The sequence below is a fragment of the Prionailurus viverrinus genome, chromosome X (assembly GCF_022837055.1).
Source record: "Prionailurus viverrinus isolate Anna chromosome X, UM_Priviv_1.0, whole genome shotgun sequence".
Classification (NCBI taxonomy): Eukaryota; Metazoa; Chordata; class Mammalia; order Carnivora; family Felidae; genus Prionailurus; species Prionailurus viverrinus.
Genome location: NC_062579.1, coordinates 116,774,155 through 116,891,255, shown reverse-complemented (window position 1 = coordinate 116,891,255; position 117,101 = coordinate 116,774,155). Strand labels below are relative to the sequence as shown.

Below are 117,101 nucleotides of genomic sequence, written 5' to 3'. Positions count from 1 at the left end.
GGATCCATGCCCAAACCGTTGCTGCCCTCTGAGGAAGGTGCCACACACTCTGAGGTCCACAGTTGTGGAGGGTCTGAGGTTTACTGCTAGTAGCAAACTCGAAATGTAGCCTGCTACTTCACTGACAATCTGACAGAAAACGTGAGGTCTCTGGGTCAAAACTAAAGGCAGTTTATCATTTGCGGCAAAAGCATCAGCCAGGGCAACATCCTGGATGGATTCGCCCAGCCCTGATCTCCACATCGAGAGGTGGGGTCTACTCCCCTCCTCTTGAAGGTGGCCAGCCCCGTAGTCTCTTTTGACCAACAGGGGGCCAGATGGTACCTGCACATGTAATGGGGTGCACCATTCTCTCTTCCGAGAGAGCAATTCCTCATTATCCTGGAATGCAATAAATCTCAGGGGGGGGGGGGGCGGTCTTTTCCCTGTACCACTCTGAACTGGCTCTGGGGACGGCGATGTCTCTAAGCTTTACTGTCTTGGAATATCTCCTTATATCACCGTTCTTGAATTTGGGATTCCTTTCCTGTGGAGCACTCACCCAGAGGACCTGGGTCACGCAGAAACCTGACATAGCCATGGAGAATTGCCTCCCAGCATACACGTGGCCCTCCCTCCTCTGCCCCACAAGGCCCCCATCGGGGCCTACTCAGTTATTGGGTTGACCACCCTGCCTTCCCAGGGATCACTGTCGGGAACAGGTGCCCACCTGTGCGGTGGGAGGCAAGGGGAGGAGTGAATTGTCAGGCCCACGCTGGTGCTCATCTGGGGGAAATCAAAGTGCCTTTGTCCTGCCAGTTGCACAGTTTTCAAAAATTGCATGCATAAAAATAACCTGGGACATGTACTAATATACAGACGCATGAGCCCCCCTGCAGAGAATCTGCAAATCCAGGAGCTTGGCAGGGAAGGGGATGCTGAGAGTCCACATTTGATAAAGCACCTCGAGTGAGTCTGATACTGATGCCCTATCTCACACTTGGAGATACCCTGTTAGAGGCGACAAGAAGCCACAGCAGGATCCTGCAGAAGGGTGAACTGACCATAGTTACACTTTGGAAGCATGGCCAAGGTTGCACGACGGAGGATGGACTGGAGGGGCAGGAGGGGCTGTGGGAAGATCCTTTCAGAAGCTGATGCATGAGGGCCTGACATCAGACAGGACACAGTGACTGATGGGATGCTGGGCGTGAAGAAGAGAGAGAGGAAGAGGTTAAGAGAGGGGTCAAGGCTGGCACCAAATTTTCGAACAGATAGACCACGATAGTGGTCACTGAGACAAGGAACGTGGGGTGACAAGGAGTTGGGAGAGATGGGTGAGGAGGACAAGTTCATTTTGGACATGTCAAGTGTGCCGTACCCTGACCCCCAGCCCTTAAAGAGCTCTGGTGTGCATCAGAACAAGAGACCACCTCCTCCAACACTGGGCTGCTGTTTGCCATAAAATGGTCACAATATGCCGATGTCATCGAAGCTCAACCTCTGAGGGCCATGTGCCAAGAAAGGGCCATAACAGACCTAGAGATCTATGAGACTTCCACTGTGAATGGTCCCCCTTAGAGGTGACCCCCTTGTACACACGTGCACAATGATGCATGCGGCCTTGCAAGGTACCTACGGGTTATCCAAGTGGAGATGTCCAGTTGGTCACAGGCGTCCAGAGCTCAGGAGAGAGAGGTAATAAAGAAGATGGTAACTTTTCATAAACTTTGAAAACAGAGAAACTCTTTGAAATGTAATCTTCAGCCCCATGATTCGGTAACTGTGAATGAGGCCACCACTCTCATTTCTGGAAAAGGAATCAAGCCAACGAAAGTGGACCTGAGGATTCTTTATCAAACAAGTTTCTCAAAAGCATCATCTTGCTAGGAAGAAGCAAATGTCATCTTTTTTGGAGCTACACATGAGTGCCACCGCAGAGAAATGGTCCCATTGTTTGGAGGGATCCTCATGTCAACGCTAAAGAGTAAGGTTTTGGTCCGGTCTTTGCAGGCAACAGTAGAGGCAAAGTATGGTGCTGTGTGTGGCTTCAGCCCCAGGAGTGTGTTCAGTTCGTGGTGTTCGTCTTGGGGTCTATTACTGTGCTGTTTAGCCCCAAGCAATTCCTGGTGAATGCGGTGACAGACGGACTTAAGTTCTGTGTGTCCTAGCAAAACATTGCTGCATTGGGTCCAGGTTTGTAACAAGTCCAGAATTAACCCCACTCATTCCAGAATCACCATGTAGCTGTGTTTAAAAATGTTGCCTTGTCTATATGTATGTTTCCAGGCTTTCCTCAACACAGTAATTAGTTATTCAGGGTTGTTGCACAGTATGAAGCACTGGGTTCATTTTCTATTGCTGCCACAATAAATTACCATAAACTTAGCAGCTTAAACCACACACATCTATTTTCTCAAAGCTTCTGTAGGTCAGAAGTCCCAGTGGGCTCAGATGGGTCCTCTGCTTACAGTATCACAAGGTTGAAATCAACGTATTAGCAGGACTGGGGGCCTTTCTGGAGGCTCTGCAGGTTGCTAGCCAAATTCAGTTGCGTATGCTTGTGTGACTGGGGTCCTCATTCCTTGCTGGCTTTCCATGTGCCCCCCAACCAGCAGTGGTGGGTCAAGCTTTGATCTCTCTGACCTCCCCTCCTGAAGCATCTCTTCTGCCGCTAGCCAGAGAAAGTGCTCTGCTTTTAAGGACTCATGTGATTAAATAGGACCCACCTGACTGATCCAGGGCACTCTCCCTATCTTAAAGTCTGTAACCTTAATTATATCTGCAAATTCCCCCCTTTACCATGTAACATAACATATTCAGAGGTTCAAGGATCAAGGCGTGGACATATTAGGGGGACGAGAATACCTACAAGGGATACTAGGTCAGGGTTCTCCAGAGAAACAGAATAGAACGTGTCTGTGTGTACAGATAGAAAGAGAGAGAGACAGAGGGAAATTTAGTTTAAAGAATGGACTCGCGCAGTCGTGAGCAAGTCTGGAGTTTGCAAGGCAAGGCCAGCAGGCTGGAAATTCCTGCAAACATTGATGTAGCAGTGCTGAGTCTGAAGTCAGAGTCTGGGGCAGAGTTCCTTCCTTTTTGAGGGGCCTCAGTCTTTGCTCTTAAGACCTTCAACTGATTGGATGAGGCCCACCCACATTATGGAGGGCAATCTGCTTTACTGAGAGCCTGCTGCTTTAAATGTTAATCACATGTACAAAATACTTTCACAGAAATATCTAGGTTAGTGTTTGACTAGATACCTCTGTACTATGGCTTCCCCAAGTTGACACATAAAATGAGCCATCGCAGTGTCAGAAGGTCCTTTTGTGATGTTGAAGTTTTCAGTGACGCTTCAAATAAGTACAGATAAGTACAGTTAAATGAGTGCAGGTACTAATTCCTGTGCCTCCACTTGTTGGGATGAGCAGTGAGTGTTGTATGTAAGTGATGAATCATGGAAATCTATCTCCAAAACCAAAAGCACACTGTATATACATTGTATGTTAGCTAAGTTGATAATAAATTATATATATATACATATATATGTGTGTGTATATATGTATATATATATGTGTGTGTATATATGTGTGTGTCACACACACACACACACACACACACACACACACACACACATAATTCCTGTGCCTCCATTAGCTGCATTAGAAAATGCCACAGATTGGGGCGCCTGGGTGGTGCAGTCGGTTAAGCGTCCAACTTCAGCCAGGTCATGATCTCACAGTCCGTGAGTTCGAGCCCTGCATCTGGCTCTGGGCTGATGGCTCAGAGCCTGGAGCCTGTTTCCGATTCTGTGTCTCCCTCTCTCTCTGCCCCTCCCCTGTTCATGCTCTGTCTCTCTCTGTCCCCAAAATAAATAAACGTTGAAAAAAAAATTAAAAAAAAAAAAAAAAGAAAATGCCACAGATTATTTTGCCTTCAGGTCTATCCAGAAGGTCTCGGCGTTAGGTTTAAAATTATGGGAAGGGCTGAAGGGTGGCTTAGGAGGTTTTGGCCCTGTGCCCCATCATCTCCACCACCCATCATCGGTCTTTGATATTGACATGAAATGTCTTATGTCAGGTGCTCGTCTCCATATAAACTGTCATCCAGAGACTCCACACTCTGAAAACTCTGGAGACTCCACTGGCTTCAACCGGCTAAGTATGTCTCAGAGACATCCTTTCTGGCTCACTCAGTAAACACTTTCATCAAACCCCGCCTAAGGCAGCCACATTTAAGCAGTCAGGAAAAGGGTAAGGTCAAGCAGATGAGATTATCACGGAACCCAGAGGGAGAGAGAAAGTCATCTTCAGAGACAAGGAAAAGAACCAGGGTAGAGGGGTCCAGGGGGCGAAAAGAGTATAAGTTTTAAGTAGGAAGGCATGATCCAGAGTGTCAAGTGGTGCTGAGACACTGGTAAGATGGGGCAGAGGAGTGTCCCCTGGACTCAGCAATGTGGACTTGGTATGGAATTGATGAGCACACTCTCATGGGACAATTGGAGCTGGAGGTGAGGGGTAAGAACTGGCTGCAGGGTGTATTAGGTTTCTGCAGAGAAACAGAGTCTGTCTCCGTCTCTGTCTCTGTCTCTGTATAATGAGATTTATTATGAGGAATTGGGTCACACGATTCTGGAGGCTGAGAAGTCCCAGATCTGCCATCTGCAAACTGGAGACCCTGGAAAAGCCGGTGCTGTCCTACAAAGGCCTGAGAACCAGAAGATGTATGTCTCGGCTCAAAGGTCAGGCAGGAGGAGTTCAGTCTTGCTCAGCCTTTTTGTTCTATTCAGGCAGGCAATGGATTGGCCTTGCCCACCCACAGTGGGGGGAGCCATCTTCCTTACTGAGTGTGGCCATTCAAATGCTAATCTCTTCCAGAAACACCCTCACAGACGCATTCAGAAATAACATTTAAGTGGATATCTGGACACCCTGTGGCCCAAATTGATACATATAATGAACCATCACTGGGGGGAAGAAAGGGAGACACTGAGTTCAAACCAGTTAGTCCCAGACTTTTGAATTGCATGCACCAGTAGAATAAAACAAAAAACAAAAAACCACCTAAACCAAAACCAAAGCACACAAGGGCCCTGCCCCCCGCCCCCCCCCGCCCCCCCCCCCCCCCCCCCCCGCCACTGCCAGGGAAGCAACATATGGTTGCCAAGTAGGGACTTTATGCATCAGCTTCCAGCTTCTAGAGCAAATGTTAGGCCTTCCGTTGACCTAGTCATTGTGCAGAGTTTGGAGGACTTGTTTCCATTGAACACTACCCCATAAGGCTCAACCAAGTGGGAAGAAAAGCATGCGATCTCTTTGCCACCTATGGCAGCCAGGCGCGGGCACAGTTAGGCTGCGGGCAGCGGGGCTTCCCAGTCCCGGGGCAGAGTGCGGAGCAGGGGGGCCAGGGAGTGAAGCCGGATGGCCTTCGCAAGGCCTTCAGTGGGTTTTAACACTCCGTGTGAGTGTTACGAATCTTTTGAATGGTAAGTTACGATATTCAAATACAAGCTAAAATATCAGATATCGTACAGGGATGAACCATTTCCCGTCCCAACCGTGAAATGGCATGGGTAATTGGCCTGGTGCAATCAGGGGCTGAAAATTTCTAGACGGTAAACATTGATGAATAGAGATATGTTTGTTTAGGGACGAGAAAGACATTCTACCATGTTCTGCTTTCACAGGACTCTGAATCCTTTGGCGAGGCGGCATAGTGTCCCAGAACACAGACTCCCGGCCACACTGCTTTGGTTCAAACCTGGCTCCACCACGCGGCCCCTGGATAACGTTGGGGAAGTGACTTCTCGGTGCTCAGTTTCCTCTGCGGCAAAAGCTGATGCTACTGCTGCTGCCACTCCTACTACCACTGTTAACACAGCTACCCTAGCCTTACGGTGGCAGTTACATGAATTTTAATATATGTAAAGCACTTAGCACTTAGTTGGTACCTAATTGTGAGCGTGATGCAGACATAAGCTATTACTATTTAACGACAACTATAAAACCTTGTCTCTCACTTGTCAGGGTAGATGAAGTAGTCGTTTGGTGGTTTGTTTTTTCTTAGATGAAGCACTCTTAATGTTCACGTGGACACTGTTGAGCCCTGAGCAGATTTACCTTGTTGGCTTTGCCCACATGTCCCGAGCGGTCGGGGCTCCCAAGCACCCCCTTCTCTGGCGGATTGCCCTCGGGACAGGGAGCCACCGTGCCTACAAGGTGACACACGCCCGCATGTCCCTACCACCACGTGTCCTCAGTCAGCTCTGTCCCCATCCCCCTCTCCTCAGAGCTCTTCTTCATGTACCCTCAAAGCCTTGCCCGACCTAGGACAGGTGTTCACACGGTAGTGGGGGGAACAAGTGCGTTCAAATCCCAAGGTCCCTCTGAATGTCTTGCCATTGCCGTGGCGTTATCACTTTACAAGAACTTTGTCATGGCAGCATTTGTGTCTTTAGTAGAAATAGCTAGACATTTGTACATTCATTCTCTTAAACATTATCGAGTGCTTAATATGTGCCTGCCATTGCCCTAGGCTTTGTGGCTGTACGTAAGATTACTGGTTTTCAACTGGGACAAAATGGAACTTGAGGAAATCCAGTGGATTGGATTAAAGAGTCACAAGACCCCTGGTTTCAGTAACACGAACAGTTGTTCTTGGAACAGCTGATTTAATTTTCAACTGAGGGACACTGTGAGTTATAAAACGAATCGTGTCATCTGTGCTTTGCTGAAAACATGGATTTATTTATTTATTTATTTATGCTGAAAACTTTAGAAACAAATACGTGTCATGCCTCTGGTAAGTGTATAAAATCTTGAAGCTTAAATTCTTCCTTTTGTTTTCTCATTTCCCTGATGAACTCGCTTTTTTTTTTCATCTTCGTCATATACTTATAAATTTCCTGAAATTCTCTTTTTAAACGATTGTGGATATTGGGCAGTAAACAGTAAAACATAAACCTGCAGATTCCCTGTGAAGTTATTTTTTTTCTCGTGGTGGTAATAATCTTCTAAACCGTTCAAACTCAGTTCTAGGACACAGGATGCTGGCTCATTAGGAAGATAGGATGTATAAACAGCCTTCCTTCAGTTAATCGTCTGTGGCAGAGATGCAAATCATCCTTCTGACGACGCACAAGTAGTTTTGGAATGTTTATAATTCAGGAGATGGGCGCCCAGGAAGTTCCACACTTTTGTTCAGCTCCTTTGGGCTTTGTATGGCATTCTGGAGACAGGTGCTTGGTCTCCATTGCAAAGCACCAAGAAAAACCACAACTCCCCCTCTCAAACATTCCCTGAAGAAAAGGTGGTTAAAAATGATTATGGGAGCTAGTAGACTGTACCAGTCACGGTCCAATCTGGAGACTGAAACCACACTGCCACTTGAACAGGGAAAGTTTAACGGGGAGAGGTGCTAAGGGGATTGGAGTTTGACAGTTTGACTAGGAAGTAAAGACATGATGGCTCCTGAACGACAGTTTCTTATATTCAGAGATCCCAAGCGGAAAGGACATGTCTCACCACTGGAGGCCACACGGTACCAGGGTCAGTCACAAGGCGGGGGGTGGGGGGGGGTGGGGCGGGGACTGTGGGCAAGAGCCTTTATTGTGGTTTGTAAGGGAACGGATGGGTAAGGCAGGGCAAACAGGCTTAGGATTGACTAGTTTGAGTAATTTCGGCCAGTTCTGGGGCATCGGGGCTCTCCCTAGCTGCCTGGTACCTGGCCCTGGGGTGATTGCGGCAGGGGCACAGTAGCCTGGAATGTGAAAGTCTTTGGACAAAGGAGGTGGTTGGGGATAAGGGCTCTGGATTGGTTGCTTTACGTTTGTAAAGCGTGTTTCCAGAACAGTTATTTACTGCCTCTAGGAATTGGCTAACCCTGAACGGGGCGGTCCGTCCAGGGTGGACAAGGCACCAGACAGCAAAGCATCAGAATATAGACAATAAAGGACATGCTTAATACACGCAGGAGCCAGTTCAGAAGATACTACACGCGCAGGAGCCAAGCCGTGGACGAAGCCTTGCTTCGCAGGAGGCTAGCAAGTGAGGCTACCAGAAGGGGAAGGGCAACCCCCTTCTCTCCCAGCAACTCTCCAGCACCCTCTACCGACAAGAATTAGCATCGCATCAGTTGGTAAAGGAGAAGTATTTACACAGCCCACCTCTATTAGCACAGAGGTGGATTCGAAGCTGAGAGAAATCGCTTGCAAAGTGGTGCAGAGGCTCACGACCCACACCGCACTTGACTGAATCCCCCCTACAAGACCCTGTATCAGGGACCACTCCTACAGGTGTCGAGGTCAGTATTTTAAGCATCCTCTTGTCCAAAGTCTCCATCAGTACAACAGCAAGGTGTTGCACAGGAAGCTGACTGCATGATGAGTGATGTGTTCTTTCAGTGCTTAGTTGCTGCCTCCTGTCTTCCTTGGTGTTCTGTTCACATCTTTTGCCCACTTTTTAATTGGGCGCTTTGTTTTATTGTTGACTTTTAAGAGTTCTTTGCATATTTTGGATAACCGTCCTTCATCAGGTGGGTCTTGCAAATATTTTCTTCCACTGCATGCCTCGTCTTCTCATTCTCTTAACGGTGTGTTTTACAGAGTGGAGGTTTTTTTTAACTCTAACGTGGTCCATCATGTCAAGTTTTTTCTTTCATGGGTTGGGCTTTTGGTGTTGTCTCTAAACCCTCATTGCCAAACCCATAGTCACTTAGATTTTATTTGTTTAAAGATAACATCCCTGATAATTTTATAACCTGCATCCAGCGGTGTGCTGGTGAAGTTGGTTTTCACTGAGGGCTTTCTATTGCCATTTTTAATGTGAACTGCTCATTTTCTTTGGAAAATGACTTGTGAGAATTCTTAGAGGCATTCTTCTAGGGAGTGTTGCATTTCCTTCTGTCAAGCACCTGGGGGCGCCACAAGACTGGTGCCTGAGATTTTTGAACTCTGGCGATGAAATACATTCGGGCTACGTAGCACAGAGCCCACACTTCTCAGCAACGTTTTCATCTTCTTCCCCCTGCTCTGCTCTGGGACGTTTTGAGTTTGCTTCCAGTCCTCTGATATTAAGGAAATGGAAATAATTAGGCACAGTACCCCCACCCCGTTCAGATTCTCTGTCTTCCTTGTATTAGTTTCCTCCTGGTGCTGTAACAAACGAACACAGATTTATTTATAGGCTTAGCCAGCATGCATTTATTCTCGTACAGTTCCGGGGGTCAGGAGTCTGACACAGGTCTCACTGGACTCAAATCAACGTGTCAGTATGGCTGTGTCCCTTCCGGAGGCTCTGGGGGGAGAATCTGTTCCCTTGCCTTTTCCAGCTTCTGGAGGCCATGACATTCCTTGGCTCATGGCCCCTTCCTCCATGTTCAAAGCCAGCAATGGCCAGGTGTGCCCTCTTCCACTTTTAAGGACGCTTGTGATCACACTGGGCCCACCTCGATAATCCAGGATGATAGCTCCATCTCCAGGCCATCTAAGTGGCACCCTTAATTCTAGGTGCCACCGTAATTCCCCTTTGCTGTGGCACCTCGCAGATGCCGAGGTCTGGAGATTAGGATGTAGACATCTTTGGGGAGCCATTACCCTGCTACCACACGAGCCACAGCACCTCAGCCTGGCGCCAGAGTCAGAGTTTCTCAAACTGGATGCCAGGAGCTGAGCCCGCGACTATTAACTCACTGTCATAGGGGAACAGGGCTGCCTGCTGTCCAAACTGACTGGACGTGCCTTCATTCTGAACTCACCGGCCCTGTCACACTAAGCACCTGCTCTTTGAAATTCTCTTTTCTCCTACCCTCCATTTCGTGCTGGGTCCCCTCTTCCTCAGCCTGCCCCTTAAAAGCTGGAGCTGGGGCTCGTCATTTTCTTCACTCGCTTGCACAGGCGATGGGCATCCATTCCATGATTTTGTCCCCAAATCTGTGTTTCTGTCCGACTCCTTTTGTGAGCCCCGGGCCCTCATACTCCTCCACATCCTGGGCGCCCGCCCCAGACAGGCCTCAGCACTGCCCCCCATTTGCTCCTCTGCTCGGACAGTCCCTGTTTCTGGAAATGCTACCACTTGCCACCCCACTCCCCTAACCAAAACCTCACCTCTTCTTCCCAACCAGCCCACGTCTGGTCAAGCACGAGAGCCTCAAACTGGCCTGTCCCCAGTCTTGTCACTGTACAACCCACTTTCCACTGGCTGTGAGAGCGGCTCACATTTTATCACACCTCTCCCCTGCCCCGGTGGACTCCTTCAGTGGCTCCTACAGCCTAGAGAAGAAAATAGCAGTTCTTCAACATGGCCCCAAGGGAGTTTCTTGACCAGCCCCTGTCTACCTCTCTGTCATCTTCTCCTGGTCCCATGCACTTCACAATCCGGGAACACCAATTTTCTTTGGGTTCTGTACATACTGCACCACATTTAAGTACCAGATGCTACTATTCATACTGTTCCCTTCTACGTTGACAATTTCTTTGCTTCTCTTTGTTTCACCATGCAGACGTGCCCAAACAAGACGTTGGTCTGGCTTTGAACTTACATGACTGGAAGAGTATCTGGCTTCTTGCAATCAGCATGCTTATGAGAGTCATCTGCTCTGCTGTAGATGGGTATTTGAGGTGTTTCAAGTTTCGGGGCGGGGGGCATTAGAGATAATGCTGCTGTGAATATTCTTGTACGTGTCTTTTAGCGCCTAGAAGTTCTCATTTCTCAGAGGCATCTATATACCTGAGAGTAGAAATAGTGCATGAGAATTCCTATCGGCCCACAACCTTTTCAACGCTGGGGACTGTCAGACTTTTAAAAGTTTTGCCAATACATGGGTGCAGGATAGTATCTCACTGTAGTTTGAATGTACATTTCCCTGAAGACAGATGTGAGCAAGCTCGTACTTACCTTTCAAGATTCAGTTCTGACAGCATTCCCAAGAAGTTCTGCTTGACCCCCCCTATCCTGGCCCTAAAGCCCGGGCATCTGCCTTTGTGAGCGCAGGCGGCACCCTGCATGGGAATCAGCACACAACTCAACTGTTTTCCCTCTAGGCCAGGCACTCCTTGAAGGAGGCCAGTGTTTGACGCATTTTTCCTTCCAAGTAAAAACCAGCTGCACAGGTCTGGGTCACAGTACACAGTGTTTGTTGCAGTGACCTTACTTTATAAAAGCACTTCTGGCTCTGAGTGTTAGTCTCATCCATAAAATGACCAAAAAAAAAATACATCCTATCAATCTTATGAGGTCATGGGGATGCTGAATAGCTAGCGTTCGGCACATATGCCCCCTGATAAAAGGTGGTCCGGGTGCACCTGGTATAATTGTCAGGGTTCTTTAAACATCAATGAGGGATGCAGAAGAGTCAGCGTCCAGACATTTGAAGACAGGGGAACAGGCCACGAATCAGGAGAAGCTAGAAAAGGCAAAGGACTCTCCACTAGGAACGTAGCCCTGCCGATACCTTCATCTTAGGCCAGTGAGACCTATTTCAGACTTGTAATCACCACTAAGTTTGTGGTGATTTCTTGTAGCAGAAACAGGACACCAATACACGAGGCAAATGTTCTTTTGGGCCACGAAGCTTGTATGTGCACAAGTGGTTACAATGCATTTTCTGGGAAGGGCCATTTGAATTGTAAGGAACCTTCAAGAATGTGAAGTCCATACCTTAGCTGAACAGATGGACCACTGAGGCTTCCTTCAGGCCACCAGACTCATAACATCTGGGAGGTGGGAGGACCTCACACCTTCCATCCAACAAGCAGTTCCAGAGCTCAGACGGGAGCCCGGGTCTCCACGCGCCCCGACTACAGCAAGTCTGTGAGATAAAACTCCTGAAATGAGCAAGGTGAACAGCTTTCTTTAATTTCTGTGGCATGCGCATGAAATGCAGTCGATTTCAGCAGCACATGAGTATTACCCACTGTAAACAAGTAAGTCATGTTCTCCAAAGCTACTAGAAAACAAACTATTAGGACTTAACAGTCATGTCCAAATGTGTAGCCGGTAGCAACCCTACGTGGTTGTGGTTCCGTTACTGCCTTTGCAAATAAGGACTAATCTGCATCTGAATCTAAGCCTCATAAGGAAACAAGGAGGCTTGGTTTTGCTGATTGTTAATACAGAGGATTTTGCTAATTCCTTAATTAAACTAGAAGCCCACCAGTAGATGTTGGTGGGCTAGACTCACTTCAAGCATTGGTACTCCAGCATTGTGCTTCCAGTGAGTGATTCTGTGAACCTAAAACAATTCGACCACAATCTGTTTCAGACAGGGCATTTTTCTGTAAATGTGCTAATCCTGTTTGTGGGATGCACGTTGCATACGTCTATTTGCTTTGGGTGTGCCCTGCGCTTTTGCTTTGATGGCCATGTCCTCCAGTCACAGGTGTACATACTCTGTGAAAAATTCTTGCATCGAACTACGTTCCCTCGATACAGGCCTTTTTGCCTGATGCCCCAAATGCCACAAGGGCTGCCCGAATGACTGATGCCACAAACCTGTGTTCTATAGAGGGGGCCACAGGCGATGAGCCACCAGTCTGCTGGTTTGGAGAGTGTCGTTACTCCTGCCAAAAAAGCGTAAGGATAAGCTTCGCTGCATTGTCGAAAGTAGATCAGAAAGTGCTGGGACTACACTTAGGAAAAACTATTGTAGGATCCCAAACCCACAGGATTCCACATTATTTGAAGGGCTGTCCCAGGAAGAGGGATTATTCTAGTTCCTTCCAGAAGGCAGAGCTAAGGCTCTTCACTGGGAACACCAGAGAGATTGAATTCAGTTTAATACCTGTACACGTTTATTTGGATGCTGTGGGACTCTGGGCAGGTCACTGCATCCGTGGAGCAACGACATTCTCGTCAGGTGGAAAACAGGGATGACAGAAATACCACGTGGCCCATGGAGTTGTAGTGAGGACTAAACACAGCCATGTCTGAGGCAGAACCTTTGCGAAGTATCTCAAATACAGTTCTAAAATAGACATGATCTTTTAAGAGTCCTATTCAGATTTTTAAAAAGTGGCTAATTTTAGTTTACTGCTAGAACTATTAAAAGCATCCTTAGAATGCAAATGTAATTTCCAACTGGCTGTATCTGAGAAAACATTGAATTCTCACCAAAAGGGACACCACGTATGGCTTGCTCCCACCAATGTCTTAGCCTCCCTCAATGGCAGCCGCTATGTTCTGCATCCAGTCTGAAGTCTTGGGTCTATGCACCCTGGCTCTTTTGCAGAAGCTCTCCTTACTTTAATAAAGACGGTTGTGGCTTAAAATCGGCACTGTTAGGGGCGCCTGGGTGGCTCAGTGGGTTGAGCCTCTGACTTCATCTCAGGTTATGATCTCCCAGTTTGTGGATTTGAGCCCCATGTCGGGCTCTGTGTGGACAGCTCAGAGCCTGGAGCCTCCTTCGGATTCTGTGTCTCCCTCTCTCTCTGCCGCTCCCCTGCTCACGCTCTCTCTCTCTCTCAAAAATAAACACTAAAAAAACAAAACAAAACAAACAAAAAAAACAGCACTTTTAATACACTCAAATGTCCCATATTGTCACAATTTTGGGAGAGCTCTGTAAGGTCTCTAGTAAGATAAAGCACATATGTAGCAGAACCAGGAAAAGAAGACACACACACACACAGTCACACCCCCGAAAACAGAGTGCTATGTTTCGTTAATATATTTATTACAGCAGGACTTTAGTCATTATTGTCATGAAAACTTTTTCATGAAATTTCACAAAACCCTTTAAGCTATTAGTATTAGCTTTCTTCTTTTTATGGAGTGACACTTTGTTAATTTATGAAATATTTACAGCGTTTACAAAAAGCAAGAGAACGTCTAATAAAATTTCTTATACATACAAAATTTATACATTATACTACTATATTTGAGATGTCTTATTTGGTAGACCAATTAAGCTAGGACATAAAATAATTTACAAAGATATACTTAATCTCTCTTAATTCACTGAAAACAAAACCATATTAGCTATAAATAGTCCTTTACAAATCACTGTAAAACATTAATTGTTTTAACTCTAGCCTTAACTTTTACAAATATACTTAACTAAATGAATTAGTTCAGGTATCAAATAGAACTGCATTTGCAATTTCATTTACTACTATTACTACAAAAAACAACAACAACAAAGAAACAAAAAACCCAAAACCTGAAAAAGCAAACTGCCGGGTACACTTCAAGTAAAAATTTGTAGAACCAGTTTAATGCACGCTTGGGGGGAAGGGCATCCAACACCATGTAAATGGAAATACAATACTTTCAAGAATACGCTCAACAAATGTACAACTGCAGCTTTTATTTCAAAGAATGATGCTCTAGCAACAGCTCATACGTCCGAGATGGTCGACCCTACGCTTTGGCAGATAAGCTGGTCTGACTAGAGCGATGTTTGCGAAAACAGTCACCTCAGCAGCATAACGCCCCCGCCATCCTCAAACAGTGCTATATAAGGGGTTTTCCATAACTGGAAAGTGGGTCAGAATTTTAGGCAAGCTCATAGAAGAACTCAGAAAATAGAACGGGCAAAACGTTAAAAAAAAAAAAATCAAATCCTATTTGACTGGGCCCCATCTGTGTAATATAAAAATACGCTCCTCTTGAAAATTAGGGGAAAACACTTCATATTCTAAAATTTCAAACTAATGAAAAACTCATCTACACAGCTATTTCTCTTTAAGTCACCACTTGACGATGGTATAAAATTTGGCAATTATTTAAACACCTTGCTTTTGGATGATGCCTCAGAAGAAGAGCTCAATTTGGTTTTGGCAATAACATCTTTCACATTTGGATTCATTTTAGGTAATCCAAAGCAACTGTCGCGAGCAACCTAAGGCAAATTCGTTTCACAAACACAGGTTTTCACTTTAGTTTAAAATCACGTCGTTCCAATTAAGCCTACAAAATAGATATTGTATACATAGTATTTCAAAAGAGGTAAATTAAATTTAATCTCTCAAAACCTGCTCGTGAAAGGTGTTAGCATTTTCCAAAACCTCATCTTGGCTCCTTTCTTCTGATTGCCGTGTAGATGCTAGAGTTTTCTTATAATATGTATTCTAGAAGGCACATATTCAAGAGTTTAAGATCGTGTTAGTTCCAGTTCTACATGGAGGCAAGTATTTCAATCTACTTTGTACAGAGGCCCCTGATGAAAGGCCATGACGTCCTCTGCCCAGAGCTGCGCCGCGGCGCCCAGGTCCCGTCTCAGAAGTGGGTGTGCACATGGGGCATCATCGGCGAAGGGCCGGCCGGCGAGGTGGAGGGCTCGGCGAGCTTGGCGGAGCCGGCGAGCTGCAACTCCTCGAGCCGCTGGATGTACTCGTCACGCAAGGCCAGGAGCTCCACGTAGCGCTGTTCCACCGGGTTGGGCTGCTGCAAAGAGCACAGACGGGCGTTAGGGCTCTCCCTGCCCACGCACAAGGGGCCCTGATCCACACAAGGGTCCCTGCCATGCGCAAAGGGTCCCCCATGTTTATAGCAGCACTGTCAACAATAGCCAAAGTCTGGAAAGAGCCCAAATGGCTGGCCATCGATGGATGAATGGATAAAGAAGATGTGGTATATATAGAGAATGGAGTCTTACTCAGCAATCAGAAAGAATGAAACCTTGCCATTTGCAACTATGTGGATGGAACTGGAGGGTATTATGCTATGTGAAATTAGTCAGACAAAGACAAAAAGCATATGACTTCACTCATATGAGGACTTTAAGAGACAAAACAGATGAACATAAGGGAAGGGAACCAAAAATAATATAAAAACAGGGAGGGGTACAAAACAGAAGACACTCATAAATATGGAGAACTCATAAATATGGAGGGGTTGTGGGAGGGGAGATGGGCTAAATGGGTAAGGGGCACTAAGGAATCTACTCCGAAATCATTGTTGCGCTAGATGCTAACTAATTTGGATGGAAATTTTAAAAAATAAAAAATAAAATTAAACAAACAAACAAAAAAAACCCCAGCACAGACCTCACAGGGTTGCTGCACGAGTGAAGTCAGCCAATACAGTCAGCTTGGACGATTTCTTTCATTGATGGACAGGGGCCTTGCGGCAGTACAAAGGTTAGAAGTCAGGCGGGAACAGAGTGTGCATCTCCCCAGCATGCTAACTTTCAAAACCTTGGTACTGATGTATACATTAACAGGCAGGAATGTGCACGAATCTTAAAACGCTCAGCTCAGTGAGCCTTTACATATACGTACACTCATGTAATCAGCACCCAGACCAAGATACACGGTAGGGTGGCCCACCGAAGACTCCCTCATCACCAGCGTGTTTTGAGGAGATCAAAGGCAAGCTCCTAGAAAGCTTGAGCAGTATATGAAGACATTAAGAAAAAAGCCAAAAGTCTATACAAGTGCGTTCCTACTGTGTTGAGCTGAGCAGAACAAGGAAGCTGTGAAGACACGCCTGATATGCAGGCCGCAGCCCGCACCGCACGCGGAGGACAGCGGGCTGTGGTAGGGGCACAAGCCCTCTGGGACCTGTACCTCAAGGAGGGAGCACGAGCCCGGGGCTTTAAGATGGTGTCTGAGCTTCCTCTGGCTGCCATGACACATTAACATAAAATGGGGCGGGGTGCTTAACACAGCAGAAATGTACTTTCTCACAGCCCTGCAGGGCACCAGCCTGAAATCAGGCCAACGGCAGCGGCAGCGCTGTGCTCCCTCTGGAGGCTCCAGGGAAGGGTGACCTCTTCCAGCTTCGGGTGGCTCCAGGCTTCCTTGGCTTGTGACTGTGTCCCTCCCTCCCTCCCGCCCTCCCACCTCTCCTGTTTTCGCATGGCCTTCTCCCCGTGAGTGTCTGTGGCTCAAATCTCCTTCTGTTTTCTCTTACAAGGACACCTGTCACGCAATATAGAGTGCACTGCAAATCCAGGAAGATGGCATCTTCAGATCCTTAACCTAGTAACATCTCTAAAGACCCTTTTACCAAATAAGATCACACTTACAGGTTCGGAGGGGCCACGTCTTTTGGGGGAGACCACTCAACCCAATTCAGGCTGCCAAGGAGTGGTTGACAGAGGCCAGATGAAATGCCACAGATGTGTGATGGTGCGTGCATTTCTAGTGGCACTGGTGCTTCCATTAGAGCTCTGGTTACAAAGGCCCACAGGCCAGAAGAGGTCTCCTCCTCCCTTCTAATCCTATTCTTCCTGTAAACCCTGGTTTTTTTTCGTTTTTTTTTTTTTTTTTTTTTTTTTTTTTTTTACCGTAACTGCAGAACGCGAGGTTTTCCAGAAAGATGCATATGGCATTGGAACAGGAATGCTTGGTAGAGCGCCTGATACCCAGTAAAGTGCTGTGCGTGGCCTGGTAATGTCTTTTGTCCATCTTTCTCTGTGTATTCAGCTGAGGGCAGACACTATTCCAGGCGCTTGGGACCCATCAGTGAACAAAGGAGCCCCAAATCCCAGTTTTTAATGCCATTTCTCTTCCAGCAGAGGGAGACAGACAGAGAATACTACAGGTCTGAGTTACAGAAGGTGTTCAAAGGTGAGGAACACTATGGAAGAGAAGTAGAGCGGTGTAAGAGGGACAGGGCTGGAAGGATGCCACGTCAGGCCTCAGAGGCCATTGCAGGGACCTGGGCTTTGGTGCCGGGTGAGGCGACTGGTTCCCTGGACACTTCCGAGTGGAGGGGTGGTGGGATCTGGGATCCGTTTTGCAAGGCCTGCTCTGGTTACCATGTTGAGAACATGCCAGAAGGAAGCAAGGGTGGGATCGGGGAGCCCAGCTACAAGGCTAGGCAGCATCACACAGCCCGCACGGGGCCAGCAGCAGGGGGACTGGTGCAGAGTATCCAGAGTCCTATAGGTTCGGAGGGCCCAGTCCAGCAGGCTCTGCCGACAGACTGGATAAGGGGTGCGAGGGAGGAGGGAGTCAAGGAGGACTGCCCAGTCTCTGGCCAGAGTGACTAGGATGGGGTTGCCGAGAACAGAGATGGGAAGATGGCAGGAGGCACAGGTTCTGGGGGACGAAGAGTTCCATTTTAGACATGTCCACTTTGATCTGCTGTGCCAGGCCTGTTCACCATCAACCGTCCATCCTCTCTGCTTGGTGTCACCTACTGGGCCCCACACCTGTACAGTCTGTTTCTGGGCTCTACCCTTTCGAATCTCAGGGCAAGTTCTTTCTCGAGATTCTCTCCTTCAAAACTGTCTTGGCTATTTTTAAAACTGTCTTTTCTTCATATGACTATGAGGATCAGTTTGTTATTGTACCAGCAAGCACAATTAGACAAGAAAAAGAAATCAGTGGTAAAACTCATTTTTGCAGAGGACAAGGCTGTGTAATTAGAAAACTCGAGAGAGTAGACCAAAAAAATGACTAGAAATAAAACGAATTCAGTCCAGTGATGGGTACAAAATGTCCAGAAGGCATTAGCCTACAGAAAATACAAACCATTTAGAGGATACAAGGAAAGAGTCCAACAGACAAAACCATGAGAAATGAGGTTTAAATACAGTCAAGTGGCCATAAATGCCACGCCACGGCCTCTCACTCGGGACTGAGTGTGAAATAAAGAGTGTCGACACAGCACAGAAGACAGGCCCTCCTACTGGAGACGACTTCAGCACCACACAGGCCAGCCTGTCCATATCTGACTGTCCTCATTCTCAACCTCTGGCGATCGCTATGCAGAGACGTGAGCTTGCCAGTGCCAGCCTGGTTAACAGCTGTAGGGAGCACAGTGGCCCCCGAAGTAGAATATGAAGCTCCCCAGCAGCCCAAGGCCCCACTCAGGTTTATAACAGGACTCACTGAATACTTGTGCTTCCGGCATGAGCAAGTCCCACGTATTAATACAGGTACCGAATTTGCTTATGGAGAGCTCCTCTAATGTAAGTACTGGTCTTTCCATCAACTCTGCCGAATTTTTATGTCATAGCAAAGGTTGGTGGCTTTTGCTTTTCAAAAGCACACACACCTGGGATGCCTGGGTGGCTCAGTTGGTTAAGCGTCCGACTCTTGATTTCAGTTCAGCTCATGATCTCACAGTTCTTGAGTTTAAGCCCCACGTCGGGCTTTGCGCTAATGGTGCTTGGGATTCTGTCTCTGTCTCTGTCTCTGTCTCTGTCTCTGTCTCTGTCTCTCTCTGTGCCCCTCCCCTGCTCGCTCACAATCTCTCTCTCAAAACAAAGATTTAAAAGAGAAGAAAAGAAAAAAGAAAAGCAAAGCACACTAATCCTGCCTTATTCTAGGCTAGAGCTCATCACAGGGAGGGGCTGGATGTAGTATATGCTTTTGTATCTTTCGGTACTGATGGGATACTTGCAGTGCTCTGAATGCTGTAGGTACCCAGTAAAGGTGTGTGTACCCACTGGGCCAGACAACTGAACAACTTAACTTTTAAGTGGTTAAGTGTATTTCTTTAGGTTTACATTCTATAATTTAAGAAGCCCTATGTGATCAGATTTAAATCTATTTCTGTATGAAATAATGTTCTACGTGAGATCTTTAAGGAAATCTAAGGCATTTAACTCACACTTCTATTATGACATTTCTCCCTGAGCACTATCTTCATGGACTTATGTTCCTGGGAACCCCCATCAACCTGGGAGCTCCTGGGGGCTGACACTACCTCCTCTTAATCTCTGTGTCTCCCTCCCTGAAAATACAAAGATACATGTAGAAATCTACAGAGAAAGCGTAAGTTACTTTCTTTTTTGAGTACTTTCACAGATCATAACACAGACCAATTACTGTCTCAACATAGAAACCTCTATCAAAAAAATCTGTGTTCCTATCTGGACCAGGCCCATTTTGCTAAGCTCTATGAAAATAAGGGGAGAGAGATGCAAGTTATTCTAATGATGTTTCTTCCAACTTGACTTGTCACCCAATTGTCACCTTTATATATTCAGAAATGAATTGCTCTAAATTCCTCCAATCTTAAGAGTTTCTCCAAGTACAAATGGGTGAGGGGAGATTAAAGGATCTGTACAGAAATTGTTGATACTTTCTAATTACTAATGGTTTAAAAAAAAAGGCTACAATAAATACATAAAAGGATCAATGTGCAAGACACAGTGCACATCTATAGAATATTTTCTAATTAGAAAAGGAACATGTCCTCTGTAACAGTTAGAACCCTGGCAAAATTCCCATTTCCTCTTTACTTGATATTTCAAATGCAAGAACTACTGTTGAGTAAATTCCCTCAACATGCTTCTCAAATCCCAAACTAAGCAAGCGAGTGCTCTCCAGCCCTGGAATCTGTCACTTTCTGAGAGATTACACATTGCTACCATTGCCGAATTGCAGAAGCCTTTCATGTGAGCAGCAGAGACCTTGAAACGAGAGTGCCAGCTAGGAGCGGGCATTCCCCAGTGGGAAGAGAGGGCACAGGCTGGCCCGTGGCCAGCTGCCCGAGTGGGATAAACAATCGAAGAGACAGACCGCAGAGCCAGGGCCCTGCTGTCGCCCTGCGACTTCTAGCGGGATTAAAGCTGGCATTGACGCCACACCGGCCTGTGAGAACCGGTAGTCAGTCGACCATCCATACTGCAGGAAAACGTGCAAACCTTTACAAAGAGCAATTGCAAATACTGAAGATTTACCACGCTTAAAACAAATCATGAACTGGCAGTGCTTCCGTGCCTTTACAGCGCAGGCTGTACTTTTCTTTGATTTTGGAGCGGAGCGGAAGGGGGAGAATGGAGAAGCCCGAGTGTGTCTCCAACAAAATGTGGAATCTTTTGCTTCAAAAATCAGTTTCCCGTTTTGATTGATAAATGGCCAATCTATCCACTGACAGATCACTTATCTGTATTTTAGAAGACATGCCCCTCAGTGAAATGTGCTCTGATATTAGCTGACCTGGTACATACACCTGGGGTAGATACTGGAAAATATTTTCTTTCTTTGAACGATCATCTAAGTCTATTTCCTGGAAAGAATTTTCTTATGATGTGCAAGAATGTCCACTAATTGAAGGAAAACCTTGGCTATCAAAACTCGAAAATTTTCCAGAGCTTCTAATCAGTTTACATTTTAGTAAAAAAAATTGTATTATTATTTTTGTAATGTTTATTTACTTGAGAGAGACAGAGACAGAGGCACAAGCACGGGAGGAGCAGAATAAGGGAGACACAGAATCTGAAGTAGGCTCCAGACTCTGAGCTGTCAGCACAGAGCCCGAGGTGGGGCTCGAACTCACAGACTGCAAGATCTTGACCTGAGCTGAAGTTGGACGCTTAACTGACTGAGCCATCCAGGTGCCCCCAAAACTGTATTATTTATTTATCTATCTAAAAAAAATTTTTTTTACATTTATTTATTTATTTATTTATTTATTTATTTATTTATGAGAGACAGAGAGAGACAGAGCACAAGCAGAGGATGGGCAGGGAGAGAAGGAGACACAGAATCCGAAGCAGACTCCAGGTTCTGAGCTGTCGGCACAGAGCCTGATGCGGGGCTCGAACTCACAAACTGTGAGATCATGACCTGAGTGAAGTAGAATGCTCAACCGACTGAGCCACCCAGGCACCCCCAAAATTGTATTATTTATAGGAATATAAGTTAAAGCCAATCAAAATAAGTGGCTTAGCAATTAAAGCTGCATTTGAAAGCAAGTGTATTTTTTTGTCTATTTTCCCCCTCATAATATTTTTGAAAAAAACTACCAAATGACATTATCTAAGTCCAGAAGCAATAATTAATACACATCACTGCCTTTTAACAATGTCATTTCACTTACTTGTTGCTTGATTCTGGGGTTCCATCTAATGTAGTAATTCACCCAAAGTTCCAAGTGACGCATACTGGCAACTGGATATAAAACTCGATTGATTTCTTTAGTATAGAAGGGGTTTTTGAATTTGTCTTTATTACTGTTTATCAGTGACCACAAAGATACTGTTCTTTCTGTAACTTTCTATAGAGAAAGAGAAAGTGGAAAGCCTAAGTAAAAACACACAAGTACGCGAACCATTTTTCAGCCTGTGGCAATACATTTGAGCTTCAACTTGAATCACACATTTACATTATCCCCATAATGGCTCAAAAAGCCTCACGGGCCAGTGAGTGCCCAGCAACCACTTCCTGATATTTGCATAGATAATGGCCTAGCTTGAGAGCCACTATTTCTGCCAGAAGACAGAGGTGCAGAACGCTGTACCATTAAATGCAATTCACTGACCTAAAATGACTGTTCCTGGAGAGGTAAAACATTTATGAACACATATCTGGGCAGTATGTTCTTTTTAATTCAGCAGAAAGAAAAATTATCGCAAGATCCCGCTGGCTCTTTTCATTTTTAGATTTGTTAGGACTGTAAGGTCTTCACCTGTGCCTACTTGACAGTTGGTATCTAGACATAAAGTGATTTTAAGCAACCATCCAGATGTGTAATCTTTATCATATGCTGCCATCCAGATATTTGAAAACACCTAGATAACGGACTTCAATCTTTACTTTTTCATTCAGTGTCCATCATCCCACACAGAGATTCACATTTGCAGTTTATTATAGATTGCTACCAATTTTGAGCATAAACTAGGAAGAATCCAATGCTTGGGAAATAAAAGGTACAACTACTAAAATTACCAACGGCACAATGTGAAATTCTTCCTAGTAATGACTTCAATAAGAAAGGACCAATAAGCTAAAACTGGATGCTAAAAAAGAACAGCTTGAAGCCAGGAACTGAAGACATGTCTTTAGCATGCATATTTCATTAATGTGTGAACAATAACAATGGCAGCAAAAGTCTGCCTTCCTTGGAATCCACCTAAAACTTCATTTGTACCTTTCGGATGCCACAATCTATATTGCGTTGTGTTTATTTGCATGCTTGTTTTTATTTTTATACATGCACATAGTTTAAAAGATCAAGTAGCCTGACGAGGTTTGTTATACAAAGATTAACTCTCTCACCTCTCTCCACACAAGCAACTGTGCTTGATTTTTTTAAGTTGATTTGATTACCTGGTACTTAAGCTCCACATCTCTAGATAACATGCCCTCCTTGCTACCTGGGGGCTAAACGGCTCCGGGCACTCAGTCTCTTTCCTGCCTCACCCCCCACCCCCCCACAGCTTTCAAGAGACTGACGTTTAGTGTTTTGATCACTATCGCGAAGCAAATGCTTTTCCCAGGCAGGCTACATAGTCACTTTTTCTCCCCAATTTTTGTCGTCTTCCCTTGGTTTAACAACTGCCTATTCCGTTTGCTAACTTTCCTTGGCATTTACCAGTAATCCAATCCCCAACTCTTCCTCCAACGTCTCGAACTTCTGTCAAGACACTGTACGTTAAGAGCTCACAGTCTGATCCTCGGAGGAAAGCAAGCTGCACCGGGTGCTTCTGTGTCTTGTGTCCAGCTCGCGTCTATGATCTCTTTCCTGTTTCGCCCTGAGCACCCCCTCTTGCCTCTCTCTGAGCTGGATTCCAGTCTTCTTCCTTGTTTGCGTGGAGCAGACGTTCTAGCAGCTTCGAGAGAAGCTGGTGTCGGAGGGAAGTCTTGATGCCATGCATGTCTGAGAATATCTTTGGCCTACCTAGTCATTTGTTTGACGGTTTGGTGGCTGGAGAATACTAGGTTGAAACCATTTTCCTTTAAAATTCTGAAGGTAAGGGTGCCTGGGTGGCTTGGTTGAGTGTCCGACTCTTGATTTTGGCTCAGGTCATGATTCCAGGGTTGTGGGATAGAGCCCCTCATCAGGCTCCGCACTGAACGTGGAGCCTGCTTAAGATTCTCTCTCTCTCTCTCTCTCTCTCTCTCTCTCTCTCTCTCTCTCTCTCTCCGTCTCCCTCTCCCCTGCTCCTGCGTGCACTCTCATTCTCTCTAAAAAAAAATAAATAAAATTCTGAAGGCAATGATCTACTGAGTTCTAGTTTCCAATACTGATACTGAACAATTTTGTGTTCTCAATCTGCTTATTTGCAAATAACCTGTTCCTTTTCTCTTTGGAAGCTTGGAAGATCTTTTCTTTGTCCCCGGTTGTTTTGAAACTTCATGGAGATGTGTGTTAGTAGGGGTCTATTTTTTTCCACTGCACTGGGGCCCTTGGCAGGCTTTTCAATGTGGAAACTCATGTACTTCAATTCTGGGAAACATTCTCAAATTATTTCTGTGATTTCCTGCTCTATGGCCTCCCCATTTTCTCTTTCTAGAACCTCTACTATGTGGATTTTGGATCTCCAGGAGTGATCTGGTCTCCATATTCCACCTCTATCTCTAATGGTCTTTCTGGGAGATTTCACCTCCTCTTCCAGCTCTTCTTCTGAGATTCTCATTTCTGTGGACATCATGTGTTTCATTTCAAGTTGGTTTCTGATCTCGAAACGGTCTTTCCAAACAACATCCTGTTATTACCTCTCACCACCAACATTTTCTGATCTTTCTTGGGATATTAAATGATGACTGCTTGTGTGCGTTTCTGCCCTCCCTACCTGGTAACTCTTTTCTCCACGCTGCTTTTTCTCACTCCTGGCTGTCTGCTACAATTTAAGAGCGGAGGGCTGAAGAGCTGACTGGAAGCTCTCGGATCATGAGGCTTGTCAAGGTGAGCTTCACTGTGGGGAACCGTAGGTGTTGGTATCTTTAGGTCCTTCTTCTCGGGCCAGTTTCCCCAGAGATGATTGTTTTTAATTGAAGTGGAATTCACATACCATAAAACTCACCATTTTAAAGTCTACAATCCAGTACACTCACAAAAGCTGTGCCACCATCACCTCTATCACATTCCGAGATATTTTCATCACTCCACATGGAACATGTTCCGAGATATTTTCATCACTCCAAATGGAAACCTCATACCCATTAAGCAGGCACCCCCCATTCTCCCCTCCCGCCCCTGGAAAACACTCATCTGCTTTCTTGCCTCGATGTACTTGTTATTCTGGACATTTCAAATAAATGGAATCATGCGATCCGTGGCCTCTGTGTCTGGCTCCCCTCATTTAGCATGTTTTCAAGGTTTGTCCATGCTGTTGCCTGGACCCTGACTTCATTCCTTTTTATGACTGAATAGTATTCCAGAGTATACATAGACCACATTCTGTTTCTCCCATCCTCGCTGATGGACCTGGGGTCGTTGCCACCTTTTAGCTATCGTGAGTAGTGCTGCTGTGAACATCTGTGTGCGAATTTTTGTTTTAACTTCTGCCTTCATTTCCCTTGGGTATGTACGTAGGAGTGGAATTGCTGGGTCCTAGGAAAACTCCATGTTTAGCCTTCTGAGGGAGCCACCACACGGTCTTCCACTGTGGCTGCACCATTTTGCATCCCCACCAACAATGGCCGAGGGCTCCATTTTGTCCCCCGACCCTTACCGACAGAGATTCTTCCATGCTCCTTCCCGGAACGTGAGGACTTGCTTCCAGAATGCTGGGAGTCAGTAGGGGAAAGAAGCTGCGGCCCTCAGAGTCAGTTCCTCTCCATTCGCCTCACCCCCAGATGACACTCGGGTCCCCTGCCCAGAGACTCACTCTGCCAGAGTCCTCAGCTCCAGAAGAGTGGAGGGGATCTGAGGAGGCTAATTGCTGATTCCCAACAGACCCTCGGGTGGTCTTATCCTTCCGCTCTGCCCGAAAACCCGAGTTATCTGGGACTCTAGGCAGTGCAAAGAGGGCTGCTTCCTGGCTCCCCCGCTGCTGATCTGAGACTCAGTTTCTCAAGCTACATCGTCTACAAACTTATCAGCTTCTAAAATTTGGTTGCCACATCTCCTTTTTCATCTTCCCTGTTCTTGTAGGTTTATGCCTTTAAAACAATTTCCTCTACTGACATTTTTATGGTGTTTTGGGAGGGAGCCCTTGCATACCTTTAAAGTCATTCCTACTCTCTGAGGGCAAAGTTAGTGTCTTACCCCTGCACTGAATAGCAGACACTCAACAAGCCCTGGCTGAAGTGAAAGCACCCAGGCTCCGTGGTGAAAAATGAGAAACATTTGCATTTCACACAAACCAAGCTATCGTTTTGTTTTCCTTCTTCCTTCAGGAAAGACCAGACGCATTTAACTAAAATGATTAGCATTTCCACTCACCTGTCTTTCTCGAGCAGATTCACAGTTGTATAAGAAAGTACCAAACCGGCAACTATACAGATGATCCAAAATTGTAATCAAAAACCGTTCATTGAATTCAAAAGCTGTAGGGAACTAGACAAAAGCAAACAAGCCAACAAAGCATGAAAACTTGAGGCTGATCTCTTACAGAACTGAAAAGAGGTGCATAATCCGCACACATCCTACAGCTCTTTTCTTGGTGCTGTGCACAGGACTGAGGGGTTTAAAGGAGAGTCGAGTAGGGGTGCCCGGGTGGCTCAGTCGGTTAAGCTTCCGACTCTTGGTTTCGGCTCAGGTCATGATCTCACAGTTCGTGGGATCGAGCCCAGCACTGGGCCCTGTGCTGACAGTGCAGAGCCTGCTTGGGATTCTCTCTCTCCCTCTCTCTCTGCCCCTCCCCTGCTTACTCTGTCTTTGTCTCTCAAAATAAAATAACTGAATAACTAAATAGGAAAGCAAGCCAATTATCTCAGTTCTCCTGGGTGCACAGGGCATATAGGGTATTTTATTATTTATGGTGTCACATGTTAGCAGGCATAGCTATATACACATGCCTCTATACACGTACTGTCAATTCTGTTAGTAGAGATGCTACAGTTAGATATTGAATTTTTACGACATTATGGAAAATCCCAGACATAAATAGTAGTGAGAATAAAACCGCAAACCCCATATACCCATCATCCGGCTTCAACAATTATTAACATACGAATGTAAATAGAGATGAGGCAAATCCCAGATATTAGAACAAAATATTTAAACACTGAGTCAAACGTATCTTTATCCTATATATCCCTTACCTGTTTTGACATTTGCCATACACAATCAATAAACTGGAGAAAAATAGGAGATCGGTCAGCATCGGCATGGTTTTTGTCACCATGACCTATTCTCTAAAAGGAATTGATGAAGACGATTTGTTATAATTTAAGGGCACGAGACTGAGAAAGCATACAACCCACAAAATGTGACAATACAAGTCCATGATCTGCTTTCCAATGCCGAATTTTGAACTAGTGGAAATCAAGTATATAAACATCTATAAAATAGCAATACCAACACATGTGCTCCAACTATTTCATCTGACTGGAATTCTGTACCAGTCCAGGGCAGCTGCAGGAAGACAGGGCCAGATGACTCTGTGGTTATGTCAGTGGCACGAAGGGACCAACCCTCAAGTTTGAAGCCTTGAAGCTGGGTCCAAAAGGGTGTTATCATTATCATTAAAAGTAAGTTCTTTCTCTCCTAAAAACAAGACAAAAGCCTCACCATTTATTCTTTTATTAACCATGATTCTTTCTACTTGAAAATGTTATTCACACTACTTAGGAAATGTGGATGACCATCACCTGAGTGATCTTGTTCAGAAGGGTTATGCAAAGGATATCTGGAACCGAGAACTGGAAATGTGTGTATCAGAATAATAAGAATCTAGTATCTCTGTAAAATGTATTTGGCTCTAATAGCTCTAATAGTAGTTGAGAAAGAATTGTCATCCTATCCTCCTCCTTTCACACAAAGTCAATGTGAACATTTTCATGCAGACTTCTGGTATTACTTTCAAATCAAACTGTAAATACTGCAGATGGATAAAGAAGTCTCCTAAAACAACTTCTACCTGACCCCAGGCATCACACGTTTTCACACCTGTAGAGTCCTTATCATTCAATCCCTCGGATTTTTATCATTCAATCCCTCAGATTTTCCTTTTCAAAAGCAAATATGTGGTTTAATGACTAGTTTTTACATCTCAAATGGCAGTGATCTGACATTTAAAAAATGAGCTTTATGGTTTACTTACAGATGCAAATTTATGTCCAAAACTTATCCATTCTTTCTGTACCAGTATTTCAAACCCTTCGATGCTCCGGTAGAAGCTGTCCAACATCAGCATGGCCAGGGACGTCAGCTGGGCAGTTCTGTCCCATCCATCACTGCAGTGCACAAGCACTGAGCTCTTCCCTGAAGAAACTTTGTCTGCTACTTGAATGGCTCCCGTCAAAACAAGCTGGCAAAGAACACGCGAGTCAGTAGGTGGCTGTAAGAGACTGCTGAAATGTGAAATTACAGTTTTTTACTAGCTTACTGGATTAAGGGCCCACCTTACTCCAGTAGGACCTCATCTTAACTAACTGCACCTGCACTGACCCTATTTCTAAAAAGGTCATACTCTGAAGTACGGAGGGTGGGGGGACGGGGAGGGTGTACCTCAGGACTTCAAGATACGAATTTGGGGTGGGGGAGGAGACACAATTCAGCTCGTAACAGTGATCATTTTAGAAAAATCACTGGTCCAATAGGTCTAGACCCTAAAGGCCTGATACAGTGGAAATCATCTCTGAGCCTTTGACAAAATATGAACTATTCTGTGGCTCACTAGTAGAATACTTATGTAAGGATACAGGGATGGCCTTCTAGTAAAAGTTTGAGACTTAGAAGTACTACTAAATTTATGTACACAAACACTTATTGCCACAATGTCATTTTTGGATGATTTAGGTGTTTATGGAGTAATCCTTTACGAACCATACAATTTACCCATGAGTGTGTGGTTTGGTAAGGTTTTGTAAATTTATACAGTTGTGCAACCATCATCACAACCCATCACCCATAAAAAGTCTCGTGTGCCATCTGAGGTCAAACCCTGCTCCCTTCCTCGGCTCCTGGCAACCAATGATCTGCTTTCTTTCTCTACAGTTCTGTGTTTACTAAAAATTTTATATAAATGGAATAATAAAATAGGTGGTCTTTTTTATGTTTATTTATTTTTGAGAGAAAGAGAGAATATGAGCAGGGAGGGGCAGAAAGAGAGACACACACACAGAATCTGAAGCAGACTCCAGGTCCGAGCTGTCAGCACAGAGCTCGACATGGCACTTGAACCCATGAACTGGGAGATCATGACCTGAGCCAAAGTCAGACACTTAACTGACTGAGCTGCCCAGGCACCCTGACTGGCTTAATGCACTCAGCAGAGTGTTTTTAAGGTACATCCATGTTGTCGCCTGTATCAGTCCTTCCTTCCTTTTTAAGGCCAAAAAAAATTCCATTCTATTGACAGATCACATTTTATCTATCCATTCATCAGCTGATAGACATGTAGTTGTTTCTCGTATTTGATTACTATGAATGATGCACATACACACATTTCTAGGGACTTAAGTGTTCATTTATCCTGTGTAAATGCCTAAGAGTGAAATGGTTGGCTCACACGCTAATGTGTACTTATTTAACTTTTTAAGAAACTGCTAAACTGTTTTCAAAAGCCATTGTACCACTTCACGTTGCCACTCTCAGTGTACGAGGGCCCTGTCTTTTCATGTGTTCATCAGCCGTTCACCTACATGATGCCATTTGGGGGCTCCCCAAATTGTAACAGCTGTGCAACAGTCAAGTATTATGGTCGCTTTCACTAATTCAAGGAAAAGAGTAAGTGAAAGATCTGGTTTTTCATTTTACTTATTTATTTTTTCTGTAAGCTCTATGCCTAATGTGGGGCTTGAACACTCGACCCCAAAATCAAGAGTAGCTTGCTCTGCAGACTAAGCCAGCCAGGCACCCCTAAAAATAGGTACTTTTATCATGTTGACATAAACAGTAACCAAAGATAAGTGGACAAAGTAGTCCCAAGAAGGACAGGTTAGGGGACCTGATGGCACATCAATTATTTGTGCAAAAATCACTGTTTTTAAAATGACTAGTGCAGCTTTATTTCTTCCAGCGTTCTAAGTATCTCCTCAAACTCCCGTTTACAGTTTTTATTTAAGGTGCTTGTGAAGAAAGGGCTGTTGAGAAGCTGTGGTAATGCAGCAGGTCACTTGAGTTCAACTGAAGGAACATTTTTACAGAGGGCAACTTTACTCCAGACACGTCCCTTATCAAGAAAAAGAACGCAATCTCAGCCAATTATCTTTAGAAATTATTAGATGTTTGCCAATAGGGTATGAATCCCCGCCATTGCTTCTTGACAGGAACGCCTGGTAGTTATGTAATGACATGTGACACATTGAGCCAATCACAGAATTGTGGTTCCTTTCTAAAGTAATGGTACCCGCCCCCACCACTAGCTTCTGTTGGACTAAAAGAGACAATGCCCACAACATGATGACATGGATTATGTCGCCTTCTAGGAAACACAAAATAATATGTCACTTTCCAACGGGAAGGTCTATAGGGGAAGAGTGCTGAAAAGGACAGAGGGGGGTGCGGGGTGCCTGGGTGGCTCAGTCAGTTAAGTGTCTGACTTTGGCTCAGGTCATGATCTCACAGTTCGTGACTTCCGTGTTGGGCTCTGTGCTGACAGCTCAGAGTCTGGAGCCTGCTTCAGATTCTATGTGTGTGTGTCTCTCTCTGCTCCTCCCTCACTCTGTCTCTGTCTCTCTCAAAAATAAACATAAAAAAAGAAAAAAGGGCAGAGAAAAAATGTAAGCTCCAGGAAACAGAGAGACACTCTACCCTGTCAGGGCTCCATCGGTGAACTAGAATGACGATATAGGACACGTGCCAAGGTGGTGGTCTCTTCGCTCGCAAAGCCTGCCCTGTGTTGCACAGAGTGGTCGGACCGTTTTGCCTGAACGCAGGCTAGTGGTGGCCATGCCACGTGTCTATCAGTAGTCCTGGGGCCGCAAAATAGCATGGGAGGCTGAATAATGCTCACCAAAGATGGCTGGGTCCTAGCCCCTGCAAATCTGTGAATACCGCCTTATATGGTTAACAGAGACTTTACAGATGTGATCAAGATAATGACTTTGAGATGGAGAGGTTATCCTGGATTATGCAGGTGGGCCCTAAATTCCATCCCATATATCCTGATAAGAGGGAGCAGAGGGAGATTTCACAGAGAGAAGGCAACATGATCGTGGAAGCAGAGACTGAAGTGATCTGGCCACAGCAAGGAACGCCAGCAGCCACCTGAAGCTAGAAGAGGCAAGGAACAGATTCTCCTCTAGAGCTTCCAGAAGCAGCACAGCCCAAACGTGCTCCCCCATTCCCACCTGATCTTCAAGGTCGAGCTCAACGCTACCCATAACTCTACTCCTCTGTCTTCTAGCACAATTTGACCTACGCCTAAGTAGCCGTGAGTCAGATGTCATTACCGGTGTCTCTCTGGGCTCCCCAGTTACAGATGGTCTCCAGACAGAACAATGACAGTTTCTTTCATTTCTTTTGTATCTCCCTCTCTTTCGGCAAAACGATAAAAATTTACAGGGGTCTTTTATGGCATTTTCCATATTCCTTAAGTCCTAACTTCCATACTTCATCTTATGTGATGGCCTTGACTCCTAATTTCTTCAGACATGTGAGCCATTGAAGAAGACCTACTTCTGACCAGTATCTCTTCTATCTAGCTCAGAGTAGGAGCTGACTCACCTTGTCTAATAATTCCTGTGCCTGTGCCTGTGCCCTGTCTTTCAGAAAAAAAGCTCTCTCCCTTATTTACAAAAGTAATATATATTCACTGGATAAAAATGGAGAAGGTGAACAAAAGCGCAAAAAAGAAACTAAAAATGACCATAATCCCATGAACTCAGCAAGAATCATTGCTAATGTGTCCCTCTCAGCGTCATTAAAGGGCTCAGCTTGAGTTGGTTGCCCAACAGCTGATTCTCACGTTTCCATCTCAGTCCCAAGCCCCTGTTCTGAGTTCTGCTTTGCAGGAAGAAAACTGCCTGTTACCTATCACCAGGTGGATGGCCCGCCGCTGCCTCAAACAGATGATGTTTTTCTTAACCAAGACCCTGCTCAGGACAATCTTGCATCTGCAAATGGTGGTGTCATCGTCCCAGTTACCCAGCTTCACCCTCTTGGCATCAGCCTACATTTCTTGAGACCCTGCGTCTAGGTAATCATCAAGCCCACAGGCCCTTTCTAAGAAAGCTCTCCTGTCTGTCCCTTTCATAGTGCCCCCCTCCCCACCTGGAAATGTTCTAATTCTGATCATTACCACCCTGCCTCAGGATACCTGAAGTGGTTGTTTTCTGACTTTACCTTCTTCCCTTTCCTATAAGAACCTGCCAGAACATTTTCCTACTACTTCACTATTCCAAAACCTCTGGGGCTTCCAACAACCTAGCTTCAAGGCCAAGGCCTCTGACCACCTGGCTTCTCCCAGGTCTCTGAGATGAACCTGCAACTCCAGCATTCCTCACTCTTCCCAACGGGGCCTCCCCCAGGCCTGTTCCTGGACTTTGGTTCAGAGTGCCTCCTTCTCTAGAATGGGTTCCCTCGTCCCTTCCACTTAACACACTGCAGCAAGGAGCAGAAGCTTTCCTGTCACACGTATATACCACGTCTTCAACCGCACAAACCTCCTTAAAGGCAGAAGTATGTCTCATACCTTCTTCCATTCATGAGGTCTAGTGTGATGCTTTGCATATAAGAGTACACTACTTTTTTGTTTCCCTTTTACTAATTTTATTTAACTCCAGTTTTAACAAACTGATACATATATATTCTGAAAATGGTAGTAATTTTGTTTCTAATACTACTTTTTAAAAAAATAAATGTTTATTTTAGAATAGTTTCAGATTTACAGAAAAGTTATAAAGGTACTACAGAAAGTTTGCATATACTCGACCCAGTTTGCCCTATTCCTGACCTCCTATAATGGTGTGGTACATTTGTCACAACCAGTGAAGCGATATTGACATACTATGAAATTATCAATGAGCATATTAACTTATTTTTAATAAAGCGCATACTTTATTCAGGTCTCCTTAGTTTCTACTTAATGTCCTTTTTCTAAAGCAGGCTGCCATCCAGGACCCCACATTACCTTCAGCTGTCACAATTAATTTGTTTTGCTAACTCCTTTTTGAGAATAATGAATTAAGAAAAAAATGAAAGTTATAGACAGGCAAAAGAGAAATATGATTCCTATCAAATTTGAAAGTACAATTTGACTAGAAAATAATCTATATCAAAAATGCACCTATTTAAAGTGGGCTTTTTGTTTGTTTACAGAACTAAATGGTGGTTTCTAAAAGTGTTAGTTTCCTCAGATAGCTTCAAGTACTTTTACTCTTAAAGACTGCAGGCTTTTGATGCCTTTATCAAGATGAAGGATTGAATATAATCAAGGCATAAAGTTCATTCTTTAAAATAAGTCAATTTGAGATTATTTTCAATAAAAACAATCTATCTCTAGGTCCTTGAGGGTCATACCCAGTAACGGTTAGATAATCAATTGGCTGTTCCTAAATAAATCTGCATGAAACCCCAACTACTTGCTATCGACAACACGGGAAGTGACATCTCTACCAACACTCAAACTGTTCTGGAGTGATGCTGTGAAATCTGTAATTTAGGTAAGCAAATTATAAAGAGACACAAAACCGTCAAATGTAGAACCCTACACTACAAATAACTGCTCAATTTTAAAACTGAAGGAATTAAAAGAGATTCCTGTTCCACTAAACAATGACTTCCTTTTTTATACATGTAAATCTTTTTTTAAAAAAAAAAATATACTTGCCTTGGGGCACCTGGGTGGCTGAGTCAACTAAGCATCCAACTCTGGCTCAGGTCATGATCTCATGGTTGATGAGTTCGAGCCCCACATTGGGCTCTGTGCTGACAGCTCAGAGCCTGGAGCCTGCTTCGGATTCTGTGTCTCCCTCTCTGTCTCTGCCCCTCCCCTGCTCTCTCTCAAAAATAAATAAACATAAAAAAATATATATATGTTTACTTGCCTTGATGTGTTCTAACCAGTGAGTAGACTCCAAACTGGACAACCAGTGAGATTCTTCCACATTAGGATAAACAATGTCTTTGACTTTTTTTAAAGATTCCCTCATAACATGAATGTTATGAATGTCTAAGAAGAAAAGTTCGGCGTTGTGATATGCATCATCACTTTCATATCCTCCTCCTGTTGCCTGAGAAACAGCAAGATATACAAACAATCAGTTGGATTTTCTACTTCGTCAGTAATTTAGCCAAATATTTCAAGTTACTGGTCCTCCAAATCTCAACTTAAAACCTTCTGACTTAGATGCGATGACTGATGTGACCTGACTTCCTACCCAAAACAGCCTCAACAACATTAGTCACACTCTGAGCTAGAAGAAAATAGCGGGGTGGCAATTTCCTGGGGATCTGTATTCACAAGAAAAAAATCATTTCAAAATGTTCCATAATTACTAGCTCTTCTTCTGGATCTGGAAAGGCATGAGCAGGTTCTCAAGGGTCCTTGTCCTCTATCAGCTCTGTAGAAGTACTCTTCTTCAGCAGCGGTGGAGGGGGGTAGAAGGGGGTGGAGGCGCTTTGGCCCTTCTTTGCTATGTGATTTGAGGCAAGGCTCTCAACCTCCCTGAGCCTCAACGTTCTCTCCCACAGAATAGGCAATAACACTTCAGTAGGTTAAACAGGATTAAAAGGAGGCACACTCTATCACAGCTAACACCAGCCACCATTTAATGAGCCCCAGTGACGTTCCAGATACTGATTCTTGCTTTCCATAATCTTATCTAATTCTTACAGCAATGCTGCAAGCAAGGGAGGTATTACTATCCCCATTTTGCAAAAGAGAAAAGATACTATTTAACGATCCCCAAAGCCCCATGGTAATCAACAGAATTCACGCTGAGTTCAAAGCCCAAACCTTTTCTAGTGCACCATGACTGTTTGTCTGCTGTGCAAACACCAAGGACAGAGAGCCGTACGTAGTAGGCCCTCAAAGAGCAAAAGGTTTCGAGGGGAGACAAGATGGCCACCACCTACACCACAGCACCTGAAAGTATTATCTTGCCAGGGCAGGCATCCGTCCACCTTCACAATGGGGTGAAGATACCCATTTTCCACGTAGAGAAAAAGAAATGTAATGGTTTTGTTGAAGAACCTGGCTGCATTTTGTTTAATGTTTTAACATGCCATGGAACATGTGGCCTCTGGCCCCTTAAGAAAAAGTTAAATAATTCATAGACTTACCAAGAAAGCAATGTTCTATAAGCTGAAATGGAAGGGGAAGGCATTGGACAAATGTGCTATTGCTACATTTTGCCTCTTTTTATTTATAACAATAGGAAGAATATATAACATATATTTTAGAGCTTGTTACTAACAGCATCATCAGTAGTAAGTAGACAATACACATTCACATTACCGTTTTTAAAAAGTTATTAGCTAGCGAATAGACAGATGAGCCGCATTTCCCTGTTGTTGGTTATCCATGCCTCAGGGCATAGCACTTTGCAGCTCAGATCAGAGGCCAAGACAGAGGCGCTCCTATCCACCTGGCAGTCACTTCCTAAGCTGCAGGCTCCCGGCCTGGGAGGAGATAGCAGGCCTAAGTTTTGCTGGAGCTGCAAGCCTATAAAGCAATGACACACGTCACCCTCCCAGAGCTGACCTGCTTCTCTACACATGTGGTTTTTAAAAAGCTACAGTGATTTGCAAAGAGATTCTCAATGCTGGAGTTTCTTTCATACATAACTGAAGATACTATGCAAAAATAAAAAAAAATTAAAGGAAAACTATACTTGCTGCTCATTGCCAGAGCAAAGACAGGCATTAATGCAGTTCCACTCTAATCACAGCAGACCGCCACCAAATTGAAGCAGCCTGGTGCTGAGTTTTATCTAAGCCTGGGGTTGGTTTGTTTACTTTAAAATGGTGTAATGTCGCTTATTACATCGGAAGTTGTAAATTTCTAAATCTCTACAAGGGAGGAACAATTAGGTCCAAAGAGAACAGAAGTCACAAGGGTAAAAATCAATTAGTCAAGCATAGATTGAGTTCCCAAAAGTTCCAATTCTCCATCTCTGGTTACTTTGGAAGTCTTTTCAGTTTCCTTCTCTTCAACAGAAAGGAACAACCCAGATTATCTAATATGACAACGTGAAGGTTCAAGGGCCTGTTGCTATGGATATAGATGACGAGGGGAGAGACATAGCCAAGGGAGGAGGGAACCAGAGCTTGGTTTTTAAAGAATGCTGCAGAGATCTTTAAAGCCTAGGTTTTTTCCTTAATTTTTTTCTTCCCTTCATCCCTAACAGGACTAGCAACACAGGCATATTTCCTGAGTGTTAAAAAGGCATTCAAGAATTCTACTGCTATAGCAGTAAGCTTGAGAGTTAATATGATGAAGGTATTTGTTTTATACATTTACATATTTTAAAATATTCTTTCTAAATACTTCATTTTAATGTAACACCATATCTATTTCAGGCTAAATGTGTACATGCAGATATCGCATTTTATGCATGTTTTGAACTCTCAACTATATATGAGGGAAGGAACAGAAATATCTAAAGTTATGAAGAATGCAAGAAGATATTCATAGTTAGACTTAATTTCCTACATGTTTTACTTATAATTCCTAATTTACTCATGAATACCACTCCTGATTGCTTTACATAGAATTTCCAAATGATTTCCATTAGTGAGACAAAAACTGTTACTGCAGTAATAGAGAGCTTGTCCAAGAGCACACAGGGAGCAGAGGGGACCCCCACCCCCGATGCAAATGTGGAAGACACACGATCCGTGTGCAAACAACCACAGTCTGCATCTCTCTCTGAGCCACTGGAGGATGTGTTTTGCTTTTGGGTTCTTGTCTTGTGCTATGAATAATTGAAGATGCCAGAAAAGTGACCTCGGGATAAGCAAAGTATTCAAGATGATGAAATTTAAGCCTACAGCTGACGAGAAACAATAAATCTGAAAGGCGGAATGGTGGCGAACAACGCGGGGCAGGCCCACTGTGAGCACTTGCGAGTGACAGCTGGCAATAACAGGAGACGGAAAACACAAAACGAAAAGAAGAAATCGAATGTTAAAAGCATATCAATCTGGGGCTGTTTAGAGTCCAGGCAAACAGCCTTATATCTTGCGGCAACTTCTGGGGAGCTTCTGAAAGCAACGCTACATAGTCACTGATGTTCACAGCGACGTCCCCGACCAATTTTAGGGGCACTTGGCACACTCTGCTTAAGAAGGCCAAGAAGACAATGGAGACAGATTGCCGCTGAAAACAGTAACATTGTGTGTGCCTGATTGTAAAATCCATATACAGAAATCTCCTTTTACTGAATTATCTTATATAAATGAGCAGGCACATTAACAAGTGCAGTGAAGAGACCGTTTGGATGAAGCTACAGATTTAGGGTTTAACCATTGCAGCTTCCCACAACTCCTCGTAGATGCCTAAGGCACTCCAAAGAGGGCTGAACTTGCGCCAGGATTGAAGTTCATTATAGTTCGATACTCATCTAATTTACCTAAAGGTTATTCTCATTTAACGGATTCACGTTTTAAAATACGTTTTGTGATTAAAACTACTTCCTATGTCAGCAAAGTAGTCTTCCTATTTCAACTAAGTTTAACTATTAACGTAAGCCCACAAAGTGACACGCCGCGGCAAACACAATCATGTAAAACATGGCACACTGTATCTAAGAGAAGCATCTGTCATGTCACTAAATGCACTCACCTTGTTCGCCACTGCATTTACATTGGGTCTTGCATCATAGATTGTGAGTTTAGAAATTTGTCTATTAGTCTCCCTGATAACATCGAGATACTTCTCATCATCCTTATTCCGTTTACCACTCATACCGACAAGAGGCTGACTGCAACGCACGATGACGGTCTTGTTTTCTGGATGAATCCATGACAGCACCTAAGGTTAGTTCAGAAATTTTAAGCTATCAGGAAAAAAAAAATCTCAAAACAGAAATACCCAAAACAGAAAGCACTAACAATCATGAGGAAGTGAATCTGATTTTGCCAAAACAGAATACCGGTTCACCTGCGATTTTACGCAATGTGCTCAGCAACGCACATTTAACAGTGACAATTATCCAGAGGCAGCTAGAATAACCAATTGCTTTACTAGTGTTTTCTTGTAGAAGTTAAATGCTTACCGAAAAAAAAAAAGTTCTCTCGCTTAAAGGAAATAAAAGGCTTCTGATATTACTTCTGCTCTGTAGCTTGTACTGGATTTCTCAGTGATACGTAAAGGAAATCACGTCTGGTACAACGTGTCTCCATAATACCAACTCACATCTACAGCTCATGTACATGTGAAGCACATGTCTGCTGTGGCTGTAGCCTGGGTACTGAGCTCACAGTCTGTGTCACTTCTGTCTCCTCCGCCATCGAATGAGGAGGAGCATGACTCCATGGCCCTGCTGGGAGGATGAATGAAAAACACAGGTGAAGTACCTTCCAGGGGCGAGCTGAGCAGCCCACGGAGTCAGATATGAAAAACTATGAAAAGCAGACAGAAGAACTAAAGAAGCAGAAGTGTCTGAGCTCACTTAATAGAAGGCCAAATGCGCCGTCATCCCTGAAGTCGCCCCCTCCATGACGGCAAATGATAAGCACTGATGTCCATGAAAATCGATGTACATGATGCCGACATTGGGTTAGTGAGAAAAGAGGATGTGATGGCATTAATGAATACTCATTCATGGACTCTTCACACCATGAAGAGACCTGTACAAAACACCACTGTGACTCCTAAGAGTCCAAAGGCTGAGAAGTGGGAAGCCCCGGAACAAGAACTGGCCCTCCCCGACCTCCACTTTGTAATCAACAAGGCAGAGATGGGACCTGCCCAGCCTGCCTCCTGTGGCCCTCGCTTTAAGACCAGTAAGAGACACGAGATCACTTTGACATGTGCACGGAGTTGTCATTTTTCAGGTTTACTGTGATGTAAGTGACATGCGGCACTGTGGAAGTTTAAGCTGTACATGTTGATCTGATACAAGATCACTTTCAAAAGAGAAAATTGCTACACATAAGAGACCTATTATTTGATAGAGACCCTCCCAAGTTTTAAACTGAAATCAGGTCCTGGGCAAGACACCGCCCTGTGCCACCACCCATGCCTTCCCTTCCTCCACCCCTCTTCTCTCTGCTCGGGAAGTTTAAGGCTGGAGTCACCAGATCACATTAAGAAATGCTTCTCTTACAAGTTGTTTCACTTCCTCTTTTCTTTTTCTTGAGGGATCTTGACTACCTTTTTATTTTTTTTAATATTTATTTATTTACTTAATGTTTATTAATTTTTGAGAGAGAGTGTAAGTGGGGGCAGGGCAGAGAGACAGGGACACTCAGAATCTGAAGCAGGCTCCAGGCTCCAACCTGTCAGCACAGAGCCCAATGCAGAGCTCGAACCCATGAACTGTGAGATCATGACCTGAGCCAAAGTCAGACGCTTAACCCACTGAGCCACAAGGAGCCCCTATTTTTGAGAGAGAAAGCAGAGAAGGGGCAGAGAGAGAGGGAGAGAAAAAATCCCAAGCAGTCTCTGCACTGTCAGCATAGACCCCCAACACGGGGCTCAAACTCATAAACCATGAGATCATGGCTCAAGCCGAAAATAAGAGTCAGATGCTTAACTGACTGAGCTGCCCAGGCACCCCTTGACTACCTTTTTAAAAGGATGCTTGCTGTTTGGCTCACAGGTATAAATAATAGTAGCTTCACAACATCAACTACCATGACTGCTTTCAAAGTATATGGTACTATATTAGGTTATTCCTACTAAAGTTAATATCTAGAAGCCATAGATAATTAAGGATGTACACAAATATTTAGCCATCAAAAAAGATGTTGATCACAGCGTTGTTTATAATAGCAAAAAAATAAAAAAATAACCAAGATACCTCATAATAGAAAACTGATTAAATACATATGGTACATGTACACACTGGCACACAGATGTTTAACAGCAGGAAATGCTCTTTCCAAGATAATGTTACACAGAGAAAGCAGAGACACAAATGACAGCATAATTTCTTTTTCTTTCCAAATAAAAATATGTATGCATAGAAGGAAGTCTGGAAGGACATAGACCAAAATGTTAACTGTGGTTCTCACTAGGTGGCAGAATCCTTTTTCTTTATCGGCATTTTGTAAAATATGTGAAGTAACTATGTGTTACTTATATGTTAAGGACTTCTGTAACATTAAGACAAACCTATGGGAGAAAAAGGAATGCATAACAGAACATATGTATGCATTGATGGGAACATCAATGCATGTGGATCATTTTGTTACTAAATGGTATCTTATAATAGTTCATATGCTATTTATGTACAAATAACAAAACTGCTTTCTCATCAATTCTTCTTGTATTTTTACATGGGCTTTCTTAAAAAAAGAACTGAATATCAAATAGTAAGGATTTCACATTAAAAGCAAATGCATTTTCTGGGTTATAGTCAAGAGTCAGATGATTATGAGGTATATCAGAAAAAGTACATTATCTACTATTAAATATGATTAAGCATGGTAATCTATAAAGATATAGATGTGAAGGAGAGCTTAGCTTTAGTTTTATTAGGAAAAATAAATGCAAATTTGTGGCCACTATGAAGTAAGAAGGATCAATAAAATGGGTAAATAAGTAAAAAGTTATGCATCTTATGTGTTCTACAGTGGGCTCTCATTCACTCAGAAGAGTGGAAACTAGGGGGTCAAGATGGCAGCCTGAGCACACTTGTTTCCTCTCCTCTCCTGACCCAAATCCCATGAAATACACACACACACACACACACACACACACACACACACACACACACCCCTCCTCTCTTGCCCCAAATCCTGTGAAATACACACACACACACACACACACACACACACACCTCTCCTCTCCTGCCCCAAATCCTGTGAAATACACACACACACACACCACCTCTCCTGACCCAAATCCCATGAAATACACACACACACACATACACACACACACACACACGTTTCTCATGGTAGACGTTCAACTGAATGAAGGCATGAACAAAGTCGATCCACACCACCCTAACCTCTTCCTCCTGTGGGCAAGACAAGTATTAGCAAAGACAGCTGGCCAAGGCAGGGGTGGAGTCTATGGCTACAACACAGAAAAGTATGTCGCAGAAGAGCACGAGAGGAGTAAACTTGTAATTCTAGCTTCGTTGGCACTGTATTCTAGCAAAATGAGCTGAAAAACATGTTCAAATACAATATACATCATTACGATCTGAACAGACGCTGAGAATTAGAGAAGGGAGCGAATTTTAAAGTTATGATTCCTGTTATGTTGACACTAGACCAAAGTTTCACATGAATGTCCTTTTAAGGATAAAAAATGTCTAGACTTGGAGTTAAAGGCAAGGTGACATTAAATCTTAATTTCTTCTATCCTTGTTTTTCCAAAATCTGTTATTTAGAAAAACAAAAACAAAGCGATGTACTCATTATGACATGCTCTGATAATTAAGAGAGGAAAAATTCTCTAAATTTTTAGTCAAGAAAATTTATGTACACAAAGTAGATGGCGTGACTCACATAAATATTCAAGAACCAAAGAGAACTTGGTGAACTAGGTCCAAGGATACTGTAAGCATACCGTCTGGAATCATGTGCATTTGGCACTCGGGCAGCCGGCAAACATGATGAGGATGAGCTAACCCTAATAAAGGTGGCCGCACCCAAAAGCCTGTACCCATGTGCTCTGTGCTCTGTGACATTAGACAGATAGCGCGTTGTTTCCAGTATGATTTGGCCGGCACTTGTCAAGGGCCCGTCGCACGTAAGGTATGGGGCTGCAAAGGTGAAAACCGGAAAGTCCCTATACTTCTTTCTGTCCTTCCAGCAAGCACCTGGTTTAGGTATGGTAGCGTCACTTTCACCCTCTCCTGTATGAGAATTACTTGCGCTCATTCTCTGTCCTTGATTGTGAACTCCCGGAAGGCAGGTGCAGTCTCACTTCTTTTCCTGTTCAGCGCGGTCCTTTGTGTGTTCAGCGGGCACTCAAAAACAACACGGTGGACTGAGATTCCAAGAGTGTGTCTCTGACTGGATTCCTGTTCTTATGGGACAAAAGGCAGTCTTTGAAGAAAACATTAACTGTAGTACTCACTGGAATTCGGTTTCTGGATCTAAAAGTTGCGACTCTCCTGAGATCATCATCTGAGGCACGATATGGAACCACCAAGAGAGCAGGGTAGGTGTCACACAGTTCATAGCACTTATTGATAAAAGTGATTCTCCAGTGGTGGTTAGGCAAGCCCTGCAGGAGAGAAGGATGTCCAAGTCAGTATTGCACAGCTCCGTCTCCGGACTGGCCTTGGGTCTCCTTTCCTTTTGCTAGCAGAATCTGCACGTGCCTCTTTGAACACAGGGTAGGGACGGTCTACTGATTTATAATAAAGGGAGCCAAATCAGTCATCTGGACAACATAAGAACACAAGACAAAACACTGGTGGCTTCCATAATTCTAAAATGTCATTGGTAAATACAAATTCTCTTGAATTTGAGCTCCTCGTTAATTTCACATCAAACTATTCCTTACTATGTGTGTAACAGTAAGCCCAAGTGCATCTCCCACCTACGTACCCTCCCCACCCCAGAGAAAAGTGCATCACATAATTTTAACCTGTGTCCACTTGAGGGTAGAAGAGACATTGGGCAACTGCCTCTCCCTACTCAAAAGAGAGTGAATGCTTCAGTCTGCTCCAAAGTAGAAAGAGGCTAAGATTATGCAGAAAGTCACAGAGGGGAAGTAAAGGAAAACCCCTCTGGGGAGGCTCATTTCGCCACCTCCTAAAAGTGTTTTCAACCAAGTTGTTTGGGATTGGCGGTCACTCCGTAGGCTGTGTGAGAAATACAGCCACCTGCATTCTAAGCAGATGGCTAACGTGACAGGGAGACACGGAATACACTTGCCATCCTGCCAGCTACCCACAAAACCGCGTATGGACAAGATCCAGAGGTGGTGGAATATTCTCTCCCCATACTCACAAATACACAAATACACACACAAAGGTGAGCTATGTGGGTGTTTGCTGTGGGGACAGACATTGTACCTTTTCCTTAGGTCTGGTCCTATAGACCACGGACCAAACAGGTGAGTCTGATGCTGAGTCCAATTAGAGAGTTATAAGTCCCATGAGAAAGTTATAAGAAGAAAAGATGAAATATAATGGCAGTCTAGAACAAGATACCTTCAACAGTTCATATATGCATGCAATCTGAAAAACAGGAACTGTTTTGTTTCAAGCTAGAAACATTGGCCTACAAAATAAGTCTTAATATTGTCCATAACACCCCAAAACTAAGGTACAAATATTTAAATACATAATGCTACAGAGGCCTCCAAAACATGCAAAATGTTTCAATGGTCTTTCTTCTGCCTCAAGATCTGACCCAGAACAGAGATTATTAAAATGAAACACATATACAGCCTTTGAAAACCCACCAGTCTAAAGCGGACTTCTGGAAGCACAGGATGCCCTACTTCCTATGTGCGATCTAAACTCCCACACCCACATTCCTGAGCGTTGAATCTGCTTATGAATATGTATGCCGCCGATCAAGACTAGAAAGAATAGGGGCGCCTGGGTGGCGCAGTCGGTTAAGCGTCCGACTTCAGCCAGGTCACGATCTCGCGGTCCGTGAGTTCGAGCCCCGCGTCGGGCTCTGTGCTGACAGCTCAGAGCCTGGAGCCTGTTTCCGATTCTGTGTCTCCCTCTCTCTCTGCCCCTCCCCCGTTCATGCTCTGTCTCTCTCTGTCCCAAAAATAAATAAACGTTGAAAAAAATTAAAAAAAAAAAAAAGACTAGAAAGAATAATCAACCCAGGTGCTTGGTAGTGGAGGTGGTGGCTAGAAGGTTCTCCTCAAGTCTAGGGTCCTAGAATTTTACTTTACATTCACTGCCTTTTCATATAAAGCAACTGGGCTCCATCGGAGTCTCACAGCTCACTCAGCAAATGCTCCCAATTATTTTAAGAGCTTTGTAGGATGAGGACTATGAAAACCTCCATCACAAAACTCCTACCTGGCCTAAAAACTTGATTAAACCACAGGTCAAATTGTGGCTCCTGTTACATAATACACATTGGCTCTTCTTCACAAAAAATGCCACAAGAGACCTTTGTCCCTGAACAGCAACATTGTACCAAGCCTCTTGCCTTTATTACAGCAAATGAACATGCATGCAGGTGAAGTTTACAGAAGAGAGCAGTAAAAGCTATTCTAATATATGTTCATCAAAGCTTTGTTGGAAAAGTCAGCATTATAGGAAAACAGTCCTAATTCATTTCAATCTGCAAAGTGGAATAAATATAATTTAAATTTAGCTGTCAGTGATAGTTATGCTCCCAAATGTGTAAATACGTAGTGACACGAATGCCTCAATAGTAAGGTATAGAAGTTTGACTTTTCTAGACCCCACGTATTTGATTCATTTCATGAACAACATACAACCGACATTGTTCATGTACCAGAAGGAAACAGAACTTGGCTACCCAGCCTTCAATGCAACTTGAATATTGCTAGGGAATGAGCTCATAAATCACACAGTAATCGAAAAAATGAGCTATAACTGCCACGAAAAATATACTAAGCAAGGATTTCACTGATTCTCAGAGTATGACTGACAACATAGTGTCACCATGCGCGTTTGAGATTTACCACCTGCCGTAGCACCTGTTGACTTACCTGCCTTCTGTATTCTTCTACTGGGTTATAAACTGTCCATCCATCCACGTTAAACTTTTCTTCATTTAGAAATGCAAATATTGGCTAGAAAAGGCAAAAGGAAAAAGAGAATTTAAAGTGCAGCGTGACAGAACTGATAGCCTACTAATACTACACCCTCCAAGTTTTCACCAGATTTGCCTACCATGAAATCACAACCCAAAGTGAGACTTTCAAAAAGAAATGATGGTGAAAAGTGCACACTAGACTTCTGTTGCCTTCTTTTTTTTTTAAATTTTTTTTAACGTTTATTTATTTTTGAGACAGAGAGACAGAGCATGAGCAAGGGAGGGGCAGAGAGAGAGGGAGACACAGAATCTGAAGCGGGGTCCAGGCTCTGAGCTGTCAGCACAGAGCCCGGTGTGGGGCTTGTACCCACCAACTGTGAGATTATGACCTGAGCTGAAGTTAGCCCCTTAACCAACTGAGCCACCCAGGTGCCCCCCTACTGCCTTCTATCTTGAGTAATAATTACTTCTGAGACCTCAAGTTTCCATGGCTGCAAACATCTTTTTTTTTTCATGTTTATTTATCATGAGAGAGAGAGAGAGAGCATGTGCACACATGTGTACAAACTTGAGTGGGGGAGGGGCAGAGAGACAGAGACAGAGAGAACCCTGAGCATGCTCTGCACTGTCAGCACAGAGCCCAATGTGGGGCTCAAACCCACGAACTGTGAGATCATGACCTGAGCCAAAGTCAGACACTCAACTGATTGAGCCACACAGGTGCCCCTACAAACATTTCTTTCTTTTTTTAATGTTTTCTTATTTTTGAGAGAGAAAGAGACAGAGACAAGGAGTGTGTGTACTAGTGGGGGAGGGGCAGAGAGAGAGGGAGACACAGAATCCGAAGCAGGCTCCAGGGTCTGAGGTGTCAGCACAGAGCCCAATGTGGGGCTCGAACCCACAAACCATGGGATCATGACCTGAGCAGAAGTCGGAGGCTTAACTGACTGAGCCACCCAGGTGCACTGCAAACATCTCTTTTAATGTTGCCCTTGTTTGAAATTATCTTCCAGATAAGTCAGATTTCTAGACCAAAACTACACCTATCAATTTTAAACATCAGCAATTGATCAAGTAAAACACACTTAAAAAAAAAAGGAAATTCAGGAATAATTATTAAATAGTACAGCTGTCTCAAAACATGAGGGACAGGACATTAGGAAAATTTTTAACTGTTTGTTCTCTATGAATTCGGAATCAATGCCATGATCTCTGTGAGATGAAGGACCCAGACCTCTCCTCGCTTTTCCTTCTGTGGTTACTCTGGAGGTGATTCTGATGAATTTCACAGCTTCAAATACCATCCAGACCCTAGTGACTCCTACCTAGTAGCTATTGCTCTCCAGCCCCAACTTGGATCTGCAGGCCAGGCAGTCCAAGGGACCACCCCAAAACTCCAGCCTAAGAGGCATCTGGAAGATTCTAAAGTTAACACATCCAAAGAGAAACCCCTGACCACCCCTGTATCCTGCTCCTCCCACAGCCTCCCCATTGAAGTAGATGGAAGCCCCATCCTTCTAGATGAGCCCAAAACCTTGGTGTCATCCTCATCAGCTCACTGCTACCACCTGGTTAAAGTCTTGACTGTCCCCCATTTGCATCATTATAATAACTTCCTAACTGGTCCCCTACTTTCTATTTATTTACCTCTATAGTCAGAGTAACAGTGTCACAACCTAGGTCAGCTCAAGTTATTCTTCTGGCCCAAATCCTCCTGTGGCTTTCCATCTCACTTGGAGCCAAAGTGGAAGTCTATCCAATGGTCTACGCGGCTGTCCACCATCTGGCCACATCCCCTACCACGTCTCTGCTCTCCCACTGCTCACTCCTCTCCAGCCAAATTCACCTCCAGTGCTGTTCCCCCAAAGTGCCAAGTGTATACCAACATCAGGGCCTTTCCACCCACTGCTCCAGCTATCTGGAATCCTTCCCCCCGCCCATGGCTTTCCCCCTTACTCTTTCACATCTCTGCTCAAATGTAACCTTAAACAGCGAGACTTACTCTGATGCCCTATAGAAAAACTACATGCTACCCCCAGAACAGCACCCCCTATTGTCCTTTCCATTTTATTTCCCCATATTACTTAGGACCATTTGACAGATTGTAGATTTACTTGTTTACTGTTGGGCTCCCACTGTCCCCTCCCTAGAACATGGACTCCATAAAGACAGATGACTGCTTTGGCCACATCCTCTTTTCCTAGTAACTGGAACAGTGTCCCGTCCATAGTAGGCAGAATATGTATTTTTTGTTGCCAATGAAACTGTGAAGCCTATCCAGCCTCTGTACAATGACTTTCTCTGGAGGCACCATATTTGGGCACTTTTTCCTCTGGGGGTCTTCCTTCCCACCCATTTTCCTCAGTTATCATACTACAACTTTGAATGGCAGCATTCTCTCTCCTACGTTACAGAGAGTTTCAGGAAAAGGCTTACTTGGCAGCAACAGTTTAGTGTGTCTAAAAGGCAGGAGTTTTGGGGGTACCTGGGTGGCTCAGTTGGTTAAGCGTCCAACTTGGTTCAGGTCATGATGTCACGGTTTGTGGGTCTGAGCCCTGCATCGGGCTCTGTGCTGACAGTAGGAGCCTGGATGGAACCTTCTTCAGATTCTGTGTCTCCCTCTGTCTCTGCCCCTCCCCTGCTCATGCTCTTTCTCAAAAATAAACAAACATTAAAATAAATTTAAAAGGCAGGAGGTTTAAGGTGAAAACTGATCAAGAACATGCTGTCCAGACTCTCCTCTTCAACTTTCTAAAGCATAGGACACCCTCAGCAGGTCTCAGTTCTGGCGGTGGTAGGTCCAAGTGCTATGTATTCTGCATGGGTAGCATGCCGACCACACGATACTGATCTAGCTAAGCAATTCGCTGATTGCTTAAATAGTTAATTATTCAGTACCACTGGGGAAAACAAATGATTTCTATTAACTGAAGTTTAAACGACAGAGGGACTTTTGATGAAAACAACACGAAAATGTATGGTGTACTTCTTCATCCCGAAACAGAATCAGTAGAACACAGCAAAGCAGTCTCTGGGTGACATCTGAGCCCTGGATATTATACTGGTCAGTAGCCAGCACAGGTACTGCTCAACACTCCTGGCTGCTGTGCTGTTGACATACTTGTACATGGCAGGAGGCTTAAGGCACAGGGGTGTCATTCACTTTAGAAGAAGACCTATAATCTGCTTTCTTGAAATAAGTTCCTGATCTCAATGTGGTTTTTGTTCAGTTTGCTTCTAGTTATTTGCATCTTTCCCATGAAGCTCAAGTGAATATGGCAGCCTTTTAAAAACAAAGAATAACACTGCTAACCCAAAGGCCAGATAAAACTTTCTCTCCAGAAAACTCATGATATATGTTAATGCTATCAGTGTCCTTTGACTTGCCAGCAGCATTTTCAACGTACCTTACTATTTCTCAGTCACCAATAATAAAGCAATTCCTCTCTTGCTTCAAATACTCTCTTATATCTTATATTAAAATTACTGATAAGCATAATATAAGTTTACAAGTTTGTTATCAGAAGATGAAACTTATACAGCCCAAACCAAAATGATATCCACGATTTCTTTATTTCTTTTTTATTTTTTCAATGTTTATTCATTTTTGACAGACAGGGAGAGAGAGATAGAGCATGAGCAGGGGAAGGGCAGAGAGAGACACACACACAGAATCTGAAGCATGCTCCAGGCTGAGTTGTCAGCACAGAGCCCCACGCGGGGCTTGAACTCACAAACCGTGAGATCATGACCTGAGCTGAAGTTGGACATTTAACCGACTGAGCCACCCAGGCACCTCTCCATGATTTCTTTAACATGCTTAAGGGAACTCTGAACACAAGTAATATAAAAAACTGTCATTAACAAGAGAAAGATACAATGTGCTCGCAGTAGCAACATCTCAGGTGGCCTTTCTCATGAAATCATTCTGGAATGACACTTCACATTATGATGATGCCCAGATATACAGGATGATGCCATGAACTGGCATCCCTTATCCCTGAAACATGGCTATGAGAAGTCTATGATGGAAACTGTCCCCAGGTTAAGAGCTGAGAGCCAGACTTGGACCTCAGATATTTCAGGAAGGTTTACGAGTCACCTAACAGCCAGATATTTCTGGTCATGAAATAGACAGCAACATATCTAATACCAAACTGGAGCTTAAGGTAAAAAATACCAGGTGCTTAAACTAATATTTTAACCATCTAGATAAATTAGCTTACAATTACAAGGAATTAAATCTTTTTTATAAAGGACAACTTGTTACTTTTTAAAGAAGAACACGATGCAAACAGTAAGTTGTCCATACTTGGCTCTCATACTGAGGCAAGCATTCTAAAAGAATCCATGAGGATATTTTCAAAAGTTGAATGTACCCGGACTTAAGTCCCAGATATTTTAATTTTTTTACCCTTTTTTTTTCTCCTTCAAGATCCAGATAAGAGAACAAAGCGAGAATGTTAAAATACAAGCTCTCAACAGAGGAACATAAAAGAGGATTATACAAAAAAACTTACTAAGCATTAAAGGACAGAAACAAAACCCTTCATCTGCATTATTACAAAGCACAGAATTCCCTACAAGTAGGGACTTGTGACAAGCCTAATTAAGGCTTCTGTCTGAAAACTGTTAAAACCTAAAGTTAATGGGCTACACACCTTGAGGTTTTTAGCTGACATTTATTTTCTCTTACAGACAACACATTTTTCAAGACTTCGAGTCTTTTAGTGCTTTATTAGTGGGGTTGCCATTTCCCAGTCATTCCTAATGATAACCTTGGCCCGATCGGGACCCTCTCTTGGGGAGACCCAAGCACCATGGAGAGAACCCTCCTTCACGAGGATGGCTCAGGGGGAGGGGTGTGTGAGGCGGGAAACAGTGGAGTCGGCCGCTTGAACTGGTCCCGGAACCGATCTCCTTTCACTCCTTTCACGGCCCGCCCGAGGACAAGGCAACCAGGAGTCAGTGGGGGCTCAGCAAAGCCTCAGAGCCAAGGGGTTCGCCAAATCGCCAAATCGCCAAATCCGATTGGTGCTTCGGTGCTTCGGGAAGCGCCCCCACCCTAACCCCCGTGGCTTTCTTCTGGGGCCTGGTCCCTCAGCCTGGCTCTGCCTCAGGATAGGGGCGGGGGTGCCTGGGCCCCGCCTTGGCCCCACAGAACCGAACCGGCAACTCGGCTGCTGCCAGAGGGTGGGGGGGGGGGGTGGGGCCCGTGCAATATACACAGATGACACTTAGGAACACAGCCTCGGGCCTCTGTGCAGATGACCTATCTGGCCGGCTGCTCTCCTTTTTTAAAAAAGTTATTTTGAAATAATTACAGATTTACAAGAAGTGACAAAGATGTACAGTCAAGTCCCGTGCAGCCTTCACTCAGCTTCCCCGATGTGAACATACTGCATAGACAGCTACAGTACAGTAACAGAATCAGGAAACTGACACCAGAAAACAGCCACCGTCAAGTGCCTATCCTGGTTTCAAATGAGCAGGTCTTCCTTTATTTGGTTCTTTATTGGTATTTTGGCATTTCACCAATTCAGATTCCTACTAGTCAAGAGATCCCATGCATGGAGACTTAAAAAAAAAAAAAAAAAAGCAATCATGTGCATTTTTTTCCAGGTTTAAAAATAGCACAATGTAACATTTGAAAAATGTTAAAAGGACAAAGTTGAGATGAAAATCTCCGATTTCACACTAGGGATAAAAACAGCTCTGACAAAGAGAATGTAACTTGTCATTTAAATTTTCCTACATTTATCACTGTTGTGTCTCATGGGAGAAAAAATCTGAAATGACAACAGGTTTTGGCTTTCACTTAATTAGCCATTGGTTTTAAATGGCAACTACATGAAGACGCATCAACTCACTTAAAACACCTAGACTGGACTTATTTATTTATTTAGTAGACTCTATCAATGTTGAGTGATTTAGAAGTTTCCTTCTTTGAGGTGGGAGAGCTGTCTGCGAATTAGGGTTCTAGATCTCATGGAGCCCCTCACGGAGAGCCTCTTCCCTCAAGGACTCTTCACAGTATGTCTCGGAACTGGATGTCACAGAATCAGATTTGTAAAAACTAAATATCATTCAAAAGGGAGACAGTTACAGAAGAAAACTATTTTCATAGTATGCAGGGGAATGAATCGATAAACTATGGAGATTTAACAGTGCTTTCAAATGATGCTACCACCATGCAATGGCACGGTCATTGATGGACACAAGTTTTAGAACGAGCAGACCCTTTTCAGGAAGTAAACAAAATATAACTCTGAATATCTAGCATTAAAAGTTCAGGGGCTCCTGGGTGGCTCAGTCGGTTAAGCGTCTGACCTCAGCTCAGGTCATGATCTCACGGTTTGTGGGTTCGAGCCCCACGTTGGGCTCTGTGCTGATAGGTCAGAGCTTGGAGCCTGCTTCAGATTCTGTCTCTCTCTCTCTCTCTCTCTGCCCATCCCCTGCTCATGCTCTGTCTCTCTCAAAAATAAATAAATGTTAAAAAAAAATTAAAAGTCAGGGGACTGTTAACTTTCCAGATAGAATTTTGCAGTGTTGGAACAGGAATTTAAGGGAGCATTTTTTTTTTTTTTGTTCTAACTTGATTTCTGAAATTGAAGATACCCGCCTTTCTAAAAGCTTCCATCTACCACATAAGGGTAAGCAATGTAAATGCACGTCATTTTCATCTTTTAGATTACACTTAAAAAACAGACCTCTTCATATAAGAAAAAATGCTTTCATTAAAGGGGAGGAGCTCAAATTTTTAAGGAAGAACCACAGGAGGTACTGACACTTGGCAACGTTTGTAATTCTAAGTAACATCTTCAGGTAAGTGCATCAAAGGTAATTGAGTCGAAAAATCTGACACAAGTCTCATAGGTCAAAAGCAGCTAGCACATCAACTGCCATTTATACTTCCTGCATAAATAATTCTCCTCGTCCTCTTTCTACCACCTTCCCTGGGGAAAGTGGCTTAATATTTCTGGGTTGCCATCACCTTCATATATAAATATACACAGTCATTTATTCAGGAGAAGACGACTCAGTAAGTACATTTGAAATGTCATTTGAAACCATTTGGAAAAAGAGCATTCTTTCCTACTTGTCTACAATCATAATCACTTATGGTGACATTTCTCAGGGTTCATCTGTCACACCTCTTCTCACTGTAACTGTCTCTCCTGGCAATTTTGGCCACATCTATGAAAATGCCAATGATCACATCTGGGCCTGCCAAATAAACCTTGCCCCAGGCCACAGCTCCAGGTACGCGGCCACCTGCCTCCTAGATATGTCTGTCTGGCTGTCCTACAGACACCTGCAATTCCACATATCTGAAATGGAGCTCACCGCCTCTTCCCTCCCCACTCCAATACTGCCCATCTCAACCAATGTCAACCTGTTTATCCAGGCTGGATTCTTCCCTATCATGTCATCCCCCATCATAATTATAGTCACACAATCAACAAATTCTACTGTTCTTCTAGATCGTCCTCAAATCCTCACTCTCCTGCCCCTCTCCTTTGCCCCATTTGAAGGGCTCACAATCATGTACCCAGGTGACTAATGAACATCCCCAGAATTAAACTCCTGCCCCTCTCCATGCAGTCTGTATGCTGCAGCCCAAGCAATCTTCTGAAATCGAAATTTAATGTCACTTTACTGCTTCAACCCCTTGAATGGCTCCCCTCCCCTTCAGATAGAAAGTGGAACCTCTTGGTGGGGCAGGTTAGGCTCTGCGAGCTTTGGGGCCCAGCCTTCCCCTCCAACACCATCTGTCACCACTATTCCCACATAGACACCAGCCCACGTGTGGGTCCAGTCTGTATCCAGTCTCTTCACATTTGCACACACTGTTCCTGCCCTTGGCTGTTTCTGCCTGGCTAACACTCCTACTCGTCTTCCAGGATTCACCTCCTCTAGGAAGCCTTCCTCGACAACAAGCCCCTTACTTGCCGCTCCCCTGATGTCCTGTGCACATGCATCTATATCGTATGTGTCTGTTTGCTCTCCCAGGGGCCAGGGGGTCGGCATGAGCCCCAGCTCCCCGCAACTAGCCACAACACAGGCGTTCCAGAAATGCCTGGACAGCACAAACAGGGAGGAAAGGGATGAAAAAAAGAGGAGAAACAAGGAGAAGCCTGCTCTACCAGACCTTTCATCTTATGAAGCCTCAAGAGTTAAAAAGAATGTTACTGGTACATGAAGAGTGATTGATGCAAGAAAGGAAACATTCAGAAATCAAACACTAAGTGGAACGAAGTGTGTGGTAAAGGTGGTGTTTCAAAGGAGCAGATCAGATAACCAATGGTGTGGTGACAACAGTGGAAGAAAGATTGGGATCCAGATCTTACGCGGACACGGTCACCCCGAAAAAATTCCAAATTGATGGAATATTTAAGTTTTAAAAAGAAAGTATTAAAATAATATTCTAGGGAGAATTCTTCTAGAACTCTGAGTAGAGAAAACCTCCCTAACAGGGATACAAAACCCAGAAGTTATAAAAGAAAACCATGCAGACAAGAATTATCCTAGCGACCCTGGCTGCTGTCATTACCCAGGTCCACTCGCAAGACTGGCCCTCAGCCGGACTCTGGGAACCTGGCTCTCGGGAGGGTTCCCATTGCTCCCTAACCGCTAAGAGTGGTTGGCGGTGCCCAAAGTGTATACACGTGATTTATGCTGAGCGCCTGCTTTCCTTCTGAGAGGCTGGGGTTTTGGTACATGTTAGGCAGAGGGGCTACATGACCGGCCTCTGATCAAAACCCTAGGTGCCGAGCTTCCGCAGTTGATAACATTTCCCATGCGTGGTCTCAACTTGGTGCTGTAGGAATTAAGTGCTTCCTGTGTGACTCCATGGGGAGAAAACTCTGGAAGCTCGTGCAGAGTTTCTACCATGACTTCTACCCCATACACCTTTCCCTTTTGCTGCTTTTCCTCTGTACCCTTTTGCTGTAATAAATCACACTTGTGAGTATGACTATGTGTTAATAAAGTCTTGTGAACTCTCCTGATGAATCATCAAACTTAGGGCTGTCTTAGGGATCCCCATCCCCAAAAAGAAAAAAAATGATGAACACTCACAAATAAAGATTAAAAAAAAATCCCCATAGCAAAAGCCACCCTAAGTCAAAAGACATACATATGGGGAAAATAACTGCAACTTGTATTACGAGCATAGCTAGTACATAAAGAACTCCTTCAACAAGAAAAAGACCAAAATTCCAAAAGAAATATAGGCAGAAGTCACAGAGAACAAATAGAAAGGCAAATAGCTCAAACCAAAAGATATTCAATTTTAGTCAAATAGGATAGGATAAATACAAAATAAAACTATGAATCCACATTTTCACCTATTAGATTAGCAGAGATTGAAAAAGACAGAAAGCATACTGGGATTGGTACAGTTGGCAGGATGACCCCACGAAGATGTCCATGTCCTAATCCCTGTGACCCATGTCATGTTACCATACATGGCAAAGAGGAATTAGGTTGCTGATGGAATTCAGATTTCTAATCGCCTTTTAAGATAGGAAGGGTACCCTGGATTTCCCCGGAGTGCCAATGTCATCATAAGGGTCCTGTGATGTGGAAGGAGTTAGAAGAGTTGGAATCAGAGAAGGAGAGTGATGATGGAATAAAGTCAGAATAATTCAAAGGACTTGACCACTGCTATTAGCTCTGTAAAGGGAGCAAGGGGCCATGAGCCAAGGGATGCAGGCACCTCTAGAAGCCGGAAAATGCAAGGAATGGACTCTCCCCGAGAGCCTCCAGGAGGAACACAAGCCCCACACACCACAATTTTAACCCAGGGAGACTCATTTTCGACCTGTGACCTCTAGGACTGTAAGACTTGTGTTTTCATAGGCCACAAGTTTGCAGCCGTGTGTTGCAGAAGCTTTAGGAAACTAACAGAGTTGGAGGGGATGTCTGGAAACAGGCAGACACAGTGCACACGGGAGGGAATGCCAGTACATCTTCCTCGAAGGGAATTTGGTAATAGCAGTAATTCTACTCTAAGAATGTATCCTAAAACATACATGAACACATACAAAATGATGTATGTGCAAGGTTACCGACCACAGTTTGTGTAACAGCAAATGATTGGCAATGATCTCAACGCCCGTCAATAGAGGACTGAATAAAGTATGGTACGGTCAACAGAGTACTATATGGCCATAAATAGGATGAAGAAGTCCATTATTAGGTGATATGTACTGGTAAATTTAAAATCAAGGTATGGAAGGGCACATATAGCATACTATTGCTAGGGTCAAAGGGGGAAAGAATACAACTAACAAGTTGCATGAACAGGCCTAAACCATCACTGGGTGGACATTAACAGAGTGACAACCCTGGGTGTCTGTGAGGAGGGGAAAGAGATGGGTGAACAGTGCTGGGAGGGAGAGATTTTTACTACATGCCTGTCTTAGTTAGCTCTGGCTAGCATAACAAGTTACCACAGACTGGGGGCCTAAAAAAGTGAACATTTATTTCTCACAGTTCTGGAGGCTGTGAAGCATAAAGTCAAGGAGCCAGCATGGTCGGGTTCTGGTGAGACCCACTTCCTGGTCTACAGAGGGCAGCCAACCAGCTCTGGTCCATCGCTTTTCCTCCAAGGTCACTAATCCCATCATGGGGCTCCACCTCCAGGACCTCATCTAAACCTACACCTCTCAAAAGCCCAACCTCCAAATATCATCCATCACACTGGGGGGTTAGGGCTTCAAAGTATGATTTGGGAAGGACACACACATTTGGTCCACAACAATACCTTTTATACTTCCTGAATTTTCAACTACGGTCATATATGGCCTATTTTCAAAATTTTAAAGTAGTACTTGTTGAATAAATGCCCTTTCTCAACAGAATATTCTTATTGATGACTTGGTTGCTGCTGGTTCTTAATTTATTCACTCTACTGACCTTAGTATATTAATTCAACAAACATTTACCAAGGGCCTACTATGAACAAGGTATTAAGTATACAAAAAGACGAGTAAGACCCAGGTACTGTCTGTAAGGGGTTAGAAATCCTCCAAAGGAGAGTGACAAGGAGGCACAACTATCAATCGTGTAAAGAGGAGAGCAGTTAAGTGCCATGAGAGGTACAGATAAAGCACCTGGGGCTCCAGAGAATGCCTAGGTTACTTCTGGAGAGAGGGGCCTGGAAGGGTAAGATGACTTTGGACATGGTAATAACAATGATGTGACAAAAAGGCCCAAATGGGACCCAAACTCCGAGAATATGAGGCCATCAGCAAACACCAGAGCATAGGAGGGGGTAGAAAAAAGTGGGGACAGTTGAGAGGTGAGGCCACACACAAAATGAGGGAGATAGAAGTTTGCACTGACACTGACTGAGAGGGAGGGACTGGCAAAGTTTTAGGGGCAAGGGAATGTGAGTCGTGTCCGGGGGAGAGGGAAGCGACAGACAGCACGTGCAGGGCTGGACCAGATCGGAGACAAAAAGGAAGCACGGCAACTAGTTTAAGTACCATCTCGGCAGTTGAGAAAAGAGGAGATGAAAACCTGAACCAAGTCAGGCTGGCTTCAGTAAATGTTCAGGAAAAGGGAAATCTTCGAGTGGCCTGGATTTTGGAGGAGGGGAAGACAGCACAAGAAACTGGGAGCACAAATGAGGAGGTTTAAGGGAAAGAGGAGAGATTAATTTTAGACAAATGTTTAGGTGTCAGTTGAAGTTATGGAGCCACGAAAGGGAAACATGAAGCTTTGGATGTGCAAGTCATGCCCAGACAGTGCTGGAAGACATGAGGGGAAGAGAGACTGATGAGGGGATGGCATAGAGCGAGGAGGAGGGCAAGGATGGATTTTTCTAGAAAACCCACACTTAGCGCAAGGAAGCCAAGGAAGCTGAAAAGAAGCTAAAGAGGCAGAGGACCAGGCCCTTCAGATCTCAGAAGCCACACGGAGAGGTATCTGGAAGTGTGATGGTACAGATGCCCTAAGTGAGCCTTCTGCTGAGAACATCTAACGATGCTGGATAAAACAGAAACCTTTCTAAAAATGCTCCGATGAGCTGGCTGGGGAGGAATAAATACGCAGAAGCTAAAAACTAGCCACAAACAGGAACTCAGAGACCAAGAGGAAAGCACAGGCTTTTACCTCAGGGTACTCACGGAATTGGTTTCCATGGCCTCTTGGGGTCCAAGAGATAGGACATAAGGACATAAAGCCCCAGGCCCACCCAGATGCTAGGATGGGCATCTAACTGGAAATGAGCTCCTGTACAGGCTGGCCTCCCAAGTGCTACAACCTCAGGGTTAAGCACAAATAGGAACTGGCCCCCTGAGACTCCAAGGAACTTACCTGTCTAGATTATTGGTGTTAATTAAGGGAGAAAAAAATCTCTACTGCTGTCCCCCACCAGGAATTTGTAGCCACATGGCAGCAAATTTAACCAATTCGTAGCCCAAACTCATAAAAGTCGGATGGCCCAGAAGACATCAGGCAGAGAATCTAATCTGTAACCATCCCCCATTTGTGGTGCCCTAAGATGCCTGGCGGAAGGAAATGCCAAACTGCCTTCAATCCTGGCCTCAGAGGATTCCCATAAAGGTCCAAGGAATAGGAGCTCACCGGCAAAAATCACAAAACAGCCTGGGAAACTAGGCACCTCGAGCCAGCAAACCAGAAGCCAGCAGACCAGGCCGGGCTGCAGAGAGCCGTGGTGAATGAAGTCAAAGACATGATATCCTGGGAGACAGATGGATGTTCCAGATCGCATACTTCTTTATACTTTACATATGTTTTACAAACATTTTCTTATAGCTACTCAGTAGTTAAAACACAAACAAACAAACAAACAAACAAACCCCTGAAAGGAGCAGTGGCTTGAGAACTTACAGGGTCTTGAGTCACGTTCAAAAGCACAGGTTCCCTGCAGTAGGAGGGCGAGAAGTCAGGTGAGCTGTGAAGTGAGCAGCTGCCAAGGACGTGCAGGCAGGCAGTGAACACTAGACTTCTGAATGGGGGTGGCACTGCGGGGACAGCCCAGCTGGGAGCACGGTTCCAGGAGATGGAGAGCAGGGAGAAGAGAGAGACTGACAGAGACCAAGGCCAAGTCTTGGAGGCGGCAGGAGGCACGAGGAGACCCTCAATTGGCACACATTTACTGCTTATCCAAGAAAGAAAAAAGAGTCCTGGGCACAAAGAAACTTGAGAACTAAGACATTCTTCAGTCCTAAAGCCACATCTAGGCTGAAAGACAGGTAGAGGTAGGTGTGTAGGGGTGTGCATGCGTGCGTGCATGTGTGTGTGTCTACACACAGTACTGCTTCTCATTTCAATTGCCTTCTGAAAATGAGCTGTGTGCTTTTATCCTGTGGTCAGCCTGGGAAGTAAGAGTCCACTAAATTTCAGTCTGAAATTTTTAAAATCTCAAAGCAATTTATAAAAATTTCCCCAATTCTGGACTGGAAAACAAAGGCCCAGGGAAAAGCACCCTTGTTTTTAATAGCCTATCCACAGGACCATTTACACCTCTCATTCAAGTCATCAGAACAGATGTGCACCCCCACAATGTGTACATCGTCATTTTTATAAGCAAGTACAACTGGACTTGAGCCAGAGAGGACACAAGGTAGAACCGGCAAAGTGCTTCAGCCAGATACCAGATTCGATGTGGCTCACCAAAGCTGGCCAAAAGGAAGAGAGTGCCAAAGACTCAGAAGCAAAGGCAGGAGTCCCAGACACCTGCAAATGCAGACAGGCCCTGTCCTAAAGGTGCAGCCATTTTTAACACTCTGTCCTCCTATGCTGCTCACCGTAGCAGGCGCCACGCCATTGGTCCCCAGAAGGCTGCTAGTATCCATGGAAAAGGCTTTGAGACCCAGCTGTTTCTCTCAAAAGCACAGCCAGAGTCTCCTCTCCTGTGCCTATTCCTACTGCCCACAGGAAGGTCAAGTGTACGAAAACAAACGAGACACTGCCAACCTTTGAAACTACCTGGGTGCTGATGAGCTCACAGAACAACAAGAGGCAAGAAACCATGCAGTGTTCGAGAGCTTCATCTAGAACGGCACAGAAAAGTACAAAGCACAGGGACACACACCCGGGTGAGCTGTGCCACCCGGAAAGCAGGAGGCCTACGTGGGGTCAAAAGATGGAAAGAAAGCAACACCGGAAAACCATTTCTGAAGAGTATCACTGCCGCCCCTCATTCACATTTCAAGATGCTTTTTGGATTTGACACAGCGAAATTTAACACTTTCAATTAATCCTTTATCAAAGTACAACCGGTGGTTTGTTAAGAACAGTAACCTTATCTATATGGCATCTTTGTTTTAAGGGACTTAAAGTGTCTCACATATTATCACAATTACTTTATTAATGTTCTGGGGAACAAAAGTGTGTTGGGGTAATCATCCTTCTTTGCACCTGCTGGGAAAATGGCGCACGACTGCACAGCTGACACCAAAAGGGCACTTATTGCGTGCCAGGCACTGTTGTAAACAGTTTACATTTAATCCTCATAAAAACTCTATGGGGTAGAGCCTGTTATTATCCTCATTACAGATGAGAACACTGAAGCACATAAATATTACGTGGCTTCCGAAGTTGCCAAGCAGGTATGCGACTGAGCCAGATTCAGACACGGGCCACTGGACGGCATGGCATGTACTCGTGACCCCACACCAGAAGGGCTCTGTAAACAAGTCCTCTGTCTGCCTCTCCCTCATCAGCGGCTGCCATGAACCTGGCGACCGGGTCCCAGGCTCTACTCCTTCCAGCTCTCCACTTCCCTATGTGAGTCTACACCCCAGGATTTTTGTCAAAACTCAAGCCGTTCACTGCAACAAAATTCAAGACAGTATAGCCTACAGTGGTAAAAACAGATGGAAGTGACTTTATTAATGCCTAAATTAAGTTAAAGAGCATTTTATTCTACATATTCTGCCATTACCTCAAAGACTGTTTTTCAAGCTTTCTAGATGATGATAAACAGAAAACCATATACGTTACACTCCCCCTGACCCTGTACACACACACACACCTCTGAAACAAACATTTGACCAAACCATACGTACCTGTATTAGGTACTGTGCTGTTAACATTTTCTCTTCTACTCAATTTAAAAATGCTAGTTGAAAACTAATAAATTGAGTTCATGACTCAATGGTACGTTGGGATTAACAGTTAAACACTCATCTAAAATTTATATTCTGTCTGGTTATCCCAACGGAGTAACAAATGAGCAAACAATAAAGTAAATCAATGAAAGAAGAATTTCGGCATGGAGCAAATCACCCCAATGATTACGTACTCTATTCTGTAGTGCTATCAGGCTCTGTTCATATGTATAATTTTTGTTCCTGCCTTCAAAAAGTTAAGTCAGAAGTGTGGTCACGTTTCTTATAAAAATATATCATTTACCTAGAAGTAGCATTTACAATGCAGTTTGTAAAAATACAATTTCTAGCGTTTGTCAGACAAAACAAAAATAAAGCAAGAAAATAAACACTTTGGCTGAAGTGGAAAATGCTACAAGAACAATGTTCAAGTCTTAATGGATTGACATAATATAGAAACAATTGAATTAATGGGTTGGGGTCGACTGTGGGTGGCTAAACTGCTCAAGTTCAATTCATAGTTTAGGTCGCAACAACAGGTGTTGGCGAGGATGTGGAGATAGGGGAACCCAGTTACACTGTTGGTGGGAATGCAAACTGGTGTAGCCACCCTGGAAAACAGTATGGAGGTTCCCTTAAAAACTTAAAAACAGAACTACCCTACAACCCAGCAATTGCACTGCTAGGAAGGATAGAAAGGATATAAAAATACAGATTCGAAGGGACACATGCACCCGATGTCTATAACAGCGCTATCAACAATAGCCAAAGTATGGAAAGAGCCCAAATGTCCACCGACTGATGAATGGATAAAGCAGATGTGGTGTATGTATGTATGTGTACAGACACAGACACACACACACACAATGGAATACTACTCAGCCACCAAAAAGAATGAAATCTTGCCATTTGCAATGATGTGGATGGAGCTAGAATGTATTCTGCTAAGTGAAATAAGTCAGAGAAAGACAAACACCATATGATTTCACTCATGTGTGGAATTTAAGAAACAAAACAGACGAACATAAGGGAAGGAGCAAAAAAGAGAGAGGGAAACAAACCACAAGAGACTCTTAACGATAGAGTTGATGGAGGGGGGCAGGGGATGGGCATTAAGGAGGGCACTTGTTATCAGCAGCACTGGGTGTTGTATGTAAGTGATGAATGACTAAATTCTACACCTGAAACCAATATTACACTATATGCTAACTAACTAGAATTTAAATAAAAATTTGAAACAAATAAAAAAACAAAGTTTAAGTCCTAACGTGAACACACTACATGGTGAAAATACTACTGAGGAAGGAGGCAAGACAGAGCCAAAGGGGTGGTCGGAAAGCAAAAAGCCCCCTGGTACACTGTTCACCCCATGGCTGGGTTTCGAACCTAGGTCTCCTGGCCTCCATACACCATTTCATGGATACAACAGCAAGATTACTTGTGGCCTCAAATGCTTACAATAAAAAAAAATTCACTGAGATAATCTGCAGCTGATTTACCAGTTTCAACAATGTTAACAAAGTGATATTTTTCAAGCAGGGCCCTTTGTATTGTTTAATGCAATCAGGCTTAGATTAGGGCTTCCAGGAAATCCCTTTCTGGCACACTCTCACATTCCCCACTGTGGCAGTGTGCAAACTTTTCTTTCCCTCCTGTCTCAGAGGAATTTGTCCCTTCTCCTTTCCCAAACTGCCCCACCAACTGGGCTTCACCCCGTCCCCCTCAGCCTTCCCCAGGGATCCTGCTCCAGAAAGATTCCTTCTCTCTCTTGCCTTGAAAAGAGGCAAGGCTCCTCTCCCCTGCACCCAAATATATTCATTCACCTTTCTCGGGTTCTAAGTGAAACACTTCTTCCCTCAACCCAGCTGATACCCCTTTGTTTTTTAAACACCACCAACTCTTTCTTTAGATCCCTACCAACTGGCTTCTGTCTCCTTGCTCGGGCCACTTTTCCAGATTCAAAAAAGTTGGGATATGGAACAGTTCCGTATCGGGGCCACACATGTGTGTCCTATCTTTTGTATCACATCTGTGAATAGTACGAGGTAGCAACCACTCCTCATTTGTGTCCTCTGCTCCCTGACGCCACCCAACACAGTGCCCTGAAATGAAGTCATGAGGCGGCTGTACATGTCAACTTGCAGAGCAGGAACGGATATTCCAAAAGCCATGCTAATAGCCGATCAGTTTTTAGCTGTATCTTGTCTTGTATTGATTTGATGACTAGTTTAACTTTTTTTTTAAAGCTGACTTTTAGTGGTTAAAACTTAGAGAATGTAATTTCCTAAAACTCTGTATAAGCAATCAGGCTCACATTTTTTCTCAAGTTTGTCACTTTACTGACTTCCCAAGGAAGACGTAGTGATTTCTAGCACAGGTACAAGAGCTACGGTGAAGTACCACAGACCTGAGGAATCAACCCCTCTGGGGATTGCTCCAGTGGCAGCAACTTGCGATCCTAGGCGTCTGAGCTCCATCCACAACGTCCAGAAATGCATCCCGCTCATTTCCATAAAATGGATTTTTCCTTCACTTTCTACTAGCCCTGAATTCCATAAAAAAGCCATCATTATACAACTCCCATGCAGAAGTCATTATGCTGAGGTGAGAAAAATAAAGGCTGGTCCCCGCCTTGATAAGCCCATAGTAGAGCAGGAGGTAGGCAATTACTACATAATTATTACGTAAGGCAGACTGAGGTAAGTGCTTTAATGGAGGGACCTGCAAAGTCTAACAAGTGAGAGGCCAGACCAACCCTACAGGGGGCGGTGAGGGATGCACACAGTATGTAAAAGGACTTAGGGCTGAGCGAGGTGGTGGAGGATGGGCTTTAAAGAGACAGGAAGCCTGCTGGTAAAGGGGATAGAAAAACCAAAGACTCCACGCTGCGAAAGCTCCATGTATACCAGAGGAGCACACGGCGGAGCGCAGGGTATAAGCCACGGGAAGTCACTGAGCATTTTGTGTGTGCGTGTGTGTGGAGAGTGGGACGCACTGACGTGATTGTAGTTCCACTAAAAACAACTGGCAGCACCGTGAAGAGTAAATTGGAAGGAGAGAAAGTGAAAGAACAGAAGCCAGTTAGGAAGCATGGCTTAAAAGAGGAAGCACAAGCAGAAATGGGAAGAAATATGTGAGAGTTACTAGTAAGTAGAACCTCTAAGATTTGGAATGGATGTAGCTATGGGTGGCAAGGCAGCAAGGGAATAAGACAGCTGACTACAAACTCTCGAACCTGAGCAAGTGAGGATCCTCCCGATTGAGGGACATGTAGGCTGAAGAACAGGTCTGGTGAGCTGCAAAAAGGTCGGGAGAGACAACAAGCTTGTGATTCTCATGGACTTCCACAGGAAGATGTTTGAGAATTAGGCTTGTTAGATTCACTGGAGGCCAGCGTCAGGGCTAGATTTTGAAATCACCAATACAGCAGTGGCGGCCTACACTATGGGACGAAACAAAACCATCAAGGCAAAGTGCGTAACAGGAGAAGGTATCTGAGAGCAGACCAGCACCGAGATGGTCCACCAAGGAAAAGACAGAGGCAGTGGAGACTGGGAAGGGCAGTCAAGTTGGCAGAATAACACAGAAACCAGGACTTGCTAGAACGGGTGCTCAAAACTGGTGAATTCTGAGGGAAGATCAAACAGAATAAAGACTGAAGTGAGCCACTAGATTTGGCCAGTAAGAGCTTGAGTTCCAAAAAGGTACCTGCAATAAAGGTAGATACTGGGGGCGCCTGGGTGGCTCAGTCAGCTGAGCATCCGACTTCGGCTCAGGTCATGATCTCACGGTCCGTGAGTTCGAGGCCCGCGTCGGGCTCTGTGCTGACAGCTCAGAGCCTGGAGCCTGCTTCCGATTCTGTGTCTCCCTCTCTCTCTCTGCCCCTCCCCCACTCATGCTCTCCCTCTCTCTCTCTCTGTCTCTCTGTGTCAAAAATAAACATTAAAAAAAAATTTTTTAGGGGCGCCTGGGTGGCGCAGTCGGTTAAGCGTCCAGCTTCAGCCAAGTCACGATCTCGCGGTCCGTGAGTTCGAGCCCCGCGTCGGGCTCTAGGCTGATGGCTCAGAGCCTGGAGCCTGTTTCCGATTCTGTGTCTCCCTCTCTCTCTGCCCCTCCCCCGTTCATGCTCTGTCTCTCTCTGTCCCAAAAATAAATAAAAAACGTTGAAAAAAAAATTTTTTTTTTTAAATTTTTTTTAAAGGTAGATACTGAAATGGGCTGGAGGAATGAATAAACTGGAGAGGAGAACAGACTATTCTTTCCAGAACTTTGGATGGAGGAGAGAGATGGGACAGTAGTTTAGGAGAAAGTTGGTGTAAGAACTGACTTTTTAGGGGAGTAAACCCTAAAAGAGACAAAAGATGCCAGAGAGATGGACTTATAGGAGCAAATTTCTGATTATTTCGGGCCAGATATGCAAAGCCTAAGACAGAACACACCCCCTAACTGCATTTTCGTGGATTAGACTTACATTCACACGTTCATATTCCAAAGATGTGTTCCCATAAAACTCTATTAGCCCTAATAGTTAAGGAAATTGTTTAGTTCTTAAATAGGTTTTCAAACCCACATTTAATCAAAAACTGAGAAAAGGCTGAAAACGTGTTCAACTCTGTATCATTACATTTGTTTAAAGCATTACATGTGAATCTGTAATCAACACATGACTCATGAGTTCTTCATATCTTTCTAGACCTCCAGTCTTTGTATAATTGTCCCTTCCATCAACCATGAATTTCCTTCGGCCAAAACAACTGTCCATGAAATCTGAGAAGAGAGGAACCTTGTCTCACTAGAAAAACAAACAAACAAACCTCAGGCCTCTATTGCCAAAAAGCCCTAAAAGACGGCCTCAGGGAGAAGGGCTACATTACAAATGATCTCCTTCAGGGGCACCTGGGTGGCTCAGTCGAGCGTCCAACTCCAGCTCAGGTCATGATCTCACGATTCGTGGGTTCGGGCCCCACGTTGGGCTCTGTGCTGATGGCTCGGAGCTTGGATGGAGCCTGCTTCAGATTCTGTGTCTCCCTCTCTCTCTCTCTCTCTCTCTGCCCCTTCCCTGCTCATGCTGTTTCTCTCTCTCTGTCTCTCAAAAATAAACAATTATTAAAAAGAAAACAAAAATCAAATGATCTCCTTGATCCCCTTATCTACACAGTGGCATACTCATCCTAGACTCAAAGCAAAGGTACATATTTATATTTATATTTATATTCATATTTATAAGAATTACTTCCTTGCCGTCCCTGTAGCAGGTGTTTGCCTCCAAGTTTGCTTAGACTAGAGCAGGGCAGGAGAGGGGAGAAGAGGTGGAAGCCAGGCACAATGGAGAAAGGAAGGTGCCGACGGTCTGCCTCGCTACCTCATGCCTTTTAAAGAGGGTGAGCCAAGGCGGGGGGCGCCCTGGGTGGGGGGAGAGCACAGGCTGCCCAGGGTGATGCTCCAGTCACCTGGGGTGAGCCATCCCACATGGACTAGCGGAGGAGAGGCCTGCCCCCTCCCCACCCCCGGAACAATTCAATCATCTTTAATAAACGTCCTGGCATATGTATCATGCCGGGAAGTACAGCACAGAGCGTAAGATGAAAGAGTAGACTCCCAACAGCCCCCCAGTGCTGGGGAGAACCCTGGAATTTACCAGACTGTGTGCCAGGGGAAAGGCGTATCTCGTGAGAATGTCAAACATATCCCTTCTGCTGTGGCCTTCCTGTTTCAGCGCAAACCTCAGGTTCCTCATGTCCTAGGGGGCAGACAGATTCGACAGTTCAGTCTTCAAATAAAGTGACATTCCTTAGCAAAAAATCTATTCAACTAAAGGAGTGGAAGATTCACTTACCTGAAAGGACAATTAATCGAGATTACTAAGAAAATCACTTTGCTTTGTGTGGTATTTTGAAATATCCAGTTTAAGAACACCTCAAAACACTCCCCATCGTAGTCACGAATGTAAAAACAAAGCAACTAGTGCTAAAAAGAAGACAGAGCTACAATCATTTTGTAACGAGAAAAATCACACCCTGCCTTGCACACCCTCTACGATGTCTATCTGCTCCAACTGGCTGCTGCGGTATTTTCATCACAAAAGAGTATTTTATTCATAGAACTTTTCAAATGTGTACCTGCTATCACATGTAATCTCAAAATTGTCAAACATGTCAGGAAAACACGGAAGCTCTCTCCCTCTGCTTCCTGCTACTTTCAAGTCTAACAGTTCAGGAAATGCTTGGCACAGTAAGTGCTCATGCAAAGCAATGGGACGTATTCTTCCTATCGAGTTGACTTGCACAGAGTTCCAGATAAACCACAGTGAAGGACCCCTATGCTTCCAGGAACTAAAAATCAATGCTCAAACCTGGATTGTAAAAACAGCTTCTAATATGTAGCTCTTTGATAAGAAAACCTTCTTTTAAACCAAACCCAAACCAAAAGTGCTCCCTTATATATCAAGTTGTTTTTATAGAACATTCTGTCTTCTCTTTGAAGTGAGGGGTTTTAGGCTGTCTCTTAAGTTGATCATGGTGCTGTGACCAAGTGATGGCTGAACACTAAAACCGGCACATTCTGCACTGTGCTTTCAGCTACAAAAAAACGAGCCCTGTGCTGGACCCTGGGGTACTTCGTCTTGGACATCACCATCTTTATATTTGTTTCAAAGTGCTTTTTCATTTATTATCTCAGGAGCACATTTAAAGCTTCGTAAGTCTTTGGCATGAAGGACTAGCAAGCTCCTTGCCATATAAAAGACATCCCAGAATGCCACTGGCAGCAGAGGCGGTATAAAGAACTGGACCCTAAGACCTCTGATGAGTGACCCAAGATTGCTTACTCTGTACACAGATGGCATCTGCCGGGCCTTGCCAGCTACAGGATTCTGTGCTTTTGTTTTTAAAAGCACATAACTGAATAAAATCCAAAAACCGATTCACAACATATTCCAAGAAAACTGGGTTATTAGTTGCTGGCTCGGGATGCGAAGAAGTAGTCAAATAAAAGGGAATAATCATCTCACTGGGATGACATGGTTTGAAAGGGTCTGCAACTGAACCATGAGCACAGCCCTGGATCGCCAAGGATCCATGAGGCTGAAAGACCTGCACAGAACTTCCCTCCTAACAGCCCGGGGTCAGATGATAACGCCAGAATCTCACTGCTCTTCACCACTTGGCCAGAAATTAGACCATTTCTGGATAACCATTTATTTTGATCTATCAGTGATTCAAACAACTACTTGCACTGTGCCAAAGCACAAGTGATTCAAGCAACTTCTTGTTGCCATCTGATTCAGCTGTAATTAAAGGACAGAAAGAATTACTACCTCATCTTGCCAACAAGAAAATTGAAACGGAAAAGGCAAATGACTCACAGGCAGCAGCTCACCAAATCTGCAAAAGAAATATGAGCCGATCCTAAGTGGTAAGTTCCACCTGGTCTCCTGAGAGCCTGACTTGTCAGGGAAGAGGCACCTGACAAAGAGCCTTGTGGCAGAAGAACTGGACGGTCAGACCCTCGGCCTGTTTGACAAGTGGGTCCTGTGATGATCCACCAAGCCTCGCTGTAGTGAGTCCAAGTGAACATCCCCCCATTGCACCAACACCAAGGGGCTGATTTACGGACACATCATTTCTATAACGCATTTCTATAGAAACAACACCCATCACCGCTGACCTCGAAATACCAGGCTGTCTTTAAAGCGAGTAAACGGGGGTGCGGCATGAAAGAAGAGAGGAGGTTCTGTGATGGTAAGATTTGGCTTGCTCTTTTTTTTTTTCCTTAAGGCTCCAAGGTGTCAACAGGGGCTCCTGTGGCACCTGGCTAAAAATTCGCATATTCAGAGCTACGTTCTCCTCTGCTGCTAGATGACACCCACTGGGACTTGCCTCCCAAGGGTGAAAGACACTACTGGCAAGCCAAAATCCCCACGTGCAGAGCCGACAGGACCAAATTTGGGGGCCTCAGAACTACCCGTGTCAGTAGAGTAACAGCTGCACGATGCTTCTTGATGCCAGCTGGAGCTGACCTCCGAGAGACAGAAGCATCCGCCTTGGACCCAGCAGGGTCCCTTTCTATCACCTTCAGGTCTGTTCTATGAACATGGGATTGGACTCTTGAGATATCGCCATTCCCAGGGAGAGAATGGAATTAAGAGGCTGAGCCACAAGTGTTCTAGGCCATCATCTTTGGGCTGAATGCTAATACTGAGAAACATGTGTGTAACATTTGCAAGTGATGCCTAGTGGAGTTGTTCCTAAGCTCTGTTTTTATAATAAGCAGTCAAAGGGGGAAATGTGCCCTGTCTTATTAATTTTGGGGGGACTAATGTTTAAATACAAAATTCTTCCTACTGATAAGGCAACAAATAGGACTTCTAAAAAAATTCTATCAGAATGAAAGTCACTTTCAAAACTGTCGATAGAGCAACCCCATTTTCTCTTGAGTACTGTAATCGGAAACTCTATACTCCCATGGATCTTTTATGCAAAATGCAAAAACCTTCCTTAAATGTAAATCCTTGTATTTCTAGGCCCCAAAGTGAAGACAGTAGCTGGGATCATAAATAAGGAATTTAAGGTAGCTTGGATTAAAACAAAAACCAAAAACCACTTGCAACTACTTGGATGGAACTGGAGGGTATTATGCTAAGCAAAATTAGTCACAGAAAGACAAATATCATATGACATCACTCATATGAGGACTTTAAGAGACAAAACAGATGAACATAAGGGAAGGGAAGCAAAAATAATATAAAAACAGGGAGGGGGACAACACAGAAGAGACTCTTAAATATGGAGAACAAACTGAGGGTTACTGGAGGGGTTGTGGGAGGGGAATGGGCTAAATGGGTAAGGGGAATTAAGGAATCTACTCCTGAAATCATTGTTGCACTATATGCTAATTTGGATGTAAATTTAAAAACATTAAATTAAATTTAAAGAAAAACACCAAAAAAAAAACCCCAAAAAACAAAAACAAAAAAAAGCCAAGGTGGGGAGTGACAGAGAATTTCAGTTCAGGTCTAATGGTGACACAATCCTTTGCTTCGTGATGGAGTGTACTAGTCTTCATCTTTTATAAACTGGAGGTAATAAAACAAATGTACCACATTCATAATCAAAACAAAATCATAGGAGATTAGTTTTAAGAAATCAAAGTGCCTGAGCAAAGGCCACACCTTCCAGATCTAGCTGTGAGAACCACTGGGACAGATGACCTCCAAACCCCTTCTAGCTCTTTCTGGGATTGGCCATTATTCTCTTCTATTCTGTTATTATTCTATTTTATTACTCGATTCAGATTGTAGTCTTCTGATCCTTAATCCCTGGAAAGGAAGTTTTCTTTCCAGAAGGTTTATCCTGTTGTTTGCAAAATGACCATCTCGTTGTATTTGGATCCCAACCTTGCCATTTGTTGGGTGATCTTAGCTCAGTTACTTAACTCTTCTTATGCTCAGGCTTCACAACTATAAAGTGGAGACACCATTGTCCATCTCCGAGCATTGCCCTGAGGACTGAACGGAAAGCACCTAGCACGTGTGTGGACTAACACAGAGGCTCACTGAAGCGTTACTATTACTGCTGAGTGAATTTTGTTACCATTAAATCCCTGCCACCCACCACGCCAAAGCAACATGGTAGACCACTGTTAGAGAGGTTGTTAGAGGCGCAGCCTGTTCACAGAGGGTAGAATCTCTTGCATTTCTCTTTCCTTTCAGGGTGTGAAGATGTCCAGCTGGCAACACATCACATAAAGGGACACCAGGAGCAGACTCGGGCAAAGACTAGAGAGTGTGAAAATTCTATCTATGAAGTTTTCTTCCTATTCAGTCAAGCTGACAGAAGGACAGGTGTTAGTCCTCACACATGCTGACACCAGCAGGACTCTTTCATAGGAACTATTTCCCCAGGCGGTTTTGGAAGCTTGATCCTGAGGAAGAACCATTCTTTCTAGGGCCTTAGAGGAACAAGGGTCTTTGATTATTTTTTTCTAAGCCCCCATTGACCTTTACTTATCATTCAACAGTAATGTGTCTTTTTTTCACACAAGAAAGTACTGAATCTCTTACTTTACAAGTAATATCTAGACCATAGGAATTTTCTCCTCTACTTGTCGCGCCTCCCATTTTTTCAATTCTGGAGATCACACCCAGAGGAACATCAAGTATTAGAGCAGAATCCTGTAATGGACAAAAACGCAAAAGTCAGTATCTCTGTCAGTATCATTAAAACATCAAAAACGTCTGTTAAAAAAAGAACATATGCTTTAGGGCATTTTACCTTGGCCCTTTTACCACTTTTTATAAACAAAAATAGGATACAGATCACACGTGAAAGAGCGAGCATTACAACAGCCAGTTATGCAATCGAAATGCATCCCCAAACATGTGCCATTCTGCATCGCCTATAGAATAAAGACTAAACTCCCAGGCACACAATTTCAAGGGCCCCATGGTGTCACATCCACCTGGTCTCTGCAGGCCTTTCTCCCACACCGTTCTGCACTCTGGCGAAGTGAATACCTTCAGCAGTCCTCAAACACGGCACGGTGTTCTCTTTGCCCCGGATCTTCTATCCTTCCCAACTACCAGATGTCTTCTCCCCGTGGCTCAAGCCCTGGCTCAGCAAACATCACCTCTAACAAAGCATTGCTTCCTAATTAGAGTTGACCACTCCTTCCTCTCAAGTTCTAGAACACTTGATTCAGATTGCTGCTATGTCACTTGCTTCACTCTGTCTGCCGAAATTCATAGGTCTATATTCCCCACGCTAGAAACCAGACATCTGGAAGGAGCACCTAGCTTAGGCAGGGGCGCACTTCACGAAGTAGAAGGGCCTGAGTGCATAGCCGTGCCTCTCCATCATTCCTTCCCCACCGCTGGGTGCGAGGGGTCCATACAACTGCTGGCAAGACAGAACCACATTAGTGAAGTCACACCACAAGCATCACGAGACGACGGCAGCCGCCATGCACGGAGAAACCCGCCTGTGCCAGGTGTACAGGGGCATCGTGCACGCCATCTTTCTGATTTTGTCCTCACAACCATTCCAGATGCTGGCGTACTACTCCCGGTTCCTGACATGGCAATCAAAGCTTTCAAAAGCTTCTGTGGCTTGCTTAGGAAATACGGGGAAGGGCTGACATTTGAGCCAAGCTCTGGGAACACGCATCAAAAGAGCCAAATGCTCCTGCCTTCTGACTCTTAAGCATTCTTAAGAGCTTGGCTCCAGCTATCGCACGACAGGAAGAACACTGTATACGTGAAGATGCTCAATGGAGCCGGAGGTGGACATCGGGGTGGAGAAAATTACCACTCGTCAATGTGATGGACTAAGCATGCAGCTACTAAAATAATTACAGTACGTGGAAAAATAAGCTTACGTGGGAAGCAGCAGCATACAAACTACATGGGCTACAGTAACGTAAAAGCCACGGACAAAGGGAGACCTACACAGGTTTTTTAAATCCAATACTTCCTTTATTGCGGTGATTACTTTGATAATAAAGAAAATGTTTTAAAGGTGTTCACTGAATTTTCATTCTTTAGAAGATATCCTTTTGGGAGATACAAGGAAAGCTGAAGTTTTACTTCCAATCCTTCTCCTTTATATAATAGAAAAACTAAGCATTTCTTTATAAAATATGAATACAGAGGGGCGCCTGGGTGGCTCAGTCGGTTGAGCGTCCGACTTCGGCTCAGGTCACGATCTCGCAATTTGTGGGTTCGAGCCCCGCGTCGGGCTCTGTGCTGATGGAGCCTGCTTCAGATTCTGTGTCTCCCTCTCTCTCTGACCCTCCCCCGTTCATGCTCTGTCTCTCTCTGTCTCAAAAATAAATAAACGTTAAAAAAAAAAATTAAAAAAAAAAAAATAAATAAAATAAAATAAAATATGAATACAGCTTATAGGTATTCTAAAAATTCAAAAAGTCTAAGAATGTGGTACATCCATGCCATGGAATACAACCCAGCTACAAAAAAGGATGAACTATGGACACACACACCAACCTGGAAGGCTCTTCGGAGCATCATGCTTGAGTGGATGAGGCCAATGTCCAAAGGTCACACACTATAGGAGTTGACTTAGGACATTCTTGAAGTGACAAAATTGTAGAGATGGAGAACAGAGGAGTGGTTGTCAGGGGTCGAGGGGAAGTAGGCTGTGGCTATACAGGGGCAGCATGAGGAAGTTCTTTCACACTGGCAAAATGGCTGCTTTTCTTGATTGCTAGTGCGTGGTTACGTGATACATGGGATCAAATGTCATAGGATTGTATGCAGAAACATGAAAACATGAGTGCATGAAACACAGGTGAAATTCAAGTAGTCAGGGTCTCAGTCGACTGTATTGTGCCATAAATTTCCTGGTTGTGATCAAGCAGCATAGTTATTGGAGGGGCTATAGGTATTGTACTAGTTTTCCAAGTTCTTGAGCGTTCATCATTATTTCAAAATAAAAAGGTAAAGGAAACGTAAGAGCACAGTTATCACAGTGTAGAGAAAAGAGCACAAGCTCTTATGTTGCACAAAATTGGTTCAAAGTAGAGCTTTGGCATTTATTAGCTGAATGGCTTTGGCAAGTGATGGTACCTCTTGGCCACATTTTCCTGTCAAGTAGGGATGATTAAAGATCACGGACTTAAGCACCTGGCATGGTGCCTGTCATTTGGTAGCTACAAAACAAAGGAAGTTATTATTACGATCACGAAGACTATTTTAGCATTTGGAAGATATAACTGTATTCTACAAATGTGGATCAGTACGCCCTTGCAAACAGCTAGAGGTCTCTTTGTACCCATAAGGACGCAGGTTATAGTTGTTGCCGTGGGGAAAGACACCTCTCTACATGACTCAAACCCAAGTGCCTAGAGAAAAGGAGACAATACTCAGTAACTGTACATTTGTAGCTGCATATTATAACGTATTTACCTCTCCATACAATCTAGTTATTGAAAACTATCAGGGGTGCCGAAGTGCCTCTGTTGGTTAAGCGTCCGACTTCGGCTCAGGTCATGATCTCGTGGTTTGTGAGTTCGAGGCCCATCGGGCTCTGTGCTGACAGCTCAGAGCCTGCAGCCTGCTTCAGATTCTCTGTCTTCCCTTTCTCTCTCTGCCCCTCCCCGGCTCACACTCTGTCTCCCTCTGTCTGTCTCTCTCTCTCTCTCAAAAATAAATAAATAAATATTTAAAAAATTAAGAATAACATAAAATAGAAGCACACGATCAGGCAGTCTGTTTAGACTGAGATTTAGGAGTGTCCAACTATATGCTTAAATACCAAACTTACAGTTAGATCTAAAAATACACAGATGAGATACTAAATAAAAGTCTCATGCTCTAACATCAACAAGGAAGTAAGAATGCAACCAAAAAAGTAAAAAAAAATTAAAGTGAGAGGAGACCTCACTGTCCTTTGTCCTTGTATGGAGGAAACTCTATAGCTCTGACTATTCTGACCCAACAGAAAAAGGACACTGAGGAGAACCAGCCAGTTCCTGACCAAAGACACCCATAGTTTAATGAGGCTACTTGCCATGTTCTCCCCGAGAGACAGGTTCAAGATCAGATAACCCAGCAGGCCAAACTGGAAGATCCAGGAATAGGAAAATTAGCTTAACTCTGTAGAAACCTGAGTTGTTACTATCTAAATATCATTAAATATTTAAGAATTCTCAAAGGCCCGTTCTAACTCAAAATTCTATACATTTAAGGATCTAAAATAGTGGGGAAGTAAACAGAACACAAACTCTGCAGAGATGCAAGCATTTACTCTCTCTCTCGAGTATGTACAGAGTAACAGAAGCCACACTGGATGCCGGGAGCCACGGAGACAATATGCAAGCACCACCCTCACAGAACCCAGGGCACAGACTGGGAGAGAACACACAGGTACCCAAATAGCCATGCCGCCAGGCCGCAAGTACAAGAGCCACAAAAACCAAAGCAAACCACCCACATCCAGACAAATGGGCTGAGAGATCAGAGGAGAGCAAAACAATTTCCTATCGGTTGGGTCTCCTGAAGGTTCTGGGGCAATGGCGATGTGAAAAATGATCCTTACAGGATGGAATGATAGCAGCTGGGAGATCTGCCTTCCAAACACAGGTAACAGTTACATCAGCCACACATGTGGGAAAGTATGGGGATTTTGCAGGGGGGAAAAAAAAAGCAAGCGGGTCAGGTTTACAAAAGGATGGCAGGGGAATTCCCTGGGGAGCACCCCAGGGTTTGGATTGGGGTGAATGGGATCCATGGAATGTGTTTTGAGAAGAGGAGACAATGAGCCACTGGGGAAGCATCAACAATGACTCAGATTTAGGCCCAGACGAGAGATGTGGTCCCACAAAGAGACATAAAGAACACAAAAAGGGATTCTAGAGAAAGATTAACATGGTCACTTTGAGATACACTGGGCTGGAGGTTATGGTAAATTAATCAAGTATAGATAACCAGGAGGCAGCTGGAAATACAGAACTGGGAGAGATTCCAAAGGCCCCTTGAACTCAGAACGTCCAGAACTAATCATGTGATGTTTCTCTCTCCCAATTACGTCTTCCCATCTCAGTGGCTGGTGCTCCATCCACGCAGTTACAAAAGCTGGAAACCTAGGAGTCATCCTTGACATCCCCTTCTCTGTTATCCCTCATCCGGTCTCCCACGTTTATCTCTTAAATCAATCTTGAGTCCGTCAACCCCTCTCCACTTCTAGCAGCAACTTCTCTGGGCCACTGGAATAGGCACAGCAGCCTCTTTGCATGGACCGTTGCTCCCCTTAGAGTCTGCCCTCCATACAGCTGATCGCTTACAAAAGTCAGTCTGAGGCTGTATCATTCCTTTGCTTAAAGCGCTTCCAAAACTTCTCACTGCTCAACTCCAAACACCTCCATCCTTAACGGGATCTACCAGGTCTCGGCCATCTGGCCCCCAACCCCTCTCCCTCCCGCTCACTCTTTGCCGTTCTTCCCACCACCAACCCAGCCACCCGCTCGCTCATCGGTCCGTGTTCCCTTTGCTCTCAGGGCCTCTCACGGGCTGTTCTCTCTGCCCATTGTCTCCCACCCAGTCTCTGCCGAACATCTAGGGAATTCCTATTCATTGTTTTCTTTCCTTTCTTTTCTTTTCACATTCATTCTTCAGATCAGGGGTGAAACATCACTTTCTCAGGACAATTTCCCAGGCTTCTCAAACAGCTGCACGCCTGTGCTACTCAACAAGCAACACAACAACTTGTTGTCATATACCTGGTATGAGTATCTGATTAATGCCTGGCAGTCCCATCAAAACTAAAGCATCATGAGGGAGAGACTGTGTCTGCTGTGCACACCACTGGATCCTAGCATCTGGCACAGTGCTCGACACACAGCGGCCTCTCGAATGGTCAACAAATAAGGAATGAAAGATTAGGACCGGAGCTATAGAACTGGAGAGCAACTGACAGCTGAGAAAGAAGCAAACTCTGGGGACAATATATATCTAGGAAGTAAGAAGGAAAAAATGGGTGGCAATAAAGGCAAAATGGCAGAAGTGGGGGAAGACCCAAGAAATATGGAGAAAATTACAGAGGAAAGAAAGAGTAGTCAACAATATCTGTCACTGCACAGAAGTTAAAGAGTTGAGAGCTTAGGGTGCCTGGGTGGCTCAGTCGGTTAAATGTCTGACTCTTGATTTTGGCTCGGGTCATGATCTCACAGTTTGTGAGATTGAGCCCCACATAGGGCTCTGTGCTGACAGTGCAGAGCCTGCTTGGGATTCTCTCTCTCCCTCTCTCTCTCTCTGCCTCTCCCCTATGCTCTCTCTTGCTGTCTGCCTCTCTCTCTTTCTCTCTCCCCCCCAAAATAAATACACTTTTAAAAGGAGCTGAGAACTCAACCAAGCCCACTTGGAATTGAGCACTGAAAGAGGACTTTCAATAGGGAACAGAAGTCAGACCACAAAACACGAAGGAGTTAACAGTCTGGAGGTAGAAGCAGTGAGTGTGGACTAATTTTTAAAGAAGTCCCCTAAAGAAGGGGAAGAAAGAGGATGGTAGTGTTGGGGCAGGGGGGTAGCAGGGATCCAAGACATAGAGACGTGAGCAGGTCTGTGGGGCCGGGTGGGGCAAAGGAGCCAACAGACACCACAACTGGAAGACAGAGAATGACTGAGGGGGCACTAAACTCCAGAGGAAGTAAAAGAGCAAAGGAAAAAAGGCTCAAGTAGAGGAATTTTGTTTTCAAAAATGCAACTAGTCCCTTCCTCTCAGATGAGAGGAGGAAAGGATGGGTGAAAACAGATATCAGTGGGTAGTGGCGGCGGGGGTGGGGGGCAGGTAAGCAGCTCAAGGAGGAGGGCTTTTACCTGTTCAGCAGAACAAGAGAGGCAGTCCGCTGAAGAACATGGAGGGTTTGTCAGTGACACAGTGGGGGACGGAAAAAGTCAACCTGAAATCCAAAGAACTGCCCAGGCGGAAGGAGACCCTGAGGTCTGAAAGCCTGTACTTGTAAAGGGACTAATGAATTAAATCTACTATGGGACTTGCACAGCAGGGTTCAGTAGCCCACAGACTCTCAAGTTTGGGAACTGGAAAAGTGGGAATGATATGGCAACAAGGGGCAAGGGAACCGAAGGTGGCAGTAGGCATTGTTTTAACCAAAGACAGCATTCATTTTGCAGCAGCAGTGTAAGAGGATTCAAGACTGAAGTTTAGCAGAATACCTACAGCACAGGTCCCACATTCCCGCTGAATTTCCTACTTATAGACACAAGAGAATATTTTATTATTACAGTCTTTTTTGCATTATTTCAGCTCCCTTAAAACAAAAACAGGTGCTAAATCTATTAGCCTGAGGAACCCAAGAAAGAACAATCTTGAAAAGCCTCCAATGGACTTTCTTGAAAAGAAAAGTATTATAGGAATCCTTGTCAGTCATCCTTGTAATGAATGAGATGGGCCTTCCCTCTGGGAAAGAATACATATGTGGCTCTGACTGTCCATACCACAAGGCAAGGGTGGTGTCCGAGGCTTACATCTCCAGTTGCAGCCAATGACGAAGACCACAGAACCGAAGTGCTCCCACTCTTGTTAAACACCCAGCTTCCAGCTGGCACGATACCCAGCACCTGCCCAAAGCTCATTTCAGAACTGCGTATTTGAGAGACAGATTCTGACGGACACACCGCCATCCATTCAACTCACTTATCCAAGTCCTGTCTGTACACTGACTGGTAAACCATCGAAAAGCTAAGGAAATGGACCTCATTTTTCTAGTCCCTCAAAGAAATACATTTACCAAGTAAAGATGAACGTGTGTCCCATATCCTTATAGAGGGTCTTAAATGGGACTGAAGAATCTTTGGGTAATACTCTGCCTGGAGAATGGAATCACTGTGTTCCTTTCAGAGAGATTTGTCCTTGCATTTAATCCAGGAAGAACACACTATTTCTGACTTAACCATCAGAAAATGGAAGGTGTGTGCACAACATGTTTCTCATCTCATCAGCACTGCTCAGTTGGAAGGCCCAAAACCCTGTATTCGTCTAGCTGCCATGCATCTGCTGTAGTCCATTCTAGTTTAGAAAGGGGTGTGTGGGTGACCAGGAGCAAGAAATACCAACTTTCAAGTGGGATTACCTCCGCAGCAAAGGGAAGATGGGGTCTCTTCAGCTGGGTGGAGGATCTGTAGATGTTTAGGGTATTCTTTATAAACTTTCTATCTTCAATATTCCAAAATAATTTTCTAGTAGAGATGAATGCGTGCTCTAGGTGAAAAAAACTGGCCTGAATGCATGTCCAGAACAGAAAGCACAGGGCTTAGTCGGGGTACAGTGAGTAGGGCACTTGAGCCAGAGCGCAAAGTGGGCACACCGGACAGAGGTGGAAAGGTGCCCCTAATTCCCTGGCTAAGGCACTGGAAATGAGGGAGGAAAGGAGCCGAGCCTCTGAGGAAGGGGAGGGCATGACTATCAGGATGTCTTTGGGAGCCAGAAAGAAGGGAGTGGGGAGAGACTGCGGGTAGGGAAGCTGATGTGTAGCCCCACCAGCAGACTGGGACAAGACCTTGGACTAAGGTGGGGCACAGCACACGTGAAGAGGACTATGGAGAAGGGAGGGGAGGGGCAGGGATCCCAGGATGACTGGAAGACAAGCAGTGCCACCCAGAGAAGCTAGAGCACCAGGAAGGAAGGAACTGGGGAGGGAGGCAGAGCTGAAGGCCCCCACCTCGGTCCAGGCATCTGGGATGGTGGGTGAAAAGGCAAGGGGTCTCGAGCGGGCAGCAAGGAATGAGAAAGGGGCCAGAAAGACAGGTGGCACTTGAAACCAAAGGAAGCCCAGGGATGACCAGGGAACCGCCCTGCATGTCAGTTGCGGCCAGATGGGGACAGCATGTAGGAAGGAGCATTGCCAGCAGGCAGCGGAGTTCTTTGCAGCCAGGGAGCAGGGGAAGCCCTGGGGAGGGAGACTGGAGACAAGCCTGCTGTGCCGAGGCCTGGAAGGTGGAAGGAGCGAGATGCCAATCAGACTGGCATCTCCACAGAATCGGTTCCCACCAGGGCTCCCAGTGACCTAATGACCACCCTCTGTGGCCTTTGCTCATTCTTTCTCCCACTGAGCCTTGCAGCATTCCGTCGGTGGTCTGCTCCCTTCCCGAGTCTTTTCTCTTCTATACCGACTTCCACCAAAGCCTTCACTCACATTTTCTACTGCTGAGACTGCCGCTTCTCTTCTATGCTGGAACTCCCCCTGTTTCCCGCCCCCCCCAAGAATGCTCGTGCTCCCCAGGGTTCTCGCCACAGCCCGCATGTCCTTGTCACATCTTCTTCTCAGGTAATCGCATGGATGTATGCGGTGTTCACCAACACTGATGTTGCTAACAACTTCATAAGTTTCAGAGTCACGCTTCCAACTGCTTCAGAGACATCTCCACCCAGTGGTTGTATGGTGATCAAGCCCACGTGTTCTGAGAGCCCCAGGGGCTTCTCTCACGCATGTTCCTTCTCCTGTGAGGTTCATTTCAAAGGCAAAGGATCACAGGCATCATTTGCCACCTGAGGTCCTTCCTCCAACTCCCGCCTCCAAAGGGCCACCCTATTCTCCTGAACCTTCCACGCTGTTGCCTCCTCTTGGTGCAACGGTGACCTTGTGAGGCCTGGGATGCTCACCTGGACAGCTGACTTTTCCATTGCTCTCCCTCCCTCCAGTCTCCTTCCATAATCCATCAGACACACTGCAACCTGACATCCCTTCCAGAAACCCACATCCACCAGGTGGTTGTCCACAGAAGGTGGGCGCTGACACGTGACTTGTGAGACTGTTGGGGTGCACCCTTTTTCCAGTATCATCTCCTGCCACCCTGCTCCCCTCCATCTCCAACAGACAACTCAGCTGTTTTACAGTATGTGGTCTTCTCTATATTGTCATACAAGCGGTAGGGAAACTCTCTACCTGATGTGCTCCTCCCTCTCTTCCCTCCTGTCCAGGAAATTGTTAGCATTCGTCAAGACTCGGTTCAAATATCACCTCCTCTACAAAGCATGCTATGAGTCATCACACAGTTAATCACCCTCTCCCTCGTAACCTCGTGGCATTATGCAACCAGTGTGGGCTTTGTCATATTACACCCCAATTACTCGTTTTTGAGTTGTTCACCAAGCTGCTTGCTGAAGGTTCCGGAATAAAGGTATGAGCACGTGAACAAAGAGTTACTTTGCTTTTCTAACCCACTATAGCACTTGAACCCAGTGTTCCTGGAAGGGAAGCTGAAGCAGTCTTCCCCATGGTGGTGTACTGATTATAGACTATTATTGTGCCTAAAGTGTCCCTGCTGTGGTCACAAGATCGACCCCAAGCCAAATTCCTGAACACCCTCAAGGTTAAAAAGGGACTATGAAATTTCCAAACTCCAGAAGCAATGTTGGTATTCAAGATGCCACGATTTAGTGGGGCCTACATTGAGGTCAAACCACAGTGACAGGGGCGCCTGAGTGGCCCAGCTGGTTGAGTGTCTGACTCTTGGTTTTTAAATTTTTTTTTATTAGTTTTCTTTATTTTTGAGAGGCAGAGAGAGACAGAGCACATGTGGGGGAGGGGCAGAGAGAGAAGGAGACACAGAATCCGAAGTAGGCTCCAGGCTCTGAGCTGTCAGCACAGAGCCTGACACGGGGCCCAAACTCACAAACCGTGAGATCATGACCTGAGCCGAAGTCGGACACTCAACCGACTGAGCCACCCAGGCGCCCCTGACTCTTGGTTTTGAGAGGTCAAAACCTCTCACGGTTCGTGAGTTCCAACCCCTTGTCGGAGTCCATGCTGAGAGTGTGGAGCCTGCTTGGGATTCTCCCCCCGACCCAGGTCTCTGCCCCTCCCCTGCTCATGCTCTCTCTCTTAAAATAAACAAACTTAAAAAAAAAAGACACCACAGCAATGAAGCCTATTCCCTCCCGAGTTCACTCACGGAATACATTTTTACTGAGTGCCTACTATCTAGTGGGCACCGTGCTAGCTAGGCACACAGGACCAAGCAGACGCACCATTAGTAAAGGCCACAGACATAGCAGCAAGTAAAGAACACCAGAGTTCCTTCATTCAGCACAGCCCGACTGGGCACCTTCAATGTGCCAGGCCCTAAGCGCAGAGGGGACACGGGGCGATAGACAAGCATCCCTGTCCTCACACAGTCAAGGAACAAGACGAAGCAGTGGCATATATAAAATAGGAGGTGGCGGCAAGTGCTCAGGAGAAACAAACACGAAAAGGAAAAAGGAAGTGTTGGCCAGTGAAGGGCTCACAGCAATAAATGCTAACAGAGAGGCATGGGGAAAGGCTACCGAGACACAAAGAGGGAGGGGGTCCCTCACCGTGAGCTGGAGGAGGCTCCGAAGATGGTGTGATTTTTGAGGTGGGTTCTGAAGGACAAACAGCAGCTTCTGAAAAGAGCATCTGGGGACAGTGAGAACAGCACGTGCAATGCATCCACACAGATGCATGGAAGGGCCTTGCGTGTTGGGAGAAGGGAAGGTGGTTTAAGAACAGTATGGGCAGGAGTGGTGTGGATCGAAGCAAGAGAAGTTGCAAGGATTTTTATGCCATATAAAGGACAGCAGATTTTATTCTATGGGCAATAGGGAGCCAACGAGAGTTATAGAATGGAGAAGTAAGCTGGCTGGCCTCGTTCCACGGAGGATCACTGTGCAGGCAGCATGCAGGGGACAGTGGGGGAGGGGGAGGTCATGAAGGAGGGCCACGATGACAATCTAAGGATACAGCCACTGTGCTTCTACCGTCCTTGGGAAGGGGACGGTGCAGGGGTGGGTGGGGCAGACAGGAAACTTGCCCTTGACACCTCAACCAAATGGGACAGCCGACTCCCACTGCAGTATTTACATACCTGAAACACACAGGTGTCCGCTTCCAAATGCCCGTGAGAGGACAGCTCTTTGCCAAACACACAGTCTGCAGCAGAATCCACAACTGATGCTCTTATTTAGACTTTGAGAAACACTATGAGGCCTATGCTTTGAGGCTTCTGCAGAACCACTTACATGGCTTTCTTTATATGGTGTTTTATGCCATTAGCTTCCCACTTTTATACTTGGACTAAATGTTATAGCCAATTGGTCAAAAGGTTTATGTGAAACAGTGGAAGGAGGAAAAAGTTAGTAGCTGGTGTCAAATGGGCATTTTGTACACCCATTCGGTGCTAATCCCCACCTCTTAAGATGCTGTATAAGAACAAAATAAAGCTTGCTAAGTGCTCTCCCAATTATAAAAGTGATACATGCTCACTCCAAGTGGAAGGGACAAAACAAAGCATGTATAATTCCACTCCCCAGATACCCCAAGTACTAAGACGTTTGCTATATTTCCTTCTGGCCTCTTGTCTATGGATAGTTTATGCAGTTGAGATCATACAATCCTGTCACGGCACCCCAGTTTAAAAAATCTCCCCACTTGGAGCACCTGGATGGCTTAGTTGGTTGAGCATCCGACTCTTGGTTTCTGCTTGGGTCATGATCTCACGGTTTGTGAGTTCAAGCCCCTCATCGGGCTCTGCATGACAGTACCAAGCCTGCTTGGGATTCTCTCTCTCCCCACTCCCGTTTTGGCCCTCCCATGCTCTCTCTCAAAATTAAAGACAAAATTTAAAAAAAAATTTCCCCAGTTCATCATCAGTGATAGCATGAAATGGAACTGGGCACGCGTGGCAGCCCAATGAGCCAAGACTCTTAGAGGGGAAAGGCACCGTAACACTTGCTTTAATTCTCATTTTTGACAACTCTTGCATATATCAGCATAAAATCTCTCAATCTGCCCCAATTTGCCCCTTGGGAGCTGTACAGAATGAGTCTGATCCCTGCTCCACAGAAGGCACTCCAAACACTCCAAGGTAGCTCTGTCATGCCTCCCTTCGGTCTTCAGAGGAAACATCGACGCTTATTTTAATCATCACTCATACTACAGCCTCTTCACAAGCCGTTCCCTTTGTCTGAACCCTTGCTGGTTTGCCAATGTCCCTCTCAAAACATGGCACCTGGATCTGAACACGACACTTCAGATGGGACTACAGTCTCATTTTGCTATTATATTATAGTTTTGTTAGTTTAGCCTACAGGTATATTAACTTTTTAATCAATCATGCCCAATTACTGGATCAAATAAGCTTGAGCCACTATTAAGACAGACCTCCTCCACCCTTTATTGGTACAACCGGTTTGTATGAAGTAAATGTTACCTATGTTAAACTTTATATTATTAGTTTCACTCCCAAATCCTGGTTGATTAAGACCATTTCAAATCACACCTGTGTAGTCTAGCACATTGGCTGGTTTGCTGTTTTTCACATGTTGGACACACGTGCTTTCTGGGTGTTCAACTGTACTGCATTAGAAACGCTGCAGAGGAAGGGCCCTGCACAGCAAGACATTAGAGACCACCCTTCTTGGATGGCTATGAGCCTTTAACACCAGTGTATAACCTCACCTAAGTGTACCACCACCATTGAGCCCATGTTTCTTAGTCAGCATCAGTCATATGCCTTGATTCAATCAAGATAATGCATCAATAACACAGTCCTGAAGAAATTATAGGGTAAAAACAATGAAACACAAGCTAGATTCCTCCTAACAGTCTCACCATCTCCTGTGTATAAACCACTATTAGGCTATTCTTCCATGTACCCTGGACCAACCTATCTATCTATCTATCTATCTATCTATCTATCTATCTATCTATCTATCTATTCTCCCCTTGGTCCACCCCCAAAATACAGCTGCCCCTTCAGGCTGGCCTAGACAACAACCTATCTACTGTAAGTCCTTTGTGTCAGCCACAACAGCTATACTCTTCCCTTTCCTTGTAGAGCACCTCGTCTCTATTTCATTGTTCCATCAGTGGAACATTCCTTGAAATGCTATGGCAAACGTTTCATCTTAGAATGAAAAGGTAGAACAGCACTAAGCCATACCATAGGCATCCTAGTTCTAAACTGCTACCTGGTACTTTGTAATTGAACACTAGGAAAGTTCTAGAGTAGAGACTCACATCAGCATCCTCCTCTGTAAAGTTTTAAAAATAACAGCCACACCTGAACTACAGATATGGACATTCTGATGCAGGACATCCAGGACATCTGTGGTGTCTGTTAAGTAGCACAAGTGGTTCTCATCTGTGCTTCTGGTGAAGAACCACGGTTCTATATTAACCAACTTCTCCAGGCTAGCAAATGGGTCCAGTTACCAACCCCTCCCCAGTATTTCCCAGGATAAAAACTTCTTTTTAAATTCACTCTATTCCTACATATACAGGTGTTAGTGTTAAATGAGCTTTGCGTAAGCCAAAAATTAAGAGCTGAGAAGCAAATGCATTCCCATGTTAATCTGGTCCAGTCAGTCTTGCAAGGTAGAAGAGAGACAGTTTAGCATTATCTTTAACAGTTAGGGTCATCTTTATGGTCTTAGATTCTACTTACCGTTTCCAAACTTCTTAAATAAAGACGATAATTTGTGATGTAAACTCTTCCCTTAATGGGGCCATTGAAAGGACATATGTAAATAACTTCTTTGTCTATTAAGATAAAAAAAGTACCCTAAAATAATGGAAATATATACCAAAATACACAACAAATGGCACTAATTTAATATAAACTATTTGGCTAAGAATAACTACAATAAAAAAAAAAAGATCACCAGAAAAGTCGAAAGCAAGCACCAGCAATGTTTCCACATTACCGTGCTAGGTCAAGAGGGGCCACACGTCATGTCCAGGCACCAGCTTTGCTCCCCTGAGCTTGACCAAAATGCTGTCACCAGCTTGGGCAAGGTGGTAAAAGCTGGAGAGCAGAAGTGAAGGAGGGTACAGCCACTGCTCCCCCCAGGTGGCTATAAAGGTAACTACGGAGCTACTTCAACCAGAAGATGGCAACTCATGGAGGAGGACAGTCTCATGGCCTAACCACCAGACAGGATTTGCGGTTTGCCAGCCTCTAATCACACCGACATCATGACGTTTTTAATAAATGAATGTCAGTGGTTGAAATATTTCTATAGTCTATTCTTTCTAATAGTCCAGAGAAGAGTGTTAAGCTTGATTCACTTCAATTATTTAAGTGTTAAAAAAACAGATGGCCAAAAGAATAGTACATCTTTAGTGGACTCAAACATAAGGGGAGACTAAATCAGGAGAGTAAATTTATTATAATAAAAATATCCTTCTGTTATCTTTCAAGGGTGTCCTTGAATGTGGTACTGGGTTTTAATTTTTTTTTTAACTACTTTGAAATCCCTTTCTCCACGGGTACTAAATGAAAAATACCCAGTAAGGCTACTTCATGCTAATTCAATAAACTACTACCTCGGTTAAGCGTCTGACTGATACAGAGCACAAAAAGCTCATAGAGGAAGACCGCCCAAAGTAAGCTATCCTCTCTGCTCTTATCCAGAAATTGGGATGGACACATGCCACTGGTTTTCTTTTCAAGACTAGGATCATGTGTGCAAGTCTGTGGACGTGGAATAGTTTCTCATGGTGCATGGCTAACTAATTCACAAAGGGACCATATCTTATGACATTAATCTAATCAATACCATATTTTAGCCATTTAACCTAAACAACCCAGATCTTAGCTAACAAACCAAAGGGTTCCTTGAAACAATGGTAACTGTATCACCACCAAATATGTGGTGATCTGAGGTGAGGGAGGGTATTGACCCCAATACAAAATGTGAATGCCCACAACATCAGCATTTGGCTTAGAAGCTGTCACATGCTTCTGTATTCTTAAGCCAGAATGATCTGGTCCTTCCAAAGTAAATCCCTTCCCCTTAATATGAATTTATCATGAAAAAAATAAGTAAACAATCAAAATATTGTATCAACATTACTACAAATGTACTACTACATTACTACAAATGTTTTCAGACAAATGAAAGATATTTTAAACCAATATGGTCTCCTATATTTCAAAGGAAGACTACTTAGATGTTAAGTCTTTAGGTTGATCATTTTAAAAAGCACACATCATAGGCTGGAAAAATTTAGTATTACTTTGTTCTTACAACCTCAAACCATGAGAGCTTAGGGCTCCAACAAGGACGTTCAAGAGATAATCCACTTTTCTAAAATAATTCTCAGTCTTGGGTACAGAGGGGAAAATATCACTATCCTGGACCACACGAAACTCTTGAAGGAACTCTTTGATCAAGAAACTAATGCAGAGGGTTGTCTTTATGTTAACACTTTCAAACAAAGCTAGCCTATTTATCTCAATGTGACTTCTAAAAGAGAAGGAGGGACTGAAGCCACCTGACCCTGCTGGGACGCTCATCATACTATGTGAATCCTAAATTCATAGGACCCTTACCAGTGATGCGAGTTTCTCCTGGAAGTCGAGGAACAGTCTCACTGAGGTCTCGATTAACTCCATCCCTAGAAGTCTGGAAATTAAACAGGGGCATCAGAAGAAATGACATTACATTTGCACAGGTTTTTAAGCAACCTGGAACACAACCAACCAAAAACATACTTTTTAAAAAGAAAAAAATTACAGTGATATTTACCATTATTTAGATGATTAAATATTTAAAATTTTTTAAAAAGCTGCCAAAGTGTGTCTATAGAGTATGCTTGATATTGGGGCACCTGGGTGGCTCAGTCAGTCGAGTGTCTGACTTTGGCTCAGGTCATGATCTCATCGTCCATGGGTTCGAGCCCCGCGTTGGGCTCTGCACGGACAGCTCAGAGCCTGGAGCCTGTTTCGGATTCTGTGTCTCCCTCTCTCTCCATCCCTCCCCATTTGTGCTTTGTCTCTCTCGCTCTCTCTCTCTCAAAAATAAATAAACATTAAAAAATTAAAAAAAAAGAATATGCTTGATATTGACTTTTTATCACTTTCCTGAATGCTGTTAACTGTAAAGCACTTGGACCAAGTATTTAAAAATTAATACTGAAAAGTGTGCTAATGTTATTTACAGACTAAAAGTTAACACAGCTAATGAATATTGATGGCAAGTTGCGTGTGTGTATGTAACTGGGTTCCCCTTTCTCCTCATCCTCGCCAACATCTGTTGTTGAGACTTAAACTATGAATTGAACTTGAGCAGTTTAGCCACCCACAGTTGACCCCAACCTTACTGAGCTGTCCATGCCAATCAATGCCAAGGATGCGCTGCCTATGTCCACATCCTTAACATCTATTCAGGCACAAGACTTTTTCAGCATGACTTTCCATGTGTAAAGTTAGTAATACTTCTCTCAAAGGGTTTTTGAGATGAGGTGACACAAAATGCACAAGGCACCATTTGGTGACTTATCGAGGGCTGTGCAGATGTGAAGTATTATGAAATAAGGGGAGTGTCAGTTGTGTATTTAGGTCAGATACAAGCTGTCAAAGTTAGGTGCTCTGCTGGATTTTTGATGGTTTTATCATTTTTATTCAGGCACAATGTGAAAATTCCTAGCCAATTTTCCACGTGTTAGTGCTTGTAAGCTAAGCATTTTAACTAGGAGGGCAAGACAGATTGCTCCCAGCCAGGAATGCCTTCCCCAATGGGGAGCAAACCTGCACAACTTACACTAATGATAAGACCAGAAAGAGATCATCAACACCCTTTAATGCTGCCTCTCACTAACTAAACACAGGCGTAACAAGCATTGATATTCATTATACCCTTTAAAGACCAGAGTTCTGGGCTAGGTGAAGAAAGTAGAAGTCAACCACAAAATTAGGGAAACACATGTTTGATTAACACAGGATAACATGGGATTAACATGGGATACACTATTAGAGTCACATTTCACATGGACTTACAATTAGCTTCATGAAGTAACTCTTGTGCTTAGAACGGCTTCTTGTACCATAACGATACCAAAACACAATAAAAACTTATATAATCTTGAGGATGAAAAAGGTCCTTGTAAACATGACACCCAAAGCAGAAAATATGAAATACAAAAGACTGAGGGATGTGATTACACACCAAAAAATGTAAACCTCTGTATTTCAAAATCAAAATGCCACAAATATAATCACAAGCCAATAATAAGCTAGGAAAAAGACTTGTATATTATAAAGAACTGATTATCACAATATGTAAAGAACACTTATGAATCAATAGAAAAGTATCCCTCAAACACCCCAAAAAGCAAACAGGCAAAGGACACGAGCAGCCACTTCAAAAAAGAAAAGCAAATGGACAATGAACACTACTTTTTTTTTAAAAAAAGGTCACCCTCATTAGTATTCAGGGAGCTACAAATTCAAAGACACTAGTTGGCTTCCTTCTGATCGCTTCAGCACTCAGTACACTGCCGGCGGGGGTGTAAATCAACCTTTCAGCTGGAGAATTGGTAAATGTATCAAAAGCTTCAAAGAGCCATGAGTAAAGCTTATTTTAAATTCAACCCTTCCTTTCAATATAGGTTTCAAAATCTCTCTCTAATGACATAATTTTCTCCTTGATACTTTGAACATTTTTTTCTTAATGCTGTATTTGTTTCGGTCATACAACCATTTTATCATAATTAGAAAATAAGGCCAATATTTAGGAAGGTGTAACAGCCTGCTCAAGTTCCACAAAAGGATTTACAAATGCAAAACTTAACATGTAAACGGCATTCTGTCTTTTCTGGAACAAGGTAGGATAGCATATAAAACCACATATATTGGAAGAATTCACACTATGTGAATGAATAATGAAATTAATAATTCAATAAGCCTGAACTGACCACCTAGTATGCAAATATAAGAAGAGAAATGCAGAAAAAGAGGCACAAATAAAGCTGAAAACACAACTTACCCTCTTAATAGACTCATTCTCCAAGGAGTGTGAATTATATTTAGAAGTTGGTGCAGAAGCCATTCTGGAAACTCTAACAACAACAACAAAAAAGACAACATTCAATATCAACTGAATTTGTGTGCAATGTCCAACAATAAGGCACCTGAGATTGGAGTATTGCAACTGAAAACCAAAGGACTCTGCTCTCCAGGCCCCATTTCCATAGTAGTCTCCCCAATGGGAACGAGACACACGAGGGACTAAGCACAGCACAGGTCACGTGGAAGAGCTCCAACAAAGGTACAGGGATCTGGGGAAGAAAAGGGCAGCTAAGTGTACTTGGGGGAGCACAGTGGGAGACATTACACATACTCCCAGAATTGTTATCCATAGCATTCAAATTGTCATCTCAAAAAAACACCATGTTTAGTAATTGTGCAACAGGCCTCAAATCTCTACACTTCTTAATTTTTACAGATAATTTAGAAGCAGCCAAGCAGAGTAGTAAAAAAGGTAGACAACTGAACCGTCACACTTATTTCACCTTTAAAAATTCTGTCTTCTCCAAATTGAGGCAATTTAAAGTGGCATGGATTTGATGGAAATCAAATTAGCGACATTTGATTTGATCAGTGTTTTCTAGGGAAAGTTTATACTTCATTTAAATAATGCATATTCATCACAATTCAGACTTAAATGAAAGCATCGTATTCAGAACACACAATATCGTTTTAATGCGAGGATTTAGATTTGTGAAGACTACAGCCACAGTAGGAAACTAAGCAATGCTTTAGTTATTTTCCTTCTCAAAGTGAATGACACAGAGAGATACACATGAAGTCACTGGGAGGTGAACCACATCAACTAGGGGGCTGCAGATATTTATGGGATCTTTTTGTGAGGCTCATTAAAAAAGCAACCACTAACAAAACCTGGCACGGTGAGTATTAACACACCTTGGCACAAAACCTAGTGATTTGGTAGCTGCACAGTGCTGGTTACGGTAAAGAAGCAAGGACCAAGAGAGGTGACAAAGATTCAGGTAAGGGTAACCACCAGGATAAAGATGCAGGAAAGGCTACGTGAGGACAATCATCCAAGATTACGACTGCCAGGCTTCCCCCACTGGAGTTCAGGCCACCAAAGGCAAGGATGGGGTCCATCTGGGTCATGGCTGCATCCTGGCACACACTTGGCACTCCTATTTGGTCAATGAGTGATTATGTACAAAATACACAATATTGTGAAACATCATAATGGGGTGAGCTTGTTTACTGGTTTACCAAATCCTACAACAGTGGAACTACAGAACTACCCTGAGGCTTGAAAGTAATTACGGCAAAATAAAATGCTTCTTTATAAACTTAAACCTGAAAGTATTAAGAGGTAGCACAATCTAAAATTAGAAATAGCTTTTTAGAAAGATCAATGTGTAATTCTGAAATGAGTGAAATGCAGATAAAACAGTTAAGAAAAAAATAGCTTTGAAAGACCTAATCTCAAGTTCAAATCCAAGCAAAATAACTCATTATCTCAGAGAAGCAGAATGGATGAGATAGACTAGCGAGAGCAAGTCAGACATTTTTCTGCCCTGAAATTATTCTACGCACTAAACAAGATTATGTACTTGGGGGATTTTCTCCAGTTAGATATAAAATTACTTTTTAATAATCAGATACTGTAATATTTAAAATACTTTACTAATATAGGTCAATGTTTTCAAATAAAGTTAAATTATTACTGTCAATATAAGAAATTTAAAATGCTGGGTTACACAGTCAATTCAGTCTTCACTTTCCTGTTCATGTTTGTAAGTCATAAAAGAAAAGAGGAGTATTCCTATTTTATTCAGTCCTCATTAAAAAAAAAAACAAACTTCAATTTAAAATGAAGTAGGGGTGCCTGGGTGGCTCAGTTGGTTGGGCATCCGACTTCAGCTCAGGTCATGATCTCGCGGTCCAGGAGTTCGAGCCCCACGTCGGGCTCTGTGCTGACAGCTCAGAGCCTGGAGCCTGCTTCCGATTCTGTGTCTCCCTCTCTCTCTGCCCTTCCCCCACTCACACTCTGTCTCACTCTCTCTCTCAAAAATAAATAAACATTAAAAAAAATTTTTTTAATGAAGTAAATACAGGGGTGCCTGGGTGGTTCAATCGGTTGAGCATCCATCTGACTTTGGCTCGGGTCATGATCTAGAGGTTCATGAATTCAAGCCCTACATCTGGCTCACCGATTCAGATCCTCTGTCCTTCCCTCCCCTCCATTCTCTGCCCCTCCCTAACTCATGCGCGTGTGTGCGTACTCTCTCTTTCAAAAATAAACATTTAAAAAATAAATAAAAATAAAATGGATTAAATACAACAGAGGAAAATTTCCTCCTCGTTTCTAACTATCTTATTGAGATACAACAACTCACTACATGACTCACCCCTTTCAAGCGTACAACCAAGTGGCTGCTTGGTTTTTAGTGTATCTGGAATTGCACAGCCATCACCACCACCAACTCTAGAACATTCTCATCACAGAGAAACTCTGTATCCATTAGTCATGTATCACTCCCCATTCCCCCTGCCCCTAAGCTACCACAAACCTGCCTTCTAGCCTTATAGATATGCCCATTTAGGACATTTTTTGTAAGGAATCAAATACAGTTCGTCCTTAAACAACACAGGTTTGAAGAGTGCGGGTCCACTCACGGATTTTTCAGTTGAGTGAGTACTGTAAATGTATTTTCTCTTATGACTCCCTTAATATTTTCTCTAGCTTACTTTATTGTAAGAATACAGTATATATAATATACAACATACAAAATATGTTAATCAACTTTATGTTATCAATAACGCTTCTAAATTAACAGTAGGGTAGCAGTAGTTAAGCTTTTGCATAGTCAAAACCCATATGTGGCTTTTTAAATGCATGGGGGGTTGATACCCATAACCCCCAAGTTGTTCAAGAGTCAACTGTAATATGTCTAAAGTCATTTTTAGAGTTACACAGAAACTACTACTATTAAAAGCTGGATCAAGCACAAATCTGAGAAATCCAATGGTCCAAGTAACATGGGTCAGTTCCATGAGGTTCGCTTTAAAATCTCATCAGTGAACCTCTCTGTTGAATGGTTCCAATTGATCCCTGAAATGCAGAGAAGCTGGAACAGCACGATGTTGGAGAGCACAGTTATTGGAGCCAACTCCATTCAAATCCTGATTCTGCAACTCACTGACGTGGGGCGGGTTACTTAACTTCTCAGGACTTTGGCTGCTATGATCTCTATTTTTTTTTTTTTTTTTTTGCAGCATAGATGGGCAAAATGAATGAACGAATATATACAACAGGCTCAGAAGAATGTTCTAGTATATACATTAACAAATTATTACCATTTTTTCAATTATGAAAGGTTACTTCTTGAATGCTGACATCACAAAAAAGTATGCTACAAATTAGTCCTGACCCTGTAAATACTAGCTAGAAAGTTAACTAACACAGGGATAAATGCATGGCCGGCGGTGACCTAGTTATAAAGCTTTTCTTTAAAAAGTACATGAAAATACCCTTTTGGTTATATTTTGTCCCAGACACCTCAAGATTGAGCTTCACTCCTTTTTATTAAAAAAACAAAAAAAAACAAAAAAAAACCAACATTGAATTTGGGCTACCCTGGCTTTAAAGTAAAAAATGAAGCTTAATCCCTGTATCTATTTACATCTACACACTCTCTCTCTCTCTCTCTCTCTCTCTCTCTCTCTCTCTCTCTCTCTCTCTCTCTCCCTCTCCCTCTCCCTCTCCCTCTCCCTCTCTCTCTCTCTCTCTCTCTCTCCAGGAATCTAACCAGAGGTGGGCATCTCTCACTTTTGATCCTGAAAACAACTTTTGTCATACATTCAGCCCAATCCTCTCTGACGACAGAGAAGATGTCCAGAAGAGCCTCGAGGGCGTGTGTCAGTGGCAGGGCCTAGGCCTCTGGACTAACACTGCAGTGTCCTTTCCACTCAGAGAAAAGCACTTCTAAGTGGTCCCCATTTTGAAAGAAACCAGGTTGGGTGTCACTGGTGCCAATCTCAGCAGAAAAGGAGTTTGAGACTAAGAAGTAGTTAAGACTCAACTCATCTAGGCAAGCAATCTGGGGCCCCCTAACCCCTTCACATAAAGCTACATAAAGGAGGCATTATTTAATATATCAAATGTAAAAGTCACAACACGGCCTTAACTGAGTCCCTCTTCACAAATTCAAGACAACTAAACTCATGGTGTCACTCTCTCTGTCCCCCTACCCTGTCTCTCTCACCTCTCTTCCCCCTCTCCACCTGTCTCCCCCTCTTCTCTGCCTCTATCAGTCTATTCTCCCTACCACTTACCACCTTTCACATAATCTGTTGTTAGTGTCTGCCTTCCCCCACCAGAATACAAGCCACCCCCCAGATGGGGATTCTGGTCTGTTTTACTTACTTGTTAAATAAATGACCTGGGCAATAAAGACTTAGCCAAAGAACCGAACTGTCATTCACCCAATATTCCATTTAAGCCAAAAGTCGACACAAACTTAAGAAAACGGTAGAACCAACGGTTGGCTCATCAGGATATTCAAGGCGGATGACTCTGGGCAGTGGAAGGGCAACATTAACTTATGCTGCTCTGAAGCAGCTTGCACCACAAAGAACTGGAGCCTTACCAGCCCACGCTAGACACTTTTCCTGTGAGGCATACTTCCAATTCAGGTACAGAAACCTCTTCCACCAGACCCTGCTTCCAGACTAAGGATCTGCTGCCCTCTCTGTTGCATATGAAAAACAGGATTCCACAAATAAATAGATTCCACAAATAAATAAATAGATTTTTAAAAAAAATCTAAAAACAGGAGCGCCTGGGAGGCTCAGTTGGTTAAGCGTCCGACTTCAGCTCAGGCTGAACTCATGATCTCACAGCTCATGAGTTTGAGCCCTGCATCGGGCTCTGTGCTGACAGCTCAGAGCCTGGAGCCTGCTTTGGATTCTGTCTCTCCCTCTCTCTCTGCCCTTCCCCCACTCACACTCTGGCTCTGTCTCTCTCCTCCAAAAATAAACAAACATTAAAAAAATCTAACAGAATTAGAAAATAGTTTTGACCTCCACCTCACAGGGCCTTTGCAAGCAAAATCTAAACTCCAAGAGGAGTTCTAACTCCCATGGTCACATGATTGGAGATCAGTGGCCCTCAATTAGTGGTCTATGCAAACTTTCCATGTACAGTGACAAAGTGCATACGGGCCTTCTCTTTGGATTTTACTCAATGTGCTTTTGTACTCTGTGCTGACGTGTAAATGAAGTGTAAAGATAGTCTTTCTCTGGAGGCTCCTTTGAAAGCTGTGGAAAGCTACCCAGTCTGAAAACCCACTTCTAAAGCCTGCCAGTGAGCAAGAAGCTGTGCGTAAGCAGCCTCCGGGTCCAGAATTACAAGTCTTTCTGAAGGCACTCTCTTTACTTGGAAGTCTGCTTTGGAAAAAAAGGCCAAATACTTAGGGCAGTGGTGCTCAATACCACTAGATCCAATCCTCTCTTTGTTATTAAAGCAAATTCCTGCAAAGGCCCTTTGCTAGCCTGAAATGAAAATCATAGATACTACCAATCTAAACACAATTTCAAAAAATAATCAATATAGTGCCTCAACTTCAGTGTAAAGGAGAAACAAAAGGACAGTGATTTATAATAATGTATTTTTCTTTTAAAAAATTTGTTAAATAATGTATTTTTCAACACATTACACTGAAAATAAAAACACCCCCCCCATTTCCAATTTGACCTCTAGGGGGAGTGTCACCCCCAATGAGAACCACTCAAGCATTCCAGTAGGTACCCGGAGTGCCTGTAAACACAGGATTTACTAAATTAACTTCTTCTGATTTTTGCATTGAAGTTCCTCTCACTGTAGACCACCTAGGAGGCAAGAAAATAAAAATGATGCCTTGAGAAATCACTCTGTACAAAAGAGAAATGTTTGTATCCTAGCCAATTTGAGACCAGGTACACCATCAATTCAAGTTCCATATGTGCTCAACCCACAGGGAAACAAATGATGGTCCGTAAAACTAGCAGTTTCATTTTTATACATTTTCCTTTGCACAGGGGTTGGCAAACTTTTTCTACAAAGGGACAGATAGTAAATATTTTAGGCTTTGTGGGCAATACGGACTCTGTTGCAGCTACTAAACTGTGTGTTGTAGCACTAAAACAGCAAAAGGCAGGTTCGCCTCACTGGCAAAGTCAGTAGAGCATGCGACTCTTGATCTGGAGGCGTGAGTTCAAGCCCGACGTTGGGTGTTGAGCTTACTTTAAAAAAACAAACAAACAAACAGTAAAAGTCTATACAGAAATGAACAGGTGTGCCTGTATTCCAGTAAGATTTTATTTACAAAAACTATTAAAATAAATGATTTCCAAATGAACTTTCTTCACCCCAATGACAATCATGTCCTTTTAAGCTAAAATAGAAGCTGTTACTCACTCCCAATTTGTAGCTTATACCTTATAAAAATGCACTATGACCAGCTGCAAAACCGGGTGCTACAGTTGAAAAAAAGGGATTCTGTACTCAGACCAGCTTGTGTTTCAAACCCCAATGTTGTCACTTGATTAATAATAACAACTCTGCACTGTTGGACAAACTACAGTTCCCAGTCTGTGAAATGGGCATGATACTACCACAGCAGATGGCAAAACAGAGGCACTCAAATACCAAGTTCCCCCTCCTACAGAGATGCTTTGATGAACTCTAAGTCATTCTGCAAGCTGGTGCTAATACACTTGGCTGGATTTTCCATAAAATATATGATGTCTAACACTGCCTATGCACTCTGCATACACACCTTCTAAGATGACCCATCTCATCTTGGCAAGGCTCTGAATAGCCTTAAAGCATGCATACTTACATTAAAAGAGAGAGAGAGACAAAACCAAAACACTGGACTCCTGGCCCAGGTTAACTTTCCACAGGATCCCTAACATGGGGACCTTGCCTCATCACCTTCTATTCTGGATCAAGGATGTAGAAATATGCTAGATGTTTCTAGTAAATCTAATTGTGTTTATTTTGCAACAGTGCCCACCCATCAAAGCAAGTGGCTTATTGTCCAAATAGACACACACAACACGTATGCACCACAGCTCAATTTGTCTCAGCCACATCAAATCTCAGGGCTCCAGGGGCTTCGTTTTGATGATTCTTCTTTGGAAATTATAAAATGTTAAACAGGGGTGCCTGGCTGGCTCAGTAGGTAGAGCACGTAACTCTCTGGTTTGTAAGTTCGAGCCCCACATTGGGTGTAGAGATTACTTAAAAATAAAATCTTAAAAACTAATAATAAAAATAAAATGTTATCTATTTCATTTAGAAACTCATTCTTTGTAGCCCTTTGATATTTACTATTCATTTTAGAGATCACAATACACTTACTTCTATTTCTTTAAATGCTGCAAAGACCTCTGGCTATAAGCAATGTAATTCAGATCCGGTGTCGAATGCTTTTTGAATCATTTTTTCCAGCAGTTAGTGATGGATTTGCGCTGATCCACTCACCCTATTACACGGTCCCCTCGTGACAAATGGCACATCTTCAAGGCAGCTGATTGGCTTCAGTGGCATGAGCTGTGGCCATGGAACAAGGTAACCCTAGCAATGCTCCCTGAATTGAAATTGGTATGCTACATAAACCCTTCAAAGAGTCAGCTACCATCAGGTTAACTTTTCTGATGCTAAAAGGCTACCTAGTAATATTACATACATTTAAACAAATCATTAAATCCACCAATGGATTTTGTAACCATCAAATACCTGCCAGTAAACAGAGTTTTAAAATAGGAACAAGATCAAGTTCCCCATCCACCTGCCAGTTCCCAAACTCATGAACCCAGCTGATGTGCTCTATGATAAAACTGCATTTTGTCAAACTATCTTACCCTGTGAGAAACTACTGCAAAAAGTCCATTTGAAATTTATAAGTGAAAAGTACCTTCTTAGACAAACATTAAGATAGTAGTTGTTGAAAGGAAGAGTAAACTCATGGAAACAGTCACCACTAGCGTAGCAACGAAGGCGCCAGTCCAGAACATCTCCTTACTTTCCAAGGACCTTCTCAGAATGGCATTCCTGACAAAGATTCCTCCAACTGGAATTAGTGGGGAAAGGGGAGGAACAGAAAGGAACTGAAAAGCAGATGTGCAGTTTCTAGAAAAACAGAGAGAGGATTAGAGGCCAGAGATGGATAATTGGTGAAAATAGAGGCAAATCAGCCCTTTGAGATGAAATCTCCGGGTACTCAACACTCTAATTCGAGCAGCAAGGAGGGAAAAGGCAAAATAACGGATAGCTGTCTGAGTTTCCTGGGGCTACTCTAGCGAAGTACCACAAACTGGATAGCCTACAAGAGAAATTTCTTCCCTTCCAGTTCTGGAGGCTAGGAGCCTGAAAACACAGTATGTGCAGGGCCATGCTTCTCTGAAGGCACTGGGGGAGGGGCCTTCCTTGCCTCTTCCCAGCTTCTGGCGGTGGCTGGCAGTCTTTGGCAGTCCTCGGCTTGTACCTGTACCACTCCAAGCTCGGTCACATAGAGCTGCCCCTATGTGTCTGTGTCTTAGTGCAGTGTTCTCCTCTCTTCTAAGGATATTGGTTGTATTGGATTAAGGGCCCACCCTACTCCAGTACAATCTCAACTAGTTACATCTAGGATGACCCTATTTCAAAGTAAGGTCTCATTATGAGGCACTGGGGGCTAGGCCTACCAACATATCTTTTTGGGGGGCAAAATCCAACAGGTAACAGGCAAGAGGTTAGCTGAAGAAATTAACAACCTACAAAATGATCATGTCAACATATGGTTGCATTCAGAACAATTTAGTTTGTCAATCCATCCATAAGCATTCACTGAACACTGATTAAATTAACCAGCACTAAAATATTAATATAGCTTCTGAGAAGAAATAATGAAATGACACCAAGCCAATCATTTCTGAGACACTCCTTGCTCAGCATATGTAATTATTTAAGCCTCTTTTTTTAAATATGAAATTTATTGTCAAATTGGTTTCCATACAATACCCAGTGCTCATCCCAACAGGTGCTCTCCTCAATGCCCATCACCCACCCTCTCATCCCTCCCACCCCCCCATCAACACTCAGTTTGTTCTCAGTTTTTAAGAGTCTCTTATGTTTTGGCTCCCTCCCTCTCTAACCTTTTTTTTTTTTCCTTCGCCACCCCCATGATCTTCTGTTAAGTTTCTCAGGATCCACATAAGAGTGAAAACATATGGTATCTGTCTTTCTCTGTATGACTTATTTCACTTAGCATAACACTCTCCAGTTCCATCCACGTTGCTACAAAAGGTCGTATTTCATTCTTTCTCATTGCCACATAGTATTCCATTGTGTATATAAACCACAATTTCTTTATCCATTCAACAGTTGATGGACATTTAGGCTCTTTCCATAATTTTATTTAAGCCTATTTCCAAAGAGCTCCAAAATCAGTCAATAAATCTACACTGGACAACTAATCTGGACCACGGCGTGAAATTCTAAAAAGAAACTGAGATGGGTCTTCAAGGAACTAGCAACTGAGTTGGGGAGATGAACAAATATAAGTTAACTGGCAATAAAGACAACAAATAGGTAGAAGTTAAACAGTAATAAAGATAATCATACAAGTGATACTGTATAGTTAAAAAAAAAAAAAAAAGAGAACATGTACTCATGGGTAATGAGCATGGCTTCATTTTACTGACCCTCCACTATGTACCAAGCATTCTCCTAAGCAAGATGAACTCATTCAATCCCCACCCCCCCCCCCCCAACAACCTTATAAGGCAACTGCTAGGACTATATTCATACGAAAACACACAACCCCAAGGAGCAGAAAGGTTAAACAATGTGTCCACGAAGAACCGTCAAAATCGGAATTCAAACCCAGTCAGTAGGACCCTCTTGTGCACTAACAGATATTTGTCGCTCTAGTAGATGATCAAATGAAAAATGAGGAATGCCTCATGCTTACACAGCTGAACAAAAAAGGTTTTTTTGGAATTCCATCTCTATGTGATAAAATCGGATGGTCACAAACAGGAACTCTAGCCTTCATTTCACAGACGAGTAAACAAATAGTGCCTCTTCTCCCCAAATCCACGTCTGGGAGGCAAGGAACCAGTACATTCCTTCTTGCCCGCCCACTGTAAGATTACTTTGTATCATGGAAGAGTCTTTGCAAACTATATCAGAAAGATGGGAAAACTTCATTATTGGTGGATAGAAATAGAATAAATATCCCATGAGGTACAAGTGTGATGTAAGGAGGCCTCTGTTAAGATGCCTATCAGAACATACTTGGCTAGAGGAGTTCTTCAAAGCAGTCCATTTTGGTGGTGTGCACTTTGTCCAGTAACACTACCGCCAACCAAAGTATTCTTCCTATTCTTTTGAAACTGCCTTTAGAGTTTTTAGAGCTACATAAGACATCATCCCATAAATTTTACCATATCTCAGTTTTTCAGTGAATACCAATGCTTCCCACAATACGAGTGCCCACTTGCTCTAATAGATGAGCCTCAAAATTATTTTGGTCTAAAGCTAAATTTTAAGTCCTCACTCAAGGATTTGACACCATTGAGGATATTTTTTTTTTAAGGTGCCTGAATGCAATTCGAAACAAGAGTTCCAAACATGAGCTGGACAGTTTTGGAGTTTCCTGTCCCTTCTCTACATGGGCCAGAAGGAGAAAGCAGTGAGGTTTGCAAATGTTGCCAACTGCTGCCAATGCCGGGCCTGATGAATCTTTATTAGTCCTAATTTACAAGAGTAGGTTGACCTTGGAGGTTAGCAGAGACCAGCAGCAGGACTAGTTAGCCTGCCCCACAGGCAGTCTGCCAGCAGTTGAAAGGAGTGTCCAAAGGGTCGTCCAAAGATTGGCATCGTCATATGCTTTGGAGACTCAGAAAGAGAAAGGCTTGCAGTGACCCACTGTAATTAGGACTGACTGCCGGAGTACGGCAAAGAGTCCTAAACACGCTGGCCAACCAGCCTAGCTCTACGAGAAGGCAAAGGGCTGAACACGTGAACACACACACTTCTAAAACTTGGCACTATCGGCAGGGAGAATGCTTTCATACATGTGAGAAAATAATCTCAGGAAAAAGGCAGAAATAAAAAGGGCAAAGAGATGAAGAAGAACCCAAACCAGTGTCAAAAGGATGGCAAAGAAAGAGAAGATGAATGTGGCAGAGAATTTCCATGGTTTGTGAAGGAGCAATATATGATGCTCCATAGAAGAATAAAAAACTCTCCACACTCCAGATAGAAATTCTGTTATCAACACTAGGAGGAAAAGCTGGATAGTGGTGGTTGGTGATGGATAGGAATGCAGTGATATGTAGCGTCAACAAGGCTATTCATGAGGTATACTAGCTTCCTAAAGATTGTACCTGAGACATGGCTTCTACCCACACCGTTCAACATCTAATCATCATTAAAAAAAAAAAAAAAAAAAACCTCAGCAAACTAGGAACAGTCAAGGGCACCTGCGGGGGGTGGGGGGAACTATAGCTGATATCATACTTAATGATGAAAGATGGAACGCTTTCCCACTAAGTATGGGAACAAGGCAAGGACAGTTGCTCTTGCTGCCTGCATATTCCATAGCTCTTAGAGATCCTAGCAAGTTTAATAAGGCAAGAAATGAAACGCAGAACACGTTGGAAGAAGTAAAACTGTATTTGCAGACATGATCATATATGCAAAAAATCCTAAGAACGCCATAGAAAAACTATTAGAACTGGTAAGTAAATTTAGTAAGGTTGCAGGATATACAGGTCAAAATAAAAATTAATTGTATTTGTATTGCTAGCAATGAACAAATGGACATTAAAGTGTAAAAATATTATGTGCATAATATAAAAAATGAACTCTTTAGGGTCACATTTAATAAAATGTGTACAAGATTCATGCAAGGGAAACTATAAAACACTGCTGAGATAAATTAAAGAAACCTAAATACATGGAGATACATATCATGCTCAAGGACCAGAAGGCTCAATATTCTTATGATATTAATGTTGATCTAGAGATTCGATGCCATCCCTGTCAAATCTCAATGGGCTTTGTTGTAGAAACTGACAAGACGAGTCTGAAATTTATATGGAAAGGCAAAGGACCGAGAATAGCCAAAACCACCTTGAAGAGGGAAAAAATAAGTTGGAGTATCTCCACTGTCCAATTTACAGACTTACTAAAAATGCCTCAGTAATCAAGACAGTGTGATACTAGCAAGACTAAGTTTGCCTGCCCAACAGGCAGTTTGCAGTAATAGAGAAGTGTGCAAAGAGATTGCCACTAAGTCTGAAGATTGACTTCAGAATTAGACTCATCTTTTGGAGGTCCCAACAATGGTCAATTGATTTCCAACAAAGGTACCAAGGTAGTTCAATGGGAAAGGATAGTCTTTTCCACCAATGATGCTGGAATAATTTGATATCCATATGGAAAAATAAGTGAGTCTGGACCCTTCACACAATATACAAAACAACTTGAAATGAAGAAGTATTAGTTTTATATTGCTACATAACAAACTCAGTAGCTGTAAACAACACACAATTATCTTGCAGTTTCTGTGGGTCATGGGTCAGGAGTCTGGGTACAACTTACCTGGATTCTCTCCTCAAGGTCTCACAAGGCTGTAAACTCAAGGGAAAGGGGTTACACAGGATATGAACCCTCGGGAGGAGAGGGGACGGACACAAAAGATCTAAACGTAAGAGCTAAAACTACAAGTCCTAGTGGGAGACACAGGAGAAAGCCTTTGTGAACTTAGGTTAGGCAAAGATTTCTTAGAACACAAAAACATAAACTGTAAGGAAAAAAAAAAGATAAACCTGACTTCATCAAAATTAAAACCACTGCTCTTTCAAAGGCACAATTAAGAAAATGAAAGGGTAAGCTACAGATTGGGAGAAAGTACTTGTAAATCACATATCTCATAAAGGTCTTGTATCCAAAATATATAAAGAAGTCTTATAATTTAACAAGACAGACAATCCAATAAGAAACAGGCAAAAGATTTGAGCAGACACTCCACCAAAGAAGATGTACAAATGGCCAATAAGCCCATGAAGAAACACTCACCATCGTTAGACATCAGGAATATGCAAATTAAAACCACAGTGAGCTACCATTACACAGCCACTAGAAAGGCTACAATTTAACCAGATGGACAATAACAGGATGATGAGGATATGGCCCAAGCAGAACTGTCATGCTTTGCTTTGCCAGCGGGAATGCAAATTGGCACAAGCACTTTGGTAAATAGTTGGTCAGTTTCTTGTAAAGTTAAACATATACTAAGCATACTGCCCAGCAATGCCACACCTAAGTATTTACACAAATGAAAACATCGAGTCCACACAAAGACTCATAAGCAAATGTTCATAGCAGCTTTATTCATAATGGCCAAAAACTTAAGTCAACTCAAATGTTCATCAACTAGTGAATAAACAAATCACTGTGGAACACTGCTCAACAACAGAAAGTCACCAACTATGGATACCTGAGGCAACATGAATTAATTTGAAAAGCATTATGCTAAGACAAAGAAGCCAACCACAAAATACTGTACAAACCTACCCTCAACACATCTCAAAGAACTACTAGTATTCAGGTCACGATCTCTGACCATAATACAGTTAAGTTAGAAATCAGTTTTAAAAATACCTAAAAAAATGTACTTGTAGGGGTGCCTAGGTGGCTGGGTCAATTAAGCATCCAACTTTGGCTCAGGTCATGATCTCGCATTTCGTGAGTTCAAGCCCTACATTGGGCTCTCTGCTCTCAGCTTAGAGCTCATGTCAGATATTCTGTCCCACTCACTCTCTGCCCCTCCCCTGCTCAGTCTCTCTCTCTCTCAAAAATAAATAAACATTTTTTAAATGTATTTGTAAATGTAAAAAGACACTTCTAAACCCACAGGTGAATGAAATAATCACAATGGGAATTAGAATATACTAGAACTAAATAAAAATTCTATGTTTTGAAATATCCAAACCACAGAATAAGTCCAAACAGAGGACAAAACGAAGAAAAGAGTGATGTCCAGGATATATTTTAAGTGACAAAAACAAGAGGCTGAATAGTGTACACAGTATGCTTTTTGGGTGTGAGAGGGGAAATGCAAATATGTGTGTGCACACACTTGCTCAAATTTGCGAAAGGAACAGAAGAATGCTCACTTTGGCAGCACATAAACTAAAACTGGAATGATACAGAGAAGATTAGCATGGCCCCTGCACAGGATGATACACAAATTCGTGAAGCATTTCATAAAAGAAAAAAAAGAAAGAAACAGAAAAAGAAACTAAAAACTATAATATTGATTACCTGAGATGGGGGATAGAAACAGCATGTCCAGCAAGAGACAGGGATGTAAGTAAGGCTTTTTGGAATAAACTCTGATGTAAATTTGACTTTAAAATGATATAAAGTTTTTACTCATTAAAAATTAATCAGAAAGAAACTGGGGAATGTCATTATGTTCATTCATTTCTACATCCTAACAAACATCATACTACATAACCACAACTGACAAACCTGTGGTAAGACTAAGAAAAAAAGGGAGAAGGCACAAACAATATTAAAACTTAAGAATGTGGGCACCTGGGTAGCTCAGTCAGTTAAGCGTCTGACTTCAGCTCAGGTCATGATCTCACAGTTTGTGGGTTTGAGCCTCACATCAGGCTCTGCGCTCACAGCACAGAGCTTGTGTGGGATTTTTTCTCTCTCTCTCTCCAACCCCTCACCCCACCGTGTCCCTCCCTGACTCACACTTTTCTCTCTCAAAATATAAATAAACCAAAGGAAAAAAAAAAAAGATTTAAGAATGAAAAGACAGACATAACCACAGAAATGGCATATATTAACTGGTAGTTTAATATCTTCCCACTCCAGGGGCTTAGTAAGTTGAGCATCTGACTTTGGCTCAAGTCATGATTTCACAGTCCGTGGGGTTGAACCCCACATCTCGCTTTGAGCTGAAAGTGCGGAGCCTGCTTGGGGGGAATCTCTGTCTCCCTCTCTCTTTCTGACCCTTGCTTCACACACTTGCTCTCTCTCTCTCAAAAATATGGGGCGCCTGGGTGGCTCAGTCGGTTGGGCGGCCGACTTCGGCTCAGGTCACGATCTCACACTCCGTGAGTTCGAGCCCCGTGTCGGGCTCTGTGCTGACCGCTCAGAGCCTGGAGCCTGCTTCGGATTCTGTGTCTCCCTCTCTCTGACCCTCCCCCGTTCATGCTCTGTCTCTGTCTCAAAAATAAATAAACGTTAAAAAAAAATTAAAAAAAATAAACATTAAAAAAAAATTTTTTTTAAATCTTCCCACTCCAAATATACCAGGCCCAGGTGGTTCTAGGGGTAAATTCTACCAAACACTGGAGAAACGGTGGCACCTGGGTGACTCAGTCAGTTGAGCATCCGGCTCTTGATTTCGACTCAGGTCATGATCATGGGATCAAGCCTTGAGTCAGGCTCCACACGTGGAGCATGTTAAGATTTCTCCCTCTCTCTTAAAAAAAAAAAAAAATAGAAATAGAAAAAGAAACACATAACTCCAATCTCACACAAAGTTCCAGAGAAAAGAAACTTTACAAGGCTAGCAAAGCGATACTAGATCAAGTACAGGAAAGCAAAATCTCCCTCTCAAATACAGATGTCAAAATCCTGAAGAAAATATTAACCAATCCAATCCAGCAGAAAGAAACACGCTGGTTTCACGCCAGCAGGCAAACTGGTTAATGCTACATTATATTAGGCAATCCTTTAAAATACCCCCATCACCTTAACAGGTTTCAAGAGGAAAATCACATAGCTCTGTAAAGGCAGAAAAGGGGTTTGATAACAGTCAACATCCACATAGCCCAAAACAAAGGTGCGCTAGACGTGCGCCTACATAAAACGTAAACTAAACACTTTATGGTGGAGTGTGGAAAACATGCCTTCTCAAATACAGCTCCTGGGCCCCACCCCAAACCCACCGAATCAGAAACTCCAGGCTTGTTGCCAGTGAACCTGTAGTTTGGGAAACACCCTCAGGTGTTTGTCAGGTGGCCGGCTACCTAATGTCAAAGGGCTGGGGACAGAGCCACAGAGGTGCAGCATCAACTGAAGCCGGCTCTCCCGACCCGCCAGACCCACTGAGTCAGATCTGTGTCCCAGCCCAAAGTGCAGGTGATTCTAAGCACACTCAGTGTGCCGGAGATACACTCCCATAGCAGCTGCTCTCAAGCCGACCTGCACGCCGAGCAATGCATGTCTCGGGGCGGGGGGCTGGGTGGCTCAGTCGATTAAGCAAACGACTCTTGATCTCAGCTCAGGTCATGATCTCGTGGTTCATAAAATCAAGCCCCAGGTCAGGCTGCGTGCTGGCAGCGGAGCCTGCTTGGGATTCTCTCCCTCTCTCTCTGCTTTCTCCCATTCATTCTCTCTCTCTCTCAAAATAAACTTTTTTTTTAAAGCCTATGTTTGATTAAGTACATCTGAACATCTGTGGGTGGGGCCTGGTCAGCAGGTCGTTAAAGTTCCCAGGTGATTCTAATGAGCAGCCAGCGTGGCAAGGAAACTTCTATTTAGCGAGTCCACACCCTTTAGGATGAGCCAGAGAAGAAGGGCGGAATCCATGAGTTCTTTGAAGATACCGTCAAGAAAAAAGCCTGCATTTCACTCATATACCAAGGGCGAGTTCTTCATACCACTTACCAAGCCGAAACGGAGAAGAGAACTGTCTTGAACAAAGTTGTGACAAAGTTGTGGGATGTTGTGAGGATTCATACGGGATGTACGTAATCACAAGGGGCAAAGGACTTGGCACAGGTTACAACACGGATCATGAATGCAAGTTTATTACTGAGGCGACCACGGCTCTAACTGCTCTTCAGGCATCGACAGCAAATCAAGGCCAAAATGTATCTCTCGAAGCTGTGCTGTCCAACGCGGGGGCCGCTAAGTACGTGCAGCTCCTGAACACTTGAAATGTGCCTAGTACAAATGGAGGGGTGGCGGAAATATAAATACATGCCAGGCCTCGACACCTTCGTACAAACAAAGGGGAGGGGAACATCTCACTAATACTTATACTGATTACATGTGGAAATGATAATATTTTGGATATACTAGGTTAAATACGTTATAAAAATCAACTTCATCTGTTCCTTTTTTAATGCGGCTACTAGGAAAATGGATTACACATGTGGCTCAAATTATCTTTCTAATGGACCACAAGGTCTCAAAGGATCATGGGGAAGCCGGGATGTGAGCTACTAGTTAAACTGGCCTTCTCAAACTTTAATTTACAAACAGATCACCGAGGGCTGTCATCAAAATGCAGACTCTAGGTGTAGATGGGGGGCGGGGGGCACTGAAATTCTACATTGCTCTTGGGCTCCTAGGAGCTGAGGAACAGCAGGAGCATCAGGACAATTTTTTATCAACAAGGAAAAACTGTTCTGTGGCATAGAAGGGACGGGAACCTCTGGAGAAATGATCATGCCCTGTCAGAGTTGAAAACGGTGAAGAAAGGAAATGGCCGGCAGGGTTGCACTCAGCCTCAACCTTAAAAACTCAGTTAGGCCTCACGGCAAGAGCTGCAAAGAGGTGAGGGCCAAATCCAATTGCCCTCTGTCTAGGGACTCACTTTCTCTCTCAGATTTGGAACCATCAGTGTCTGCAAGGAACACTTCAGGACCAGAAAGCTCAAAATGGAATCTTGACTGAGGTTTCTCATATCCTGCCTGACACATGACTAGCATCAATGGCACTGTCCTCCTATGGTGTGGCTCGTCCCTGTCACCTTGACCCACCTACTACTGACAAGCCATGGCTGGGGGTCACTGCCGTGGGATACGTTTCTTCTTTTAGCAAAACAGCTCAGGCCAATTCCAGGACTGCTGGAACAAACCCTGACAGCACAGCCCTTGTTCTAAGTCCCCACCTAAGTCATCTCGGGGCCATAAAGAAACTAAAGGCTCAGCCAAGGGCAATTTAAGCACCACCATCTGATGCCACGAATCCCCTCTGTGACCCACCTGTGCCTTGAAGCTCCCACGAAGGGGAAAACATGGCGCCGGGACATAGCAGCGCGTTCCATTTCAAGAGGCTCCGGGAAACAGTGCTTCCTTTTCCCAGAAAGCCCAAGGGCACAATATAGATATGTAACAATTATCACAAGCTAAAGAAAGGATATCACGGTGTTGTCAAGGTTTTCAGGCAAGGGAATAAGAAAGGAATGAGTTACAAACAAATTACTTTTATTTTTACTTTTAATTATTACCCTTCAACTTCCCATACCCCTCCCCACCCCCCGAAATCTACCAACAAGCAAAGCAAAAATGAACCTAAACTCAAACTGCTCGCGACAGTAGTCCAAAAATCCAGAGGCTGGGAATGTAATGTGTGAGACCTCTCCCATCACTGGACTCAAAGAACTTTCTTATTCATTTGCTAATCAACCATGGTGGGGTGGGGGTGGGGGGAAGGCTCAGCATGAGCTCCCTTCCATCGTGCAGTGGGGGGGGAGATATGGATATGGTCTCTATACATACAACCTGATTTGTTGAAATGAACACATCCAAACAACTCTGAACTACCCCTCCACTTGTCCAGTTCAAGTCAAAGAGTGTTTTCTAAATGTCTACTGTGTGTAGAGGGCCATGTTAGGTTTCACCTGCCCAGGAAAAAAAATGTCTCCAACCTCAGCCCCAACTTTCAGCACAAGCTTGGAAGATGGAACAAGTGATATTGAAATATTCAGGTACTACGTATCAAAACAAAGAGCTGCAGCTCAGCAACACTGGACGAACCTAAGTACATGACATTTCAAAGAGCTACTTATAATAGAGTCCTTCCAGGATCCTGAGAAACAACTTCAAATAACAAGAACAGAGCACTAAGCCCCAGTTCTGTTGGAACATGAAGGCAGCAGGGACCTGGAGCACAATCAATGCCCTGGATGTCTTCTCACCCTAACCCCTGGAGTGAGAGCATCCAGGCTACTGTGGATGGAGGAGCTCCGCAGGGCCTCAAGCTGCACTGAGGAGCTAATGGAAGGTGTCGATTTGAAAAAGGAAAGATTTTCACTCCAAAATACTTCAGAAAAAGGCAGGCAATATTTCCTGATGCAGAGATCGCTTGCTGTTGCCCTGTGATTGTTGGCTATACAGTACTACCGTCTTGGGAATAAATAAAATGGAAGCTCGCAACGTGTGCCAATGGCTTCAGGTCCATTTGAGAGAGGCAATGAAACACCCACATTTTTCAATGCTGACAGAAGACGGAAAGCAAGGCAGAGGCCACACATACAGCCATGGGGCAGGTGGGCCAACAACAGGAGGGACGCTGCTCTCTTACACCAGTTCTCCAAACAGTGACAGCTTATATAACACATGAAAGCAGTAATAATAATGCTGCACAGCCTATGAAGGGTACTGTTGTACATGTGATTCTCTGCAAAGTTCTGGAAGCTTGGTAGGGCTCACAGCTCTATCGTACGAATGGAAGAGGCAGCAGCGGTGAGGTAAAATGACGTATCTGGTGTCACAGAGTTAAGACGTGGCAGAAATGGGACTTGAACCCAGCTTTTGGAATCCAGACTCAGGAAGCTTTCGGCCACCTCACACAAAGGGTTCCTTTATCACCCCTCACATCCTCAGGTAGAAACATGCTCATGGTAGAAACTCCTCAGGTAGAAACATCCTCATGCTAGCGCGTGATGCCAATGTTCTAAAGAGGTGCCTGCTAAAGAGGTGTTCTAAAGGAACCTTTTAAGGTTCCTTTCCTTAAAAGGAAAAGGATGAGACTGTCCAGGTGCTCAGGTGGAAAAAATACGTTGTAAACATTTAACATGAAAAACCATCCTCCAACTACAGGATGGCAACTGGATCTCACCCGACTAACTCCAACTGGGTCTCCTGGTACCCTCTTGCTTTCCAAGCAGAGCAAATGAAAGAAGGCCACTCTTGTTCTAATCATGTTTGTAGAAACAGACAAAATGTGGCCTTGAGTAATTTCTGAGTCCAAACGCTGACGGGAACTTCACACTGCAAGAACTGTGGACACCACTGCCAATGTCACCTGAAACTAAAAGCTCGAGTCACCCAAAAAATGCTAAGAAATGTCTAGAAAAATAAAATCACGCTTATTTGATGTCCAAAAGTTTATTAGGACATATCTAGAATCATTTCTTTATCTTTCAAAGAAAATAAGACACTATTCTAAGCACTTAGCATAGATTATCACTCAGTCTAGACAACAACCCTTTGAGGAAGGTGCTATCAGTATTATTTTCATTTTACAGATAAGGACACTAAGGCACAGGCATAAGTAACTCACCCAAAATCACACAGGTAATATTAGAGCCAGGATTCAAATCCAGAGTCAATACCTCATAGGCAAATGACAGCCCCTGCCCCTCCCCCATCTGCCAAAAAAGAATAATGAACTGAGAAACTAGAAAATAAAGAAAGCAGAACTTCAAAGAGGTCAGAAGCAGGGAAGGGAAATTACTAAAGAATAATGAAAACAAACTCTTATTCTTCTATAAAACTGAAAAAACTTTAGAAGTAACAAGAAACTCTGGCCTTTGAAATCCTTTGGCCACCAGTTCAAAATGTCACCTACTAAGCCTTGAAGAGGCTCTGCTTTTCTCCTTATTTTGGAGCTCTCAATAAGAGCAAGAACCACATGTTCCTTCAGTGGTTTTTAAAGTCACTACATTTTGTTAATCCTCCTTTCATTTTGGAACAAAGAATATTTGAGTATTTTTTTTGTAACTTCAGCCATTTTTCAGAACCTGTAAGAATGAAAACATTTGCTTTCAAGCCATTGAACATACAGAATAGGAGAGAACTGAAAAGATACAAACAGATGAACTTGTAGAGTAAGCTATCACGAATGCCATTTTACTAGCACTTTAGGGTTTTTTTTTAAATTTTTTTTAATGTTTATTTATTTTTGAGAGAGAGACAGAATGTGACTGCGGGAAGGGCAGAGACAGAGGGAGACACAGAATTTGAAGCAGGCTCCAGGCTCTGAGCTGCCCACACAGAGCCCAATGTGGGGCTCAAACTCACAAACCATGAGATCATGACCTGAGCTGAAGTCGGATGATTAACTGACTCAGCCACCCAGGCACCCCACTAGCACTTTAGTTTTTAAGACGTTGAATGCTTCTTTACTCTAGAGCTAACATCAAAATGAACTCTTTTCTTTAAAAACCATATAACCCAAAGATTGCGGATCATTTCAGATAGTAGGTTCTCTGTACAAACCAAAGTGCAAGAAGAGAAATTCTTGTGTAAGGTAGCCTGAGGCAGGCTGACACTGGCATGAAATCAACAAGGAATACTGACCTCAGCAGAGCCTTCTGTAGCTAGAGTAAGGTAACTACTGAGATAGCAAGGGATTCGAAGACCACCCCGCTAGGTGTTTGAAAGCATGGTTTGCATGTAAGAGAAAAAATGCAAGTAAAAATGATGCCGTGATGAATTTAGGATCCAAGAGGCAATCGCTAGAAAAATGATGCCTCCACGGAATCTCTTTTAGACAGATTTACTTTTGGATTTGATTATTTACTTTAATGAAGCAGCAGCTGACACTCAAAAACTAACAATTCAATGTAATTCCCAAGTCACTCTCAAACATGCCAGCCTGTTTTATTGACATAGAGTTTGGGAGTTCTATTTTTCTGCATAGTGTTCATCTCCACTAGAAAATATATCGTTTACTTTTTTTTTTTATTGTCCTCTTCCCCACACATAAGCTCTGTAAAGCTTCATCAGTAGTACTGTCTGCTGTCTTCTCAGTGCTTGGGACACTGCAGGCACACTATGGGCTTTCTGGGTTTGATGGGTAAATGAAGCCACTGAGAACTTGATAACTATATGTTATAACTTTAAGGTAAGGAGACCAATCATTTAATAGCTAGAATCTAAAAGCCCCAATGAATGTTCTGTACTTTCAAGCACCTGGGGAGGCTGCTATGCACTGGCAGCACCACTGGTTGGAATCTACTCCATGGAGTGGAATCTCTCAAGGGTAGATCTGGTTTAGTGAAACAGCCAAAAGTCACTGGATCAAATCTGGTAATAAGAGATCATGCCCAAAACATATGTTGGATGAAAGCAAAGTGTGTCTATAAAGTAACAAGCCTGATTGTCTTATTTGGCTGGTAAACTCGTTTTGAAGGGAATTCAAAATGGTTTGAACTATAGCAAAATCACTGGCTCAGTCTCAAGATTCTAAGGTGGACACTCTACAAAAAACAAAACTAAGCTGTGATAAAAAGTACCCGGGTTAGACACCAAGATACTCCCTAGAGACCTGACTTGTGATATTAGCTTTGCCGTTAGGTTGCCCCAAATCCTGGGTCACATTAAACAGCGTTACCCTCTCTGGGCCTCAGTTTCCCCATCCTAGAAACTAACTACTATGAACTTCAAGGTCCCAGTCAATTCTAACATTCCATGGCTCCATTCTTGTGAAGGTCTAGTATGTCTATTTAAAAGCTAGTCACAATTCACTCCACCCCATACTTCATATGTGTCTATAAAGCCCATAATATAATCTTTGCAGCAGATTCATTTCATATTTGCCTAGGCAAAGACTAAAATTAGTTTTCACTTCCTGAGCGCAGCAAAAGACAGTTAAGGGAGGCAACCCGGCAAAGGGCGCTTGCTCGTGCCTGTGCATACTTCCGACTGCGTATCAGGGAACTAACCGTTCCTTCTCAGATCTTCTCTCAACTATTGCAAAAGCAAATAAACCTCCCGTGCGTGACACAGAAACTCTGTTCGAGAGCGCCCACCGAGGCTTCCCGGACAGCACCGGGCTGCGGCCGCTCCTCAGGACCCGCGGGGGATGCGGCGGGCACTCACCCGAGCGGACGGCCAAGGCGAGGACCAGCAGAGGCGCGTCGCCGGGGAGGCAGGACGGCCGCCCAGCGCGCTCGCCGCCACAGGACGGGGAAGCAAAGTCCGGGGAGCGGCCGCGACGCCCCCAGGGTTTCCCCTCGGCCCCGATTCCCGTCCCGACCTTCGCCCGTCGCCAGACCAGGACCTTGGGCGGGGAGAACGCGAGGAAGCCGGAGGCACCTGCCTGCGGCTCACCGGCCTCACTCAGCCCTGGCTGGCGGGGACAGCGAGGCGCTCGGGCGACACCCCCCCCCCCCCCGCCACCTACGCCCGCGGGTGCTGCGAGGATACGCGGGACCCGTCGGCCCGGGGAGTCCTAACTTCCTCCTCCCGCCCCCCTCCCCCCCAGGTCCCGCAGCACCCGGCTCGGAGCCAAGCCAGAAGCGAGCTCTCACCCACCTCGGGCTCCGGGCGCCACCGCCGTTGCCAGGCTGCTTCGCTCCCGGGCCCCGCTCCGCCCCCTCCAGGGCCCGCCCCCTGCGTCCTCTCCGCCCCTGGCCACCGCCCGCCGCCCTCCTCCGTGCGTCGGTTGGCGGGTGTGCGTCACGTGACATGGCTGAGGCGGGTGGAAGGCGCCTGTAGAGCCTTGGGAGCCACTCTGAGAGGCGGGGCTCTTCACCCGGGAGGCTGCTGGGAAGCCCTCTTTGAAAGGTCCGGCGCTTGGAGGCATCTGGGAGTTGTAGTTCTAAATACGATGCCAGTGGGCAAGGCCCAGATGCTAGGGGCCGCCCCAGCAAGGGAAGTTGGAGTAGCGGCGGAGGCCGCTGGGAAGCGTAGTCCCAGGACTCCTCTAAGTCCCATTGTTTTTCTCCAATAAAGGGGAAATCCAGAGGGAAAACTCTAGATAAAACTTTAGCGGATGTCACTAAATTGAACTGATATTGGGTACATAGAGTTGGCTGCGTGAAGTTGAGATACTACAAGGGAAAAAAAAAAAAAGAAATTTCACTGACTCTGGCCCAGAATCTGCAATTCACAAACCAAATGAACAGCTGAGGTGTGTACTTCATGCCGTGCCAGTATCTTTCCAAGAACTCTCTTGAGACTTAGTGAAAGGAAACATTTAAGGACAAAGTTCCTTCTGCTTTTTTAAGGTTAGGGACAGGCGACCATTAACACAGTAAAAAGAAAGGAAAAGAAAAAAAACAGAAGCAAGACAACTTCAGGAAAAGAATTCCGTGTGTCATCAAATAAACCAAACTTAATAGGACACATTGAAGAACAGGAGTAAAATTCCTCATGCTACGTAATAATTACTAATATATAATATATATACATCAACACTTCATGTAAATGATGGTAAACAGGATCTCTTCAACATCTTTTTCCTCTTATATTTGTTAGTACTCCAGCATCTAAACACAACTGTTTTACCTGATACTAGTGTGTGTATTTTCATATGTGTCTATATACAGTCATAAGTCACTATGTACATTAAACGCACTACACACACACACACACACACACACACACACACACACATTAACCCTACTGAAGAGTCCAGACTTCTTACATGAGTAACAAGTCCCTTCAGACTCAACCCACCTACTCTCCCAATGTGCCTCTTCTCTCTCCTCGCCCCAAATTCTGATCTAGTCACAGAGAACTTCTTTCTATTCTCTGGATGCACCATGTTCTTTCCTCCTTCCAGCCCTTTACACTTGCTGTTTCTTTCTCCTGCATTGGCCAAACTCTTGGAAGGGCAGCAGAATAGCACTTGTTCCCGGGCCAGGAAGAATTAGCTCTCCCAGCGTCCTTTTCATCACGCTGATGTCATCATTTGCTTACATGTCAGCCTGCCAACTCCCCTCCCCAGACTGTGAACTTCTTTGAATCACATTCACTTTTGTACTGGGTTTCAAAAAGTGCTCAGTAAATGCTTCTTGATTGCATGCATTGCACGCCAGAGAGGCTGCCTGGTGGGTTACTGAATAATCTGAGTCTTGAAGCAGAGGGATGGGGGAAAACGCCATGGAGAGAGGGCAGCAGCTCGGTGCAAGACCTTGCATACAGTTGGCTGAAACCCTTTGTTCAACCAGGGGATGGGGGTTACAGAGCAAGAACACTCTTCCTCCTAAAGAGGTTAACCCAGCTCCAGCTCTGAAGGATACAGCCCAGGCAGAAAGGGCCAGTAAAGATCAGTCTCAGGCCTGTGGGATGTAGACAGTGACCCTTGCCTCACAGTGTAGGTGTGAGGATCAAGTGAAGGGGGGAGGGCACTTGGAAAACTGTAAACATGGAGCACTACTGGGGAGCAACCACCTCGTCTTGGGTGAGGTCACTGTATTCTTGACCCAGTCCTGCTGTCTCTCAGGCTGGAGCTGCATCTCGTAGTTCAAAGTGTGTGTGTATCTGTGTGTGTGTTGGGGGTTCTTCAGGCTTCCCTGCATTTTACACACACACACACACACACACACACACACACACCAAATGCAGAGGAGCCTGTTAGTAGACAGCTGGCTCTGAGACACTAGGGAGGGAGCAGCAATGCATGTGACATTAAGGCTGATAACCTTCCTGGGTAGTACACAGTGCACCCATCTCCCCACCTAGGCCCTCCGGTGTTGACTAGGGCACAGGCTGGAGGTGCCTCCTGTCCTCTGGGGCTTTATCCTGTTCTCTGAAGTTAGGGCAAATGGAGCATGCAGGCCCAAGGATGGGTCTATGTTGATCCCACTTCTACAGTCCTCAGTGGGAAGCAGGTCCGAAAAGGGAAAATTCCTGTTCCCTTAGTGTCCTCACACACGGGCCCAGTGCTGGTGCTCTGACCTCCCAGTCCCAACCCCTGCTGTAGGCTGGGAACTGCAAACACCTGGTTCTACCAGGTTCAAGCCCAGGGTGGAGGAGGGTGGAGGAAGGGAAGGGGCATTCTTATAGAAGGAGAAGGCTGTTGGCCTTGGGAAAGTTACTTCTGATCATTGGCGGCTTCCTCTGAAAAAAGGAATCAAATGCCAATTCTCATGGTTACTGTGTCCTAGCACAGTAAGAACAGAGGATAATGTGCTGTCTAGAATGTCAAGGCAGCAGTGTCCCTAAGCTGCCGGGTTGTGGCTGATAGGAAGGGAGGTGGGAGAAGGCAGGAGCAGGCCCCTGGGCATTCCAGTTACTTCTTTTCTTTGTTAGGTGTGTAACTTTGGGGGCAGTACATGTCTTTCAACCTCAATTTCCTCATCTGGGAAATGGGGACATTAGTATCTACATTATAAGCTTATTGTAAGTGATTCTACCCACGGCCCCCTCACCTCTGCTCTTTATTTAAAAAGTAGGCATGGGCGCCTGGGTGGCTGAGTCGGTTAAGTGTCTGACTCTTGACTTCAGCTCAGATCATGATCTCACAGTTTCTGAGTTCCAGCCCCACATCAGGCTCTGCGCTGACAGTATGGAGCCTGCTTGGGATTCTGTCTCCTCTCCCTCTGCCCCTCCCCGACTCATGTCTCTCTCTCTCTCTCTCTCTCTCTCTCTCTTTCAAAAATGAATAAACTTAAAAAAAAGTAGCCTGAACAAGGGCACCTGTGTGGCTCAGGCGGTTGAGTGTCCAACTCTTGATTTCAGCTCAGGTCATGATCTCAAGGTTGTGAGATCAAGCCCTGACTCAGACTCCGCACTGGACATGGAACCTGCTTAAGATTCTCTCTCCCTCTCCCTCTGCCCTTCCCCAGCTCAGGCTTTCTCTCTGAAAAAAAAAAAGCTATTATTAAAAAAGTAACCTGAGCAGAATGATGTAGCCACTTTGGAAAACAGTTTGGCAGTGATTTATAAAGGTAAATGTAGATAAGACCCAGCAATACCATTCCTAGCTATTTATTCAAGAGATATGGCAACTTATGTTCACAAAAAAACCTGTATTCAAATCTTCATAGCAGCCTTTCACAATAATAGTCAAAAAGATAAACAACTCAAATTTCCATCAACTGATGAATGGCTAAACAGTGATGTGTGCATACAATGGAATACTACTCAGCAATTAAAAGGAAGAACCATTGATACATGCTACAACTTTAATGAATGTCAAAAATATTATGTTGAGTGAAATAAACAATACACAATACACTATATTTACACTACATTAGGAAAAGGCAAAACTATAGTGATAGAGAGCAGGTTTGTGGTTGACTGGAACCAGAGGTGTGGGAAGGGGGCTGACTGTAAAGAGGCAAGAGGGAAGTTCTGGGGGTGATGAGAATGTTCTATACTTTGTGATGGTGATCACGTGACTGTATACAATTGCCCAAACTCATTAGACTCTAAACTTGAAATGAATGAATTTCACTGTGGAAAAGTTATACTTCCGTAATGCTGGGGTTTAGAGGGGCAGGGGCAGGAGGGTGAGTAGCCTCAGTTAAGTTTCCTGAGACTGCCCACAATTGTCTGTTTTTGTTTGGCTGGTTGGTTGTTTTCAAGAGACCCAGGGTTTTGAATGCGAGAGGGTGGTGCAGCTTGCCCTCCACACACCAAGGGTGTGCTACAAGGCAAGAGATTGGCTCAGGCTAGGAAAAAGCCCCACCAGGAGAAGATGGTGGCCAAGCCCCATGGGGGCAGGACAGGGAGTGCTTACCTGGGAGCTGAGTCTGGACAGAGGGAACCTGACATCCGTAGACTCTAGAAACCAGAAGTTTTCCCCCCATCTTCTCTCTGGGAACTGCCAATGACCTATAAGCACACACACAGAGGGGCTCCAGAACACCAAGGGGTCAAGCTGGACTCTGTTCACGTGCAGATGAGAGCTCTGTTGCTTCTTGCTGGTCTTTCCCTTCTACTTTCTCATAGAACTCAGTGTTGAGTTTGGGGCCTCCTTGGAGAGGCCCCGCTGGTCAGCAGAGTCTATTTTCCCAGGTGCTGGGTGGAAGTTTGAGCCAAGTAATGGGACATGAAAACACTCACACACAAAGAGAAACACAATTTTTTTTTTGGTCTCAGGGCCTCTTGGACATAGGGGCCAGACATGCAGAGATTATTGTTATGACATTACAATGTTTCCAAGGGCCAGTTTTGTTTGTCTCCCTCATCACTACACAAATGTAGGGTGTTTGGGGATGGCTTTGAGGTCTAGTCTACTACAAGCAGCATGGTGAGAAAATTGCTCCAGACCCCAGTCATATCACAAATCAAACCAAAGCCACACAAAAGAAAGATCAGCTCACAAGATGCCCACCCTTTGCCCCTAATAATGAGGGTTTTTAAAATCTCTATTTCTTACACTAAGAAATCTTTTTTGAGGAAGGAAGTCCTATGAGGAACTGTTTCATGATACATTCAAGTGTGTTTTACTCAAAATAGATGTTTAAAAAGAACTTTATCTTTGTCTTTGAGGGGGCTGTCTGATTCATGCTGAGGTGAATAGTATGCTACTTCTCAAACACTGAAATATTCGGAGACCCAACATTAAACCTAGAAGAGAATATATGAGAAAACAAGAAATGAAAGAGAAAAAGACCTGAATGTCAGCAAACATTTGCTGAGCATGAACATTTTGTTATTCAGATTAATCAATCAAAAAGAATAAAATACTTAGGAATAAACTTAACCAAGGAGGTGAAAGATTTGTACACTGAAAACTACAAAAGGTGCTGAAAACAAAGACACAAATAAATTGAAAGACATCCATGTTCATTGATTCAAAGATTTAATATTGTTAACACATCAATACCACCCAAAAGGGATCTAAATATTTAATACAATCTCTGTAAAAATCCCAATTCTGTTTCTTTTGCAGAAATAGAAAAATCCATCCTAAAATGTATATGGCATCTCAAGGGATCCCAAATAGCTGAAACAATCTTGAAGAAAAAGAAAAGCATTGGAGGCGTCACACTGCCTGATTTCAAAACAAATCACATAGCTATATAGTAAGCAAAATAGTGAGGTACTGGAATAAAAAGAATATATGGGGCGCCTGGGTGGCTCAGTTGGTTGAGCATCTGACTCTTGGTTTCAACTCAGGTCATGATCCCAGGGTCCGCACTGAATGTGGAGCCTGCTTGAGATTCTCTCTCTCTCTCTCTCTCTCTCTCTCTCTGTCTCTCAAATTAAAAAACAAAAAGAACATATATACCAATGGTATAAAATAGAGAACCCAGGAATACACCCTCACATACATGATCAAATGATTTCTGATAAGGGTACCATCACCATTCAATGGAGAAAGGACAATGTTTTCAATAAATGGCATTGGGAAAACTGTATATCTACAGACAAAAGAATGAAGTTAGATGCTTACCTGACACCATACACAAAAGATTAACTCAAAATGTATGACATCAAAAGCTCAGGTAACAAATGCAAAAATAGATAATTAGACTACATCAAAATTAAAAACTTCTGTGCATCAAAGGA

General features: G+C 43.9%; 1 protein-coding gene and 1 non-coding gene across 4 annotated transcripts; one reads left to right on the top strand and one right to left on the bottom strand.

Moving 5' to 3' along the window:
* Positions 1-13,626: 13,626 nt before the first annotated feature.
* Positions 13,627-111,222, bottom strand: MTM1 (myotubularin 1). 3 transcript variants are annotated; one of them, XM_047843493.1, is made up of 15 exons: positions 111,168-111,222; positions 87,832-87,904; positions 85,398-85,470; positions 83,508-83,602; positions 69,633-69,743; positions 65,211-65,312; positions 44,437-44,520; positions 41,857-42,006; positions 37,441-37,629; positions 33,701-33,886; positions 27,811-28,017; positions 26,810-26,902; positions 25,989-26,102; positions 21,699-21,875; positions 13,627-15,359 (listed from the first exon to the last, which is right to left on the bottom strand). In XM_047843493.1, the coding sequence occupies exons 2-15, from the start codon at positions 87,892-87,894 to the stop codon at positions 15,192-15,194; spliced, it is 1,812 nt and encodes a 603-aa protein (XP_047699449.1). In that variant the 5' UTR covers positions 87,895-87,904; positions 111,168-111,222; the 3' UTR covers positions 13,627-15,191. The 3 variants fall into 3 exon arrangements, 2 of the variants coding, with proteins under 2 accessions (XP_047699449.1, XP_047699450.1); XM_047843494.1 differs by lacking the exon at positions 83,508-83,602; XR_007148883.1 differs by lacking the exons at positions 13,627-15,359; positions 21,699-21,875 and having other exon boundaries at positions 26,047-26,102; positions 26,810-27,254.
* LOC125157976 (U6 spliceosomal RNA) lies at positions 102,037-102,142 on the top strand. Its single transcript, XR_007149114.1, has one exon. It is a non-coding gene; the product is annotated as a U6 spliceosomal RNA (small nuclear RNA).
* Positions 111,223-117,101: the final 5,879 nt, after the last annotated feature.

Bases quoted from the DNA above. Each gene is read 5' to 3' on its own strand.
- MTM1 (XM_047843493.1), bottom strand. From the start codon at position 87,894: ATGGCTTCTGCACCAACTTCTAAATATAATTCACACTCCTTGGAGAAT. The intron at 69,744-83,507 runs GTAAGTAGAATC...TGTCCATTACAG, and splicing joins ATTTAAGAAGTTTGGAAACG to GATTCTGCTCTAATACTTGA. The intron at 28,018-33,700 runs GCAAGTAAACAT...GTTCTTTGCCAG, and splicing joins ACTGGTTAGAACACATCAAG to CTTGTTTTGACGGGAGCCAT.